General features: G+C 39.1%; 2 protein-coding genes across 6 annotated transcripts; one reads left to right on the top strand and one right to left on the bottom strand.

Moving 5' to 3' along the window:
* Positions 1 to 6183: 6183 nt before the first annotated feature.
* LOC134498548 (trifunctional purine biosynthetic protein adenosine-3-like) lies at positions 6184 to 45994 on the top strand. Its single transcript, XM_063304704.1, has 22 exons — positions 6184 to 6276; positions 11865 to 12042; positions 13170 to 13265; positions 17520 to 17694; positions 19562 to 19673; positions 20801 to 20878; positions 21963 to 22088; positions 22708 to 22795; positions 23513 to 23598; positions 23978 to 24146; positions 24468 to 24723; positions 26333 to 26427; positions 28328 to 28437; positions 29539 to 29746; positions 31272 to 31523; positions 31774 to 31926; positions 33533 to 33736; positions 35172 to 35321; positions 39488 to 39618; positions 41745 to 41886; positions 44539 to 44654; positions 45363 to 45994. The coding sequence occupies exons 2-22, from the start codon at positions 11898 to 11900 to the stop codon at positions 45588 to 45590; spliced, it is 3120 nt and encodes a 1039-aa protein (XP_063160774.1). The 5' UTR covers positions 6184 to 6276; positions 11865 to 11897; the 3' UTR covers positions 45591 to 45994.
* A 2209-nt stretch (positions 45995 to 48203) lies between these two features.
* Positions 48204 to 111569, bottom strand: GART (phosphoribosylglycinamide formyltransferase, phosphoribosylglycinamide synthetase, phosphoribosylaminoimidazole synthetase). 5 transcript variants are annotated; one of them, XM_063305410.1, is made up of 22 exons: positions 111492 to 111569; positions 101899 to 102047; positions 91312 to 91407; positions 90314 to 90488; positions 90091 to 90202; positions 87586 to 87654; positions 86167 to 86292; positions 84230 to 84317; positions 83215 to 83300; positions 81100 to 81268; positions 78363 to 78594; positions 74090 to 74184; positions 73197 to 73306; positions 72207 to 72405; positions 71009 to 71260; positions 68657 to 68809; positions 65882 to 66085; positions 65229 to 65357; positions 57199 to 57329; positions 52996 to 53137; positions 51321 to 51436; positions 48204 to 50625 (listed from the first exon to the last, which is right to left on the bottom strand). In XM_063305410.1, exons 2-22 carry the CDS (start codon positions 102041 to 102043, stop codon positions 50428 to 50430), a joined length of 3027 nt encoding a protein of 1008 aa, XP_063161480.1. In that variant the 5' UTR covers positions 102044 to 102047; positions 111492 to 111569; the 3' UTR covers positions 48204 to 50427. The 5 variants fall into 5 exon arrangements, 3 of the variants coding, with proteins under 3 accessions (XP_063161480.1, XP_063161479.1, XP_063161481.1); XM_063305409.1 differs by lacking the exon at positions 111492 to 111569 and adding an exon at positions 105379 to 105486; XR_010068085.1 differs by lacking the exons at positions 52996 to 53137; positions 111492 to 111569 and adding an exon at positions 105379 to 105486 and having other exon boundaries at positions 50493 to 50625.
* Positions 111570 to 111879: the final 310 nt, after the last annotated feature.

The raw sequence follows: 111879 nt of genomic DNA, 5'->3' as shown, positions 1-111879 counted from the left end.
CATTATTCGCAATTCCCAGGCCTGTATCAAACTGACCCTTCCATTTCTTAAGAAAAGAGATTGGGGTGCGAAGAGCTTGGTACACTGCCACGACCGCAGACACTGTTCAGTATTTGGTATCTGTTACATTTAAATTCCTTCTGAGGTACGAAAAGAAAAACTAAGGGAAAGCCTTCCTCTCGCCCTCTCGCTACACCTAACAAGCTCACCACTTCTTTCACTCCTCCAGCTAGTCATCTTTATCGCGTCGACTCCGTTTTCGCATTCAGCGCGTTATCCAACAACGAGTCACCTTTGCTAACGGCTCTGGCCGAAGCCACAACGGCGACGCACCCCCAGTGGCGCTGAGGCCGACGTCCACACAGAACATCTATTATGCCGCAGGGGGCTATGGGAGGCGTAGTTTTCCTAAAGACGTCGTGTGAGTCCCGAGGAGCCAATCATCATAGGATAGGAAGATAAAGCCTCTTCCTGGGTTGGCGCTAAAGGGAAGGTTGGGAAAGAAAATGCTTGCTTGTGTATATTTAATTACTGTATAATGAATCCATAATAATTACACAATTAATACAAAATTAATCATGTACTTCAGTGGTGTGTAATAAATTATTAAAATTCATGAAATAATTGCAACCGTTTTTTTTCCAACGGAGTCTGTTTGCAAACAAGCTTAATTAATTGCCATATTAGTCGTCAGGCAGCTTACTGTTGCTTGCAATCTGTATTTAAATAGCAGTAATATGCAAGTAAATTGTTTACACCTACACAAAGTTTTTACTATGATGTGGACTACCAACCCATCTACACTAAACTGGAATGTATTATCTGAAATACAAGTTACTGTGTGCGCGCAGAATGTATTACAAGTAGGTTTTTTCTGTAGATCTCCTGCCTGGCAGCTGTTACTGTTTGGGATAGCATTATCCCCAAAGTCACTCAAATTGGCCATAGTATTGACTCTTCATGAGCAGGATCCATGGTAGAGACTGGAGTGACGACTTGCTATGTCATTGGGGACTTATTTTGGCCAGTGTAGTGAATAAGGTATTTGCTGCTATTTGTCACTTGTTGGTTAGATTCCTGCTTCTTCTGAGGAGGTAAGAAGACAGCATGGCTCACTCTCAATGCCTTGCAGGGGGAGAGGGTGTTTCCTGAGCCTTAAAGAAGACCAGATTTTTTTGCTCCTGACCCTAAAAAGCTTTTCCTGGATCCAATAGTGTTAAATAACTAAGTAACTCTTGTTCTGTCTCCAACTTTTCTTTAATACCTTTGATCATGGTATTCTCATGGAATGCCTATGAGGATTGGGAATCTTCTATTATAAAGATGCTGACGATACTGAATATTATATCACTAACCTGGGCTGCTCCAGCAATGCAGCTAAAGTCTTGTCAGTGTCTGGAGACTGTTGGGGTCTTGGAAGACGATGTCCAGCTAATTGATCCTCTTCTCACTAGGCAGATCTATCCAGATAATTACTAATAACTGCAAGCTTTTCTGGCGTAGTTGGGTTGCCAGTACTGCATGCCAGGTGGGTGGAGCAGGTTTTTAAAGCAGAGGAGAAGACCGTTCTGCACTTTGCTTTGGCTGCTGTCACAGAAGAGTGTGTATGCTTTGTGATTATTGCTGAGAACTGCCATTAAAGCTAAGGACTACTGCAACAGTTGCTGCTTAAGGAAGATACCCTAGGACAACACTGGAGCATGCTTAGGCCCTGGAGAAGAGGCTGAAAGCCTCCAGAGTATCCCAAAAGCAGAAGACGCCAGAGAGAGGAACAGTGGCTGAAGGAATATCATTGTTGACAACATGCCCCTGGAAAAAAGGTTGAAAACTTCCCAAGTAAGACTACCCAAAGAGAGAAGACCAATACGAGGAAGAAGGATCTGTTCGAAGAAGGAATAAAATGAACAAGTGGAAACCGAAGTCTTCAGTCAGCATGCAGTGCCAAAGGGAATAAAAAGTGGAGGAAGCAAGCAGAGAAGGCTTAAAAAAGTCAAACCACAGTTTAAAGTCTTTCTCATCCTAGGTGAGAGATAAAGGAAGGAAGCGAAAAGTAAACACAGCTTCTGGTTGCAGGAGAAAGAGCCAATTAAATTTAAACATTTAATTTAACCACATCAGCACTTAGAAATCACATCATGATGTTTGTATCTGTTACTGCCCTTTAGGGACACATAGAAGAAAAGCACTATACATAACTGACAACTATTTCTGTGCTAAGGAATGATGGTTTTACTGTAAATTGTTTTGTAATAAAAGTAGTTGATTAAAAGTTCAGGTTGTTTGTGTCTATTGCCTGGGAACATAATAGCATCCTGAAGAATCATTTCCATGCAACCCATCTCCACTTCAGCAACTCTAATGGGAAGAAGTAGACTGAAGTTAAATCCATGCAAGGCGGAGTTCCTGTTTGTCCATTGTGGTTCTCTACTGGCTACACTATTGTCTCTTAAGGGGGCAGCGCTTCACTTGAAAGAGCTGGTCTATGACTTGGGGATTCTGTTTGGCTCATGACTATTGCCAGATGGGCGGGTGGGGGCCATGGCCAAGAACACCTTTGCCCAGCTTCAGTGGGTGTACCAGTTATGGTCCTAGCTGGAGCAAAAAGACCTCACTACAGAAACTCATGTTCTCATCCACACCCATTTGGACAACTTCAGTGCAGATACTCTTTGTCAGCCCTTTGAGGTAGGCCAGGTAAATAATAATAATTATTATTTATTAAATTGTATATGCTGCCCAACTCCCAGTAACTCTGGGAACAGACAATGCAAGGACTACAGAAACTCTTACAGGATATAATAATGGAATTGTGAAAGCCTGCCAGAGTATTCCTCTGCCTCTTCTTACACCAAACAGAATCAAGGCTGGGTTATTTTGAGTTTTTCTCCTTTCCCAAGACTGAGTTGTTTACGTAACAATTCTTGCATTCCTTCCTCAAGGTTATCTCTGTACTCCTCTATACTGTTTGTAGGATTGCCTTTTAAGCCTGCTCAGAAACTGCAATTGGTACAAAGTACAGCAGCTCACGTGCTAACTGGCAGAGACATCAAGGACATACTGTATTACACTATTGGCCCTGCATAGGAAACCAGGACACTTCTAGGTGCAATTTAAAGTGCTGGTTTGAAGATATAAAATCCTGTATGGCATGGTGCTGGTGAGGTGGAATTGGAATTAGGGTCAAGGAAACAACAAAGAACTAAAGCCCTTTCATCAGGCAATTGTCTATTGCAAGTAAGCTATCTGTTGCAAGTGTGGTATGTGGGGAAGAGCCGAATGGGCAGATAAGAAACAACAATGTATGTGTATTCTGTAGCAACTAGGTGAGAAAAGATAAGGAACGGGGAGGAAGCTCACCAGCTCCTCCAGGCTTGTTTCACACGGCTTGCTTTTGAAGTTATATCATATATCTCTAAGTTGACACTTAGTCTATGCTGTATAATCACCCAATGGGGGGGTATAAAAGAAGTAGGACCCCGTACCTTCGGGGTTCAGAATTTGAAGCATGAGCTTGTCTGAACCTATGCGCATATTAAACTCTTTTCCTGAATGAAGACCCGAGCGTCCTAGTCTTCATTTCTACAACACTGGTACCAATGGGCTGTCTACTTCAGCTACAGTTAACCGGTCTAATAGGAAACAATACTTTCACTATTGTAAAATCAGAGAAACACAGACCAGGAGGAGGTGTTTTTCTGCCATGGCCCCCATATTCTTTCCTGGAAGTAAGACTTACTCCAAATCTCTTGACCTTCTGGAAGCATGTTAAAGTAGAACTTTTTCAGAGGTTTTTTTTTTAAAATGGGGGGGGGTCCATCTCCCCAGCAGCCATAGAATTATTGTATTGGAATCTCTAAGAAGATCTGCCCAGAGCATGTTATTTTCTTTTTAATGTTCTTTTATGTTGCTGACTGTAGTATGGGCAGCTCTATAATTGTTCTTCTCCAGTACTGAATGTTTGTATTTTCACATTTAAAGCTAAAAGCATTTATTCATTTATTTATATTTAAAAAATACAATTTAATTTTGTTTACTTCTTGTGGTCTACCAAGGGAAAAGGAGTGGGGGGGGGGGAGAGAAGACTGAAATCTTCTAGCCAAATGCCTCTATGCTATATAGTTAGGAAGTGTCATGAGTAAGGATGGCGAGCAGGGGGCTCCCTTCCAGAATGTTAAGCGCATGCGTAGCACTGAGGAATTGGTGAGCCATTCCAAGAGGCACAGATTGGGACCGCCTTAACCTGCGGGGTTTATATGGCTGGGTTTTCCCACGTTTGTTCAGTTTGTTAGGATTACTGTTATGTATTATCAATAAAACATTAGAGACCGGTTCCCTGTCTCAGAGTGTTTCCTGGGAGTCAGGACACCAAGTACTGTAGTGCCATAGAATTATTTCATTTTAAAAAATATTTTAATCACCAGTAAGGCAGTATAGCCCTATCTCTACAGGGCTGTATAGGGCAGTATAGCCCTATACAACAGGTGAGGCAACCCCTTGAATTTAGGAAGTTCGGTGGGAACTACCAAGCTGCTCACCCAAAGCTGAAAAAGGAGTCGGGTGTGAAGACCCAGATGGTTTTGTGAAGAGGAGACTTGAGTTCCCATCCTTCTGCTCTACAGACTCAGCAATCTGCTGCAGTTAAATTTGATAACTAACTATATCTGAACTTCACAGTACAAGTCTCCTCCCCATGGGTGAGAAGGCTCCATGCTAATGTGTACTTCTGTGGGAGTACAAATACTGGTCTTACCTACTCTCAGCTCAGATTTCACCAACTACTGTTAATGCAAAGCTTGATGCATTACCCACCACCTGTAGATTGTGCAATTCTAGATTAGTGGTTTTTGAGTTCATGCAGAATCTAATTTAGAGTCACTAGTTAAAGACAAAGTGGTAGAAACATGTTATTTGGCAATTCTAATGATTTGATAGAAAACTTCAGGATAATGAGCAATTCCTTCTTATAATGAGTGTTCACAACTATGCCAAGATTTAAAAAAATATGTTTAGCACCACCAAAAAATGTTAAAGTTTTTCTTTAGCCAAAAAAAAAACCTACCTAAGAATAGACCAATAATCAGAGAGAATCCAATAATCATTTTATTAAAGTCAGCAAGTTACAGTGAATCAATGATCTCTTGCAGTTCAAAGAGCAAAAAGGAGCTAAGAGTCATCAACAAGAGTTCTTATATAGGTTACAGAGATTGAAGATGAGCATGCATACACATTTGATCTTAGGCAAATGATAATTTTACAAATGATAAACACTACTGTTAAGGGTACACAGGAATCTGGGTGTCCCAGTACCTGGAAAAAGTACAATTTATAATGTAGTGTACTTAGCCTTTGAAAAGTGTGAAAACCAACTGAGCTGGTTGTTATTCTGACAGTTTGACCCTGCATCTCATTTTGAATGGGGAGAGTTATAAACACATGTCTTATCAGTATCCTTGAGAATGTTACATTTTATGGCGACGTGCAGTTCATGAATTAAAAGCCGTATGTTGATGTAATAAAGGGTGCAGATCTAGGGGGATATCTGTCATGAGGGAGTAGCCATGGATAATAAGATTGTTTAGTAGTTACGGCTACTGTGGCTAGATACACTGAGTTTTACATTAAACAGGCAAACAAAGGCAGAGTTATTCAGGGACCATCTGTGACCTAGATATGAGCATCTAGGAGACATACAGCAAGTAAAAATTCTCTCCGCATTATGATGGCATTTTCATCCAATAAGTCAAATGCCAAGAATATTTGTGTTTGGCTAACACTATCTTCGTATTTGGAAAATCAGATCTTGAAATTTAGTATTATTAAGTTCTGGATTACATTTTGACAGATTGGGGTTTTATTTCATATTAATATTTCACATTAATTTATTTCCTTAATGGAAATCACAATCCTTATATATACACTTTTGTTCTTTTTTCTTTTCAGATATGTTTTTGTTTCTTATCTCTTTTTTACCATTACTTCTCTAGCTTTATATAAGAAAACTGTTTCTCTTATATCTAAGAATACAATTAATGCAAATGTATTTTCCTCTTACTTGATTGGACACAGGGATGGAATTTCAGGCAGTAGCCTGTCAACCATGTGCATTAATTCATCCTTTCAGCTCACCACAAAGCATTCCCCACTCTAAATGCTTTTGTAACTTAATCTGGCATGAGTTGAAGATTTTCTTTTCAGTGCTGCTCCTTACGATTTAGAAGAAAGAACACTGAAACTGACTTCTGTATACAATATTGCAGAATAATTTGGAAATTTTTGGTAAGTTCTGTTTACATTTCTAATCAAAGAGACTTTTTACAATGTGCTAAATTAAAATGGATATTTTACCAAAGTATAGTAGACAGTGAAACTTTCTACATCACAATCCCTAAAATGTATTTAAAGTGTAAAATGTAAAAATGTGAAAGAATGAAACATCCAGATAAACAAAAATACTGAAAGCAATTAATACTTTTATATGTCAACAAAAAACAATTTTTATTTTAATGTGATGAAATATTTAGACTGATTTCCATAAAAATTAATAGTCTCCAAATCTCAGAGATAGTTTGAAAAAAATATTGCCATGTTACTGGATGAATCTGTGTGAAGACTAGCTTAACCATTTTATATTTTGAAGATGCAGAAGGAGCATCAACCTGAGCCCAGCTAGGTTGGGAAAGCAATAGTTATTACTATTATCAATAGTTATTATCATGTATTATACTGACAGTTTTAAAATTATTTTGGATCAATATGATGTTTTCTTCTTGGGATGGTAGAATTAAGCATGTTCTTAAGCGGGTAGCTGACAGCTAGGGTTTTGAGGCTGTCCTTTTAATCTGCAATGTGCCTTTATGATATATTCATAATACCTCCAGATAGCAATCATGCTATTGTATAGTCAATATCTCACCTATATAAAGTATAACATTTCTTTTTCTCTTTTTCTCTTATTCTATTTTGGTAGAATATTCTATAATGTACATTTCCACAGTACTTTGCTTTAAATTTGGGGAGGGGAAATCAGCAGACTATATTATCAGAGCAAAGTCGTCTCTCCTCCATCCAGCTGGTCCGCTGCCATTCTCATCCACAACTCCAGTCTTCTCAGCTTGCAAGCAGCCCATGTGCTAGAATTCTCCAGAAGTACAAGTTATCATGCAAAAATTAGCTCTATGCTCCCCACTTTTTATATTTTTCATAATTCACATTCAGATGTTCAAATGTATATCATAGAGATTATCTTGATCCCCACATTCTTTCTGTTAAAAAACGTGTTTCTGCATACTTATATGCCACTATAGCAGCCCTAATTTCTGATCAAATTAGTGATTTTCAATCTGAGTGTGAAGGGGTTCTTTTGGGAAATGGTAAAGACCAGCAACAGACAGACTGTTTTTATCTTCCCTGTGTTTCCCCAGGGAGGTTTTTATTACAAAAAATTCACACACTTATTTTTTATTTTATGTTCTTAACAAACTTACTTAATAAGCCTCTGCTATCTTAAACCATACCTATACTAACATCTATGTCTATGTCTTATTCCTACACAATCTATTCTTTGTTGCTTGAGCGTACACCATAGTCACTGGCCACCTTCAAACTGGCTTCTGTCGCTGCCAGCTGCTGTTCCAAACTGCTGCTGAAGCATTGGCTCAGCAGCTTCCCAGTCTGTGCTCCTTGAGAAAAGTGCTTTGCCAGCTGCTGGCTGGCTACAGCTCCTCAGTATAGCTGCTGGAGTGGTGAAGCTGCTGGGCTCTGCTTCTCCTTTCAGCTTGTTGGTGGCTGGATTGGTGAAGTCCAAGCCTGCTCCTCCTTTCCCATCAATCTCCTGTTGAGCTGACGGCTATTTCACTCCCTCAGCTGCAAAGTCCTCCTTTCTGCTCTCCAACACAACACAACATGCCAGCACGTGCACACTGTGGTGCTCTCCATGTTTTCCTTTTACAATTGTACAATTGAAACCAGGTGTGGTGCAATGTCCTTTAGGCTGCCTTAATGTCCCAGGGGAAAAAACAAAGGGAAGGAAGAGTTCATGCTGGCCACTGCAAGGTTTTCCTTCCACCCTTAGTAAGCCATTGCTCTCTATGAATAATTTCTTAATGCATTTGTCTGTGTTTGCTGACCTTACAAATGCTGTTGTTAAAAGCTTTATTTTAATTTTGAAGTCATTAGTGGACAGATAGGACCACTGAATGGAGCAGAGCTTAATATAGCAAAAGACGTGCACAGAAAAAGAATATTATTTAAAATAGCATTAATGAGCATGTTAAAGAAATATAGGTTATTGATCTTATACACTTAGCCCACCCAAGCATAAAGAATTACACACTTAGACAAAGTAGGTTCAAATGTAAGGAAAAAAGAAGTCTTACTCATTTATTTGGTCCAGTTACATCCATCCAGAAAAATAACTGTTGTTGTTCTTTCTTTCCTAAACTGAATTAGCCCTCATTGCTGCTAAGAGCTGCATGCAGAAAAGGGGAAACTCCTGACTCTAGGCCCATGCATGGTGCCCAGATGGAAGGAGCAGCCACATGGTGCTTCTTCCCAGATGGTGGAAGAAGGAGGAAGAGGACAAAGGAATGTGGGAGGGGCAACAAACAGCTTCCTCCAGAAGCACATAAAGAATTTGAATCCTAGAACAAACTCATCCATATGCTAATGAGACATGCTGATTTGCTGAGACCTCCAACAAATTTAAGGTTTCATTCAGAGATGACAAGCATGTGGAGCATTTTTGGAATCCTGAAATTTTGTTTTGGTTTCAAGAAGAAAGGTTTCTTTGTGATAAACTGCTTAAGAAATAGTATAGATGTTAGATTATAGCTCTGCAAGAAGAAAAGCAAAGCAAGAACATTATGCCAAAGCTGGCTCACATCTGAACACGACTGTCCAGATAAACTGCCTGCTCAGAAGCTGGGTGGGGTGGGAAAAGGGCTGCAATCTGTGCCACAAAAGCTCATTCTGTCCACAGCCCTACTCCCCACCCTGTCCTTCTTTGGGTAAGTAGATAAATCAGAGAGAAATAGAGCTATTATACAGTAGCAACCAGCAAGCTTTTCCTGCAGGAATTTCTAGACAGGCATCATCTGAGCAATGAACAATAACATTCAAAATTAATAAACATTGCTTGTTCTTGAAAACTGCAGCTTTAGGACATGGCACTTTTTCTGTAAATGTGGCAATTACAGCTTCCACATCTGTTCTACAAAAATCCAGATGACCACTAAGTTACAACTGAGAGTTAGAGGTTTCTGAATCTCTTTGTTGTCATCTAGTAGCTACTTGGAGATTTTGCAGATCTGATAGCCCTACTGGTAATAAGATCATATCTAGAAATGTTACTTCCAGAATTCCCAGCAAACTGTTGAAGGTAATACAGAGAATTTCAGGAGTTGTTATCTCAAAATACTCAGACTACAATACTGTACCATGGTCACAAAGAACTGGATGACCACTAGATGGCAGAAAGAGTTCAGGTTTTCTCTATGGTATCTTTTTGCTGCCATCTAGTGTCCTTCCTTCCTTCCTTCCTTCCTTCCTTCCTTCCTTCCTTCCTTCCTTCCTTCCTTCCTTCCTTCCTTCCTTCCTTCCTTCCTTCCTTCTTTTTCACACAAGATAAGATCTCCCTAATTGCTGAAAGTGATTTTTCAAGCTCTGTATAGAATTCTGAGATTTACCACATAAGAAAATAATACACAAACCCCAAATTGACCTCCATAGAAGTAAAAAACAATTCTCAAAATCTTTCTAGTCAAAAACTTCCTCTAAGTGGGAATATAAATTCTCTTTCATCTATGCTGTTTTTATTATTTCTGCATGTCTGCCTGTTAGGGATGGGGCTTTTTTGAATGGCAGTGCGGTATAGTGGTTACAGTCTTCAAATGACAGAGAAGAAAACATTGGGCCCGTCACTGTCCCTTGGCCTAGGATTCCTTATGCTGGCAGAAAGAGAAATGGGCATTAAGGTTCAGGTTTATTAGAGAAGAGCATAAAGCAATAACAAAAATGAAAATAAATAATAAATAATAAATAATGTGGACTAGTCTGGGTGAAACTCAACTGCCGATGTAGTAGCATTTGCTCAGATCCCGCAACAGTCTTAGCTCTAAGCTATCTCTCCCTTCATTTTCTGCTGGTAATTTATTATTATAGACACGTATGCGACTTATGTGAATTCTGCTCAGAGCCTTATCAGCATCATTTGTGAGCACAGGCATATGCAAATAATCTCCAGGATCCTTTCAATTGTGTGAAAGGATGCAGCTTCTCCTCCTATCTTGGCTTAAACTACTTGTGGAGGAGAATTGTGTTTGGAGTATCCTTTAAGGCTGATTCATCATCATCATCATCTCACTCCTGCCCCGACTGCTTTAAGCTGCTTGCTTTTCCACCTGAAGGTAATGCTTTTGTAGAGATAGAAAGGCAGGCGCATTTCATTATGCTGTAATTAACATATCCGATGGGCAAGGAATGAGCACAGTAGTGTCAGCAGTAGACTTCTTAAAGGTCACATGCAAAGACAGCTCCCATTCTCTCTGCCCTAGCATTCATGATGCTTACTTCTGGTTCATATTTTTTTAAATCAACAAATGAAGGCACAGTGTTACTGACATGCATAAAAATACCTAATCAAGAATGTTGTTGGGATAGGCTAACTGCATAGTTCTTTCCAGAACACACTTTTGAACTGCTTCTCCTTTTCATTCCTGCAATTTCTGTCTGTGCAGTTGCCAGCTTCCATGCCCTGAATGACTTTGTATGAAGTGTCACAACTTAAGGATTTTAGAAAGTTAGTCACTGTATAAGCCTAGGGAGTAGGGGGCAATCTGGCTGCCACCTCTATCATCCTCTGGATCACCAGGGTTGCTCTGGCTGATCTGGCTGGCTAGGTGGTTGACCCCCTTTTTTCTTTCACCACTCCATGTGCCTCCCTCCCGAAGCTGCATTCTCAATGGATGAGGATGACCATAATTTATTTATTATTTATTTATTAATTACATTTATATCACTGCCCATCTCCCCCAATGGGGGACTCTGGGCGGTTTACAATAAATAGCATTAAAACGTAGCCAGATAAAAATTACATTAAAATATACATAAAAGCAAACATGAAATCCAAGTGGAGAGGGATCACTAAGGGCACCAGCCATCCCCAGGTGGAGCTATCTCTCTCCCCCTCCCAAGCAAGGCGGCAGAACCAGGTCTTAAGTTTCTTCTGGAAGTCCGAGAGTGAGGAAATCTGTCTCAACTCCGGGGGCAAGATGTTCCAAAGGGTGGGCGCCACTGCAGAGAAGGTCCGCCTCCTGGACCCCGCTAGATGAAATTCCTTTGCTGATGGGGTCCATAGCATGCCCTCCCTGCCTGACCAGGTGGGACGGGTCGATGTTATGGGGACGAGACTGTCCCTCAGGTACTCTGGTCCCATGCCATAATGCTGACATATCTGGGCTACCAAAATCTGTATGACCAATGGATGGCAGCAAAGCGTTACTTTTATGTATCTTTTTCCTGCCATCTAATGGATATATGCAGCCAATATGATAGCCCCAGTTTACTGAAATAAAATAAACAGAAGTAATATTAAGAGCAATGTATATTGCAGGATATATACATACATACATACATACATACGTACGTACGTACGTATTTTGCCCAATTATGCCTTGATTAGTTTCTGATTGCCCTTTTATTATAATTTAATTGCTTTGCTTCTGAAGTGACTTCATTTGTTATGCTTTAAATTATGGATAAATCAGTACCATGTTTCCACTATCTTTCTGTTGCCTGTCACTAGTATGCCTATTATCCCAATAAATATTAAACTGATTCTCCTTTTTGATGCAATCTTAATTCAGTAGCCACCATCCATCAGCTTGCTGGGGCAAGCCAGAATGGCTGATCGAGTGCTTTTGATTGGCAGCGGAGGTAGAGAACATGCACTGGCTTGGAAGCTGGCACAGTCTCTACATCTGAAACAGGTACTGGTTGCACCAGGAAATGCCGGAACAGCCAATGATGGGAAAATGTCTAATTCAGGTAAAAAGATTATTATCTGACAGCGTATTAATATATTTGAATGCCCTGGGAAAAAAATCCATAATACCTCCCCAAATTATTGTACCACATATTGAACAAAAATAAATGTTCAAGACAATATCATTTAATTCATGATTACACAAAGGAAATTTAATGTGAATTAAACAGAAAGTGCAGGTAGCTGGGTTTATACAACCAGTTTAGTTAGGTTAGTGAATTAACCCAATTTTTGAGTCTGTACAATACATTGAATCATAAACTTACCAAACAAGTTGGGTTTGCATAACCCAAGAAGCTGCAGAGAAACTAATCAGTGCTAAAACTGGCCAAGCTTAGCATGCTGTACAAATACAGCATTAGATATTGAAGTGACCTGGTAAGCATATCTGTGAACTAGCCACAAAGATTATTGCTAAAGGTATGTACATGTATTGAATCTTTAAGGCACTTCAAGTTTTGCAGATCAGAGATAATTGATGAGTAGCCCAAGAACTAAATGGGATCCAGTCAATAATATTATCTTATCTTCCCTAAATTGTACCATATTGTAAACAAATGTTTGAAAGGTAATTCTTTTATGTGGAAAAAATGCTGTCCAAAATCTATCATTCTAGTAAATTATTTTTTTACAGTATTGTTTTGTAAATAATCCTACAAGTACATACTAATTCCATAATTTTGAAGCCATTATACTTTAGATATGATAATTTTATTATAGGGAGCTCTTTTGAATAATGAGGGAAGGCACATCAAGGGGGTTGCCTGAAATCAAACAATTATTTCCAGTTTGGGGTGGTTCCTTCTTAGTGGCTCCACGAGTCCCAACCCATTGGTCAGAAGGACCCCCATCCTTTGGGAGGCTTATAGAGCTGTAGAAAAAAAGGAATTCTGCCCCCCCATCTTCCTTAATTAACCAACCATAGGATTTCTTCAACCAAACCTTTATGTACATTTTTGAAATTATTATTTCCATTAATTATTTCCATTGTTATTTCCATTATGTACATTTTTGAAATTATTATTTCCATTAACCATGATTCTTTCTGCTTTCTTTAGGCACACACAGTTTTTGTATATGCTATTTAGTAGCTGAATATTAAATTATGTATTTTTATTGTCCATTTCAGCTGTTTTAATTAGCAACCATACTATCCTTGCCCAGTTCTGCAAAGATCATAACGTTGGATTTGTGATTGCTGGACCAGAAGCTTTGCTTGCTGCTGGTAAGGTCTGAACACCTTTCAAAGCTGAGGCCTTGAACTTAGATTAAAATTAAAGCTCCAATCTTGGGCTGTAGAATGATGTACAATCCTGGGCAAGGAGCTCAATGTTGATACATCATGATTGAATGAAATTCCAAGGATTGGACATGGTTTGCAGTAGTTCTGGAGTTCAAGGATGCTTCCAGATGAAGCTTTTGTCATGTAATTGCCATCCATGAAATTTTACGGGGAGTCCACATAATATCATCTTACTTTTTCAGCCTTCCCGTGTTTTCCCACATCTTTTTTTCTAGAAAAAAATAAGGAAAAAATATGGGTTAGGCCCACCATACTTTTTGATTGGTAATTTATAATTTTTTGTTGTTTATTCATTTAGTCGCTTCTGATTCCTCGTGACTTCATGGACCAGCCCATGCCAGAGCTTCCTGTCGGTCGTCAACACCCCCAGCTCCCCCAGGGACGAGTCTGTCACCTCTAGAATATCATCCATCCATCTTGCCCTTGGTCGGCCCCTCTTCCTTTTGCCCTCCACTCTCCCTAGCATCAGCATCTTCTCCAGGCTGTTCTGTCTTCTCATTATGTGGCCAAAGTATTTCAGTTTTGCCTTTAATATCATTCCTTCAAGTGAGCAGTCTGGCTTTATTTCCTGGAGAATGGACTGGTTTGATCTTCTTGCAGTCTAAGGCACTCTCAGAATTTTCCTCCAACACCACAGTTCAAAAGCATCGATCTTCCTTCTCTCAGCCTTCCTTATGGTCCAGCTCTCGCAGCCATATGTTACTACGGGGAACACCATTGCTTTAACTATGCGGACCTTTGTTGTCAGTGTGATGTCTCTGCTCTTAACTATCTTATTGAGATTGTCATTGCTCTTCTCCCAAGGATTAAGCGTCTTCTGATTTCCTGACTGCAGTCAGCATCTGCAGTAATCTTTGCACCTAGAAATACAAAGTCTTTCACTGCTTCTACATTTTCTCCCTCTATTTTCCAGTTATCAATCAAGCTGGTTGCCATAATCTTGGTTTTTTTCAGGTTTAGCTGCAAGCCAGCTTTTGCACTTTCTTCTTTCACCTTCATCATAAGGCTCCTCAGTTCCTTTTCGCTTTCAGCCATCAAAGTGGTATCATCTGCATATCTGAGATTGTTAATGTTTCCTCCAGCGATTTTAACTCCAGCCTTGGATTCCTCAAGCCCAGCATGTCACATGATGTGTTCTGCGTACAAGTTGAATAGGTAGGGTGAGAGTATACAGCCCTGCTGTACTCCTTTCCCAATCTTAAACCAGTCCGTTGTTCCGTGGTCTGTTCTTACTGTTGCTACTTGGTCGTTATACAGATTCTTCAGGAGGCACACAAGATGACTTGGTATCCCCATACCACTAAGAACTGGTCCACACAGTCAAAGGCTTTAGAATAGTCAATAAAACAGAAATAGATCTTTTTCTGAAACTCCCTGGCTTTTTCTATTATCCAGCGGATATTGACAATTTGGTCCCTAGTTCCTCTGTCTTTTCTAAACCCAGCTTGTACATCTGGCAATTCTCGCTCCATGAATTGCTGAAGTCTACCTTGCAGGATCTTGAGCATTACCTTACTGGCATGTGAAATGAGTGCCACTGTTCGATAGTTTGAACATTCTTTAGTGTTTCCCTTTTTTGGTATGGGGATAGAAGTTGATTTTTTCCAGTCTGATGGCCATTCTTGTGTTTTCCAAATTTGCTGGCATATAGCATGCATTACCTTGACAACATCATCTTGCAAGATTTTGAACAGTTCAGCTGGGATGCCGTCGTCTCCTGCTGCCTTGTTATTAGCAATGCTTCTTAAGGCCCGTTCAACCTCACTCTTCAGGATGTCTGGCTCTAGCTCACTGACCACACCATCAAAGCTATCCCCAATATTGTTATCCTTCCTATACAGGTCTTCTGTATATTCTTGCCACCTTTTCTTGATCTCTTCTTCTTCTGTTAGGTCCTTGCCATCTTTGTTTTTGATCATACCCATTTTTGCCTGGAATTTACCTTCGATGTTTCTAATTTTCTGGAAGAGGTCTCTTGTCCTTCCTATTCTATTGTCTTCTTCCACTTCCACGCATTGCTTGTTTAAAAATAATTCCTTATCTCTTCTGGCTAACCTCTGGAATTTTGCATTTAATTCCTTTCTGCAGTGCCAGTACCAGTCGGTGTTAATTGGGAGTGAAAGATCCTGCCCTCAAACCTTATTATGTGGGGTTCTGCAGGGTTCGGTACTTTCTCCACTCCTATTTAACATCTACATGAAGCCACTGGGTGAGATCATCTGTCGCCATGGGTTGAGGTATCATCAGTATGTTGATGATACTTAGTTATACTGTATATCTCCACCCTGGCAAACTAAGTAATGCAGTTGATATCTTGTCCCGGTGCCTTTTGGCTGTTGTGGTTTGGATGGGGAACAACAGGCTTCAGCTGAACCCTGGCAAGACTGAATGGCTCTGGGTTTTTGGGCCTTCTGGTTCTGAGACTTTACCATGTTTGCTACTGGATGGGTGGCACTGCCCCAGACAGCCCCAATGTGCAATCTGGGGGTCCTTCTAGACTCACAACTCCTGCTCAGGGAGCAGGTGGCAATTCTAGCTAGGAGGGCTTTTACACAGCTTCATGTTGTGCACCAGTTGCATCCCTTCCTGGACCATGAGGCTCTACTCACAGTCACTCATGCCCTGAGTGAATGGATTACTGTAACTTGCTCTACATGGAGCTGCCTTTAAAGAGCATCTGGAAGCTTCAGCTGCTCCAGAATGTGGGTGTGCGGAAGTTATGTGTGCCCTTAGGAAGGCACATGTTACACCTCTGTTCCAGGAGCTGCATTGGTTGCCAGTTCGCTTCTGGGTGCAATTCAGTCTGACCTCTAAAGCCCTACATGGCCTGGGGCCTGGTTATTTGAGGGACTGCCTCTTCCTGATTACATCTACCCATCCCACCAGGTCAGACAGGAGGGGTATGCTGCGGGTTCTCTCTCCAAAGGAGCTCCATCTGATAGGACCCAGGCTGTGTGCTTTATGCTGTGGCCCCTGCCCTCTTGAACATTATTCCCCCCGAGGTATGGTTAGCCCCATCTCTGTTAGCCTTCCAGAAGACCCGTAAAACATGGTTTTTTCATCAAGCTTGGGGATCCCAGGGACAGCCTACAAAGTGGCTGTATGACATTAAGTGATGTTTGTTCTCCTGCTTTCTTGGGTTTTATTGTTTATTTAATCTGTTTACTTTATCTGTTTATTTTATTTATTTTTGATAGTTTTTTAGATTGTTACGGAGTTTTTAACTGTTGTTGTATTGTACACCACCCAGAATCATGTGTTTGTAACATGGGTGGCTATATAAATATGCTAAATAAATAAAAATCTGGAAGCACTGTTAAAGAGAACAGTTCCTCCTAAAGCCATGCAGAAGTTAGAAATTGTTGGTATGAATATATACTCGAATATCCAGGAATACAAAAGAAATTGGAGTATACACAGATATTATCTAGGTTCTCCCACAATGTTAAATCATATTTGTTTAACCATAGTTTGTTCAGCTAGCCACAATGGCTGGATTTGCACAGCCATAAACAATGGTTTGCAAAACCATACTCTCAGGTTCTCTAAACAAGCTTATTTGAAAGATGCTCATTCAGAGAGCCAGGGTGGGACAGCAGTTCAAATATTGTACTAGAACCAAAGAGACCCAGGTTCAGCCATGGAAGTTCACTGAGTGGACTTTAGGCTAATAATTCTCTCTTAGCCAAATCTATCTATAAGGATTGTTGTTCAGATAAAATGAAAAGAGATCCCCATGTAAGCTGTCTTGAGTTCCTGGAGGAAACGTAAAATGTAAGTTTAAGAAACATTATGGTTTAGCAGAAATATTTTGCTGGAGCAGAATTAAACTTAGTCTGATTCAGAGGTAGTCAGCCAGCTCTTCCAAAGAGACTGATAAGCAAAATTGCCTAAAGTCCATTCAGTGTGCGTTCCATTTTTGCAGTCATTAACATGTATATTAATGAATATTCATATAGCTACTGATAGCTAATAATGTTGTTCTCTTTAAAAATGGGCTATTAACATATTATCTTTCCAACAACTTCATTATAATGTTAAGTCTCCCAACTCTTCTGCCTTCATAGCAATGATGCACTTTTTAAATGCTCTTTTTTCTGGATTGGGACAGTTCAATAATATGACATTCAGTTACATAAGAAGTTTTGTCTGAGCCTTTCAGTATTTCATTACTAGGAATTGTGGATGACTTGGTAGCAGCTGGAATTCAGTGTTTTGGCCCTACAGCCAAGGCAGCACAGTTGGGAACAAATAGATATTTCACTAACATCTTTCTTGATCAGCATGGAATTCCCACAGCAAGATGGAAAGCATTTTCAAATCCTAAAGAAGCATGTGCTTTTATTAACAGGTAAATACTTCTTTTCCTTGGTTGAAGTATTAAGACTGCCTGCTCTATAGATAGGATCATCCTAGGACAATGATTATGTTTCTAATTAAATAATTTGACATAGGGGGACCCTACAAGCACTTTTAAGACTCTAGGCGTGAAGAATGTTGCCTCTTTTTTTTATGCCTAATAGTATAAATCAATCTTATATAACATTACCAAAATAAGTTTGTCAAAATTTATTCTCATTGGTTAAAAAGAGAAATTTAAGCACAAAGACCACTCTCTCTGATAACACATCAGACGGCAATATTAGAGGAAGGAGGCTACTGTCATGCTCCGCAGTAGTGGGAGAGCACACCTCACACCAGTCTTTCTCCCTTCTTGATCAGTTTCTTGAAGCAGATTGCCACATCTCTGAGCAAGTTCTACCCCAGTTCTGGAGGTTCACCATGGATGGTCAGTCCATGCAAGTTGGAACCTAAAAGTTAATGCTGGTCTTTTAAATAGCTTAAAGAGTCATATTGGACAAGTGTAGATTCATGTGTCAACATGGCCATGTATAAAGTAGAAAGAAAATAGTATTAATATTCCTTGATAAAATAGTGTGGGAAAAGTGTTAAAGCATTATAAACAATGGAAAACATGTTGACACAAGACAATGCATTACTATAATCACTTTGTAAAAAGCATGCTATTGAGAATTCTAGGCTGCCTTCACAACAGTGCAGATTATCACCTTACGCCAAATGTCAGTCAACATTTCCTAAGAGTGGGACATGGTTTTGAGTCACATATGAGGCAGTTTAACTGAGCCCCTCCAAAAGTTAATAACATTAAGACTTCCACCTTTCCAAACAGAGGCAGAAGATGTAGATGAGGCTAGAAAAAAAGAATAATGTTCTATCTGTCTATTCAGGAATATTGGCAAAAGGTGAAAGGTCCCCTGTGGAAGCACCGAGTCACGTCTGGCCGTTTGGGGGGACGCCGCTTTTGCGACGTTTTCTTGGCAGACTATAGCGGGGTGGCTTGCCGTGGCCTTCCCCAGTTAGTTAATTTATTGGGATTCCCAGGAAAGAGGAAGTCTAGGAATAATTGAGTGATCCTTTATTTTCTGTACTGTATGAGGAATTGTGTGTATACTTCCATTTGTGTACATGACTTTATTGCTGGAATCTTTAGACTGTATTTTTTTCCCTTGGAATTCCTTGAGCTCTGTAAGATACTGAGTTTTCGGCTGTAGCAGAGCATCAGCATCTTTTGGTCTAGCCAGAGTGTTATACACTCTTTGGAGAATTTTTCTCTTTTTAACCAAGTTATCAGCTGTTGTTTTCCTATGAAATTGGGTATCTCTTAAGTTATCTTTTTTTTAACATTAAACATTTGTATTTTGGTATTTAACAAAACCAGGAGCTCATATTTTTTTCCTTTTCTTGATATATTTTGATTTATGTGAGATTTATCTCCCAAGGGGGAGGGGGAAGAAAGGCTGAACCCTCTAGCTGTACACCTCTGCTACATGGCTGGAGGTTATATTGTAGAAATTATTCTTTTTTCTTACGCTTAACTTTTATTTGCCAAAAAGGCAGCACAGGCTATGAAAACACTTACTTCCCAAGCCACTAACTCAAAGCAGATGGCAGGGCCAAAATGTAAAAACTCAAAGAGTTTCTGGAAGGGAGAGTTTGAGACCTCCACGCCTCTGCCTTAAAGACTCCACTGTGCATATCCACTCTTATTGAAGCATTCACATGAAATTGATCAGAACTGTAAGAGTCCTGAGAATCATGTCTTTGTCATATATAGTATTCCAATCTATATTTTTGCAAAGGGAGAACCTTTCATATCATATCAATTTTCTTCTAACATGCTATATCTTATTTTAAAGTGTAGATTTTCCTCCATTGGTGATAAAGCCTAGTGGTTCTGGTCCTAGAAAAGAAATAGTTCTTGCATCCACCAGAGCAGATGCCTCTAAGGCAGCACAAGACATTCTTCAGGTGACTTATATTTCAATGTTAAAGTATTCCCTGTGTCATACATAATGCTAAGAAAATACCAAACAAATCACAATATGGTTTCAAACAATGTGTGAACCCAGAAAGTGATTCATTTTACTTTATCACAGTTTTATAAAAGCAAGCCTACAGAACTCAAAGAAGTTGTGTCACAATAAATCAAAGTGAATTAGTGAATCAGTGGCCCAAAAACTGATTACACAATACAATTTATGGTCTGTGCTTTGTTTTCTATATGTTCACTACACTGAACTGAAATTCAGAGTTCGATTTCTGCTAAATGTTTCTTTGTTTTCAGTGTATTGTCTTCTGATTTCACTGACTTGTGGAATCCAAAAGAAGGATACAAATATTCTAATAAAATATAATCAAATAATATTGGTTGGAGCTTGGAAAAGGGAGACAGGAATGACAAAGGGCAAAAGCTTATCTGCAATGTAGGTAAAATCAAACATCTTCCCAACAATGACACTCAATTCAATTAGCTGTGCATTCAAAAACACCAAGTGGTGCAGCCTCTTCTTGCCGGATCATAAAAGAATGTGGTAGAGGACATCTCCTTTAAAACTCTCCCACAGGAAATATTTGCTGCCTACAGAAAGCTACCATCCCAGGAACAAAGCTTGTAGCTTTTCTGTTACTGCAAGGAAGATGTGCAAGGTTTTTAAAAGAACAAAACAAAATTGGAAGCGAAGGCAAAAAAAGTCATTCCTGGCTGGTATTCGGCAGCATTTCTTTTGGCTATGTAGACTATTATGCAAATCACTGATTCCACTCCCCACTTTGTGGCCAAACTTTCCATTGTGATATACTAGCAATGTGATATAGTACCCCATGTGATACCGTGGTTATTTTAATGCAGACTTCTGCAGTGAGCAGGGGTTGGACTCAGTTTCTAATTCTATAATTCAGATAGTGGTTATATCGGATAAGAGATTAAGGATTTGACTTGTATGGCACGAGAGTACAATATGCCTACATAAAGTTTTATTTGTGAAGAATGAACAGCAGTACCTATACTGGAAATGCTCTAAAGATAGTTTCTCATTAAAAAAGGAAAGATGAAAAGAAAGAAGATTTGACCAGTGGATATCCTATTTATAATGCAGGACAACATGTGTTATCCTTCTGGAGACTCCTGTGAGACAGTTATCATTGAAGAACTTCTTAAAGGGGAAGAATTTTCAGTATGTTTTTTCATTAAATATTTGGGTCAAAACTACTGTTATTTGCATGGGTTGCTTTTTACCCTGACTACATACTCTGAGATGATAATAATCAAAAATACAGCTTGCATAGTACTTAGTAGAGTGTTGGGCATGGCATTAGTGCTAAGCATTACTAATTGTAGAAGTTTAGTGTAAAGTATGCAGAGAATTTGTTGGTTTGGCATATTTGGATTCAAGTTCTCATTCTGTTCTCTGGGTAATCCTGTGCTAGTCAGTCACTTTTAGGTGGTCACAGGACTGCTTTGGATAAAATAAATGAATACATTTCAGGAGAATACAAAAACATTTTGACTAAACCAACAGATGCTTAAAGAAAGAGTCCTTTGCTTGACAAGTTTTAATGTGGAAGCTCCTGTGCAAAGAGAATGATCAGCATTTAAAAAGAGAAGAAAGTGCAAAGGCTACATAAGGTGTTCACTCTCTATTCTAAGCCTTAGCATATGGTCTAAAACCAAGCTGATTGCATGCAACAAGCATGCATGTATATGTGTATTATATGTATATGTATATGTATTGTATAAGTATGGGGCGTGTGAGTGTGAATACACGTATCCAATATTTTTAGGACAATTGAAGTTTTAAAAATATGGTAGTTCCAAGCTTTAAAATTTTCAAGAATTTCATTAGAAAAGATGATTAAAAACTAGAAAAGAATCATGATTTTAGAAGCTTTATGCTTACAAGGAGAAGTCAAGGAAATATGTCTGGATATCTTTCCTTTCCTTTCCTGCATGGCACTCCTCTTCCCCATTTCCACACTCCTGGAGTTCAAAGGAAGGAAAAGTGGAGGCTTGTAGATTTGGGAAAGAGGAGGCTAAGAAGGGAAGAAGACAGAGTGGAGCAGACAGCTGAGGGGATGGGTAACGAGGGATAACGTTAACCTCCCTGTTGTGAAATGAACCATCAGTTAAGTCAGAGCATAGCTGGAACTGTTGGTTAAACAGTTTGTAGTTCTCTGTGTGTTAATTGAAAAATAAATAAAATAAAAATGCAAATTTCATTGACCATACATGTAACCTAGTCTCTTTTGCTCTTCTCCCAGTGTTTATGCTTTGTTGACGGAGCCACTTTTATTCTCATGCCGCCAGTCCGGGTCCAGAAGCAGCTGCCGAATGACAATCCGAGCCCAAGCATTGTTGGAGTAGGAGCCTTTGCCCCTTTTCCCCAGGTGCATCAAGCTAGGTCCATAGTCCTTCAGGAAATATCTCAGATGCCAAGAGGCCCCGTATACAGGAATCTGCTTTTTGGAAGATGTGTTTGGAAGTATTTGGTGACTTTAGTAACCTTCCTGGGTAGACCATCATTCAACTTTATGCTATCTTTTTAAAACTTGGGTGATATCAGTGATTTTCTTTCCCTAAAGAAACAAAGATGCAGCTCACAGAAGGCTATGCACCTCATTCAAGTTTGGAACCACTGGCACCAAAGTACCCGCCTCAGAACACTAGGGCAGGGATGTTTCTGCCTGGCAGGGGAGGATCAGAGAGTTCTGGGTTTGGTTAGAATGGTATGGTAAAAACCACATTGCTAAATACACACACACACACATGCTGTACACGCACATATACACTGATACTATTGAATGATTCATAGATACTGATTTAACCAACAGCACCTTGATTTCTAAATTATGCCCTTACTTCAGTTGAGGTTGCAGTGAATATTTTGGAAGATTGTTGTAGCAAATACAGCACTTAAAGTCTGCTTGATTTGTGTGCATGTATCTCACTATTGAAGAGAGTGATAATACAGAATTCTTAGTGTGTTCATTTCCTATGACTTATTAGGTTTCTGAAGTTCTTCTAGAAAAAATTAAAAGCACACTCCTTCAGCACATTCTTGAAGGTATGAAGCAAGAAGGCATGTCATACGCAGGTAAGGGGCTATACATACTTTTGATATTTCTTAGGAATTGTTGATTGTACAGTAGATCAGGGATGCACGACGTATGGCCTCTCCACCCCACTCTACTAAAATCTTGAATGTGACTTTTTGGTCCTTCCAAAACTTACTAATGAAATCTCACTTCCTCAGTAACAGGAAAATGAAAGGGAAAAAAGCTGAATCTTATTTGGGGAGGTAGAATTCTACTCTTTAAAATGTTAAAATAAATAGTAACATAAAATAATGAAGGGGAAATGGCTCCTGTTTGAAGAGTGGCCTTTGGCCTGCTCTACAAAGTCTGAGAGCTGACAGACGTTGTGAGTCCTGTTTTAGTCCAGCTGCTTGCTGTGCTTAACTGAATGCATCTGAAGCAGCTTGTGATGGAGAGTCCAGTTTTCCACAGAGTTGTCTGGTCTAGTTCTGACACCCTGGATGTGACTCTGGCTTACTCTCTTGTGTATGTGGGAGCCCCTGGAAATCTACATCAGCTGATTTTCTTTGTTAGCAAAAGGTTGCTTCAGGATGTTGTTCTAAGATGTGTCACCTTACATGCATCAGGTAAGGGTTGATCTGAGAGCAAGACTGATTGGGCGTGGGTTCCTGATTAAGAATACAAACCTGAATACCTGCAGGCAGAAAAGATAGATAATATATTCTGTTTTAAGACGTGAAAACAAATTCATTATTTTGCCTTTTTTTCCCATGCAGGTGTGCTTCAAGTAGAATTAATGCTTACTAAAGATGGTGTGAAAGTTTTAAGTGTTGGCTGTCATTTCGGTGACCCACAATGCCAGGTAAGGGAGAGGTATATATTTCCAATGAAACACCAAATCAATTAATGAGTATTTGGGGCTAGATTACTTTTTGCTGCTGTAGTGCAGTGTTGAAGCTGGTAATGCTGCATTAGCATTGTGAGCTAACAAAGGAAAGACTGCTCTACTTTCTAGGCTATATGAGCACCATTTTCTTCCACAGAGCTCACCCCAGGGAATTCCCATTGCTCTTCCACTTCACCCTGTTCCCTGAAAATCTTCTTCTTCTTCATGTTGGTGCTTACACGGGTGCAGAGGATAGACACAAATACAGCATTTGGGAAAAGGAACTATAGCAAAACAGAATTCTGAAGTTAGAGCTCCTATAGTACTTGCATTTGACATTTAAATACTTTTGTAGGTAGTTCTTCAACTTCTTAAAAATGATCTTTATGAAGTTATCCAAGCCACGGTTGCTGGCCAACTCTGCAATTCCACATTGGCTTGGTCAGATAATTGTACCGCTGTGTCAGTTGCCATGGAAAGTGGCGGCTATCTGCAACGTCATAAAAAGAGCAAGGAAATCACTGGTAATTCTATTATTTTTATGCATTTTAAGACTCAGTCTTTTCTTCTGATGTTTGATGATAGGCATGCCTTCTTGAAGAATAGTATCTTAGAAACCTCTCTGAGATATAATATTCTAAATTATTTGCTAGCTATACCCTTTGTCAAGAGTTTCAAAACAGAAACAAACAATTAAATGTGAAGGTTTTTTATTAGTAGAAAAGTTGGCGCCCAGTCATCACAAAGTATGGGGCCTATACATATAGCTGCAGTACAATAGTAAATACTTATAGGAAATATTGTGAGAAAAATAATGAAGCCAATTTTCCTTTTAATTTATATAGGGCTTCTTCAGGCTAAAGCATTAGGCCTTGAAATCTTTCATGGAGCTACTGTGATAAAAGAAGGCAAAGTGCTGATTGATGGAAGCAGAATCCTTACAGTAACTGCTATCAAGCAGGACCTCATGTCAGCCCTCGAAGATGTCTACAAAGGACTAGCAGTCATTTCTGTCCAGGGTGAAACCTACAGAAAAGAAATTAGCCAACAAACTATGGCATTCTTCAGACAGTCTGTGTATGTGAACAAAAGCTCTGGAAAGCTCTGAAAAATAACACATGCTAAGCCATCATTTATGACTTTTCCTACAATTTTCTGCAATCACTATCTTAAATAAAAAATGGGAGTTGTTCTGGGAATTTACATCTCAGAACAGCTCAGAACAAAAACTATATCCATGAACACAGTTTATGTAGGGTCTAATCAAGTTATATTATTTCATTAGTGCAAACTAAAGATGTAGAAAAATTGTCCATTTTTCTACATCTGGCACCATTGTCCATTTTTACTTGTAAAAATGGCAGAACTTGGGATATACTTCTTGGAGATGATTAAATTCTCCTTGAGGGCTGATGTGACTTCTCCTTTCTTGAAGGAAGCAATGGTGAGGACTTAGTAAAAAAAAAAGTGTAGACCCAATAGTGTAATAGTGACCCACTTAGTATCCAATTTGTCTTTCTTCAGCAACTATTGGAACATGTGGTGGCATCTTAACTCCAGACAATATTGGAACTCAGACAGTTTTAGTTTCTTGGTGGATGACATACATAAAAATCAATGATGGAATAGAACTATTCTATTCTGTAACAGAACAGAATCCCCTCACCTGCCCAGCAGCTTTCAGTATTACTGACAATGTTATCTATAATAACAAGTCTCAGTGCCAAGCTGACCTGGATTGATCTCAAAGAAAGTGAAGTAGGGTCAATTCTGGTTCGTATTTGTTTGGGGACCACCAGGAAATTTTAGGACTGTCCCAGAAGAAAGTAATGGCAAATAACTTCCATGTTGCGTCTGATAAAACTATATGAAGTTACTGGAGCTGAATTTCATTTAAGGGAGTCTTAATACTGGCTTGTGAGAGAGAGGGCATCTCACAGCACGGGCATCACCTTCACCATCCTCAGTTTGAGTTATATTGCAAGAGAAAAACTGTCCCTCTACCTTTTAAGGAGTTAAAAAGAAAAGGACAAAAATATAATTTAGGAAATAAATGTTATTAACAATCTTTTTGAGGCTTTAATTCTAGAAGTAGCTGGACTTTTTTCCTCTGTCCACAAGGGAAGGGCTTTGGGTCACCCCCAAGTCTACATACTTAGGTGCCCTAATTGGGAAGAAAAGGTGTTGGTTCCTTGTCTGAGTAGGAACGTGTATGGGGTGTGTCTCCGTGAGCCTGCAGGAAGGCTTGCCTCCCGGCCTCCATTCAGTGGCATATATGAATGGGGGATTATCTACTCACCACAGGCTTAAGACCAATTCATTTCAAATCACAGCAGGCAAAGTAAACAATTCATTCTAATAAAGAATCCATTATAACATTTAATAAATGTTATTCATTAAATAAGCAAATACAAATCAGCAATCCCAATCAGTAAAACACAATATAATTGGTATTATTTATCACTTGTTAAAATACACCATTGAGCAGAAATCAGCTTCCCAATAGTTCCAAGTACAGGAAGTATTCATTCAGGTTTCTTGTGTTCTTATGCAGAACTTTCTCACATGACCTGCTGTCTCTCTGGTTGCGGCTCATCTAAGAGCAACAGCAGTCAAAGTGGTGGTTGACATTTACTGTGCTGTAGTCTCTTTTTATGAGTCCTGTAAGTGCCTGCTTTGTTAATTACAATTGCATTTTTTTCTGTTTGAGGTCCCCATCATATGAAGATAGAATTTCAGATTCAATAGCTTGCAGTATCTTGGATCATTCATCTGTGCTACCAGCTGGAATGGGTGCCAAGCTGGGTAAGGAGAGGATGCATGGATGAATTCTCAAAGATCTTGGAAGAAAAATATGTTCCTTGTTTAGTGCGAACCAAACAACTTGTGGCAAAAGTTTCCTAGATTGTTCTTTCCTACCTCAGGAGATTCTTCTCTAGTTCTTTGCATAAGGTCAATTTTCATGAATCAACAGCAGCAGAAGTGGAATTTTTTCCACCATGAATTCTGTTCTCTCATAAGGCTGCTTTGTTATTGAACTGACATTTCTGGTTAATTGGATAATAAACCTGTATATATTTAAAGCAAGCAGCAAGTTGGATGGACTTAGTTACAGTGGCAATGAGTACACAGTTGGAAGACCTGAAAGACCAGGTTAGGGACAGGTCATCACGGAGAAAAGCTATCTATGTGGTCGCTAAGAGTCGAAAACTACTTGATAGCACATAATCAATCTTATAAACTGCATATGCCAAGGACCAATTTATGAGAATCATTCCTCATTTTCTTTCTCCCAGTAGAGAGAATGTCTTTTCTAAGATGACCTCTGGCCTCACCCATGAGTGTATCATTTAAAAGCAAATATGTTTTTTCTTTGGAACGGATAGTTATACATAGATATACTTTTAATTGATAGAGTGATCAAGGAATCAACTTCAAGTGATATGAATCCATTAACATTTTCTGTAAATTGGTTGTATCTCTACTGACTAATTTATTGGCTTCATACACACAAACCTTGATAAAGGGTAGTGTAATAAAATATTCATAATGGAGGCTGGTAGAAATTGCTTCTCTTTTTTTTCTTCCTTTTTTTTTGCTTACAATTGTTTTTGCCACTAGCTGATGTAGTCAGTGCTGGCTGGCATGGCTTCTTCTGTAGAACTGTCAACATATCTTGATTGTTCCACCTTCCTTTATTGTAGTTGTTGAATAGAATATAGGAACAGCTGTTGGATTACAATACCTGCTGCTCAGCTTTCATCTTCTATTAGCAACAGAGTTAGCGGATTGGGTATAACTAGAATATCAAACAGAAAAAGAGGCTAAAGTGGCTGAGTTGTAAATGCATTTTTACAGTCATATTTGCCATATAGAAAATCTGTTTTTATACTGTATTTATGGTAATGTGTCACTAGTTGGAGTTGTTTCAGTGAATCGTGTGAAATTTCACACTCTTATCCCAGGGAAATATGCATTTCTCTGGTTTGTGATGAGAGAGAGAGAGAGATCTTATAGTTAAAGATCTTCTCTCTTTGATGCCACCTACAGTTCATAGTTTAAGTATAACCTTATTTGATTATCTGTGATAACAGTGACCATTTTGTTATCGAGACCAGCAGGGTTCTTGGTTACCATGAATACAGAAATTTGTTCTGGGTAGCTGTACTGATTCCTGTACAGCACATATTGCAGCTTATGTCCCTCACAAGATTATATTCCCAACTGAAATGCATCATGTAGAAAATAAGTGAATTCAGGGGCTTGATTTGAAATCTAAGGGGAAGTTCAGCTGTTCTATATTAGTAGCATCATCGAGCTACAACTTGTCATGTACTGAACAGCCAATATGCTATAACCTAATATCACAGAGCAATCTTACAATTGTCTTATATTACTTTAAACAAAATAGCTTCAAATGAAGCAATAAACATACCATACATAGTTCTAAGTTATTATGTGATGAGAGAGGCCACCAAATTATGAGCTACAAAATGATCCCTGTGCATACATGAATCCAATATGAGAACTTAGAGAGTGCTCTATCTCACCCACTTGTGTATTTTAACTTTCTCTAGCACCCTGTCCTCCCCTGTGTCCTCATCCTGCTACAAGCACGTTGAATTGAAAGGGAGAACAGTGATGTTTTTAGTTTTCAGAAGCAATGTTATGGTCCATAATATCTTGCACTTCTGTGGGTTTGCAGGTTGCCATGGGCATGATGGGATCATTCCTGCCTTCTTTGATTTGAGAGCATCTGGTTATCGTGATCCCATTCTAGTATCCCATGCTAAAGGCATTGGGGCAAAACTTAAGGTAAACAGAGGCACATCCATCTTTAAACCTGGATTGCTTGTACATAAGTATGCAATTAAAAAAGTATAACCTTGCTCTAATCCATTCAGAGGGAATGGCTTGTTCATAAAGACAAAATCACTCATTTATTTTTAACCCATTTGTATTTTTCATTACAGATTTTTGTAGACTGATCAAGCAGATAATGTGCAGTCCACTCTATATAGCTATCCCCCATAATTTCAGTAAACTCTGTCTTTGCCTCTGTCATTTTCCCTTCCTGTTCCCTTTTTCATTTTGCTCACCTGCTGGGACTGATGAGATAATCTTGCTGGACAAAATATCTTCAAACATTAAGGTGGCACTAAATACAATTTATGTAAGGATGTGCTTTTTGTTTGCCCTTTCTCAAAGTTGATTTGTTGGTGCATTTATATCTATTGCTTTTTCTGGCTTTTATTAGATTGCTAGACAAGATAACTGGTCTGATTCAGCAAGACTCATACAATTGATTGTACTTTATTGTATTTATTGACTTATAATAGTTTATCACCTTTATTTATTGTGAATCTCAAAGTGGCACTATGTTCTTAATCGATGTGCTCTTCAATTGGTTTTCTATTTCCTATGCCATGTTATACATGAGGAGTTCTCCTGGTAGCCGTGGGTCTTGTCTTGAACGATTAACCACAGTAAGGCCTTATTCCTGAACTTGTACTTTTCCTTACCTGTTTGTGCCTTGCCTGACTGTTGTTCACCTATAGGCCTTTTTTGCTAGCATCAACCTTATTTTTCCTGGCATCAGTTGCTTATGTGGAAAAAAGCTAGGGTTTGCAATAAGACACTGGCTCAAAATTCTATTTGAGGATCCCAACCTCTTTTCTGAATGAGCAGACTTTACTTTCACCAAGTATTATCCCTTCCACTGCAACCTAATCATCAGAGTAGAGGGGAAGTTTACCACTATACTCTTCCACTGCACTGATGGAAGCTTTCTGTTAGCCAAACAATACTGGCTGGTTTTAAACTGAATTTTTGGATCCAGCAAATATATTGAAGTAATATTTTATATGAACAACCATTTACATTGAAATTTGTGACTAATTTGTCTGTTTTTTACAGATTGCCCAGTTGTGCAATAAGCATGACATGATTGGTCAGGATTTGGTCGCTATATGTGTCAATGACCTGCTGGTTCAAGGAGCTGAGCCTCTCTTCTTCCTCAGCCATTTTGCCTTTGGAAAACTGGATGCTGGTGTGGCTCAGCTCACTCAGGCAATCTCAGATGGGATATCTGAAGCTTGTGAACTGGCAGGATGTACCTTCCTTGGTATGAGCACTTTTCAATCAGTCTTTAAGCTTCTTCCCTGAATACTAATGGCACTCATTTCCAGTTGCAGAGTTTGAACCTGAGAGCACTTCCACCCCACAGCACTTCCATTCCCTAATCCCTGAGAAAGAATTTTGAAGCTGTTTTACAATCATCTTCATTTCTGCTGAGCTTGAAACACTGAGACTATGCAGAGAACACTACGAGCCAAAAGGAAAGTCACCCAAGCAGTGTCTTGCCCTCCTGGAGTAAGAAAAATCCCCTCACCCTCATTCCAAACAAACAGCTTCTTCCCCTCTCCTGCACATTTTCAGTGTACACTATGCACATTTCTCTGTTTACAAACCAACCAGACAAAATGTTCTGAGCGTTCGTATGAGAGGGACCTTCCTGGCTGCAAGGACATAATTCTTCTTTTGTATGTAAAGGCACAACACATTATGATAAAGTGTTGGCATTATTGCAACCAGGCCCTTGCCCCTGAAGCCAATTTAGTGAGGCATGCTGGATTTGCTAACACTTCCAACAGCCCCAATACTTTTAACCATGGTTGCCTACTGCTATGGCAGCTGAAGAAAGAGAAAGAGAGGGACATTGTGTAGAATGTTTGTGGGCAGGCCACAGGAACAGGATGCTGAAGCTTTGTGGGAAGAACAGAGAGTAATTCTAGAGTGTACAGAGTAGGACTCAAGAAGAGGGGTGATGTAGGAGTTCTGGCCAGTAGAAAAATGGCTGTCCATAGGCTCTGCAAAGCTCTGGCACCACAGATACAGCCCAGCCCAGCCGGGTATAATAAATTTAAGCTGCCCAGAGTCACTTGCTGAGATGGGCGGCTATAGAAATCAAATGAATGAATGAATGAATAAATAAATAAAATTCATCTTCAGATGTGAGTGTACTTCAGGTTGGATAAAATCCTGTGGGTAAGTTCCCTAATTAGGGGCTGTTCCAGTTAAGAACACACACACAGACACACACACACGGGAAAATCTCATCAATGTTGTTTCCTCATTCCATGTTTGGAGGTTAACAAGAATTTAGTGTGTTTTCTTCTTTTATAAAAATGATGTGATGAAACTATGTAGCACTGATGGGGAAGCTTTTTCTTCAAGTTACTAATCCTAGTAACCTGCTAGCATTGTACTTAGACTACATATGTATCTTTCCTAGAGTTGTATACATTTAGACTATCAGTTTAAGACTGATGGAGTGGCTAAACTAGAAAAAAGGGCAGACCAGTTGTGGATCTTACTGATCTTAATATGTAATTTGGCATACAACAACTGTACTTGCTTATGCACATGTGTGCAGGTTTTGGGAGCATCCCGCCGATTTATTTAATTGTACATGCCTTTGTTGGCCTTTATCGGTATAGTACATTTTATTGTTGTTGTTGTTGTTTACTTATAAAATCAGAAGTCAGGGAATTTTACTAATCTGTGCCATTTTAAGCTGAATTTCAATGGAAAGATTGCTTCTAGAATTTCTTAGGATGCCCTGTGGCTGATTTCTCCCTCTTTCTTAGGAAGAGAAACCAATGAAATGCCTGGCATGTGTGCAGCTGGAGAATACAACCTGGTTGGCTTTGTAGTTGGTGCTGTGGAACGAGGCATGAAGCTTCCTCAGCAAGAGAACATTGTCAGTGAAGATACTGTAATTGGAATAGCTTCTTCAGGGCTTCATCACCAAGGATTTGATCTTGTGAGAAAGATTTTTTTAACATCATCCCTACACTATTTCTCTCCAGTTCCTGGTGGATATGGCAACTGCACTTTAGGCATGTAAACATCTGCCACTTTTTTATTCTGTGCTTTTCTTGGGAAGAAATAATGTTCTGTCATTAGGCATTGCGCAAATTATATAAATATAATTAACTATATTAACTGCATCCCTTTGTACTTCTGTTAAATGCTTAGGATTGTCCTAAGAACATTTTGAGATTAGGAATTTAGTTTATTTTGTTTGCTTAAAAAATGGAAAAGAGTTATCTTCTGCTTTTTAAAATTAACTTCCTCGTATCTTAACAGGAGAGCAGTTGCTAATTCCAACCAAAATCTATAGCAGAACCCTGCTGCCTGTTCTCCGTTCAGGAAATGTGAAAGCCTATATCCATATTGCTGATGGAGGATTGTTGGGAGGCCTTTCCCAGATCCTTCCTGAACGCTTTACTGTAGTTTTGGGTAAGTGGAAAAAGCTTGGAAAGTTGTACCAAGTATAATCTGGGGCCAAATGTTTTAAAATATTTTCATGTCAGATAAGACCTTGAACAGAATCTGCTAAAGAATGAATGTAGACATATTCTCTGGCAAGGCCAAAAGACCTGCTGTGTCCCCTTGAACTTGGTGGAATGGAAAAGAAAGAATTCCTGGTATGTGGTTGTTTCTGTGGAAAACACATCAAAGAAAGGATGGAAATTCCACTTCCTTAGGAACAGAGGTTGAAAGATTCAGTGTCTCTTGTACTATCAGATCCAAGCTTTTCTACACAGATCTGAGAGGAGAACTGGAATCTAAGGATATAAGAATAGATCCTTTGGGATTCTGGTCATTTCAAGGACCAATTGCTTGATTTTAACCTCCTGGGCTAGGTTTTACAGGAAAGACCTGAATAGGAATCCCCAACTTTGGGGGGGCTGGTAAGCACATTTGGAATTTTGAGAGCATCTCATTGGTAATCTTCCAAAATGGTTGTGGAAAGTTTTATTTTTTAATCTGTTCAGTTGTGTCCAATTCTCGGAGACTGCCTGGACAAGTCCCTGCATTTTTCTTGGCAAGGTTTTTCAGAAGTGGTTTGCCATTGCCTCCTTCCTAGGGCTGAGAGAAAGTGACTGGCCTAAGGTGACCCAGCTGGCTTTGTGCCTAAGGTAGGACTAGAACTCACAGTCTCCCATGTTCGAGCCTGATGCCTTAACCCCAACACCAAACTGGCTCTGGTGGAAAGGTTACCCATTCACAAAATGGCTGCCATGGAGAACATGATTTGATAAATTGATGGCTTTATCACTGGCTATGTCCTAACGGTCAGGAACCACGCTGAGACAAGGAATAGGTCTCTAGTGTTTTATTACTGCTACATTAGACAGAAAATCCTAACAAACTGAAGAAGCGTGGGAAAAACCCAGACAGATAAACCCCAAAAGTCAAGGCTGGTCTGATCTGTGTCTCTTTGAATAGCTGCTTAACTCCTCACTACTACGCATGCGTTTCCCCCCCTGGATAGGGACCCCCTCCTGCTCACATCAGTACTCATGACAGGCTATTTACCACTTTCTGTAATCTGGATTTCCTCTGCTTCTCTTTGTCTTTTCTTCCAGTAATTGGTATACTTCCAAACAAAGCCACTCATCGTTTTTATTTTCTATAAAAGCTTATAAGGCCCATTTGATGTCCACAGGTGCTTTTGGAAGAAAATATGGTACTGGAAACTAGCATTTTGTATTGCGACATGCTCACTTCCCATTTTTTAAAATTGCTTTAAATATGTAAACTGAAAAGAAAAGGTCATTGGGAGATAGATTCTGGAGGGCCCCAAGGAAAATATCTGTGGCACATTGGATCTTATTGGAGATCAAAGGCCCAGACCATTCATTTTGATCCTGGGGTATCCAATCACATTCCACTCAAACCACATTCTCAGCTGCCTATGTTTTTTCCCCCTTGGAAATCATAATTTTGCAAGGGCTGAAAAGATGAATCTATGCTGTGATGTTAAAGGGAACAGAATATAATTTATATTTACACTGCTGTGTAAGAACTGTGCTGGCTTTACAAATCATCTGTTTTTTAGATACCCATAATTGGAAGATTCCATCAATCTTCTCTTGGCTCCAAGAAGAAGGAAACCTCTCAGAAGGGGAGATGGTGCAAATATTCAACTGTGGGATTGGTGCTGTTTTGGTAGTCCAGAGGGAAGCCGCCAAGCAGGTGCTGAAGAATGTCCAGAAATATGAGGATGCATGGGTGATTGGAAAAGTTGTCCACCGAACTGCAGGTTACTAGTCTAAACATATATAAGAACAGCTTTATCTTCTTACTGAAACCAACTAAAGTGTGGAAAGAATTCTACTTGGTTTTAAATAATTTGTGTTACCTTACTGCAACTATATCAGAATTTATGAAATACTGCTGAAAACCCATCAGATTTCAGAAAATAGTTATGATCAATCTGAAATTATTTTGGTTAAAATTCACCTTATGGTCTTTCAAGGCAGGTATACATCCACCGCTGAGTTTGTTTTCATAGAGATTATAGGTCAACATTTAGCTCCAATTCAAGGGGAGAGTAAGAAAAATACAAGTTCATATTCATCTCAGTGCTAATTTCATGCCCTGTTACAATTTTACTTCTGCCCATATGGACACTAGCTCTAGAATTTCAAGTCTCAGTTTCAGTATGCAATATTCATTAGGAGAGGCACGTTCTCATTGTGCATTGTCTTGAATGGATTTTCAAAATGCACATAAAACCTTTCTCCAGTGCAGCATGACAGTATATGAGCTTATTAAGAAGTATATTCCTTTGAGTTCAGTGGGATTTGAACTCAGCACATCTTATTTCTAAGTACAAGTGTCTACAGATGCACTACATATTGCTTTTATGGGTGAAACAAATAGAAACAAGCCCTTCTTTTTAATCTGTTTTTTTCTATTTATTTGGTTGCGAGAGAGAATCTACACTGGCCATTCACAATGAATTAGAATAGACAATTTGATCTTGGTATCTTCCCGAAGGTTGTATAAATTGTGGTCTAACCTTTATGGATATTTGGTACTTTTGTCGGGTAACCTGCTGATCTCCAGATATTTTGGATTACAACTCCCACACTCCCTAGAGCAGCATTTCTCAACCTTGGCCACCTGAAGATATGTGGATGCTGGCTGGGGAATTCTGGGAGTTGAAGTCCACACATCTTCAAGTAGTCAAGGTTGAGAAACACTGCTCTAAACATTAGCCATTCTGCCTGGGGTTACCTTAGAACCAAACTTCAGAAGATGTGAAGGTTCCTATCTCTGCCTAGATAATGAAAACACTGGCCTTAAATGAGAAGGAAGCTGTGCAAGACACTTTAAAAGTGACAGTTTTCTTCCCATTCTTTCGTGGTGTGACATAAAAATTCAGAGCATCAGCTCTGGAATAACTATCAGGAGAAGAACAAGAGATTTCTATTCAATAACGTAATTACAGGCAAGGTTATCCCTTCAGTAATTTAGTTCAAAACATCTGGCAAAGACCAAATGTAACTGAATTCTGAATTTTATTTATTTATTTATTTATTTATTTAATTTGTCCTCACCATATCCTCCCATCGGGGGACTCTGGGCGGTTTACAATAAAATAATCAATTAAAACAACGAACATAGAATATTAATATGATACAAGAATGTAATGCTTGTAGTTACTATATTTTAAGCATATCCTTCTTCAGGGTATCCCCATGTAGAAATCAAGAATCTCTCAGAAGTGCTGCTACAAAATAAATGGCCATTTTTGAAGGATGTTTCTAATGCAGACAGTCAGCTTCAGACCACACACAGAAAGCACAAAGTTAAAGTAGCTGTTCTTATTTCTGGAACAGGTAACTATGCTATTATTTCCTGTGGTCTAAAATAATTTCTACAATGAGAGGTTGCTAATATCACATTGTATATTTAATGTATACATCCATGTCTAATAGTTGAAGTTGCCTGTCTGTATGTTTCATATCTGCTTGAAGCTATTTAAGGTTTGTGAAAATTCATCACATTTCTAGTGGTTAAGCTTTTGATCAGATTGAAAATTCTGTAGAACTTCCATTATCCAAATTTTTCATTAAACCAGTTGTTCAAATCCACTGAAATAGCTATTCAATATTTGCTTTAAGAGCAATTTCAGCATTTTTTAAATTGAATAGCTTGGAAGCATCTTCAAAGGTTAGGAACAGAATTTCTAAAGGAAGCAAGATGGTACTGTGATGTGAGGGGAAAGCTCTTTCTAGCTTGGATTCATATAACTGAGCAGAATCTGAAACCTTCGGATTCCTAGGCTGTCTATGGATGCAATACTACCATCAGTATGTCCCATTGAACTCAACTGAGCTCAGCAAAGGATCGTTACCTTGTCGTGCTGCTGGAGCTTGAGCACCTAAATGATGCCATGAGTTAAACTGTGAAGGGCCACCCAAGACGGGAAGGTCATGACAGAAAGGTCAGACTAAATGCGATCCCTGGGGAAGGTAATGGCAACCCACCCCAGGATTCTTGCCGTGAAAACTAAATAGATCAGTACAACAGAGTTATGTCGGTATACCATCGAAAGATGAGACCCCCAGGTCGGAAGATGGTCAAAATGCTACTGGGGAGGAACAGAGGATGAGTTCAACTAGCCCCAGACGCGATGACGCAGCTAGCTCAAAGCTGAAAGGACGGCTAGCGGCCGACGGTGCTGGTGGTGAATGGCGAATCCGATGTTCTAAGGATCAACACATCATTGGAACCTGGAATGTAAGATCTATGAGCCAGGGCAAATTGGATGTGGTTATTGGTGAGATGTCAAGATTAAAGATAGACATTTTGGCTGTCAGTGAACTGAAATGGACTGGAATGGGCCACTTCACATCAAATGACCACCAGATCTACTACTGTGGACAAGAGGACCACAGAAGAAATGGAGTAGCCTTCATAATTAATTGTAAAGTGGCTAAGGCAGTGCTTGTATACAATCCAAAAAAACGATAGAATGATCTAACATCACAGTGATCCAAATATACGCCCCAACCACAGATGCTGAAGAAGCTGAAGTAGAGCAGTTCTATGAGGATCTGCAGCACCTACTGGACAACATGCCTAAAAGAGATGTTATTTTCATCACAGGAGACTGGAATGCTAAGGTGGGCAGTCAAATGACACCTGGAATTACAGGTAAGCATGGCCTGGGAGAACAAAATGAAGCAGGACATAGGCTGATAGAATTTTGCCAAGACAACTCACTCTGCATAACAAACACTCTCTTCCAACAACCTAAGAGACGGCTTTATACATGGACTTCACCAGATGGACAACACGGAAATCAGATTGACTACATCCTTTGCAGCCAAAGGTGGCGGACATCTATACAGTCGGTAAAAACAAGACCCGGAGCTGACTGTAGTTCAGATCACGAACTTCTTCTTGCACAATTTAGGATCAAACTAAAGAGATTAGGGAAGACCCACAGATCAGCTAGATATGAGCTCACTAATATTCCTAAGGAATATGCAGTGGAGGTGAAGAATAGATTTAAGGGACTGGACTTAGTAGATAGGGTCCCGGAAGAACTCTGGACAGAAGTTCGCAACATTATTCAGGAGGCAGCCACAAAATACATCCCAAAGAAAGAAGGCAAAATGGCTGTCTGCTGAGACACTAGAAGTAGCCCAAGAAAGAAGGAAAGCAAAAGGCAACAGCAATAGGGGGAGATATGCCCAATTAAATGCAAAATTCCAGAGGTTAGCCAGAAGAGATAAGGAATTATTTTTAAACAAGCAATGCGCGGAAGTGGAAGAAGACAATAGATTAGGAAGGACAAGAGGCCTCCTCCAGAAAATTAGAAACATCAGAGGTAAATTCCAGGCAAAAATGGGTATGATCAAAAACAAAGATGGCACGGACCTGACAGAAGAAGAAGAGATCAAGAAAAGGTGGCAAGAATATACAGAAGACCTGTATAGGAAGGATAACAATATTGGGGATAGCTTTGATGGTGTGGTCAGGGAGCTAGAGCCAGACATCCTGAAGAGTGAGGTTGAATGGGCCTTAAGAAGCATTGCTAATAACAAGGCAGCAGGAGATGACGGCATCCCAGCTGAACTGTTCAAAATCTTGCAAGATGATGCTGTCAAGGTAATGCATGCTATATGCCAGCAAATTTGGAAAACACAAGAATGGCCATCAGACTGGAAAAAATCAACTTATATCCCCATACCAAAAAAGGGAAACACTAAAGAATGTTCAAACTATCGAACAGTGGCACTCATTTCACATGCCAGTAAGGTAATGCTCAAGATCCTGCAAGGTAGACCTCAGCAATTCATGGAGCGAGAATTGCCAGATGTACAAGCTGGGTTTAGAAAAGGCAGAGGAACTAGGGACCAAATTGCCAATATCCGATGGATAATGGAAAAAGCCAGGGAGTTTCAGAAAAAGATCTATTTCTGTTTTATTGACTATTCTAAAGCCTTTGACTGTGTGGACCATAACAAATTGTGGCAAGTTCTTAGCGGTATGGGGATACCAAGGCATCTTGTCTGCCTCCTGAAGAATCTGTATAACGACCAAGTAGCAACAGTAAGAACAGACCACGGAACAACGGACTGGTTTAAGATTGGGAAAGGAGTACGGCAGGGCTGTATACTCTCACCCTACCTATTCAACTTGTACGCAGAACACATCATGCGACATGCTGGGCTTGAGGAATCCAAGGCTGGAGTTAAAATCGCTGGAAGAAACATTAACAATCTCAGATATGCAGATGATACCACTTTGATGGCTGAAAGCGAAGAGGAACTGAGGAGCCTTATGATGAAGGTGAAAGAAGAAAGTGCGAAAGCTGGCTTGCAGCTAAACCTGAAAAAAACCAAGATTATGGCAACCAGCTTGATTGATAACTGGAAAATAGAGGGAGAAAATGTAGAAGCAGTGAAAGACTTTGTATTTCTAGGTGCAAAGATTACTGCAGATGCTGACTGCAGTCAGGAAATCAGAAGATGCTTAATCCTTGGGAGAAGAGCAATGACAAATCTCAATAAAATAGTTAAGAGCAGAGACATCACACTGACAACAAAGGTCTGCATAGTTAAAGCAATGGTGTTCCCTATAGTAACTTATGGCTGTGAGAGCTGGACCATAAGGAAGGCTGAGAGAAGGAAGGTAGATGCTTTGGAACTGTGGTGTTGGAGGAAAATTCTGAGAGTGCCTTGGACTGCAAGAAGATCAAACCAGTCCATCCTCCAGGAAATAAAGCCAGACTGTTCACTTGAGGGAATGATATTAAAGGCAAAACTGAAATACTTTGGCCACATAATGAGAAGACAGGACACCCTGGAGAAGATGGTGATGCTAGGGAGAGTGGAGGGCAAAAGGACGAGGGGCCGACCAAGGGCAAGGTGGATGGATGATATTCTAGAGGTGATGGACTCGTACCTGGGGGAGCTGGAGGTGTTGACGACTGACAAGAAGCTCTGGCGTGGGCTGGTCCATGAAGTCATGAAGAGTCGGAAGTGACTAAACGAATAAACAACAACAAGAGCTCAGTTACTAGAGGACGCAAATTTAATCCATGGATGGTAAACTTAATCCATGAGATATCAATTCACCTTCCTTATAGCTGGTAGGTGTGGGATGAGAAACATGTTTCAGTAGATTTCTAAACTTAATAGGCAAATAAGAAAGGACCCTGTGTTAAAATACACAATGGAATTTAATTATGCTACTAATTAGAAATATATTGTTTTTCAACATTTTCAAATGAGAAATTTTTAATAATAGACTTCAATTTATTAGGTGATTAAGAGAGCTTTCATAATAATAGGAAGGGAAAATACAGGCCTATATTTTCTGCCTGAGTATCAGAGCAAGACTTTCTTGTTCTGAGCCCCAGAATATACAATGTGGTAATAGTTATTGCATTGTTAATGTAGCATTTCTGTTGCTTGTCCCAAGAAAATGTCATTTTGAGATTTTCAGTTATGCTTTTGATGCATTCTGTATGTTTTTCTTTTATTTTGAGGTACAAGCCTTTCAGCACTCCTGGCATATGCAAAAGAGCCTGCAAGTTGCTCCCGGGTAGTCCTAGTAATTGCCAATCGATCTGGGGTGGAAGAACTAAGGAATGCAACCCTGGCTGGGATCCCTACCAGAGTAAGGACAATCTATTGTTTTCACTCACCTAAGAAAACAACCCAGCATTCAGGTTGATGGAGTTTTTAAAAGTTAAAAAAAGAACTCCAAGCAGCTAACAGCAATCTTGCAAAGTAGAAACGTGAATCAAAAGAGAACTTGCACATTAAGCTTAATTACGTTCAGAAATAAATTCAGTCTTCACACTGTAGTTAGATGAAGAGAATAGAGATAGCTTACTTTTATTCAGTAGATCTGGATACAGGTAGGTTCATAGTAGAAAGCACTTAATCATCACTGGTTCTTTGTAGACACATTTCTTTGTGGAATAGAAAGTCTGTGTGCAAGCAAGATGGTAAGTGGTGGGGGGGCTGCAAGCCTGCAGCCCTCCCTGCTTGCATGTCTGCTCACGAGGTAATGGAGACTGTGAATCTCCCAGACCAAGAAGGAGGAGGAAGAGGAAATCAGGTGACCCACGTGACATCCCACAAGCACAATAGAGACACGCCTACCAGATAAACCCTCTTACTATGCTTGTAAGACAATGCTGAGTTGACCCCTGATAATTCCAACACAGGTTGTGATATGCAAGGAAGCTTTGCAGCTATCTGATTTACACAGTCTCGTGTTTTGGTATTTCTTTTTCATTCCTTTTTCGAAGTATTTCTTTCAGCCTGCTTTTTACACAAGTTGGTGCATTACTGATCATAAAGTGCACTCTAAAAAATACATTCACTACTTTGGATGCTCCACAAATATAAAGGCCCAACAGAACCCAATTCATTAATGTAAGTTTAGTTCCTGGTTAACATATAATCTAATATTCATTTGAATACCTCCCCAAGCCTCCTAGCAACATGTGCAAGCTGCCTTCACACACATACAAGAAAGGTTACATCTCTACAGCCCATTATTTGCAGGGAGTGTGTCTTGGGAGCAGTGGCCAGCCAAGTAAAGAGGCAATTTAGGATTCAGAGGCAATAACCATAAGTAGGGAGTGTGGGCAATGCAACAACAGCTTACTTGCCACAAGTTTTAAAGTACAGAGAGAAACATGAGGGAAATATTACCCAAAAACATGCCCATACTGCTGCCAGAGGCTCCTTCTAGGCAGCAGACAACACCCCCAGCTGAAGCACGGCATCTTCTGGATGGTCTATGGCAAAGCCCCCCAAACTGCAAATGTCTTCAACTTATATCTTAAATCTCACATTGTTCTGACCATAAATTTATCCTTGGGCCAAGTGCCAAGGAATCCGTATCAGGGTATGTCTGGGTCTTTGCAGGTGTGCTATTAGGGAGTATCCTGGTGCTGGCAGAAGATCCATCTACTTAGCTTTGTGTCAGTTTTTCCACATTGGGAGAAGTCCAAGTGCAAATTGATAAGTAGGAAAAAAAGTAAACATGTGAGGTGAAAAATATGCACCGCACTATATTTCTTCTCCCAAGAGTGGAAATACATTGCAGCCTTGTTGATGGAGATGACTTTTCCAGTAGTGACTTCAGTGATTTTTTATTTTATTTTATTTTATATCAAATTTGTCACCGCCCATCTCCTCCGACCGGAGGGACTCTGGTGATTAGTATAATTAAGCATCTGCAAAGATCAGTAAACTGGTAGTGGATACACTATGGTGTCCTTTTCACCCTGGCACTATCAGTCTCTGTGGTTATATCTTCTGTTCTCTTTAAGTATGACATAGGTAATGAGAAAGGGCCCTCTTGCCCTCTCCTTTTTGATGGCATTAGAGGCTGAACTCCTTAAAGGCCACTTGGTAGTCAGTCAGCTGTAGTATCCATCTTTTGAGTGATGAATTAGTTTAAAAAGATCTGCATGATTGTCCATCTTTGTTATCTGAATTGTCACACACATTCTTTTTCAATAAGGATTGCAGTATGGAGAAGCAATAAGTGTGGAAGAAGGACCTATACATTGCAAAAAGTGGGAATGGAGGGCAATGTACAGCATATATACATTAAACTTTGCCACCTTGAAGCCTCATGGATCGTACTTGGTAGATGCTGTATATCCCCTTAGATGGCTTTCAGATGTACATTGGTGAATGTTGAGAGAACTGCTTTCAGTGTTCACCCAAAGATGAAATGTTTAGTTTTTTTCCTCTTGAAGTTCCTCTTAACTTTTGCAGGTAATTGACCATAAACTGTATGGAAGCAGATCAGAATATGAAGGCACAATTGATAGTGTCCTTGAAGAATTCTCTATTGAATTGATTTGTCTATCAGGATTTATGAGAATTTTGTCTAGTAACTTCCTTAGGAAATGGTATGGTAAGCACCTTAGATGAACTATTATTGTAACAGTAATGGATTTATTCATTTTTATTGATTCATTTATTTAATGTATATAGCTATTCAATCAGCACATGACTCAGTGTGGCATACCTCATCAATAAACAGCAATAAATTCATATAAAACAATGTAATAAACAAGTAGAAAAAATAAAATACAAAGACATGAAGATATAAAGTGTCAGGAAAATTCATCCAGCAGGATCAGTGCCTGCGGAAAGAGCCAGGTCTTCAGTGCCTTTCAAAGGGCAGGCAGGGTTGGGGCCAACCAAATCTTGGGAGATGCTGTTCCAAAGGGGAGGGGTAGCCACAGAGAAGGCACTTCTACTGGATCCTGCCAGATGGCATTGCCTAAACAACAGAACCCAGAGCATGCCAACCCTTTCAGATCTTGCCAGACAAGAAGAAATAATTGGAGATAGATGGTTCCACAAGTAACCTGGCCCTGAGCCTTGAAGGTATTTATAGGTGAGAACCAGCATCTTGAATTGCACTCAGAAGCTCACTGGTAATCAGTGCAGCTCATGAAGTAGAGGTGTTACATGGGCATACTGAGGTACTCCCGTAACTACCCATGTTGCTGTATTCTGGGCCAGTCTCAGCTTCCAAGAGGATATCAAGGGCAGCCCTATGTAGAGTGCATTGCAGTAATCCAATTGCAAGGTGACCAAGGCATGAGTGATCATGGCCCCAATTGGCACACAAGGTGGAGCTTTGCAAATGCCTTCTGAACCACCGCTGCCACCTACTCTCCAAGCAGGAGCCAAGAATCTAGGAGGAGCCCCAAACTGTGCACTGGGTCTGTTTGAGGCAATGTGACCCCATCCAGAAACAAAGATGGAAAGCCTTGAGAGCCAGGTGGTCCAAAAATCCACAGCCATGGTCTTACAAGAGTTGAATCTAAGCCTGTTCTTCATTCAGGTCTCTAAGGGCTCCAGACAATGGGACAGAAACTCAGTGGCATCACTTGGGTGGTTGAGATGTACAACTGAGTATCATCAGCATACTGATGATATCTCACCCTGTACTGACAGAGGACTTCTCTCACTGGTCTCATGTAAATATTAAATAGGAGTGGAGGGGGAATTATGCCCTACGACATCTGAAAAAGCAAAGACCTTGGGCTAGATCTCTCACCCCCCATCAAACTTACAGGAACAAGCCCCAGAAAAAAAAGGAGAACCACCATAGCACTTTGCCTCCCACTCCCAATCTCTGAACCAGTTCAGAAGGATACCATGACAGATGGTATTGAAGGTTGCTGAGAGATTAAGGGGGACCAGTTTGGATGTACCACTTCCATCCTGGTTCTAGTCCCCACACAGGTCATCAAGTGGGATCAATGCTATCTCTGTACTGTTCCCAGGTCTGAAGCCTGACTGGAAGGGATCCAGATAATCTGCCTCATCCAGAGCACTTTCAAGCAGCAGCCCAACCACCTTCTCAACAACTTTCCCTATAAAGGAAAGGTTGGAGACAGGCAGAAATTATTCAGCATGGTTGTGTCTGGTGATGGCTCCTTGAGGAGACGATGGACCACCATTTCCTTAAGCACATAAAGGATCAACCCTTCTCTCAAAGATACTTTCATCACTGCTTGCACCCAATCCCATCCCATCCCATCCCATTTATGCCTGTATCCCAAAGTTTGTTCTGCCATATTTCTGCATTCCATGTAGAGATTTTAAAAATGACTAAAACTAAAGATATAAAAATGTTCTAATAAGGTGGTTTGAGCAGTAGTTCCACTCTCTCACTGAAGAAACATTTAGGAAGCATGTGCTTGCTGTTGTGTGCTGAAAAAATGAGCCAAAAATATGTCATGTGTTGATTTTTCTTGTTTATGTGACTATTGTATGGTAGAGTTAATATTCTTTTCAGGATGTTGGGCTCCATAGGAAATTTTGAGGACATGTCAAGGACACTCCCTCTCTTGGGAGTGGGAGACTCGTCTATTCACTGGTTGCCCTAGCAGAAATGGCCAGACGTAAAATAATCATTTATCAGAAGGCAGACTAATAAGAATGCTTCCTACCATTTTTCCTATTAATTCTCTTTGTTTCCTACCAATACCCATCTAACTTTTGTCTTGTTTTTTTCCCCTAGCATATGGCTAGCACCATTTTTATTTTTAAGAATGCCTAAATGAGCCCATTTGGAACTCACAGGTGTTCTTGGAAATAAAGGTAATGGTGGGGTTACAAGTTTTGCATTTATTTCTGTAAGCCACCCAGAGTCACCATGAGTGAGTTGGGCAGCCGTATAAATATCTTTTATAAATAAATGAATAAATAATAAATGCCAACTTGCCACTACATTTTATTTGACTTTTAAAATAAAGTTTAAAACATTTAAAAAGTCAACAGAGAGGCGGCCTTGCAAATGCCAAGGGAGATGTCTGCTTTGGAATTTGGATCTGGTATGTTTATCCCTCATTACTACTGAGAAGAGATACTGTATTAGTTGATGAAAATTTGGCGTATGTAAGACAACCCTTTCTATTAGCCAGTAAGAATTTCTGAATTTCCAGACTGGGCAAGTATAATCTAAAACAATTAATTTTAATTAATTATGTTTGCTTCTGGTATGTCCATGCATTTTGATAATTCCCAATATGATTATCAATTGTAGGGAAGATGTTGGGAACTTATTCATCACTTTCACCATTAACTAAAAGAAGAAACGCCTATAACCAAGTGCATCCATCTGCAGACAAAATTGTTGGTTGTACTGTGCATTTTGTACTTGTAAGTATGTTTTTCTGGATTTACAATAAACACATTTTCTGTGTTCTATATATTGGTGAGTATTAATTATTCTGTTCACAAATAGCATGGCTTGTCTGTTTGCTGTTTAATGTAACTGCATTAATAAATTAGTCATACCTAATTTATTGACTGATTTGGCAATCAGGCTTTGGCAAATCCTTTTATAGAAATTGGGGCTATGGAATATTGTTATTTCTGTAACTCTGTGCAAAGGAATCAACGCAAACATTCCTAATTATGTTATATCCCTTCTGTCCATAGTCCATTTAAGTTTTCTGGTAACTAATTTTATGGAAACTACCCTCTGATGCCACCATCTATAATCAAATGCTCTCCAGATGTTTTGGATTTCAGCTCCACTTACTCTTGTTAGCATGTAGGGCAGCATTTTGCTCTGGCTACTCTAACATATTGGATGAGGAATATTGTCTTGATTTCATTCTTGAGCAAAATTTTTCATATAGTTAAATTAAATTAAATATCCTTCTACTGTATCTTTGCCCCATATCTAAATGTTCTCTTAATCCACTGTCTCATATCCTTATGAACATTTCTATTGTTCATATTGTAACTAGACTTTCTAATAAGTTTTAGAGATACTACCCTGTCTTTAGCTATTTCTCCTTCATGTTAATCTTATTAAGTAGTTTTCTTGATAAGGGATTTTTCCCCTTCTCTTTCTTTCAGGAGGAGACTAGTCTTGAAGCAGTAATTTTACAAGAGCCTGCATATGCAAAGGCAGAAGATACACAGGAGACCTTGTCTGAAAAGATCAAAGCAGCAGAGAACCGTGTTTTTCCCATGGCTCTGCAACTGGTTGCCAGTGGAATGGTGCAGTTAGGAGGACATGGAAAAACCTACTGGAAAAGAGAAAGACAGGAACTAATCTGCCAAAAGGAAAGGCAGGACTCTTAATGCTTCTGGCAGCAATTTAATCTATGTGACAAATGACAATAGTTGAGGTTCTTATTTCAATTTTGGTTTCAGTCTGTCACTTCCTTTTATACAATCACTAGTTTTCTTTTTTTGCACAGTTACAGCTTCCTTTCCTTAAATCGGAGCATTAGGACCAGCAGTAGTTCCTTGGGGGTGAGGAAAAGGTGGCCCATGGGCACATTGTGAGCTACAACTAGTTCCTCTTCCCAAAGGCAGATGACTGCAGCGTTAGATGCTGAGTTAAGGCTTCTTTTCTACCCTACTTATATTGCAATAACTAAGGCATTATTGTCAGGGACTTCCTCATCTCTAAGCCCCACCAAAAATGTCAGCCCAGGAGATGAAAGTTATTGGTAGCCCTGGTATTTGCTGCCACTATCTCCTCAGCCAAGGATATAGGAGTAAGACTGCAAGAAGGAAATGCCTTCCCCCTTCTAGTAATTGAAATGGCACAAGGGTAGCTTAATCTCTGTAATTTGTAGTTAATCTGCAGCAACTGAGGCACTAGATTACAAGCTCCTTAATCAAAACATTCACCAGTGTGACTGCTTAAAGTAGTATTTACTGTTTATTAAGACTCAAATAGCAAAGAGGGACACGTATAGGTGTTAGATCGATGTTTTTCAAACTTGGCAACTTTAAGATGTGAACTCCCAGAATTCTTTCATATCAGAGCAGGCAAGAACATACCCCACTGCTATAAGACTTTTCAGTTAAATCTCTCTCTCAAATGTTATACGGCTCTCAGATATGCACATACAACAACCAAAAGTCCTTTGACACAATACAGTCCCAGTTCTTAAGAGCGTTATTCAGTGTACCCTTCTGCATTTCCAATGCAGCACTTTGCTCAGAAAGTGGGCTGATTCCTTCAATTTAGAGGCATGTCTATGCTGCCTTTATTTTTGGCTCAAGCTTAGCTTTTCTAGTAATTTGATCATTCTTCCTCCTGGAAAGTTGGGATCCAGAGTGATTTACATCACTGTAGTTTTTCAAGTAACAGCCTCCTAGCATTGGGGCTCCTAAAAGCAAAAGCTGCAATCTGGCAGTAGTTGTGTGACACATTGAGAACAGGGTATATTAGGACCTCAGACCCTAATTGGCACTACATAAATAGGAGATCCTTCACGCCAGCAAATTACAGTATTTACTGCTCATCACTTGCCCATTACATAATAGATTTTTTTTTAGCCTGTTTTAATGGTTTGCCCTCTGCAACATTGGAGAGAAGTTATAATATTCCTTTTGCAGAATGAATTTGTCCCTGTGCTCTGAAGGAACCTGAGACCCTAACCCACATGTTCTTTTGATGCCGTTTTATAGCAACCTGTACTTTATATCCTCATCCTTCCACCTATCAATAGAAGTCCAATTTGTCTGAGGACAATCATATTTCTTCCTTATTCTCAGACCAGAACCCCAACACTTCCAGGAGAGTCACAAAATTTCTTTGAACTGCCATTGCTCTAAGTAGGAAACTATTAATATATTTTTTTGTTTTATAAATGTGTAATCTCATTTTGTTCTTGAAGTCTCTTTTATAGTGTCAAGGTTTTTTTTTCTCCCATTGTATTTCATTTGTCACTGACCAATATACAATTTCATTTATATACATTTACATTCACATAAACTCATGTAAACATATATTCACTTAATAGCTCAGTGTTCCATAGGTAGAACTTCAGCATTCTAAGCTTAAAGTATTTTACTAATTAATTTGTCACATTGTTTCTATTACCTAGATTATATTCTTGTATTCACTGTACTGTAGTAAATTGCTATAAGCAGTTTTATTGATGTTTTAGAAACATTCTAGATTTTAGGCATTTTACTGGTTTTTAATGTTTATATTTTTACTTCTAATACCATGGCTTCATGTGCTCTGTTCTTTTTCTTTTAAGGTGCCTACTGTTTGATTTGCTGGTCAGTGACCATAATAAAGATTATCTATATAATTCTGGTATAGAATGTGGATCTCAAATACCTCTCTGTAAAGCATTCAGCTTTAGGAAGCTGTAAGGCAGTGTTTCCCAATCATGGCAAGTTTCAGATGTGTGGACTTAAATACTTAGAATTCTCTGCAATAGCCATGGAGAATTCTGAGAGTGAAGATCTATGCATCTGGAATTTGCTGACATCAGAAAACACAGCTCTAAGATAGTACATATTAAAAGAAAAAAAAGTATTATATTTTTTGCTATTTGACATTACTTGACATCATTATCAAATGATTTTCTAGGCATAAGAGACCTGATGGATGCACCCATCTTGCCTATCAAGAAGGATGGGCTTACAGTTTAGTGAGAGTATATAGGGGTATATAGTTGAAACTACTTTCCACTATTTATAGGATAAACTCTGGATGACTGTCAAGTGACACAAGAGACAACAGATGACCATTTGTGTTAAATGGCCTGAAGCAGGATCTCAGTGATTTATTTCAGGTCCCAGAAAGTTTAAATGTTTTTCATCATCAGGCTCCTCTGAACATCATCTTTTTCCTAGAAACCAACAGATGTTCCAAGTTATTTTCAATGACTGTACCAACAGAACTTTTGTTTAATTACTAGAAAAAGATCAATTAATATACAATGAATTTTGAAACATTTTATTTTAATAGGATTTCAGATCACAGAAACTTTGGATATAAAAACAGAGTTAAAAGGAATGTCGCAGTAACTGAGCTATAGTCTGGCTTCCAATCATTTATGTTAGTAACAAAAATATAGTTCAGTGGAACTACATATTTATTCCCTTTAAAAGACAGTAATAAAATGCTTTTTGAAGAAGTACATAATATTTAGGCCCATAATTCCATTTTTACTTTCAAACAGGAATTAAATGAATTTCTGTTTATCTCCATAATGTTAACTGCTAAGATAAAAATATCCTGAAAAAAGGTTGTTGCATGATTCCATAATGAAAAAAATATACCACTTGAATGTTTCACAGTACAATTTATCTAGAAAAGTGGGTGAAAGGATTTGTCTCACATAGGAGATCAGTTACAGTTGTAATAGAAATTATTCAACCCCCATTGCAAATCAGGTTGTCAAAATGTACAGACTTTCAGCTGTTTGCAATGAACAAATCAAACAAAAGCAATTGAAATAGCTCAACAGAACAAATGTTTCAAGTGGTGTCCCCAAATTCAACTGAAAATGCAACTTATAATGACTTCTCCAGTCTCAAAATTATTCAACCCCTTTCATGGCAAGTATCTTCAGTACAGAGTGTCCTCAGTACAGAGGATGCAAAGCAGCCCCAGAGCATCACCAAGCCACCACCATGCTTAACTGTAGGCAGAGTGTTCTTTTCAGCGTATGCTTCATTCTTCTTCCTCCAGACATACCGCTGATCCATCAGGCCAAAAAGTTCCAGTTTTGTTTCATCACTCCACAGAACAGAATCCCAAAACTTCTGTGGCTTATTTATATGATTTTGAGCATATTGGAGCCTTTTCTTGTGCTTTTGGGTCAGTAGTGGTGTACGTCTTGAAGCTCTAGCATAGAAACCTTCTGTGTTTAGTATGCTGAAAAGAACACTCTGCCTACAGTTAAGCAAGGTGGTGGCTCGGTGATGCTCTTGGGCTGCTTTGCATCCTCTGGCACTGGAAACCTGCAGCATGTGGATGACAAGATGGATTCACTGAAGTATCAGGAAATCCTAGGAGAAAACGTCATGCCATCTGTAAGGAAGCTGAAGCTTGAGTGTCACTGGACCTTCCAGCAGGACAATGATCCCAAGCGTACCTCAAATTCCACTAAGGCTTGGATGCAGAAGAAGTCCTGGAAGATTCTACAGTGGCCATCACAGTTACCTGACTTGAACCCCATAGAAAGTCTCTGGTGGGATTTCACGAAGGCGGTTGCAACACACAAGCCCAAGAATATTACTGAACTGGAGGCCATTGCTCATGAGGAATGGGCTACAATTCCTCAGGAACACTGCCAGAAGCTGGTGTCTGGCTATCATTTGCAGCAGGTCATAACAGCAAAAGGGTGCTCTACTAAGTACTGAAGATGCTTGCCATGAAGGGTTTGAATAAGGGTTTGAGGCTGGAGAAGTCATGATAAGTTGCATTTTCAGTTGACTCTGGGGACACCACTTGAAACGTTTGTTCTGTTGAGCTATTTCAATTGCTTTTGTTTGATCTGTTCATTGCAAACAGCTGAAAGTCTGTACATTTTGACAATCAACCTGATTTGCAATGGGGGTTGAATAATTTTGATTACAACTGTATGTATAGCCCTGGTATTGAATGATACTGCTTTGTTCAACAATATTGCTATGTTCAGAGTATTTAATACAGGATTACAAAACACAAGAACTTTTGTTATCACTACAATGGAAAAGAGAATGAAGGAACTTGATTCTGGATTACCTTAATACTTAGCAGGAAAAACTATTATTGGTACTTTTAAAATGCTTAATTCATACATGTGGTTATGACCTATTCTTTTTGTGGTGCCTTTCTTAGGCCTGATTTAAACATAGGGTCTGACCCCTTGAAACAGAATTCTGTGATAGGTAACAGGTAAAATGGCAAACTATTTGGGCTAAGTGGCTCTCTACATAGTTTTCAGGTAACAACCTGTTCTACTATGGATAAACTGATCACACAAATGGCTTGTCACTTAGACTTATCTCCATACAGTTCTGTTTTGAGTATAAGAGACAGCAGGTTCATTCCTTTTATTTTTGTGACCTATTGGCTTGAGTCGCTTGGTTAAGATTGTAAATCCTGCCACCCTATGCTAAACTCAGAAACCAAAATATGTATCAGAATTGTTGCTGTTTTTATCCCCTCTATGTTTTAGTTATGCTTTTCCAAATTCCAGCACAGCTTCCCATCTCTTCCTAATTGTACTGCTCCACTTGCCACTAACTGCATAGCAGTAGGGAAGGCTTTGTGTTCTGCCTCCTTCACTCTTTCTGACAAAGTCTTCTCTGTGTCTCCAATCTTTACTGGAACAGCTTCTTGAAATATTATTGCTCCAGCATCAACTTCTTCCTGGAGAGAGAAGTATAAAAACTTTAGCAAGATGCAGAGATACACTTTCTCCTTTAAAGTCATCTGCAACAATACAGGATACATTGAGAATGGCTAACTTAATTCTTAAACAAACCCACATATAGAAAACATTCACTGGCTGAGATTATGCATTGTGCTAAGCCATTGTTTACTTAATCATGGTTTATTGAGTAAACCCCACAACTATTTTATTCCATGTTCTGTAGCATATATCATAGCTGACCAACAGCAACGGCTGGGATCACACAGAATTCTAAACCATTGTCTCTATAGAATTTAGTTAGCTATTGAAGGAATCATAAAAGCCACCATACTATGAAAGCCAGAAAAAGATGAGTAAATTACAAAATTATTATATTAGAGTAAATAATAGCTCTATCTACACTTGCTTAAAATTCTCAGATTCTTTAATCTAGCCTGTTAATGGCAATATTCAATTTGGATTCATATCAACATTCAGAATTTTGAAATGTGATTGACCTTTAGGCTATACTGAAAGTTGCCTGAGATGCAATAGCTGCCAACTGCAAGATTATAGCTCAGATCCCTGATTACCTCATGCGGAGCTTACTACACTTGGTTCTCAGGAGTTGTTATGAGCTGGTAAGCTACTAGCCAAAGGCTTTAAACTAAATTTATCACTTATCAACAGAGTAATAACAGCGAGCACATACAGCAACAAAGTGCACAGTGCAGCCAGTGACACGGACTCCAGCCTCCAGTACCAGTTTATGGGCATTAGCTCCTTTAAATGAAGGCAGCAAAGAAGGGTGAATATTCAAAATTTTTCCTAGAAAGAAAAGATAATACATTGCTTTTAAATTCACTTTGCTAATTTCACAAAACTAAGACATAAATTAATGTGCGTTCATAAAAACAAGATAAAAACTAGACACTCATTCCTCCATTTAATTAAGACACAGTAGAAGTTGTATAATATCTGTCCAATGCTGTCAGATAAATAATGGTTTGGAAGTGGTCAAATCAAGATCTGAAACCACAGGGCAAAGATGATTGATAACACCTGGAAGGTGCTAGAGATGAATTGGCTAAACAATGATTAAGAACACTTCTTTCACAGGACACAGTTTAGACAGCATTCTCAGTTAAAGGGAGGAAAAGAGCACAAATCATGATTTGAAATCTAAATTATGACTAATGCGAACTATGTTATAGTGCTATATGTCATATCTGAGACAGCAATAAGCATCAATGTATGCTTTTAATGTATGTTATTAATCTCTTATCAGCACTTAGTAATCACATTTGTAATGCAGTGCATATTTAGATTGGAATCAACTGAGCTCTGATCCATTGGAACGATACCTCAACAAACTGTTTGTCCATCTAGTCTAGTACTGTCTATTCTGACTGGCAATGTTTCTCCAAGATCTCAGGAAAAGTTGTGATCAACCTATTATTGTGATCCTTAGAATAACAATAACCTAGGAACTGAAATTTGGACTTTCTGCAGTGTCTGTAAAAATCAGTCATGTCAGCAAACCTGACCTTTAAGACCCTGCATTTGTATAGCAGGTGAAGCAAGCAGACATGATCTCTGAATTCCAATTTTAAAAGATCAAGTCATCTTCAGTAGAACAAATTCTATTTAAAGAAAAGCTCAACCCTTGCATGTGTCCTTGTTCTATTTCATTTTCTCTTTTAAAAGAAATATCACAAAAGGCAATATGTATTCCCAGAGATTCTCATCATGCTGCTCATAGAAGCTCTATTTTGGAGGGTAGCCTATGACTCCCCTGTGCTTTCTTATCCCAGTTTCTTTCAAAAGACTTCCATTGCAAGGGATCAGTTCAGATGTCTGAAAAGGACAATTTGTCTCCTGCAGCCTGCTAGGTAAGGAGAAAAAAGGAGAGAAAGGTGGTAGTCTTTTCCACTTTGGATGTCTAGTATTTTTTACTCTAAAATATGTTTACCTGTGACTGTATGGTGGTGGTAGTGATGGTATAGAGTAGAAGTCAATTGTCTTTCATTCTAAGACATTTACAGAAAATTCTTTTTTAAATCACCAATATATTTTAATTGAAGAGATAATAAATAGGAAGGTTTTTTCCCTCATCTTAACTAAGTATCATCTCAATTCAGAATAGATGATTATCAACATGGGAATTCTTACAATGTAGCTAGTTTGTTACTAACATGGGGAATGATGACATATGTCCTTTACATCAATGCAGTTCTTAACTTAAAAGATGCATCTGTGGGAAATACAGGGATTCACTTCAAACCTGTTAGACTCTCTGAATAGTTTTAATGATTAAAGAAGTAACTGCTTCAAGGAAAATGACTCTAGAACAAACCACTTGACATGTTAAACACAGAAGTGCTCACCAGCCCACTTTCTAACAAAAGGACCAGATAAGATGCGCATAAATCCTGCAAGACAAATCAGTTCTATTGAAAACTCATCCAGGACTTGATCAACGGCATTGTCAAATTCTATACGATTGCTGTAGTCCTTGTGGTTAATTACCTATTATACAAAAATAGTAGAAAACACAGATGTAACACAGTCTAGTTTTCCCCAAATGCCATCTTCCAGATGAGTTGGACTACAATTTCCACTATCCCCAACCATGATCACTATTAGACTGTGGAGCAAGATTAGAGATCTAACTGATTTAATAATCCTTCTACTAAGTACACAAAAACAAATACTGATACCTAAAGCTTTGTCTTATCAAAATGGAAGTAATTTAGGGAGACATACGATACAACAAGGCCAATATATCATTGTCTACATGATTAATTTTGGCTGCAAAAACCTAGTAGAAACTATTAAACAGACTCAGAGCAGGACGTCCTGCTTTAGTATGTCAAAATGTTTCACACATTCTTCTTACTCTTGTGACAACTCAGTAACATTAATTTATGTTGTAATTTGGAGGTTGTCCTGTTCAGACGAAGCACCAGACAAGTTCTCAATGAATATTCTTTATTAAATAACTATTTACAGTAATTAAGTCCTTGATATGCGAAGACTTGGTTAAGCAAGCCCAACTGGGCCACAACAAGGCAGTGGACAGGACTTCCCACTGGGAAGGGTGTAGACTGGATTCGACTGGAACACAAGGACTGGAGGCAAGAGTTCTTGAACTGGAACAGTACTGGAACGGCACTGACGCTGAATCACTGACTCAGTAGACCTGGAAACAGGACTACAGGTAACAGACAGGGATGAACTGAAGACCTGGAGCAGGATTCAAACTCGGAGCAAGGTTAGACTCAGCTGGGGGTTCTGGACTAGGCTGGGTACTCTGAACTGAAGGCTTGAAGACAAGGCTTGAAACTGGAGCAAGGCTGGACTCGGCTGCAAGCCCCAGACTAGACTGGTGTCATGTTCACCATTGCGATGTTTGATTTACATCGTAACGTTTCGCATGCCATGCTGCTGACGCGCGTTCCAGTTGGGAGGGAGCTGCTGGGAGACCTTGTACCAGGCTGTCTATCTGTTTTCTTGGGGATGGAATGTGTTTGGGTTATCGTTTGTGTTCAAGGTCTTTCTACCCGTTGATTAGCAGAACTTGTTAGGGGCACCTGGGATGGGGAACTTGAAATGGTTGTATGGGGGGAGGGCTCACTTTCGCACCGAGGGTTTTTAGTTTGTATTTGGCGCACTTCTGCTCATTCTCAGCTTTCTTTGTACTTGCACACTATTCTTAAATAAACCAGATTTGATTCAAGCTATTGCTTGTGAGCCTGAGTGTGTTTTAGAATAGGCAAACATTACATAAAGCTGAGAATCTTTGTAATTCCCCTTAACTCCTTCCAAGGTATTCCTTGCGAGGAAATTAGTCAGCGATGACCGAATCAAGACCAACATCCAAGGGGCTGGAACCGCAAGCTGGTCCAGCACCGAAGAGCCCCATCCCCCCCGACTTTTCGTTCTACCAGAGGGGCTCCAGCTCAAGCCTGAGCTGGGGGGATCCAGCAATGAGGGTGAACCCAAGGAGGAGGCGGCTGGGACTTCCTGGAAGTATTGGTTCCCCTTGACTCCCAAGGGAGAGTCAACCAAAGTGGCCCCAGAGCAGCGACCGGACACCCAACGAGGGGAAGAATCACTGACTTCCGAGAGGGTGAGAAGGTTGGAGGCAAAGATGGAGTCGGTGGAAGATCTGCTGAAGACCCTATCAGTTGTGCTAGTTGACCAGGGAAGCCGCGATGAGAGTCCTCGCTCTCCACAGCCCTCCTCCCCTCCTCCTAGCGGACCGCAGCTGGTGCGGGATCGGAGGAGACATCACGACGGGGCCTCACCATGGAGAGGGTCCGTTGGGGTGTCCTGGGCTCCTACAGCTCAACCTGCAACTGGGTCCCCTCCAACCGGGAAGGTGGCAAAGGACTTTGCAGTCAAATTTGATGGGGACCCCACCAAACTTTCCTTTTTCTTGACCAACGCGAAAAACTACATGAAGCAATACGGGTCGTGCTTCACCTCTGAAGAGGCTAAGATATCAGCCATCACCCCTAAGCTGAAGGGTAGAGCAGCGGACTGGTATGTCCAACTGACCGAAGCAGATGCTCCAGAGCTCGGGTCGTTCGACGACTTCATGTTCACCTTGAAGCTCTTTTTTGAAGATCCCCTAGCCAAAGCCAGGGCTAAGAAGGTGCTCAAGGCCCTCACCCAAGGACCCAGGTCGGTAGCTGATTATGCCCTTGAATTCAAAGCTTTGGCAGGCAAGGTTCCCGACTGGTCACAATCAACCCTCATCGAGAAATTCAAAGAAGGACTCAACAGAGATGTCCTCAGGTGGGCGCTGGGCAGAGATGATCCGGAGTCCCTGTATGAGTGGATCTGCCTGGCCGGAAAAGCTGAGCATGCTCAGCGCACCTACATGCAGACCCGTCGAACCAAGAGGACGACAACCTGGTCACAGGGACCCCGGAGCAGAGCAACCCCACCAAGCCACCAAGCCGGAGACGAGGAGAAGGAGCGTCACTATGTGTGAGGGCAGTGCCTCCGTTGTGGGAAGGGAGAACATCGAGCCGCTGAGTGCCCGAAGCTCAAGTCCAGAGAGCGGACAATGAGAGCCCCGGCTAAATCGCCCCAGCTGTCACGCCGGACAACCGCAGCCAAAGGAGCCACTGATCTGGAGGAAGCCCTGTATCTCTATGCAGAGGTTGAGGAAGAGGCAAAAGAGCCGGTGGGAAACGCCAGCCACCTGCCCTGAACGGCGCCCTGGGGCAGGTGGAGGAAGATGGGCGTGAGGATGCTATAGTGAGTGCTGATTGCCCCACCCTGGCAGTGAAAGTGAAGCTGGGCTCCCGCACCCGAACCACAGAAGTTTGGGCTCTAGTTGACTCTGGGTGTTTGAGATGCCTCATCCACCCGGATCTAGTGACTGCCCTAGACCTGCCCAGTTTCCCTCTCCAGCAGTCTTTAATAATAATAACTGTCATCTAGTAACTGCCCTTGTCCAAATCAAACTTAGATCTTCTGTATCAAGGTTGGGGAAAACCTGATCCATGGGCCTAATCTAGCTGAATTTTAGGCCTCTTTTCCACACAGTGGCAAAAGAACATTTTGTAGGCATTCTAGGGCACCTAGATAATTTCAACTGCAATGAAGCAAGGGTGGGGAATCTGGGTTGCTGAATGGTTCTACCAGCTCTGGTCAGCAAGCTCAGTGTGTGAAATGCAGGAAGTTGTAGTTCAGCAGTATCTCACAATGTGCTGTAAATGTTTTCCACAGACATGCTTAAATCCAATACAATCTTATAAGACCCATCCATATCTACCTTTCCTTGAACTGCTATTGGTAATGTTTAATATCAACTAATATTATTTGTAAATATTTCATCCCTTGTTGGGCAGGCTGTTACACCAAACCTGGTTGATTCTTCCTTCTCTTAAGGATAGGACTGTGTAAATTCTGATGAGATGGGAGGCATACATGCTTTTGAGAGGTATGTAGAAGGTTGCAATCTCAAAGTGGGTAGGGCCATATAAAACTGGGTGACTCATTCTAATTAAATATGAAGTATACACAATGCATACACACTTTCCTACACACTGATATACCTGAACACACACAAGCTTTCTCACACACTTATCTGCTTGCACATGCATATAACACAACTAACACGCAGTGATATACACAAAAAACAGGAAGCAAAGTGAGAGGATGGGGAGCAAGCAGGAAATGAAGGAATAGGACAGGGAACAAAAGTAGGAAGTTGGGAAAATGGCTTAGCACCATGGCTTGTGACTGTGTTTTCCATCTGCTCGCTGTTTCCATTCCTATGTGCAGAAGACTCCAGGACAGTTTAACAGTTTAACTATTAATTCACCACCAAGCTTATTTTAACTCATTTTCTAATGGTGCTTTGCCAACTGATCACAAATTGTTGTATGCCAAGCACAATCAAGTTTCCTACCTTATGGGCCATTGTGATGTCTTAACTGTGCTTAATCTGCCATCTGTGACAGAAGGGTAATTTTTGTCTTTCCCAGGTATTCTCTGTAAGGACTGCACCACCACTGTTTACTTATTTCAGACAGCAATCCATAATAAACTGCTAATGAAAAAGTACTTACTTTTGTGGGAATTCCATCTCTTTCCGCTTTTTTAAGCCCTTCTGCATCAGCTTTATTAGAAATGACAAGCACTATTTCTGCAGAGCTGTTTGGCTTCTTTGCACTGGCAATCAGAGCTTCCATATTAGTACCTACAAATAAGCAATAAAACAAACTTAAGCCAAACTTTAACTTACCTAGGAGTAAACTACATTGAATTCAATGGATCTTCCTCATTAGCCATCTTTCTCTATATGATTGCACTGTTGACGATGTAATTAAATATTCTAGCAAAGTGGCAACTTGAGTCTTCACAAAAGGTAAAACTTCCTTTGCAAAAACTTAATCCAATCCATCCAAAAGCAACAGTAATTTAAAAATATGAACATGGCTTCCAGTGGGAATGGCAGCTTGAACAGCGTCTCTTTGTGATTCAGCTTCGCAAGTAGACCTGGCAGCATGGTGTTTTAGGGCTCAGGCAGGATTCCCTGGAGCCCAGAAGTGTTCCCTGGACAAAGGAAAACCCTAGGAATTATCCTGTGTCTTCCGGATGGCTGGTCATAGCCAGAAGATCGTAAACGGAGTTTACAGATTGAGTGGTGAGTGATCAGCTGGGAGACGGATTGTCATCCTTTCCCAAGCCACGCTGCAGCAGTTTAAACAGACTTTAAAACTGACCACCCCATTTCTTAATGCACCAATTTATTTGCCTTTTCTTTGTATAAAAGAAACATTTTCCAACACAGAGATGAGATTTTTTTACATTATTTTTAAAACTTAACTGTTGAGCATTTGATTTTATACTTGGTTTTGGGCAAAAAGAACCGAAAGCTGAACTGTGGATTTATTTTATAGAAGATAGATAGATAGATAAATTAATTCCCTTCTCACCCCTATGGGTGGTATGTGTCTTCTTCAACCTCAGGTCCTCTACCAGAGGCCTGGGAGTTTGAGGGTTCTGCGCGGTATCTTAGCTGTTCCTAGCACTGCATTCTTCTGGACAGAGAGTTCTGGTGTTCCTGGGATCTGTTGGAGCCACTCTCCCAGCTTGGGGGTCACAGCCCCAGGTGCCCCTACCACCACTGGGACCACTTTGGCCTTCACTTTCCACATCCTCTCTAGTTCCTCCTTCAGGCCCTGGTACTTCTCCAGCTTCTCATACTCCTTCTTCCTAATGTTGCTGTCACTTGGCACCGCTACATCTATAACCACCGCTGTCTTCTGCTCCTTGTCTATTACCACGATGTCTGGTTGATTGGTCAGTACCTGCCTGTCTGTCTGGATCTGGACATCCCACAGGATCTTAGCCCTGTCATTCTCCACAACCTTCTGTGGAATCTCCCATCTGGACTTGGGAGGGTCTAGCCCATACACTGTGCAGACGTTCCTGTATACAATGCCAGCTACTTGGTTGTGCTGTTCAGTGTATGCTGTTCCTGCCTGCATCTTACACCCTGCCACTATGTGTTGGACTGTCTCTGAAGCCTCTCTGCACAGTCTGCACCTTGGGTCCTGTCTAGTGTGGTAGATCCCTGCTTCTATGGATCTGATGCTTAGTGGCTGTTCTTGTGCTGCTATGATCAGTGCCTCAGTGCTATCTTTTAGTCCAGTCCTTTCCAGCCACTGGTAGGATTTCCCAGTGTCAGCCACCTCAGCTATCCGTTGATGGTACCTCCTATCCAGGGTCTTGTCTTGCCATGGCACTTCCTCTGCTTGATCTTCCTTCCATGTCTGCTGCTGCCTCAGGCATTCTCTCAACAGCTCATCTTTAGGTGCCATCTTACTGATGTACTCCTGGCTGCTCTGGTCTCATCCAGGACAGTGGCTTTGACACTCACCAGATCCCGTCCTCCCTCTTTCCACCTAGTATATAGTCTCTGGGTGTTGGACTTCGGGTGGAAACCTCCGTACATTGTGAAGAGCTTCCGGGTCTTCACATCAGCAGCCTCCATGTCCTCATTTGGCCAGCTCACTATACCAGCAGCGTATCTGATGACTGGCAAGACACACATGTTGATAGCATGGATCTTGTTCTTCCCATTGAGCTGGCTCTTCAGGACCTGTCTTATTCTTTGGTGGTACTTGGATGTTGCCGTCTTCCTTACCTCCTCATCATGGTTCCCGTGTGTCTGTGGGATACCAAGGTACTTGTAGCTGGTCTGTATGTCTGCTATGTGGCCTGCTGGATTATCATAAGAACTGGATATGGAAATATGTGTGTGTCAGGTGTATGTGTGTGTATGTATATTATGGATTTAATTGGCAGTATTTTTATTGTTTCTTTTTGGGATTTAGCGAATCTGTTCTGTTGGAATTGGAACTTTCAAGGCTATCGTGAGAAAGTGAGTGTTGTTGCTTTTTTCTTAACGAGTTAATAGGATATTTCCCGTAAACACCTCTAGTGGTAAGACTTTAGCTTTTGAACGATCTCAGTCTCTAGTATTTTTCCACTGACTTTAAGATTTGGCTGTATTGGCTAATTTTAACCACTAGAGGGAATTAATCATGGCTTCTAGGAGACCACTAGAGCCTCGTGTGGCACAGAGTGGTAGGTGGCAGTATTGCAACTGAAACTCTCCCCACGACCCGAGTTTGATCCCAGCGGAAGCTGAATTCTCGAGTAGCCGGCTCAGGTCGACTCAGCCTTCCATCCTTCTGAGGTTGGAAAAATGAGTACCCAGCTTGCTGGGGAAGGTGATGACTGGGGAAGGCTACGGCAAACCATCCCGCTGTAGTCTGCCAAGAAAATGTCACGAAAGTGGTGTCTCCCCAAAGGGTCAAACATGACTCGGTGCTTGCACAGGGGACCTTTCACCTTTTCTAGGAGACCACCTCATCATGGTTTGGATGATGTGGAGATGATGAGAAATATGACTGATGAAATTGCTAATACCTTTAAACATTCTTTTGATGCCTTTGAGAAGAAAATGGAAAATAGATATTCTGACTTTGAGAAAACGATGAAAAGTAAATATTTTGACTTTGAGAAGAAGATTGAACATCAAATGGAAAAAACTTCTGGAGAAGTGAAACAAGTAATGGATCAAGTGGAGGTGTTAGAAACTAAGATGGATAATACTGAGCAAGAGAGAGAAAAAGAACTTGATAAATGGCTCTGCTAGAACTTAGGGACATGGATTTTTGTCTGAGGTGAAAGGGGAGAATATTGTCGAAAAAAATCCTACAGGCTTTGGCAAAATTATTGAATTGGGAGGAAGACAGAATGGAGGAGGAATTAGATAAAGTTTTTCGCATCAGCTCAAGATATGCAGTTATAAATAATAAACCAGGAGATGTTTTGGTTTGTTTTGCTAGAAGGAAAACAAGAGACCAGGTTTTGCAAACTCACTTTGAAACAAGATTAAATATCAACAATGTGGATATAATTGTTTTGAAAGAGATTCCTGTAAGGATTTTGAGGAAGAGAAAAGATTATGCTTTTTTAACAGAGATTCTGAAAAAGAATTAAACTATTTTTCGATGGGAAAGATTGGAAGGTGTAAGTTTTATGTTCCAACAGCAAAGATTCAGATTTACCTCCATCCATAAGGCCAAGGGCTTTCTTGCTAGTTTGGATCAGGGTGGATCGGGGTGTAGATGAGAAACCTGCACCTGGAACTAGACCCCAAGAATCTGCTCTACAAGGTGCAGACATGGGTGCTACATCTAAGGACTTTGATGAGATGTCTGCTTAATCATGGCTTGCACTTACCTTGCTTGGAATGTGAATGGGACAAATGCCCCACACAAAAGAATTTTTTTTTCATTATTTGAAGAAATTAAACCATGATGTGATATGCTTACAGGAGAACTTATATATGAAAAAAAGATATAAAATATTTGATGAATAAAAATTTGGGAGAGGAATTTATTTCAGTAGGCTTGAAGAAGATAAATGGGCTTGTAATATATATTAAACCACAACTGAAACCACGTTTATTGCTTTCTGATGAACATGGTAGATATGTAGCAGTGGAAGTCAAGCTTAATGGACTTAAATCTATTGTTATGAGGATATATGTACCAAATGAGGATAAAAGTAAATTTTTTTAGACATCTTCTGAATGAATTGTCATCTTTTTCATATTAAAGCTGGTGTCTACTAGGAGATTGGAATGGTGTAACTTCCCCACAATTGGACAGGACATCTGAAAAGGAAATTAAGCTTAACTTGACTCCCACAGTCCTTTTTTGACATGTTAGACAATTTGGCATTAGTAGATTTCTGGCAACACAAAAATGGAGTAGCAAGGGAATATACCTTTTACTCAGAAAGACATAATTTGATGAAAAAAAGAATTGACATGATATGGATTTCAAATAATTTAGCCAATAAAATTTGTAAGGTTGATATTTTACCAAAGACTTTTTCTGATCACAATCCAGTAGGCCTGAAAATAAAGAGATAATCTATGGCTTTTAGATGGAGATTGAATGAAGCTATTTTACAAAGAGAAAACATTTGGTTGATTGTAAAAGGAGTTTAAAAGATTTTTTTGACATCGACTCGGACAAAGGGACTGATCTAAAAACTGTTTGGGACACCAGTAAGACAGTTATGAGAGGTCACTTTATTTACCATAATTGTAATATAAAAAAGAAGTGTCAACAAAAAATGCGAACTATCTTGGATCAAATTAAAGTAAAAGAAATTGAGTTACAGAAAAACCCAGTGGATATTGGTATTCTACACCAACTTAAATTATTCAACAACAATTATCTATGTTGACTGTGAGGGAAATTGAAACAAAATTGAATTATGTTAAACAGAGACATTCTGAGTTTGCCAATAAACCTGGAAGATGGTTGGTCTGTAAATTAAGGAAGGAAAGAGAAAAGAAAATGATATTTGCTTCAATATTGTTTGAAAGAATGAAGAAAATTTTACAGGACTTTATTTACCAAGATCAATGTAGGTTTCTACCCAAAAGACAATTAAGAGACAATGTGAGAATAGTTTTGGATATTATAGAATATTTACAATACTACAATGAACAGCAAGCAGCTTTCATCTCTTTAGATGCAGAGAAGTCCTCTGACAATTTGAACGGGACTCTTATGTTCAAAGTTTTGGAAAATATGGACTTTGGAGATAATTTTATTCAAGGAATTAAATCAATTTACGTGCCTCAAAGAGTGTGTATTATTGTAAATGGCAATAACTGAGCCTTGTCAGAAAGGTACAAGGCAAGGATGTCCTTTGTCACCTTTACTTTTTATTCTAGTTCTGGAAGTCCTGAACAGAGACATTAGACTAGACGATCAAATAAAGGGTTTGAAGGGTTTGAAGATAAAGAAGGAGGTCTTCAAACTGAGAGCCTTTGCTGATTATTTAGTTTTAATACTACAGGACCCTTTGAATGTTGTTAAATATTTGATGAAGAAATTAAAGGAATCTGGGTCATTAGCTGGACTTAAAGTAAACAAATAAAAAACAAAGATAGTGATCAAGAATATGACTACACACAATCAAGAAATGTTGATGGGTAAGACTGGTTTTAAAATTGAAAAAAAAGGTCAGATTTTGGGGGTGACATTATCAAACATGAATTGTATGTTGTTTCAGAACAACTATGCTAAACTGTGGAGTGATGTTAAGAAAGACTTGTTAAGGTGGGAAAAATTACAACTGTCAATGATGGGTTGGATATCTGTGATTAAGATGAATGTTTTGCCTAGAATGTTGTTTTTGTTCCAGACAATACTGATTTTGACAACAGATTTACCATTTAAACAATGGCAGAGAGATATGTCTAAGTTCATTTGGCAAGGGAAGAAACCAAGAACAAAATATAAATTGTTACAAGATGCCAAAGAATGAGGAGGTCTAGGTTTGCCTGACTTGAAATTGTACTTTGTTGCCTGCTGTTTGCTACGGATGAAGGATTGGGTGACTTTGAAGGACAAGAAATTATTGGAATTAGAAGGACATGATCTCTGATTTGGGTGGCACATCTACTTGTGGTATGATAAAGCTAAAGTTAATAAAGATTTTAAAAATCATTTTGTTAGGCGTGCCATACTGAGAGTTTGGAATAAATATAAACCAATATTGTCTTCTAATGTACCTATGTGGGTTGTCTACTCAAGAAACTTTTTTTAGAAGACACATGGCAGGCAAACCAAGCTGGTTGAGATATGAAGATTTGCTGAATTTTGAAGAAGGTATACTGTACCTAAACTTAAAACAAGGGAACAACTAGAATTGGAAGGTCATATATGTCATTGGTTCAGTTTTGCACAACTGTCAGAATGGTTTAATTTGGATAAGAAGGTATATAATTTTGTTAATGAAAAAACACAATTTGAAATGGAACTTTGTACAAACGATGAGCATCTTATTAAAAAAATGCATAAAATGTTGTTGCAATTGAATTTAGAAGATGAATATGTTAAAGATTGTATGATTAAATGGGCTACGAATTTTGGGTATAATATTATGCTTGAACAATGGGAGAACATGTGGAACAAAGGTATGAAATTTACTTTGAATTATAATTTGAAAGATAATTTTTATAAAATGATGTACCGTTGGTATTTAACTCCTGATAAGCTGTCCAAAATGTATAACGGGGTATCAAATGTTTGTTGGAAATATTTACAGGGTGAAGGAACTTTCTATTATTTATGGTGGACTTGTGGAAAAGCTAAGAAATTCTGGAACCAAATATGTAGTACTCTTCAAAAGATTCTTAAAGTGGACTTACAATTGAAACTGGAGCTGTTTCTCTTGGGTTTGATGGATCAACAGTTTGAGAAGCAACATGGAACATCTGTTCTTGTATATGATAAAAGCAGCAAGACTCTTATACTCTCAAAGATGGAAGGATACACAAATTCCCTCAACAGGGGAGTGGATGATTAAGTTAATGGAACTGGCAGAAATGGCTAAACTGACAGCATTGTTAAGAGAAAGTACTGTAACTGGATTTGTTTCTATTTGGAAGCCGCTTTTGGACTATTTGCTTGTAATGGAAAAAAATGAAGTTCTGATTTTGGGTTTTGATGATTAAATGGTTTTATTTTAGAGAAATAATGTTACTAAATGTTTAATTAATAGCAAGAGATTAATTTTTATGTGCTTTTATATCTATGTTGGAGAAGGTCAGAAGTCACCTGTCTTTTATGTTTTTCTGTCTATTCTTGCACTGTTTTAGTTTTTCTTGTTTCTTTTTTAGACTTGTATTCTATCTGTTCTATATTCTGTATTTTGTGTTTTAATTATATTCTGAAAAATTAATAAGATTTAAAAAAATATGAACATCAACCACAAATAAAATACGTTCTCATTTTAATATATATTTTAATAAGATAGTGTATTTAATATATTGTATTTTAATTTTAATTACACTTATTAAATTTTATTTAATTAATTTAATAAAATATAATAAATTTTATTTTAATAAGATAAAAATTAAAATAAAATCTTATAATTTACAGTTATAAATGGTCAAAACTTTCTGCTATACTCTTGATATATTTTTCGGTGTCAGCACCAAACTTCAAGTATCAGAGGAAGCATCCTTCTAAATATATGTCTTGTTTCTAAACTTTGGACTTGGATTATATGTGTCAAAGTGTACAGATTTTTAAACATGCAGTTAAACAAGCAAGCAAGCAAGCAACCAAATGAACTCCACCCCCTAATTAAAGATCTCTATATTCTGTTGCATTCCCTTAGGGTAGGAACACTTTTAAAATTTATTTTTAAGTTTTCTCCCCAGTTCTCTAATAACCTCCCACACAAAACTGCATATAGAAATTATAGTTTAGTAAGCAAACCAGCACTTTATTAAAGGAGAGACACAGCTAATCACTGCTTAAGAAAACAGAGAAAGAAAATGAACTCAAAGACCTGATCTGCTTTCGTAAGAATGAAATAAGAAATAAGAATTATCATGATGATCAAATCAATACAGAATCAGAAGAGACTTTTCCTATCCATGTTGACCAATCCATTTCAAGCTTGTCTGTCAGAAAACCATAGTCAATGAAGGAAAGGTGCTTCAAGTTTGTTTGCATTTCTTGCAATGGGAAACACAGGAGCTTACCTGTTCCAGAGATGAGGATGCCAACTCTTGTTTTGCTTGGCTCCATTTTTATTTGCTTGCTGTGCAAGGACTGTAATCTATTTGCTTGTAAGGCTTGGAGCAAGTTATTGACTTTAACCTGAGCAGAACCTTTATATTAGAAAATAAACATTAACTGCAAATAGTAATTGGTTCAGTAAAATAACAAATTTCATATTAAATTATAAAAAGAAGATCTAAGACATTTGAAAAAAGGGTAGTTTTATTTTAGAGATCTGGAAAGGATCCTAAAAGTCCTAAAGTAGGTTCAAATAATTATGACACTGCCTTATTTAAGATATAGCTATATATTGTACTTAACAGTTATAGAATTCAGGACTGCTATCTAGGCAGTTTGGTGTAGTGGTTAAGGCATCAGGCTAGAAACCAGGAGACTGTGAGTTCTAGTCCTGCCTTAGTCACAAAGCCAGCTGGGTAACCTTGGGCCAGTCACTTTCTCTCAGCTCTAGGAAGGACACAATGGCAAACCACTTCTGAAAAACATTGCCAAGAAAACACAGGGACTTGTCCAGGCAGTCTCCGAGAATTGGACATGATTGAACGGATAAAAACAAAAACAACACAAAAATCTTAACACATGTAATCTCCAGAAAGCTGAGGGTGAACATAATAACCTGCTTGATGCCGCACAACTTTCCCAATCAACCATGCCTCCTCATGCCTCCGAATGTCACTTAGGACTTTCCCAGCCACCTCCTTCTGTACAACGAGGACTGCACCAATCCCACAATTAAATGTTCGTGTCATTTCCTCCTCTGATAGTTTTCCCTCCCTCTGAAGCCAGGAAAAGATGCTGGGTATCTTCCAATGCAAGGCATCTGAAAATAGTCAGAAGTTTTACTTTAATAAACATTTATAGTCAAATAAGAGATGTTATGGTCAAAACTGTACAGCACTCAAACGTTTCAGGAGTTTGTAGTATGGAATACATCTTATAAAATATAAGAACTATAAACATCTGCTCTGATGATTACTTAAACTAATTGAGGAAAATTCATTAGGCTATATCCAGTCTCATGCGAACACTCACACAATAGAATTTTCCCTTTCCTCCCAAATGTGTTCTTGTAGATGATCCCGCATCCTCAAGAACAGATCTGAGCCTGGGAGGAGGAGGAATTTATTTATTATTATTTATTAAATTTATGTCACTGCCCATCTCCCCCAGTGGGGGACTCTGGGAGGTTTACAATAAAATAACACTAAAAACATAGCCATCTAAATTACCATTAAGATATAAATAAAATAAATGAATGCAGAAGAAAGGAATCTATTCTATCGGCAAATGTCCATTTTGTTGGCACAGGAGCACCATATATTGGATACAACCCATTTAATTTCAGGCTGTAACCCTTAGTTCAACTACCAATTAATTCTAGAGCCAGTTAATACCAATTAATTTTAGAGCCAGTTTGGTCTAGCGGTTAAGGTGCTGGGCTAGAATCCAGGAGACTGAGAGTTCTAGTCCCGCCTTACACATGAAAGCCAGCTGTGTGACCTTGGGCCAGTCACTCTCTCTCAGCCCAACTCACCTCACAGGGTTGTTGTTGTGGGGAAAATAGGAGGAGGAAGGAGTATTAGGAATGTTCGCCACCCTGAGTTATTTATAAAAATAATAAAGGCAGGATAGAAAATAAATAAATAAATAAATAAATCTCAATATTGTCAATTGTCAAAAAAGTGGGTCATTCTCCAAAACTGTTGAGTTCTATGTAAAAACATGCATATCAAAACAATTAGAAATTAATTAACGAGGACATTTTTAACCAGACACCAGACTTATTTAATGCCTAGATTTTTTAAAAACTGCTATTTCATTCAACAATAACTTACATTACAGATTGGCTACCAGGGGACTATCTACACTTCAAAATCATTCTTTTTCAGCTCCCAGACTCTCCTTTGACTACATTGCTGAAATCTTACAAAAGCCACCAAAAATTGTATTGTTAAGTAGGAATGTAAGTGTATTTAGCCTATTTCTCTCAAACAAAACTAGCAAGCTAGAATAACTACTTAAATACTTCATATTATTCTGTTATTTTTATTAGCTGCAATATTTACAAAAAGATTGTGATGCAGGGATTTTTCTAGTAAATTTTTAAATTAATGTTTAATTAAGTAGCCCTTACCAAATATCCTTTTCATATGATCATTAAAGATACAGAGCCTCTGGCATGAAAAGGCTGTTATGGAAATTTTATATTTCTGTATATTTTTATTCTATTACCTTTTGTTATATTTTATTCTTGCCACTGTAGCTTTAAGAAGAAAAGCCTCTTCTCATTTTCCCTCATTTATATATGGCCATCTTGGGTTTTAGAAAAGGACACATTTATATGTATATTTTCTTCCTTCTTGTTTCCTTACTCTTGAATTTCCCTGTTTTTTTATTGTTATTCCAATGCATTCTCAACTTTACTAGATCTCCCACCCCCGCCCCCCACCACTAAAGAGATTAACTCTCTGATGGAGCTCAAGTAAGATTTGTCTTTTCACAAGCATGCGCTGATTGAAATACTTCCTGTTTAGACTTCTCAAGGCTTTTGTTAAGTGCCTATAACTCAATAAGTATTGTACCAGCACTGTTATTAATTGCTTTGTTAATAGCTCAACCTCCAGACCATTAGAGCTCAAGATGTCCTTGTTTCTATTATTTCTTCTCCTTGTTTCTATTGTCCTATTGATTTTAAAGTTTACCTATGTATGAAATACATATAAGTAAAGGTAAAGGTTTCCCTTGACATTAAGTCCAGTCGTGTCCGACTCTAGGGGGCGGTGCTCATCTCCGTTTCAAAGCTGAAGAGCTGGCGTTTGTCCATAGACACTTCCGTGGTCATGTGGCCGGCATGACTACATGGAACGCTGTTACCTGCCCGCCGAAGCGGTACCTATTAATCTACTCACATTTGCATGTTTTTGAACTGCTAGGTTGGCAGGAGCTGGGACTAGCAACGGGAGCTCACCCCATCACGCGGATTCGAACCGCTGACCTTCCGATCAGCAAGCTCAGCAGCTCAGCGGTTTAACCCGCAGCGCCACCGCATCCCTATGAAATGCATATAAATCTATCCAAATGCTGTGGGGGGTGGGGGTGGTAAGAACGTAGCAAGGTAAGGAGAGGAGTGTCTGTGCTACACCTCTCCCAATTCTAGAATTTAAAAATAAAGTAATATTGTTTTTTGCCTTGTCTGCAGGTGCTACACATTTTCTTAACCAGGAAAATACACAAGCCAAAGGGAGACAGATTTCTTGTAATGTACAATTACAATTCAACATTAAATCTCAACCAGACCTGTAAAAGGCATCCTGCAAGAATGGCTAAGAGTGTATCTGTAAAATCATATTTAACCAAAAAACCAAGAAATATGTTGCCGTAGCTTTCTTACCTAGTACTACACCAATTGATGCTGGCAGGACACGTGGAATGTTTTCAAGCAGCCCTCCTCCAGTAATATGGGCATATGCTTTCACATTACCTGAATGAAGGACTGGCAAAAGAATCTTGCTGTAGATTTTAGTAGGTGTGAGTAACTGTTCTCCTGTAAATCCCCAAAATGGAATTATTACAAACATCCACCAAGGCAGAAATAGAGGAAGGAAACCAAGATAAGTATTACTGAGATGCCTGTTTCACAGAAGAATCACATTAAGAGAGGTCCACACAATTAATTTAAAAAAGGGCTAATCTCAGTTCCAATACTGCATCAACTGTTCCACTCAGGGCACCAATATCTGAGAGAAAAGCCAACATACATGTTTCCATGTGAGCAGGAAGCCTGCACAAGTGTATTTCGTGCTGCACAGGAATCTAACTGCATTGCTTTTCCTCTTGCAGCATTTCATGTCTAACAGATAGGGCTGAAGGAAACTACAGATATCAGAGCAAGGCCAAGGATGTGTTCCATTTCCTTTAACATTCTTAAAGAATGGCAGTGAAGTAGTGATGCCACATTGTTTGGAAGAGGCAAAAGTTTCCACCCAAAATGTGATTCCAAAGAAAACTTGATTCCAAAGAAAATGTTCTAAAAACTCAGAATTAATTATGAGGATGCAGTGACAGGCCAATGAAATAAAGCTACATTCTGTGTTGTTGTTGGTTTGCCATTGTTGTTCTTTTGTCTTGTGCTATTTTTGTGTTCTTTTTTGTATTGGGAGTCAGGCAGTGTATACATTCAATAAATTATTATTATTATTCCTAGGTACAAATACTGGGGAGTTTCCATATTTTAAACAGGGCTGCATTCTCTCAGAAAGAACAGGTATGTAAGTTTGGGAGTACCACATTAAAACCAAGCAAACTCTGTGGCCAGGAATGCCTACTATCAGTCGATAAGGGACAGTCCACATAAAGGTGAATAAATGAGAGATATGCATAAATTCTGGATGTTACAATCCAGAGATTGGGCATAAGAACTGAGTTGGATTGGAAAAGGGGTACTTTATGACAGAGGATCTATTGTAGTGCTGCTTGGATATGGTAGCTTGCCTGTCCTGGCTCTGCAGTATAATGATCCAAGGGCACGAGTAGTCCCTTCAATGGCAAATTGTTGTTGTTTATTTATTCAGTTGCTTCTGACTCTTCGTGACTTCATGGATCAGCCCACGCCAGAGCTTCCTGTTGGTCGTCAACACCCCCAGGGTCACCTCTAGAATATCATCCATCCACCTTGCTGTTGGTCGGCCCCTCTTCCTTTTGCCTTCCACTTTCCCTAGCATCATCATCTTCTCCAGGGTGTCCTGTCTTCTCATTATGTGGCCAAAGTATTTCAGTATTTTCAATGACAAATTATGTTCACCCAATTTCCATTCAGGAGGAGGAATATTATGTGGAAGAGTGCATGAATGAAGGGGATTAGTGTGTGAGATTAAATCTGCTTCATTTGTCATTTTAAATCAGGATTACTCAATCAGGCTTCCGTGGAGCCCTATGGTTCCACAAGAGGTCACTAGGGGTTACCTGAGAGATCACAATTTTAAAAAAAACATTTCAAATTCAGGCAACTTCACATTAAAGAGGTAGGTTTCATTCTTTTAGTTTAAGAACACTGTTAATGCATATATACAGGCCTACACATGAAATGAATATAAGAATTTTGTAACTTCTGGCCTATATTGAGCCTGAACATGCAGAGGTTCCCCGAGGCCTGAAAAAATATTTCAAGGGTTCTTCCAGGGTCAAAAGGTTGAGAAAGGCTGTTCTATATTGACCTTCTCTGCTTATATTTCCTGTACTAACCTCCACTCACTTGAGTATGCAGCCTCCCATAACAGAGGGAACAACAGAACAGTTTCCTAGTAGCTCTGATTAGGATACAAGTGTCTCCCTACTTATCCCACTGAGAAAGCAATGTGATCAACTAATGGTATCTCTAGACAGTTTGCGCTGGAACAGAAAAGCATATTAAAGGGGCAATTGTTTTGGAAGTTAATATTACCTTAATAATATTACCTTAATATTACCTTAATAATACCTTTATTACCTTAATAAACCTATGCATCTGCTGTTGAAACACATTCTGTTGCCCTCAGTGGTTGGTTTGTTGGCTAGGAACAGAGGTCCTAAATCAGCTTAAGGTTAGCCAATCCAACAACGGTGGAAAATGAGAACAGAACTACTGTATTTTTTTGGAAATATTTACAGAGTAAGTGGTATAAACATAGGTATATTACATAAATACATTATACAATCAGAAATTAATATTTATGTTGCATGAAAATACTGTATTTACAGAGCTTACCCAGGGTTTGTTCAGGACAGTCACCCACTGAAGGAGAGGAAAAATCTAAAGAGGATTTTTCAACAATCTTTCTCACAAGGCTAAACCCATTGCTGTGAACACCAGAGGAAGCAATTCCAAGAATTACGTCTCCATCAGTGATCTTGTCAAGCTGGGGGAGCATCTGTCCCCGTTCTACAGCACCCACAGCAAATCCCCCGAGGTCATATTCTCCAGGTGGATACATGCCAGGCATTTCAGCAGTCTCTCCACCTTGTTTTTGGTGGGGGATGGGGGTGGGGGTGGAAAAAAAAGACTGTTGTGAAGTTTTCTGTAATCTTACTATCTGGATTCTTATATACATTAAAATATGACAAAGTTTAGTATGTCATAAAAGCTTTCAGTTCTAAGGAACAATGCTGCCCTGGGAATCCTATTATGAAATATTGCTCATTCTTTCCTGCCAGTTCTGCAGAAAAAAATCTACAATAGAAAAAAAAGAACAGTTAAGACTGCTTTTAGGGTATGGGATTTCAATATCTATCATTCCTAGCCAACAAGCAAACAGAATCCCATAAAGAAAAAGGTCATCCCAGGGAGCTTGCCGTAGTTCAATTAAAGATCTAGAAGATTCACATGGTGCAAATCTGCTGAAGTGTACAATTTCTGAAGTGTCCATAAAAAACTAGCATATTAGAGGGAAAGCACAAGGAATTAGTTTTACCTATTACAGTCTCTGCCTCTTTAGACAATCTCTATTTAAATCCCCATTGTGACAATCCATTACAATTCCAATGCCTGGGTTCACACCCTGAGCTAAGCCATAATGTTGCCATTGTGGTTGTATTAATTTACTCTTTTAATACTGAATTTTTTTCTATGCAAGTCATTGAGAGTTGTTTTGATTGTGGCGGCATAGAAATACGTTGATTAGATAAATAAATAAGGTGATGGTTAAGAATGATTATTTTCAAATCATTGTTTATGGCTTTGCAATATATGGGGACCACCATGATGACTTGTGCAAGAGATTGTGATTAAAACAAATAATGGACTAGCGCTATGGATGAACCAAGTCATTAAACAATCATTCCTACTAGCTCCAACAAAGCACATATATGATCCTGAACAATATGTAGTTCCTGCCTTCCTGCCCCAGCTTCCCTTTCCAAAGATGAGAAATTTCTTGTGATAATAGAAGAAAAGTAGAGAGCCATACCAAGGAGAGCACAGCCTGCTAGTTTACAAGCTTCTGCTATTCCAGCTATGATTGTCTGAGCCATCCTGACATCAAGTTTCCCACAGGCAAAATAGTCAAGGAAAAAGAGAGGCTCGGCTCCTTGAGCTAGGATGTCGTTGACACACATGGCGACCAAGTCTTGACCGATTGTGTTATGCTTATTATACAACTGGGCAATCTGTTGTGAAAATGAAGAGGCAGCATGTCATGGCTTCTTTACAAATCTCATTCATCTTGATAAGGCTTGAGAAAAGGTGCCTTTGCCAGTTTTTTTCCAAAGTAAGTTGGTTTGCCAGTTCTAATAAAGTTATATCCCTATACCCCCAAAAAACGTTTTGCTGCATACATCCTTTTTGTTGGTCCTCCAGGCTTTTTCCCCACCAAGGCTACTTCAAACTAGAGATTTCAAGGAGAGAACATGGAATCCCCTGCATACCCTACTTTGAATTTCCCATATGGTATCCATAGGTGCCACTGTACCTGGGAAGCTAAAGCATTGGGCAGAAGCAGTTTCCCACCTAATAGTTTTATGACTGGTCATGTCCACCACAGCAACCATTTTGGGAAGAATGCCCACAGATATACTCAACTTTCCAAATATGCCAGCTGACCAAAAATATTAGAAATCCCTGATCTAAATTTATTAGATTTATATCCTGCCTTTCTTCCAAGCGCTCCAAGCAGATTATAGGGGGTCTCCCTTAATTTTAAGCTCACAATAGCAACTCTGGGAGGTAGGATAAGCTGAGAGAGAAAGTGAGGGGCACAAGTTCATGAAGTGAATTTCCATGCTGTTAAGTGGATTTGAGCTTGGGTCTCCCCAGTTCTACTGTTAACACCTTAACCATTATGATGTGGTTCTTAAGAAGGCCGTTTTCAGCCTTAAGCCAGCCCTTCCAAAAATAAACAACAAAACATCAAAAAAGAAAGAAAAATTACTTGGAAAACCAATGCATTCTTTTTTATTACCTTGAGCTTTGTTCCAACACCATCAGTACCAGACACCAAAATTGGATCTTTATATCCAGCTTCCTTTAGGTCAAACAGGCCAGCAAAGCCTCCAAGTTCAGCATTACAGCCTATCAAGTGGGGGAAAAGGTTGTTAATATAAGTATTTATCAATTTGAACCTCTGGCGTGATTTCCCCATTCTTCAGATCTTAACGTAAACCCACAAAAAATACGTCACAGCAAGTGTGGGCTAACATTTGTTTCCATTATGGATTTTCTTGGTTTGTAGTTAGTAATTCTGGTCTTATTTGGAAATGAGTTAGTTGAAACTACTGTAAGGCAACCTCCCTCAACATAGCACCTTCAAGATCAGTTGAAATTACAATTCCCCAATAAGGTAATATGGCAGGGAAGGCTGAAATAAGAAGAACAGCTTGACCACCCACCTCCCAGAATTAATCTGGATTCCTTTGCCTCAATTGTAACTTGCTTTATTTATTTTGCATTTTTACTTGAATGCAAGTTTTAATGTTTCAAGTGAGCTTACTCACAATGTGAAATTGTAACTATCAGGTCCCAAGTCACAGTTACCAAATGCAGTTACTATTTAATGGGGCTATTTCCATACCAACTACAAGTTCCATCAACCTGAACTGGGGCTTCTGAGTAGGCATACAAAGAATTGCTTTAGATGCTCTTTGATTTATAGAACTCCTCATGCTGAAATAAGTTAAAGGATCAGAATTGCATACAGAACCCCAAATGGAATTTGTAGTAAACTCCAGTATTCAGTTATTTCTGCACCCTTGAATTCCAATTGCAAAACACAAATCTAGTACTTAGTAAAAATTAATGAACATGTGTTTGTTCATGAATTCTACAAAATGTAATAAAAAATATAAGTAATCTTACCTGATCTAGATGTGGCTGCTGCTAAAGGTTTAATTTTCTGAACCAAGGTGTTACCAGCTGCAATATCTACACCACTGTCTTTATATGTTAGGCCTCTAAAAAGGCAGAATAGCCAATTATCAATTTGCCCATATATACTATCCATTTGCAGTTGTATTTTCTAATGCATGTGTAGGCTTGCAAGGATCTTACTTTTTACTCAACTTGGTACTGTACCTTCAACAAACATACTGTAACAGGGAAATTTAGCTTTTAGTGTTCTAAAGCCTAGTTTTTGTTCTAGGTATCTAGTTTTAAGGGTATTCTAAAGCTAGGTGTTCCAAAAAAACCCTATTTTTTAGAACGGCATTCTAACAGATTTGATTTCAAAAATCAGTAGTTATGTTCCAGCATACGTAAGACTTGGCATTTCTGGTGTGCGTGATGCCTCAGCTGGAACAAGTCCTTCACCTACCAAAAAGACCAGCGCAAGCGACAGTGTAGTTCTCTAGCTCTCCAGCATAGCATATGGCTAAAGTGCATTACTAAACACATAGAAGCAAGGTTCTTAACATCCCTTTGTGTGAAGCGAAGTGCTGTCCTCAAGTGCATCATCAATAGAAGGTTTGAACTTCTAAGCTCAAAACTGTTCAATGGATTTACTGATTTTCATCAAGTCAGAATAGACAAACAAAAACAAATATGGATAGCTCTTACTATATTACAACCAAGATCTAAAATATAACAGATATAATTTTTTTAAAAGGCAATTGTGTGTTAGTTTACACCCCTCCCCCACACTTGTGGAAGTAAGGCTACATCTTAAGCCGTTACAGTTATCTAAGAATTATTTAAATAGAGCATTATTTGAGGTATGGGCTGTATTAGGTTACAGTCAAGGGTAAACCTATGGAAGAACCAGCATCTTGTTATCTCTTTTAGCCCCACTCTGAGATTTTAGAAATAGTGAATCATGCTCTTGATAACGCAGTTTAATGACTTAAATGAGTGAAGGCCTCAGTAGAAAAATACCATTATTAGGTACCAAGGTTAACTGTTTAGAGCTGCAAATCATATATGTACCCAAATAATTCAGTTTAAATAAACTGGTCTCTATCTCAATAAATGCAAAGTCCAGTGATAAATTCACATTTCATGATAGCTGTTTAACAAGATTCTGAAATAGTGCAGGCTATTCTACAGCTACAGAAAGGCCTCCAGATACTTTGGATTACAAGTCCTATAAGATTTTGCATTTGTAAACACTTAAAACTGTTTAAAAATGAACCCACTGAATATGACCAAAGGTTTTCTGACCAACAGTACACTTCATAATGCAGCATTTGATGTAGTCCATGAGAACATATAGTACATTCAATTTGCCTATCTTTAAGCTGGCAATAATGCTCTTAAACTTTGTTTCCTTTGTTTTTAGTTTTGCTGCAATGGAGTACTACAGCAATCTCTAGAAAATGGATTTTCAGTGGGTGTCCTCTTACAGCTGTTCAAATATATGTACTTCACAAAACTATGCAAAGCGGGTTCAAAATAAGATTTATTTCATTGAATAAAGCAAACAAAGTGGATTTATATCACTTTTCAAATAATTATTCAATATTAAGAATAATAAAACTAGATACCATACCACAGTTAGTAACTTTATCGCATTACAGATTAGTCTTACAGTGTACTGATATGTCATACACTTTCAAGCAAAGACAGCTTTATCAAGAGACTATTAATACATTACAAAAGATTGTGTTATCAAGAAATAATGCTACTTTTAATATCTGGTGAATATTTGGTGAATTTTTCTTAAAACAAACAAACAAATCCCTTGACAAAGCCCATATAAACTCAAGCAAATGGCTAGGTTAAATACTAATTTTGCTAATGTAGTTGTACTAAAACAATATGTAACAGAATTTTCTATGGAAAGACCTCCAAATACTTTGGATTACAAGTTCTATAAGATTTTGCATTTGGCCATGGTGGCGAAGATGGATGGAATCCTGCTCCTTATCTGTGGGCACAGATGTTTGCACTGGTAGTTTTTCAAGTACATTACCAGATGCAACTATGTATCTACATATCTATATTAAACTATACCAATTTATAGTTTAGAGAGCTGTAGTTTTGAAAGAAGGTTTACAAGACAATGAAAAGCTATTCACAATTAGCCCCTGCAGTATTATCTTAAAATTCATTGGAAAATGAAACAGTGCTCTTTTGTTAACTATTTCTTAAACAGGGAAAAGTTAATCAAATGAGATTCTGATATTTTGCCATCTTTGCCAGGACCCTCCAGATGTACTGGATTACTATCAGCCCTGGCCAAAATGTGCCCAACAGTATCCTATAACAGTATCCTACAAAATGAACAAGGTAATTAAGCCACTATATCGGGAAAAAAAACTCAAATGTGATCAATCTGTTTCTGAACATAGAAAAGATAAGGAAAAAAAATCCCAGTGAGATGGTATCCCAAACTTCTTAACTCAAGCAACTCTTGCCCAGTCTAATGATGTCAGAGACTATATCATTAATTATCAATCAACTCATATCAGGCTAGAACTAAGGGGAAAAAAATCAGCTTTGGAATCTAATGGGTCATTGTTTCAGAGATATTTCCTTATCATATTCCTCAATACCTTCAACAATGACAGAGCTTCTAATTTACTGGAAAAGTTCTTAAAAATTCAGGGAGAGATGTATCTGCCTTGAAAGTAGCCAATGTTGAACTGTATGGCACGATCAAACATCAGGAGTTGATCACAGGAAATGTTTTATGACGTTTTGAATAATGTTATAAAATGTTTTATAATTTATATGTCATAAAATATTTTATAAAATTTGCCAAATTTTTATTCCACAGGAGCCATGAGTCCCAGATTTTGAATAAATTTTGTAAGTTAGCTCATTTGAGGTACCTGGATTCAAAAACCGTTGGCCTATGATGCACCATTTTGCCCAGTTAAAGGTTACAAAGTATCAGACAGATGGAAGAGTTTTAATAGTATATAGATTAAAAAAACTTAATAAATTCTTCCATACCCAATATTTAGTTTTCTCAAAAGTGGATTTAATTCAAAAAATAAGGAATGGTCACTAATGTCACTTTTGTGAATAGAGTACCCTTAGCAGCTGGCAAACCTAAGACATTCCCAATATACAATATCCCAAGTACACTTCCCCAAGCTACTTTTGCATGAGGGACAACTCCATGCCCAAGTCAGGTACAAAGTCAGATTACCCAACCCCCTTCTTTTCTGCTAGAGACGAAACATTTTATCTTTGAAAAGACTGTGGGAGAACTCTGGGAGAAAAGGAATAACATAAGATGTCATGTGCCAAGGGTGGGAAGACAGGAGGAATCTCTTCAGCCTCTGATAAAATGGAAAAAATCTACAAGAAGCTGGAAGACAGTCCATAAAAGCAAGCAACAAGACTTTAGCTTCCAGAATAAGGTATCTTAAGAAGTAAAAGTTTGGCTAGAAATACTCCTTAAAATGATCTTTCATTTTGTGAAAAGAAATACTCCTTAAAATGATCTTTCATTTTGTGAACTGCTCAGAACTTTATACTGCCTAGAATTTTTTTTTGATTGGAGGTTCTTTTCTAATGCCCATTGTGTTTTGAACAGTTTTGTATTTTTATTGCATTTGCCACTGATGCTTCACATGTGACAACTTAAAGTGAAAAAGAAATTGTTACACTCTCTTTTCTTTTTAAAAAATTGAGTCTATTGGTTTATTTTACTACACAGGAGGACAAGTAAGAGGATCTGACTTCCCTAATCACACACCTCAGTTAGGGAGCTAGAGTTAGGGAGAAGACACCAGAGAAAGGCACCCCCCTAGAACAGTGCTTCTCAGCCTTAGCAGCTTGAAGACGTGTGGACTTCAACTCCCAGAATTCCCCAGCCAGCAAGTCCACACATCTCCAAGTTGCCAAGGTTGAGAAACACTGCCCTAGAAGATTGTCTGTGGCAGAAGTAACGATCAAGGTGCACACCAAGGCAAGAGGTGGAGCTAGGGGTTATAGCCCCAGAGGGCTTCTAGGAAACTGCATTAAATCTTGCACCTTAATCACAATACCACATTGGCTCTAGATTATTCAGGGGAAGGGGGTATAAATTACATTTAAATGGATCCAAAGTTGGTTAACTGAGGTCTATTAAACCAAGGGTTCACTTTATAAAAACTAAATCAAGCAGCTATTTTATCATGACTTTCATGTCTTCTGTTTGTTTAAATTTAACTATCAATTTTTAATTTTGCCTTCAAATAGATACCTGGATTGTTTAAGGAAAGCAACAGCCCGATAACCAATGTCCTTTCTATAAATGGCCCCTTTGAAACGAATGATTTCAACTCCTTTGTTGGCATGTTCCAGTGCCGATATAAGGTCTTTCTTGATAGCTGTCACAGTGAGGACTCTTCCACCACTGGTCACCACCTTGCCATCTTTTAGGGTTGTGCCAGCATGGAATACCTCCAAGCCTTGTTCTTTAGCTCGAGAAAGTCCTGTAAGGCAACAATATGATGTTATAACTAAACAGAAGTCGGATACTAAAAAACTTTTGCCATGTATCTATTGTGTGCACATTATCGTAATTACTAGTATTATTATTATTACCATTATCCCTATTACTAGTACTATGATGACTTCTGTTACTACTACTGTTGACTGGCAAAGACCGTAAGTAACAAGGCAATGACATAAATGACATTATGGAAAGGCCACTTCCAGGTTTTTTTCTCACCAGTTTTTCTCTCATTTACGTACGTACGTATCTTTACACTTCATAATATATATTAAGCTGACCAGAGGCTTAACATGCCTGCATTACATAATTTCCTGTCAAATATCAGCAGACTGTCATTCCATTGCTATTCATGGTTTGTTGACCAATGACAGTGGCACAATTTTTAAGGAGAGGTCCAGAAAGTACAAACAAATCATGGGTTGTATTCCCCCCCCCAATTTATTGTGTAACCAAGGATTCAGTAATATATCTGAATATTAAAAAGTGTACTAAGTTAATCCATCTAACAGTATATGAATATAAGAATCAGAGATGTTGGCATGTTGCATGAGTTATGCAGTCCCTCAAGGCATCTAGACAGACAGACAGACAGACAGACAGATAAAAATCTCTCTTTCTCTCTCTGGATAGATAGAATAGAACAGAACAGAATAGAATTCTACCAGAAAAATGGACTTGCATGCAACTGAGGCTCCTATGTATAATAGTGCTGAAGAATATATCTTCTTCATGCTAGATACTACACAATGACTGACTGCTCATAGTCGTGCAGAAATTAATTATATTCCTGCGAACTGCTCTCTTTTCCTGATGTGGAAAAATGCATGTATTGTAAGGGTATGGAGAAACATTATATTGTACCACCTGCTAGCAAGTTTCTTGGAAGAAGGGCAAGGCATTTAATAGATATAGATGATGTAAAGCAAGAGAACAGAGAATTCCTAGAAGCTTGGTACTCAGTTAAAGGGCCATCGACAGATCAGTGGAACTGGATATGATTGATTATCCAGTCAGGTGGCTGATCAAGGCCACACAGAGCAAACAGATGAGGTGGATCAATCAAAATAGAGACATCATTCCCAGCAACCAATTAATTGATTCATCCCAGGAAACCTCCAATCACCAACCAACCCCTCTAAGTTAAAAACTTACATAAACTACAAATATTGCAAGACAACATGACTTTTGAACTTTGCACTGGGGAAGCCTGGCTGGGATACAGGGCAAAATGTCTATAGAAAACCTGATCAATACCTTGGAGACTTTGACTACTAAATATGCATTGTGGGGCTTGTGGTGATCCAGAACATCTGGAAGCAATAGGTTGCCACTTCTGATATAACCAATTCAGTCTTGTAGTAGAGGAGTAGTAGTAGTACTTTAGTGAGTAGCCATTAGGCCATATCAAAATAATAATAAGACTATATATAACAAAATAGAATAAAAGGCAAAACCAGAAGAAAATACAATTCATAATTCTAATCACTTCTACAATTTACCTCAATCAGATCCATATATGCAGCTCTCAATTGTACTGTTTTATTCAGATAAAAGGCCGTATTATATGCCATATTTGGGTTCTGACCACCACATATACACTACGTTGTTCTAATGCAGGGGTCCCCAACTCCCGGGCCACGGACTAGTACCGGTCCGTGGCCTGTTAGGAACCGGGCCGCACAGCAGGAGGTGAGCGGTGGGCGAGTGAGCGAATTTACAGCCTGAATATTTACAGCTGCTCCCCATCGCTTGCATGACCGCCTGAGCTCCGCCTCCTGTCAGAGAAAGCAAGGCCATTGGCTACTATCTCTAAACGGCGTAAAAAAAAAAAAAGAACAAAAGGTCGGGAAAAAGAGGAAGTGCTTGAATCATCCCGAAACCATCCCCCTGCAGTCCATGGAAAAATTGTCTTCCACAAACCCGGTCCCTGGCACCAAAAAGGTTAGGAACTGCTGCTGTAATGTATGGGCTGTTTGTTCAAGATACTGTATTGAACTCTCACTTTATTATACAGCTGGCACTTAAATAATATATGTGCTATGTCCTCAATCTTTGAAGCACCAGAAACACATGTATGTTCATGGTAAGCAACTTGATTAAACCTTCCATATTTAACCATTGTATGTAACTGCCCATATCTTGCTCAAGTAAAAACCCTTGAGGTATTTGGACATTTTTGTATTTAGATATTTTTCAATTTGAAAGGGACATTTATAACTTGTTCATTTCAGTGCGCTGGCCTTACTGAGGGCAGCCATATTTCTTTGAACTTTTATATCAAAAGTCTTCTCTTGTAGAAAGGAACATTATTGTTTCTGCTTGTATTCTAAAATAGAAGCTAAAAGTGTTAAAAAAAATAAACTGGTTAAAGCCTAGTACTCTCGTTATTTGAGGCAGTTGAACAAGAAATTCACATGGCCTCCAGTGGAATGGGAACACTGAAAATGCTACATTTTGGGATTCTATGTGACTGTTTTCATACCTATTATTTCCAAACCCTTGGCATAAATTCCTGGATAGCCTTCACTAGCCATGACCACAGTAACAGCTGCACGATCTTCACACCAAACAGGCATGCAGTTGGATAACTTCTTATCAATGGTTGCTTGCATAACCTCATAAAGGTCACTTTTAAGAAGTGGGAGAATTACCTACAAAAATGCAGACAAAGGTTATGTTGTTATTTAAGCTATGAAATATGTGACATTCACAGGAGCATTAAAGAAACTGCCCAGAGTCCCTCTTGTAAACTGCCCAGAGTCTCTCTTTTGAGGGAGATGGGCGGTGACAAAATTTGAAATATAAATAAATAAAATAAAGAAGCATTTGAAGTTTCTAAACATATTTATTAAGAAGTATATTCCATTAAGCCCACCTCAGGTGGTGGCAACTATCAATCTTGGCTGATCTCAAAAACGCTAAGCAAAGTCAGATCTCCTTAGTGTTTGGGACACCACCAGGAAATCCTAGCGCCATAGGCTAGACTAGAGAGTTGAAAAAAAAATCCAAGAGGTACCCAATGACAAACTACATCTGTGTTTTTGCCATGAAAACTACTTGGATGTATCCTTGCAGTCATCAGGAGTCAAGCTCAATTTAAGTAAGTGCTTACCTTTCGATGTTCTATTAAAATGTAAGAAATTAGTCAAATTTGATATGCATTAAGTTACTAGATTTTTAACACACTGCTTAAAATGAGACAAGGCAAGATGGTGTTGCTTTCCAATAAAAAAAAGTATTGCCAGTTTCACTGAGATTCAAAAACATGGCTAAGATGGTGCTTATTAGAATCTGAAATCATCACATTTGAGCTGATACTTTTAATGGGTGCACCCCATCGACCCATCCGCAGGAAGGGACTACAGAGTGTGGGGGTGTGTGCAGATGCTGCGGGGGGGGGGGTTGTGGGGTGCCGTGGGCAGGTTGGCAGGGGCTGTGGATGGGTCGATGGGGACCGTCACTAAGCAATGCGGTTGTAAAGCACAATCTCATGTGACCACATCACTTAGTGACGGCAATCCTGGGAGTCCCACATGCTGTCCCAACCCCAGGTCCGCATGGGTCATTAAGTGGGAAGAAGCGGGAGTCCTGGGGAAGGAGTGCGGGGGGGCGGTGAGTGGGTGCTGCTGCAGTGGATGGGTGCTATGGAGCACAGTGGGTCAGCAGTGGCAGCAGGTGGGTTGGAAGGGGCCATGGGCAGGCACTATGGAGCACAGGTGGGTTGGTGGAGGCTGCAGGTGGGCAGACATGTGCTATGGAGTGCAGGTGGGGGGTGATACAGAGTACGAAATCCCTGGGATCTCATACTCCATAGTGGGGGTCCTTGGGGAAAAAAGTGACAGGAGTGGGAATGACTTATGGGAGCGACTTGCAACCTTCCCTGCCAGCTTCCCCATTGACTTTGCTTGTGGGAAGCTGGCAGGGAAGACTGCAATAGTGATCATGTGACTGTGACGGTGCTGTGATGGCCGGAACTTTGAGAACTGGTTGTAAGTACCACTCATTCAGTTTTGAACAGTCACTGAATGAGTGGATGTAACTTGAGGACTACCTCTATAACATCTGTTTTTGAATGAACCCTGCTGTTCTTCACAGAATGGCCAAGACCCAACCAATCTTTTTAAATGGATTGCCAGCACTCCCTCTGACATAGTCATCAATTTCTTCAATTGATGTTTCTGATTTGGTGACTCATTCTCCAAGAGTCAGACTTGCCCTTGGGCTCTGCAATTGCTGATTTATATCACAAGGGATGAGAGAAAAAAGACTTTGCTAATTTCATAATTGGGAAAATTAAGAAACACTGAGATTTGATATATACTAGTAAAAGATGCAGGAAAACTTCTTTGGTGATAGCGATGACTGTTTTAGCAATTGATGCACTAAAGTCCTACAAACTTTGAAATCAATAATGTATAGTCTGCATAAATATTCAGTTTAACATGCATACTATACCTATGCATTCATCCAAAATTGGTTCAGAAGGAGGTGAATCTTGTATTGACTGGCCACTATGCATATTTACCTGTGAATAAACCTCACTGAACTATGATATAAACATGCAGACATGTAAAAGATTGCAGGTAATTATTCTCACCTGGCATTCAGGGTCACCAAATCTACAGTTGAACTCCAAAACTTTAGGTCCATCTTTTGTTAGCATTAACCCCGCATAAAGCACACCTTATTGAAAATAGAAAATACTGAAGATAAACATATCTAGTATAGTTGTCTAGAAACAGCTACTGAACGATCATGAAGAACTTTGCTGACAGTTGTGTTCATAATATTGGAAATGCAGTTGTTCACCAATAACATGTTCAACCTACGTAAAAGATACATCTTTGGAAAGAGAAAAAAAATCAGCTTCTTCAGTATATCCGAGCAGAACATCTTATAATTAGCTTTTTGCTTTCTGTTCTTACTTTCCCACAGAGCAGGGGCTTTCAAACATTTTTGGGCTGTGGAACCTGTTGTTAAAAAAAAAAATCCTGGAACCTTGATCAAGAGGCAAAGCTTTAGTTTTAGAAAATAAGTTATGTTTGAGTTAACTTTTTTTTTTTTGCATTTAGACTCCCATAGAAGTCCATCAAGTTCTCATGGAATCCTAGGGTTCCACAAAATACAGTTTGAAAAGCCATGCCAGAGAGCAGCCTCCCCTGCTAGTTCCCTACAAATGATTCTGGATTCCAACTATCATAATCTCTGACAGCAAAGCAATAATTAAGGGACTAAGCATGGCAAATAGTCATGGTGGCAGGGAATTCCAGTAGTTGGGTAATTTCCTTTCATTGCAAGAATTAATGGTGTAAGAGTAGCAACAGCTACAGTTTTGGCATGACAATGGAAATGAAGACAGTTTTCATCATGTGCTACTGCAGAAGGCATTATGGAATAACATGACCCATTTCATTGAAGTCTGGCTCCTCTCTAAAGCTTAGATAATTTTGATAAGTACTAATGCCTAAATTCCTGCTCCTTCTGCATTATTTTATCCTTTTGTACGATAATTATTAGAAGTTTGCAGGTAAGCGTTTTTCATTCTGAGACTTGTATGGCAACTAGTAAAGTTTATTTATAAGCAATTAACAAGGAACAAGTCTCCCACGTACCTGTGTATGGGATACCTTCTTTTCTCATACCATCAATTGTTTTCTGGAGAACAGAATTTCTGATTTTCAGAAGCAGATCTTCAGACAGCTAAAATTGTTACAGAAAGTGAAATTTGTAAGAAAAATATAACCTAATTGCTTTTTAAATTTTGTATAAATTCTGAGAACTTCAGATCAACATTATTGTGGGAAGTGAACCATCACAGACTGTTATCAAGGGAGTATAACTCTCTAGTAGAGCACATACTTGACCAGTATGAGGGCCAAATGCAATTCCAGCCACCTTCAGCTATAAAAGATCTCAGGATAGGAAACAGGCCTCTGTCCAGTGCTTTGGAGCACTGCTGCTGGTGACTGCAATGTACAAAGCTCGCTATATGGAACAATGCTTTGACTCAACCTATAACAACTTAATACATTCAATTTGCTGGTGTATAAATGCAATATCACTGTTGTGATATTTTCTTCTGCTCTAAACCATAAACTTTAATCTTCTTTCATAAAAGAAAATGAGTATGTAGCCACCGAGCAGCATGCAAGATTTGGACACAATTTGGTCCCTGGCTGTATTCTTCTTTTGTCCTTTTCCATGAGCTACTTAGTACCTGGAATCTCCTACTCCTATTCTCAAATGCTGGTGCATAAAAAGGTTTATGTTCTTGAGCCTTGTTTAAAAAAAATCATAAGAGTGCAGACAGAGAAACAACTTAAAAAATTATCAGCAACAAATCATGGGAATGGAAAACTCATAGATAAAATATAAATTTGTCAGAGCATATTTATATCCTGAAAAGACTGAATCTGCTATTGTGAGCACTAAATTTCCATCCTATAATAAATTTACAATGCTTCATTATTTAGGAAGACATTATAGTGCATTTTCCTTACCCATTAACTATGAATGCTATTTCTGCTGGATAAAACTCAGTGTTTTCACGATAAACGGCAGACTTAAGGGCTCTTTGCACTTATTTATTTATTTTTCAAATTTAATTACCGCCCATCTCTCTGAGTGGTTAACAAGAAAACCAGAATAAATAATCATTAAAATATAATACAATAAAACCACATTCTTAAACAAAAATATAATCCAAGATATAGGTATTAAAAGTTCTTAGTTTACAGTAGCATTTTCAGGGTGCTAACCACCCCCAGGGTTGGTTACTCCTCCTCCTGCCCCACGCGAGATGGCACAGCCAGGTCTTCACCTGTTTCCAGAAGGCTGGGAGAGTAGGGGCTTGCCTCACCTCTGGGGGAAGAATGTTCCATAGGGTGGGGGCAGTGGCAGAGAAGGCTCTCTTCCTGGGCCCCGCCAATTGACAATCTCTCATGAACAGATCCATAACATGCCTTCTCTGCTTGACCGGGTGGGACGGGTCGATGTAATGGGGATAAAACGGTCCCTCAGGCAACCTGGACCCATGCCATGTAGGGCTTGAAAGGTAATAACCAACACCTTGAGTTGGGCTCAGAAGCAAACTGGCATCCAATGCAGCTCTGGCAGCAAAGGTGTTACACATGCCATCCTTGGGGCACCCAAGTTTGCTCGAGGGGCCGCATCACTTCCTCTTAGAGTGACCTTATTTTTTACTGTGCCTCTCCTCATCCCTCTGTCTATATTTTAAAAGTGTATAATCCCAATTAGAATGTGTCTCATTCTAATTTTTGTACAGTATCTTTTTAGTGTTTATATCATATACTATCATATGAACACTAAATACGATATGACCATTGCCTCGTCATAGCGTACCATTATCCCATTAAGAAGTGATATGAAAAAAAGTGGTAACAATTATTTTACACCATCCATTTTTCTTAAAATCTAAAGGAAGAACAAGAAGGGTATCTACAATTCTGACAACCCCTATTGGTTTCCCATAGCTGGTGCTTCTTAGAAATGAGCCTCCTAAGGAAATTCAGCATGGCGGGCACCTTACCTGAGGGGCCGGGGAGTATGCACCCATTCCACCAGTGTTTGGTCCTTGATCACCATCCATTAACCGTTTGTGATCCTGGGCAGGAGGCATGGGAGCAACAGTGACGCCATCTGTGAAGCACAAGCACTGTAAGGAAACAAATAATAGATAGAACATAAGAACAGTGCAGTGGGAATGGCCTTAATATTAGACTTACAGTATTAATAAGCTCTTAATTATAAGTAACATCCTGCTTATAACAAGAGATAGGTTAGTATATAAATATACTTTATTTCCATTGGCATTCTTGAATAAAAGTTAATTATCTGAAAAGAGTAAATACATGTAATATAAATTTCATTAGAATCTAAGATAATTTCAAGTACTTTATGTAAGGGATTATTACTGAGAAATAGTAATGTCCAATACCCACACCCTTCTACAAAATTTAAATATTGTTTGTTTAAAACACAGATGAGCCTTGTAGAAAAAGGCTAATTAAGCACTAATTGTGCGTAAATCTTGAAAATCATAATCCATTTTTTCCCCTTCATTTGATAAAATATCCAAACTGTACTGATTTATTTTATATGCAACTCCTCTTATCTGATTAGAATCTGTCTCTCTGGATGTTGTTACATTTCTTTATGCTGCTAATAAAATCAGAGGAGAGGTGATTGCTCCTCCGGCTTCATAATTAAGGAAATGTTAGATTTAAGTCTTTCTTTTTGGCTTGTGTACAGTATCTCTAACCACCAGTTTATACCCAGTAATAGAGATTTAATGAGAATTCAGAATTATAGTATTAGTACTAGCGATAATAGTCATTTTAGTCTTAAGATTTATAGTATTAGCAAAAATAAACATTTTGTTTTATTTTTTAAATTTTACGAACTCTTATTCAAGCCCAATATTCTGGTTTTGACTGTTCATTCTATTCAAATTGTTGGATTGACTGGGTAATACTATGCTTGTGAATGACCAAAATAGAGATTGAATTGGATTTCCTGAAAATCTCAGCTTTGATTTCAATTAGGAGTTTTCTTTATCAGCAGCAAGGGAAATATTCAAGAGAAAGCCAATTTCAAGTATCATTGATAAAACAACACAATATTGGATCATCTGCTTTGTTTTAGAGATTCATACAGGAAGAGCTTGATTTTCTAATTTTTTTAATTAAAACTTCTGGATAATGTTCAAAGTGGGAATAATATAGCCAAAGTTAAACACATTTAATTCCTATTATTTTTAGTAAGGAAGAGTTAAGCAGATATTTTTGTTGAACTCTTCCACTGAAATCAAAGAAGCATAAAAATAGTTACCTTGACTGGATTTCTGCAATGTTTTATACAAATTTTAGAAGGAATAGTTACTCTGTGCATGAATAAAAGAATTATAGGATGGACTTCAACAGATTCCCCTGAAATCTTATTTACTTACAGAAACTTCTTCTCCTTCAAGAAGTTCCTCAACCACGATAGTTTCTCCAGCTGCTCCAAAAGTTTTATCCTGCATTAAAGATACATGCATATTTTATGCAGTCTGTAAACTTAGTGTAAAGAAAAACAAGAATTCTTTTTCAAATTCCAAGCAGTGATAGAGATTTTTTTCTTTTAATTCTCTGCATTTTTCTTTTTTTAAAAAAAATACTAACTTAGTCTACTCATATGCAAAATCCATAATTTTTCATTCATTTCCAGTTCCAAGTTTATTAACTCCCTCAGACAAAAACAACTGTTTGTGGGTTTTGAGAAACAAACTACAGACATTCTTTAAGTAGCTTTTCCAATTTGGTACTCTCCAGATTTGTTGGATTACAGTTCTCATGATCTCCACCTAGCCTGTTTACCTATGCTATCTTGGCTGATGGATGTTGTAGTCCAATTCATTTGGAGTCACTAGGCCAGGAAAACTGCCTTAAATCAGAGCTCTATAGCTCATTTTCAGCATGTACAGTATATTGGGAAAAAATACCCAGTGTTTTCACTGAGGGCTTAATTTCAAGTAATACACATAGCAAGTTAATTGTAAGGCAGTCTTCTCCAAAGGTAGTGTTCTCCAGATACAGGGACTTCAATTCCTAGAACTCTTAGCAATGAATGGCTGGGTTGGCTGGGGAATTCTGGAATTTGAAGTCTGAATATCTAATGGGGGATCAAGTTGGGGAAGGCTGTTAAAAGGTTATCCTAGCCATATTTACTCAGCGGAACGGCACAGTGTGTTCAGTGAATTCAGTCTCCTGATGAGCACAGGACTGTTGTCTTTACACTGATTTCATTGCAGTATTAGGCTTTCCAGAAAATAATTTAGATGGAAAATTAATTATGCATATAAATGAAAAAACAAAATTTATCTACAAGTCCAGTGAACCTTTTGGGCTTGGTGTGTCAAAAATTCAGAAAGTGCCTAACTTGACTCTGCTGGCATGTCAACCCCCCCACCCCCAAAAGAGAAACAATTCTTTACATATTCATTTATTAAGAAAAATACAATCCAATCATGTGAGGTGTGGTTTCAGTTACCAAAGAAACTGAATGAACAAAAGGCACTGCAACTCCCCCACCCACCTATCTCCCCCTCCATCTCTGCCCTTTTGGCCACCCTGCACCCTGCCTTGAGGGCGGCAAGCAGCCCCAGAACCGCACAGCTCTAGGGCTGCTTGCCACACCACGGGAAGCTGCAGCCACCCCAGCCCAGCCCCAGCCGCAGTCACCCTCGCCACCTCCGAGAGCCCTGCCGCCCTGCCCTCCACCGCCCCAGCTCACCTGGCCATTTTCTTGTTCCCTCCTGTGTGAAGCCAGTTCCCGCAGAAGGAGCCGGTTTTGTGTGAGGGGGCAATAATAATAATAATAGTTTGTTATTGCCCCTTTGTGCAAAGCTGGTTCCTGGAGAAGCTGCTTGCAATTTGTGCGAAGGGGTGTGGAGGGATGTTCCCTGGCACGAAGGAGTGCCTTTGAGTGAAGGGGCATGCTTTAGCTGGCTTCGCTCAAAGCTGTTCCTGGAGGAGCCGCTTGCAATTTGGGTGACAAGCCAGCGTTCACCAACACCTGGCAACAAGGGGCATATCTTGATGCAAAAGGGTGTGCAGGGGTGCCTTTGAGTGAAGGGCACGCCCCTTGCTGTCAGGTGTTGGTGAATGCTGTCATGTCACCCAAATTGCAAGTGGCTCCTCCAGGAACTGGCTTTGCATGAAGCCAGCAAAAGCACCCCCCTTCACTCAAAGGCGCCCCTTTGTGCCAAGGCACAGCCCTTGTTGTCAGGTATTGGTGAACACTGGCGTGTCACCCAAAATGTTGTGGCATGTCATCTTTGACATGCTTGTCATAGGTTCGCCATCACTGTACTAGTCCATACTTAAAAGCAGTGCTGAAATGATAATGTTTTGGAAGAAATATAGCAAGAAACACACAGATGTTATGCCAGGAGAAAGAGCTGCAGTTTGACAGAGCAGCATTAGCACACTACAACATTTTTTTTCAAGCTAAAGCATTTCTTCCTTTTTTTTTTAGGATAGTAGTTATATGTTCTTGGCAGTCCAAACTAGATCTACAGATCCAAGCAGTTCTAAAAACTTATGCTTTTATCCTACAAATAATTTCCTGATTGTCATTACCAAAGATCTTAAAAATATTTTATAAATGTTGGCATCAAACAGAGACTGTATATTCACAGTGCTGTTGTTGTTAGACATAAGTTACTACTTGACACAAACCGAATGGTGCATTTTGAGCCAATTAGCAATATCTAAACACTATAAAATGTAAACCATTTGAACTCTGTTTCTCAGACTAAAAATCTTGCCCTGGGTGATTTGGAGAACAAAATATACCAAATTAAACAGAAGCCAATTTCTTTTAATTATAGTAAAATATTTCTGGTCATGGTTACATTAAATATAGTGAAACACATTTGTACACTGTTCAAGCTTGGTCCTTTCCTACTCACTCGCATTATTTCATGCACAGCTTGGCAGGCCTCTTCTTTGTTAGCAGCCACAATCACTCCTTTTCCAGCAGCCAGACCACTCGCTTTTACAACTAGGGCAGGGAATGATGCACTTTGGGGTAAAAAAAAAAAAGTAAGCAAGCATGTGAGATATGATATGAACTGTAAGCTCTAACACTTTATCAAATACCAGAACAATGGAATACAAGATGCTCTACTATACCTAGTAATAAAAGTGCAAGCTTCTTCCTCATTAGTGAAAGCTTTCCATTGTGCAGTAGGGATGCCATGACGATCTAGAAAGGCTTTGGAAAAACTCTTACTTGACTCGAGCTGAGCTGCCTTTGCTGTAGGACCAAAGCATCTCACACCAGCAGCTGCCAAGTCATCAACAATTCCTAGCAAAAAACATGCGTCAAAGTCAGATAGACTTTCATATGAGTACATTGAAACACAACTGCCTACATGAACTCAGTTCCCCAAGTGCATATTTTTATGTAGCCCAAATGGCACTATCCACACCCAAAATAGAGGTATCAGCAACATGTGGGGAACTCAACATTTTGCAAAATACTAATAAACACCCAGTGAAAATTTGAGCATGCTCAACAGCCATAGAATGCCAGTAGCTGCTGGAGTGGGAGATCAGAAAATTAGAAAAGAGGAGGAATGGAATATACTTAAAAAAAAATAGGTGGATGACTGGCACCTTAAAAGGAGCACTGCAACTCTTCGAAAATTCTACTTCTTATATCTTTTATGGCTTAAACATACCCTCCAAACTGGGATGAGATTTACCAATATGATGGGCATCTATTGCTTTACCTATTTCTTTGTCAGCATCATGTGAGAACCCTGAGTTGCTCAAAAGAAAATACTACATCTTAAACAAAACTGACCCACCAAATATTTCTTAATTGTGATCCAATTATGGCAGCAGGCTAAGGAACTCCGTTAACTAATAAATAATAGTGTTGTTATATCCGTTGTTATATTCTGACTAAATGTATTCTGTAGTGCGTGCACATTACATACATATGCATGTTTAGATCTAACTATTAGTATATCATTTGATATATTTATGTAATAATTATATAATGGCTAAATATTAAATATTGCCTAGAATATTTTGTAAAACTATTTAACATCAATCAGTTAATAAGTTAGATAGGAGAATGGAATTGCGAAAGAAAATATTTTCATAATCTCATTTGGACATACCAGCAGCAAGGGGGACTTCTGGACCAACCACCACAAGGTCAATCTTCTGGTCTTTGCAGTATGTGGAAAGGGCAGCATGATCACTGATTGAGATTACTATCAGGAGATTAAAAAAAAACCTGGCAATTATTTATTACTTACAACATGATTCCACCCCCTTCCATTTTTTTGTGAGAGAACCAAAGAATTTAGAAATAGAATTGTTTCTTAAAAATAATTACAGGCATGGTGTGAGAAACTGGGGAGGCTGTGAAAGAAAGGGAAGAGATAGCAGTCAAGTCAGTTCCCAGTTTATTTTATCCTCAGTCCAGGTGGAAAGAAACCTGGGAAAAAACATCTCAAAGTATTCAAAGAGATGCCATCTTAGTTTACTCACTATAAATGAGGTTGGGGAATTCTTATCAGAGTATCCAAGATTCTGAATTTACTCCAAATAAGCACTACAGATACTTTATTGAAATCTGTGTGGTTCTTGATTTCTTGGTCTTGTTCAGCCATACGGGGCTTGACACATTGGGAGAACCAGATCAATCACTGATGTGGAGATAGACCACTTAAGCCCTTTGACCAGCTGTTGTTTCCCAGTTCAAATCACTCTTCCCTGTACTTGCATTTTTCATTGAGAAAAACTTCTGTTACATCAAACGGATGCATTTTCCCTCAATGCATCCATTTGACGTAACAGATACCTTTTCCCTTTCTACAGATAGAAAGTATTGGGATGGGAGAACATCAACTGCAACAGGGGACACCAAGATGCTCACTTATGCTGCTGCATCTGAAATTGTTTACATTTTAATAATTGCTGTGTGCTAATTAGTTGGCTATATAATCCAAGGTTACACAATTAGTTTCATAACTGACACAACAATTTAGCCTCTCCCTTCCTGATAAATTGCAGAGTATGTTTATTATCTCATATCCCAAGAACAAGGAATTCCGCAACAATGGAATTCAGACACTTCAGATCCTTGATTAATTCAGGTAATGATGTTCAGTTTGTAAAAGGGAATTTTTGAAGTCATGCCACATATTGTAATTCAGACCAAATGGTTCTAGGGCATGATATAGAAGTCTAATGTTAAATCTTGACATACATTCTGGCAAAACACTCACTGAGAAAAATTCATTCTTATAAATAAAGTTACGTACCTTACTTTTTATTTTTGGAATATACTCTCTTCCCTCATTGAGACATAGTTACTTACAAGTAATGTTTGCTTGGAAGAGATAGAAAGCCAAGCATGAGATAAAAAGGACATCATTACCATCACACTTTTATCAAGAATAAATAAATCCAAAGTCTAAAGTGAACTGGCAAAGGTGAACCAATTAGGCAAGACCATCTCTTACTGCCCCTCCTTTATTTCTGGAGAGCTGTGAGCGGTGTTACTGCAGCATTAATTTTGGCAAACATGTGGCAAAGCTGTTTCGCTGACCTGGGACATTTAACATCACGCTGTGATATTATTCCTGAAAGGGTTTCATTTAATTTTCACATAAGAAAGGCAAGGGCATTGAAAAGAATACTGTCGTTTTTTAGGGCAGCTTTAGGATTTACATTGTGACAAAACTTTTGCTTCACTTTAGTACTGCTGACTGAACATCTGGAATACACTTGCATGCTATTTTAAATAATCAAACCAACAGTCCAAGAAGTTGGTTTGTCTCTTACAATTTATTTTTGAAAACATGATATTTAGGAAACAGACCCTTATTAATGGGTTTATGGAAAAATATGGAGGGCAACAAAAAATCTCTATAGTCCTAGTGTATTACATTCTTTCTTCTTAACTAATTTTCTGTCTCTCCTGCTTCTGAGCAAAAGGATGGGCAATAGCAAAAAATATGCACTTTGAAAATGGCATATTGTTGTTGTTTATTCGTTTAGTCGCTTCCGACTCTTCGTGACTTCATGGACCAGCCCACGCCAGAGCTTCCTGTCGGTCGTCAACACCCCCAGCTCCCCCAGGGACGAGTCCGTCACCTCTAGAATATCATCCATCCATCTTGCCCTTGGTCGGCCCCTCTTCCTTTTGCCTTCCACTCTCCCTAGCATCAGCATCTTCTCCAGGGTGTCCTGTCTTCTCATTATGTGGCCAAAGTATTTCAGTTTTGCCTTTAATATCATTCCCTCAAGTGAGCAGTCTGGCTTTATTTCCTGGAGGATGGACTGGTTTGATCTTCTTGCAGTCCAAGGCACTCTCAGAATTTTCCTCCAACACCACAGTTCAAAAGCATCGATCTTCCTTCGCTCAGCCTTCCTTATGGTCCAGCTCTCGCAGCCATATGTTACTACGGGGAACACCATTGCTTTAACTATGCGGACCTTTGTTGTCAGTGTGATGTCTCTGCTCTTAACTATTTTATCGAGATTTGTCATTGCTCTTCTCCCAAGGATTAAGCGTCTTCTGATTTCCTGACTGCAGTCAGCATCTGCAGTAATCTTTGCACCTAGAAATACAAAGTCTTTCACTGCTTCTACATTTTCTCCCTCTATTTGCCAGTTATCAATCGAGCTGGTTGCCATAATCTTGGTTTTTTTGAGGTTTAGCTGCAAACCAGCTTTTGCACTTTCTTCTTTCACCTTCATCATAAGGCTCCTCAGTTCCTCTTCGCTTTCAGCCATCAAAGTGGTATCATCTGCATATCTGAGATTGTTAATGTTTCTTCCAGAGATTTTAACTCCAACCTTGGATTCCTCAAGCCCAGCTTGTCGCATGATGTGTTCTGCATACAAGTTGAATAGGTAGGGTGAGAGTATACAGCCCTGCCGTACTCCTTTCCCAATCCTAAACCAGTCTGTTGTTCCGTGGTCTGTTCTTACTGTTGCTACTTGGTCGTTATACAGATTCTTCAGGAGGCAGACAAGATGACTTGGTATCCCCATACCGCTAAGAACTTGCCACAATTTGTTATGGTCCACACAGTCAAAGGCTTTAGAATAGTCAATAAAACAGAAATAGATGTTTTTCTGAAACTCCCTGGCTTTTTCCATTATCCAGCGGATATTGGCAATTTGGTCTCTAGTTCCTCTGCCTTTTCTAAACCCAGCTTGTACATCTGGCAATTCTCGCTCCATGAACTGCTGAAGTCTACCTTGCAGGATCTTGAGCATTACCTTACTGGCATGCGAAATGAGTGCCACTGTTCGATAGTTTGAACATTCTTTAGTGTTTCCCTTTTTTGGTATGGGGATATAAGTTGATTTTTTCCAATCTGATGGCCATTCTTGTGTTTTCCAAATTTGCTGGCATATAGCATGCATTACCTTGACAGCATCATCTTGCAAGATTTTGAACAGTTCCGCTGGGATGCCGTCGTCTCCTGCTGCCTTGTTATTAGCAATGCTTCTTAAGGCCCACTCAACCTCACTCTTCAGGATGTCTGGCTCTAGCTCACTGACCACACCGTCAAAGCTATCCCCGATATTGTTATCCTTCCTATACAGGTCTTCTGTATATTCTTGCCACCTTTTCTTGATCTCTTCTTCTTCTGTTAGGTCCTTGCCATCTTTGTTTTTGATCATACCCAGTTTTGCCTGGAATTTACCTCCAATGTTTCTAATTTTCTGGAAGAGGTCTCTTGTCCTTCCTATTCTGTTGTCTTCTTCCACTTCCGCACATTGCTTGTTTAAAAATAATTCCTTATCTCTTCTGGCTAACCTCTGGAATTTTGCATTTAATTGGGCATATCTCCCCTTATCACTGTTGCCTTTTGCTTTCCTTCTTTCTTGGGCTACTTCTAGTGTCTCAGCAGACAGCCATTTTGCCTTCTTGGTTTTCTCTTTCTTTGGGATGTATAAAATCTCTATAGTCCTAGTGTATTACATTCTTTCTTCTTAACTAATTTTCTGTCTCTCCTGCTTCTGAGTAAAAGGATGGGCAATAGCAAAAAATATGCACTTTGAAAATGGCATATTAATGAACCATTATTTGTGGATGCAGTATGTATCTTCTTCAAATCTGGAAGATACTGTCTTATATGTGCTATGTGTGGAGAAGATAAGAAACAGCGTCAAAGACTCCTACTCTTTATTCTCAAACACAAATGAGAAAATTCTAGAGAGGGGACCCTTGAACTATTGGTTATATTCACCAGAGCTCTTGAAGCTGGCAAGTACCTATATCCCTGGGAAACCTTGTTAAATGTTACATTCCAGTGACAGAATGTATGACTGATCTATGGATCTTACTCTTTGTGCTTCTGAAATAACATCTGAAAAAAGCAGTTGTATATATTTTGACACTGACATTGGAAACTGAAACAGAAAACCATCACTTTCTGCAAGTGGAATATTATTTTCTTCTCTGGATATTACATGAAAAGCATAAAATATAAACACATGCATTCACAAAGAATATCAAGACTGCCTCCTCTAAGAGGCTCAACCTTTAAAAAAGCAAAAACCAAAACATGTAAACTGCTTATGCAGTTAAGATTGTTCAGCTGTAACAAAAAACAAACAAACCCCAGTTTGGTATTGCAACACCAAGCCTTGAGTTTCAAATATATTTTGTCACAAACCAGGATTAGAAGTTACTCATCACCAGAACTCAGCCCAAAATTTACCAGGTTTGGTGTTGAACCTGAACGCTCCCAGGATGCCACATGGGAGACAGCCCTTTTAACCAACAGCAGATCTTTAAACTATGGCTTTTGATGTATAATTATCTGGTAAATCTGTTTTTCTCTGCTCCTGCTTAGTGTATTTCTTTCTTACAATTAAGTGTACCTGCCTTTCAGAACAAAAATCACTGCAAGAAAAAAAAATATTTTTTTTAAAGAACAAACCCTATTTCTAGGATCCTTCCAACAGAGCATTTGATAGCAATGGTTTTGAGAGTCACCTGGCTTCTGGACTGCTTTCCCCACTCTGGTCAAACCCATCTTAAAGAACACCACTATGCAATGGGTACACAGAAACAGCCAGAGTTTTCCTTGAAGTGAGGGCATCTCTTATACTAAAAAAAAAAAAAAAATTCTGGCTCAGAAATTAGGGAATTGCTATCTGACATTTCCACAGGACACACGGAAATTTCTGACTAAAATTCTTCCAAGCCGCTTATTCAAATCAGGGTGTTATATAGACAGAACATGCGCCTGAAAGCTGAGCTAAATGTTCCCTTCTTCACTATTATTTTAAGTAGCTACTTATATGCAGATGACATTTATGTTTCTTCTTTCTTCTCTGAGTGTGCCAATAGCAATGTCTCAAAAAATAAATGAAATTGCAATGATGACCATAATGTTGGTCTTATCATGAAAGCATTATTATTGAAAATAAATCAAATTTAATTCAGTGAACATAAAGAAAAAAGATTTTTGTTCAAAACTGTATATTTCAACATATCATATGACCATCACATGAATGCCATGGGACATCTCATTCTCCTCATGAAAAGGATAACTAAATGGAGGAAATACATTTTTTAAAAATCTGGCAGTAGTCTGAAAAGAAACAGGACTGCTTTATTACATATACCAAATTGCAGATGAAACAGTGGGCAAAGGGAATCCTATGCCTGGATTTTTCATGCACAGAACACAAGCAGAAATTCCATTTGCCGGCTCGCTGTGATGAGAGTTTTGGTGCATATCAGTAAGTGTGATGGACCCAGAAATTCTTCCTAACCTTGGAAATAGGCACAGGAGGATAAGGAGCAAGCTAACAATTATACTGGGTTGCCAAAGGCTCCAAAGTACAGTGCTACTGTTGAAGGTTTGAATTCAGCCGAACCTTTGTTAGAGGAAGAGCTCCTTAACATACACGCTGAAAAAATACGGAGTAATTAAATAGCAGAGCATTCCATAAAAAAAGAGAGCAAATATTCATAACATAACATATTTCTCATGGATGCAGAATATGGGCTTAGCCCAGTTACCAATGAATGCTAAGAAACATTCATTATATTTGCAATAAAAGTTAGATTTCTTAAGAAACACATAAAATAGGAAAGCCTCATTTCTACCTCACTTTTAGTTTAGCATTTTGTTTCTCACAATGGCCAACTGGATGACTGTGGTGCATACAATCAGGACTCAAACACATCCCTCTCCCACTATTATTCCCTTAGAACTAGTATTTTACATCTCATTCATTGGCTTCTCAGCCTAATATTTTGAGAGAGGAGGAAAAACTTATCTTTATCCTCTTTATTTAAGCCATGCATGATTTTATACATCTCAAGGGAAAGGACTGACTCCTATCAACCACTAAGTTTTGGAATGCAGTTCCAGGTACAATGTACTGTATATAGTAATGAACTGGATTGGAGCTGAAGGTGCAACACAGAGTAATGTTTCCTCCGTATATATTAACAAAATTAAATACTCATGAAATTCAATGTTTTAAACAGAGAAAAAATAGAAGTTCAGTCATACACAGCATGTCCCAAGAAGCAAACTTTAAACTGCTCACTGTAAGCTGTGCAGATTCTCTCTGTAAGTCCAGAAAGGTCAAAACACTGATTAACCAAGCTGCTGTTCCTGTAATTCAATATGAAGCAAAAATAGCAAGACACTATTTTTTCATTTCAGAGGAAACCTCAAGGAAAATTGACACATCCCTCCAATTTCAAGGTATGAGAAAGGCTTGGTATACACATATAGAAGAATTAATGGACTACTTTTTAAACTTGCTTAAAAAAACCCTTCTAATTTCTTCCAATTTTCCCCCAGGATCCATTCCTGACTACCACAACATAGTCTGTCCCATATTCAGCATGTCTCATCACTGTCTCCTTCACAATTTATCTCTTCCTTTCATCATAAACCATCCAATCAATCATGCATAACTATTTGGATTTTAAAACTTTTCCCAGTTTAGATCCAAAAAGCAGCATATCCCTAATCACTTATTTTGATTCATATCTTTGTCATATGTACATGTGAATAGATTTATGCTTAGAAACATAACCCTCTGTAACAATATTCCCCCCAAGGTCCTCACAGCCTCAAACCCACCTATTGTTAAGAGAGGTCATCTGCCGCAGGTCATCAACAAGTGCAATCAGTGCTGCCTCCATACTGTGACCCAGCCTGATAATCCATCTACTCCAGAATCTTCTGGAGCTGAAGCCCAACTGTAGATGGAATTCATCTAAGACTAGATGGAATTTGTCCCAACTTGTTTCCTCCCTATCTTCTTTTTCTCATTCACTTTCCCCCTCGTCTCCTCTCCACCGCAGAGATATCTTGCATGCTTACTCATTGCTTTCCCGCTCTTGGACTGGTAGAGAGACCTTTGCAGTAAGACAGCCAGACCTGACCCACTTCCTTGGATAATGCCTCCTTCACTCCCTTAGGCAACTCCAACTTCCTGGACCATCTTCTGTGGCCAAGCTCAGTGCAAGTTCAGAAGTCACCCCTACCATGAGTACAAGAGCGGACAGGGGTTCTCAGAGGACTGTATCTTCAGGTGCGCCAACCATGCAGCCCAAGCAACAAGGTCTTGCTGTTGCTGTGAGACACACTGGATCAGCTGGAAGCAAGCTGTTAAGTCACTACCACAATGCTGCTCTTTTTCCTGAAGCACTTCCCATGGTTTAGCCTGAGCATCTAAGAAGAACTCAGCATCCTGGTCTTGGCAGGTAGTGTTCTCAATTGTTGCAGACTACAGAAGATGACTTGGAGAGTTGCATAATTCATATTTTATGACATACATATTAGCCCTTTTATTCTTAATTAAATCTACACTTTTGCTTCCATGCATGCATTCATTAATTCTATTCCCTAAGATCAGACCACCTTCAATGAGGTCTATTACATCCTTCTCTTTCTCTTAGTTTCACTAACAAACAACATATCTATTTTTCCTTTCCTTTCCTTTCTTAATTCATGCTCTTCCATCATGGTTTTGGTCAACTGAGAAGGTATAAACTAGACAGCCATTTTGCCTTCTTGCTTTTCTCTTTCTTTGGGATGTATTTTGTTGCCGCCTCCTGAATAATGTTGCGAACTTCTGTCCAGAGTTCTTCCGGGACCCTGTCTACTAAGTCCAGTCCCTTAAATCGATTCTTCACCTCCACTGCATATTCCTTAGGAATATTAGTGAGCTCATATCTAGCTGATCTGTGGGTCTTCCCTAATCTCTTTCGTCTGATCCTAAATTGTGCAAGAAGAAGTTCGTGATCTGAACTACAGTCAGCTCCAGGTCTTGTTTTTACCAACTGTATAGTTGTCTGCCACCTTTGGCTGCAAAGGATGTAGTCAATCTGATTTCCGTGTTGTCCATCTGGTGCAGTCCATGTATAAAGCCGTCTCTTAGGTTGTTGGAAGAGAGTGTTTCTTATGCAGAGTGACTTGTCTTGGCAAAATTCTATCAGCCTATGTCCTGCTTCATTTTGTTCTCCCAGGCCATGCTTACCTGTAATTCCAGGTGTCATTTGACTGCCCACCTTAGCATTCCAGTCTCCTGTGATGAAAATGACATCTCTTTTAGGCATGTTGTCCAGTAGGTGCTGCAGATCCTCATAGAACTGCTCTACTTCAGCTTCTTCAGCATCTGTGGTTGGGGCGTATATTTGGATCACTGTGATGTTAGATGGCTTGCCCTGAATTCGAATTGAGATCATTCTGTCGTTTTTTGGACTGTATCCAAGCACTGCTTTAGCCACTTTACGATTAATTATGAAGGCTACTCCATTTCTTCTGTGGTCCTCTTGTCCACAGTAGTAGATCTGGTGGTCATTTGTTGTGAAATGGCCCATTCCAGTCCATTTCAATTCACTGACACCCAAAATGTCTATCTTTAATCTTGACATCTCACCAATAACCACATCCAATTTGCCCTGGCTCATAGATCTTACATTTCAGGTTCCAATGGTGTGTTGATCCTTAGAACATCGGATTCGCCGTTCACCGCCAGCCACTAGCCGTCCTTTCGGCTTTGAGCTAGCTGTGTCATCACGTCTGGGGCTAGTTAAGCTCATCCTCTGTTCCTCCCCAGTAGCATTTTTACCATCTTCCGACCTGGGGGTCTCATCTTCCGATGGTATACCGACATATCTCTGGTTGTACTGATCCATTTAGTTTTCACGGCAAGAATACTGGGGTGGGTTGCCATTACCTTCCCCAGGGATCGCATTTAGTCTGACCTCTCTGTCATGACCTTCCCGTCTTGGGTGGCCCTTCACGGTTTAGCTCATGGCATCATTGAGGTGCTCAAGCTCCAGCACCACGACAAGGTAATGATCCTTTGCTGAAGATACTCAGTATATTGCTTATTTTCCAAGAATCATAGGGATGGAAGGGATCTTGGACATGAACCCTCAGACCATCCCAGACAAATGAATGTCCAAGCTTTGTCTGAGAGGATTGTTTCAAAGCTTTGTTTGAAAATCTCCAGTGATAGAACACCCATGACTCCAGGAGACAGACTGTTCCACTGCTTAAAGCATTCACGGACAAAAAATTACTCTTTATTTCAGACTTGGATCTCTGAAATGCTTCCATCTGTTGGTTCTTATTCTATCCTCAGGTACTATTCAGAGTAAATCCACACCCTCTTCCTTGCAAGTATTGGAAGACTTATCATGTCTCCCCTTAGCCTTCTCTTCTTTAGGCTAAACATACCCAGTTCTTTTAACTGGTCTTCATGGGCTTTAGTCTCGAGGTCCCTGACTTTGTTGCTCTTCTCTGCACTCTTTCTAGTTTGACATCCTTCTTGTATTGTGGCAACCAAAACTGAACACAGTATTCCAGGTATAGTCTGACCAGTGCAGTGTAGAGTAGAGCCACAATTTCCTGTGATCTCAGTGCTATATCTCTGCTGATGCAGCCCAAGACGTCACTGGCTCTTTTGGCGGCTGCAACACACTGCTGACTCATGCCTAATCAGTGGTTTCCCAGGACACCTAGATCCTTCTCACAAGTACTACTGTTGAGCCAGCTATCATCTATCTTGTTCCTGTCCATCTGTTTTTTACTTTCTAAATGTAGAACTCTACGTTTCTTGCCACTGAATTGCATTTTGTTGGAAAAGCCCCAGTGTTCAAGTCTGTCAAGATCCTTTTGAACTTTAAGCCTATCTTCTCAGGTGCTAGCAATCCCGTCCCCACAGCATTGTATCATCTGCAATTCTGTGAAATACCCTTTTTATCTCCTTGTCCAAATCATTTATAAAAATGGTGAAAGCACTGGGCCCAGGACAGAACCCTGAGGTAGCCTACTGCATACTTCTTTCATTAGAGATGTGAGTATACATTTGGAAAAGGGATGCACATACAAGTATTCCCCTTTCTAACAACTCGGAGTGTTTCCACAGATATTCTGCAGTTGTCCACAGAAGTGCAGAGTCAAGGAGAATTTTGAATTCATGTTTTAATGCCATTATTAATGCCAGTGAAATCACAGAAAAAAATAATGCATAGTGAGGATTTTAGAAGACTGGTGGGTACTATGAAAGAAACAAATTCAGGTTTTTGGATGAAAAAAAATCTGTATACCCTATTTTTATTTTTTTATTCTTCCAGCAAATCTACAAAAGACGAATGCATGCAGGAAAGCCACAAATTTATCAGCACAAAAGATTGAAACACAAATCCTTAAGTGCTATAGATCTTATTTCACATTTCTATAAGTTACCTGAATTAGAAATTTTCCCATCATTGGCTGTTCCAGCATTTCCTGGAGCAACCAGGACTTGTTTCAGGTGTGGAGACTGTGCCAATTTCCAAGCCAGAACATGTTCTCTGCCTCCACTGCCAACCACAAGCACTCGATCAGCCATCAATCTGTGCAGAAGGAAAACATGCAAATATTAGATGTTGCACTGAACCACCGCTTCAAAAACTTGGTTTGTACATTTATCGCAACAAATTTCTTTTCTCCTCCAAAAAAGAAGCCATATGTTTATATAAAAAGCCAAAACATTTTAACACCATTTTTGTCATGAGTACTGATGGCGAGCAGGAGGGGGCCCCAATCCAGGGGGGAAAACACATGCGTAGTACTGAGGAATTAAGCAGCCATTCAAAGAGACACAGATCAGACCCGCCTTAACTTTTGGGGTTTATCTGTCTGGGTTTTTCCCACGCTTCTTCAGTTTGTTAGGATTCTGTTTTATGTAGCAGTATAGGGACGCGGTGGCGCTGCGGGTTAAACCGCTGAGCTGTTGATCGGAAGGTCGGCGGTTCGAAACCGCGCAGCGGGGTGAGCTCCCGTTGTTAATCCCAGCTCCTGCCCACCTAGCAGTTCGAAAACATGCAAATGTGAGTAGATCAATAGGTACCGCTTCGGCGGGAAGGTAACGGCGTTCCGAGTCGTCATGCTGGCCACATGACCCGGAAGTGTCTATGACAACGCCGGCTCCAAGGCTTAGAAACGGAGATGAGCACCGCCCCCTAGAGTCGGACTCGACTGGACTTTACGTCAAGGGAAACCTTTACCTTTACTAATAAACACTAGAGACCTACTCCTCGTCTCAGCGTGATTTCTGACTGTTAGGACAATTTTTCCAATCTATCCATTCATATAGCAAATTGTAACAATAGTATTAAAGAATTCATTTTTGTGTAAGAGGAATGCTATAAGCAGTGCCTCTTCTCAAAGTATTCTATTTTAATGCACTTTTAAGGATACATTTCATACTCCTCTGAAAGTGCACACAGGGCAGAGACAGACAAATGTCAAGGCTTCTTTCCATTTAACACCGGGATTTAAAGTACATACATTCCCACCTAGAAATCCCATAGAGTTCAGTTGGGCTTACACTCCAAGAAATATATTTATATATTTTTGGATTGCAGCCTGAGCCATGCACAGGAAAAACAGGAGCCTCAACCTCACCTGGCCAGGACATGGAACCCTGTTTCATCCCATTTACTTCTAATCAGCTAAACTACTCTACTTCAGGTGCACTTTGTCTTTTCTCTTTGGCAAAAGTACAAAGAACTAAGACTGGAAGATCACCCTGTCAGTGAGCTCTCTATTTAGAGCAGTGTTTTTGCTGCCTGGGGAATTCTGGGAGTTGAAGTCCATACATCTTAATGTTGCCAAGTTTGAAAAACACTGATTTAAAGTAACTGCAAACCAAGGTTTGGCTGCATGTGGTATCAAAGGCGTAGTTTTTTCATGAACACATGGAAGGCTGGGCAAGCGACATTTCTTCTTCTGTGGAATGTAACTTCTTTTTTCACTGAAAGGGAAGGTAGAAACAAGTGCTTCCACCTGCTGTATCAGTAATTACTGAACACTGATCATGACTAACAGCATTTTCTCTGACAGCAAAAGACAGCTTTCGTGGGGTCTTCCCTAGAATTAACCAATCCCAAACAAACAAACAAACAAACATCACTTGTACATTTTGTAGAGACATAATACAGGAATCTTTTATATCCACAATACTTTTAAATATGATTACAAATGTATTTATTTATGCAGCTGAAACATTTGTTATGAATTTTTAAAAGACACTGTAAGACAGATAAGCTGCCTTTGCTATAGGGATGCTTTTATATCCTGTAATGCTGCCAAGAAAATAGCTTGCTATTTAGTTAAAAATTTCACTTAACAAAGCTGTCCCTCTGTTGCAATCTTTGCAAATATGGCATTTGCCCTTCCCCTCCACCTGTGATGTCATCCTTAGTCAGGTCATTTACCTCTCTTGTCAATGTGCACAATTCCTCCTTTGCACGGCACGGATAAAATCAAATCCTGCTTTTAGATACTCATTTGGGGGACGAGAAAGAGTGTGAATGTAATGTAAAATGGCCTTGGAACTGGCAAGGAAGACACCCACTTATATAACGGCCTTCTCTAAAGTTAAGCAGAGCCTTCCTTGGTAGTAAGCACACATTCTTCTTCCCAGGCAGAGGGCTGTTATGTACTAAACAGACTTTGTTAGTTCACTTAGATTTTGCCAATCAAGACATATAAGTTATTCATCAGGGGTTTTCACAATCAAAAGATACAGTGATGATTGTAAAGAAGGGAAGAAAAAAGAATCACAACCCTTCTGCAGCAGCTCTTACTTCTGTCCAGAGGAACTTTTTAAAAAAAAAATCTATAGAACTGTGGCGTTCATTAACTCAGAAAACAGCAGCCAAACATTTTGGGCTACACATGTGTGCGGCTATCTGAAAGTAAATTTCACTTAACAAAGGAACTTGTTTTCAAGTAGACATGAATAAGATTAGACTGTACATCTTCCAGAAAAGTCATTTTTCTTCCAAAACAGGGTCTAAATTATTATATAGAGAGCTACATATTTAAAAACACCGCCTCATTTTGATATTCTTAATTTGTACAACTGTCACTTGCTAGCCATTTTGTCATGTTTAAAGTAAAGATTAGAAAAAAACTTTATGATAGAATTGGAAATTTAGAAAAAATAAGCTGCTTTGTAAAGCTGAAAAAGAAAGTAAATGAAATCCTAATATATATATTTACCTAGAAATAGGTTACACTGTATGTAAGACAATACAATGCTCAGTAGACATATATAGGATTGTATTATAAATTTCCAAATCCTATGCACACTTGAGACTAAATCCTATGGAATTCTGTTGCGTTTACTTCTAAGTAATCCAGCTTCAGACTTCTCACTCTATGTACGTGAAGCCCAAATGAGCACTCTGGATTGTAGCAATGAGGTGGATTCACGCATCATAATAAAGTATGATTTTTGAATGGTGGTTTGCTGATTAAATCACAACAGTTGGCAGTCACATTGTGATAATTTAAAATTACTTGCAATTGCACATTCAGTCAAGAAAGTTCATCTTATTGGGAACTGTGTATAATTAAAATGCAGAAAAATTTACTGATATGGAAAGAAATTCTGTAATTTCTTTCTGTAAATTCTGTTATTAACAATTTCATTACAGAAATTACATGCACCAATCTCTTTAATTTGAGAATTTATAATTAGTAACAAATCCAATATAACTTTTTTGAAAAGATATATGGTGTTAAGCAACAATGGAAATTACTTCCAGGTAAAGGCATTTACAATTATAATACAATATCCAAAGAATCAGAAGATGGTAATAGTTTTAATGATCAAACAAGTCATTCCCTTAGAACTGGTACTTAAAGGCTAACATTGACACACAGTGTACTTACTGTGATAGTAGCAATCTGCAAAGAGGAATATTCCAAAAAAGGCAGGCAAAAAAGGAAAGAAATAGAGAGGACCCTTCAGCTATAAGCCGATCAAGTTCATACTAATGACATTATGCAAGTAACCAATCAAAGAAGAGTTCAGTTCAGTATCAAAAGAGAGGGTGGTTACATCTGGTTATTTATATGTATTTTCCAGACAAGTTTATCTATAGTAGAAAAAAAATCAAATTAACAATTAACTGTCTGCTGTGTCAATTGTTCCCCATGTCCAAAAGTCTGTTCAATTTTTTAAAGAACATTTTATGTTATTCTGTAAACCAAGAAAGTTTTCAAAAGTGGTACAGTATGTAAGATAAAATGGGGATTTAGAGTTCAAAGAAAAAGCACAAAATCCCCCTAGATGTGTCCAATTTTTGACTTTCTTGCAACAACCTTTTTTGGATTCTGGCCATATTTAGTTAAATATTTGTGGTTAGCATTTGATAGGTTTTGAGCCCAGACTTGATCATCCAGATGCTAAGCAGTCAGACCTAGTTAAAACTTGGATGGAAAACCATCAAGAAATCCTAGGTTATAGGTTAAACTAGAAAGTTGAAAAACAACCTAGAAAAAGGCAAACCAATTCTGTCCAGTTGCCTAGACAAGGGATACAATCCATGCTGGAATTCATCTATATTAGCTGTTTGACTTCACAACCAATAATGTGTGCCAAAGCCTATACTTATGTGGCTTGTTTCAAAGTTTAAAACTTGCTTTGAGCATTCTCCCTTCCCCATTTCTTCTCCTTTGACTTCAAGCTAGGGGGAAGATATTAGCAAGCTGGAGCCACTTAGCTGCTTTTTTCTTGTTGTCAATAATTTTCACTACATACATACAAATTGCACACCAGTAATAATCACCATGTATTTTTAAAACCTATATTCTTCTGCAGCTACAGGTGCTTGTGTGTTGTTACTGAGCTTTTCACAAAGCCAGCACAAATGTAAACTAATATTTTACATTGTTAGTTGGAGCTCACTGGACTCCACTGGAAAAACAAAGCAAAAACTAAACACACTGGATTCCTCTGTAGGATGAATTGCCAGCACAAGTAACCTGCATAAAAATGCAACGTAAGCATGTTTGTCAGCTTGTAGCTACATGAATTAAAGTAAGTGAAATAGCAGTCGCAGTAAGACCTTCACTTTTTCCCACAACTGCAGTGCTGTAAATGGCCCTGAACTATATTACCAGATATGATAAAACACATATGACCTTTTCAACTCTGCCTACTGTTCCTGTATGCTGTGCATTGGAATGTGACATTAAACAGCAATATAACACTGTGGATACTGCCCTGTATTATGGATGTCTTCCAAACAATTGCATTGGGGGGGAAAAAAACCCTCAGCAATGCTTAAAAAGGGCTCTATTGATAATCCTTGCTTAACAACCATTCATTTAGCGACTGTTTGAAATTACAACAGTGTTGACTGAGGGGAACTTACGACTGGTCCTCGAAGTTGCAGTCATCATAGCGTCCCTGTGGTCGTGTGATTGTGATTCGGGTACTTGGCAACTGTCTTGCAATTATGACAGTTGCGGTATCCTGCAGTCATGTGATTGCCATTTGTGACCTTCCCTGCTGATTTCCCAAAAGCAAAGTAAATGGGGAAGGGTGCAGGAGGTTGTAAGTGGCTCCTGCTCTGTAGTGCCCATCTGTGGCACCTGCCCACCTGTAGCTCTCGTTTGCTGGCCTGCTTGCATGGAATGTGGTTTCAGCACCTTTTCCCACATTGAGGTCATGTGAGGTCCTCACTTAATGTCCAGCATGGTCCTCACTTAATGACAGCAACAGGGACTGCTGTCACTAAGTGATGCGGTCACGTGAGACTGCATTTTATGACCGCATTGCTTAGTGCAGAAATTCTGGTTCCAACTGCCAGCGTAACCAAAGGACTACCTGTACTGTATTTACTGAAAAGAAAGATGAATAGGGGAAAGATCATGTATGAGGAAATTATCCATTCCCGGTTTGGTTGCAACTTCCAAACTTAAATCAGTGTGTAAGTCCTGTCCTGGTTATTAAACGGATAAATTATGTGTAATTTATAGATTACTGTAATGCGCTCTACATTGGGTTGCCTCTGAAGAGCATCCGGAAGCTGCAGCAAGTGCAAAATGCACCCATGTGGGAAGTTATGGGCACTCTGTGATTAGTGCATGTGACTCCTCTGCTCCACAAACTACATTGGTCATCAGAATGCTTCTGGGTTCAGATAAGGTGCTGGTAATGACCTATAAATCCCTACATGGCGTGAGGCTGAGGCATTCGAGGGACCTGCTCTCCCAGGTCACATCTACCTATCCTCTCAGATCCAGCAGAAGAGGCATGTTGTGGATCCTGTTTATTATGGAGTGCCATCTGATGGGACCCAGGAAGACTGCCTTTTCTATTGTGGTGCCTGCCCTTTGGACTATCATCCCCCTCCCCAGAGATCACATTGGGTCTGACCCTGCTGTCCTTTAGCTTTGTCACCAGGCTTGGGGATCCAGTTGTGATGTGGAGCCGTTCAATGGTTATACTGAAAGCTTTGAATGTTTTCAGTAACTTGGCTGCTGAATATGTTATGGTTTTTAAATTGTTTTATATGTTTTGTCTATTTGTATTGTGTTGTTTCTGTTGATTTTTTTAATGGCTGTGAGCTGCCCAGAATCGTGCATGTGAGATGGGTAGCTATACAAATTGAATAAGTAAATAAATAAAATAATTTGACAAAACATAAATCAACTGGAATAGTGGTGCAATAAACAGAAGCAAATCAAGCTTAAAGAATACAAAGGAGTCTGCAGTTCTTTCTTGTTATTACAAAGTGTTTTTCAGACTGACAAAACCCCCTTTGATATCAGCAACATAAATTGTCAAAAAGTTGCAATAATGTTTTCATTTTGAAATAACTAATACAAATAACCAGTTTGTTATTCTTCCTCTGATTATACTGAACACTTCACCACCAAACAGTAATTTTAGGTTACTGGAGATATTACATATTGCATGGTTGAAAAATACTGAAACCAGAGTAAGCAATGCAATCCATGGTCTTTGAAATAGTCTCAGGAACTCAAAACAAAACAAAACAAAACAACACCCAATGATATGCAAAATAATTAAAATCACATTGTGCCTGGTATTCACAAAAATTATCTATAATTATTATGAAATTGTTTTTTCATTTAACTGATCTTCCATTGTTTCAGTTCTCTTCCTAACAACATGACAAAACGACTATTCTAATAGGCATATATACCAGCCATTATATGAATTTTTCATCAAGTAATACAGTTGCAATTGAAATTATTCAACCCTCATTGCAAATCAGGTTGAATGTCAAAATGTACAGACTTTCAGTTGTTTGCAGTGAACAAATCAAAAGCAATTGAAATAGCTCAACACAACAAATGCCTCAAGTAGTGTTCCCAAATTCAACTGAAAATGCAACTTATACTGACTTCTCCAGTCTCAAAATTATTCAACCGCCTGAATAGAATCCGTCACAACAGCCCACATACAGTATGCAAAACAGGTGTTGTCTCAAGCACACCTGATGCAACTAATCAGGGGCTTCATTAGTTGCACCAGGTGTGCTTGAGTTGGAACACATGAAATACCTGAACTGGCTAGGGGTTTGTTGAGTGTCACATTTGACTGCATGTTATAAATACAGTATGGCTAAGTCAAAAGAATGGTCCAAAAAGGTAAGAGATCATCGCCCTTCACAAACAGGGAAAAGGATACAAAAACAGCGAAGGCACTGAATGTTCCTAGAGAAACCATTGGAATCATAGTTCGCAAGTTCAAAGTTAAAGGAACAGTGGTTACACTACCTGGATGGGGCAGAAAAAGGAAGCTGTCAATGGCTGCAACCAGATTTCTGAGAAGGCAGGTGGAGAGAAACCCTCAAGTGACTGCAAAAGACCTGCACCAAGACTTGGTGGCAACAGGCACTGAGGTTTCAGTGAGCACAGTAAGGCCCATACTAAACACAGAAGGTTTCTATGCCAGAACTCCAAGACGTACACCACTACTGACCCAAAAGCACAAGAAAAGTTTGCTCCAATATGCTCAAAATCATATCAATAAGCCACAGACGTTTGGGGATTCTGTTCTGTGGAGCAATGAAACAAACTTTTCGGCTCGATGGATCAGCGGTATGTCCGGAAGAAGAAGAATGAAGCATATGCTGAAAAGAACACTCTGCCAACAGTTAAGCATGGTGGTGGCTCAGTGATGCTCAGGGGCTGCTTTGCATCCTCTGGCACTTGAAACCTGCAGCATGTGGACGGCAAGATGGATTCATTGAAGTATCAGGAAATTCTAGGAGAAAATGTCATTCTGTCTGTAAGGAAGCTGAAGCTTGGGCATCATTGGACCTTCTAGCAGGACAATGATCCCAAGCATACCTCAAATTCCACTAAGGCTTGGATGCAGAAGTAGTCCTGGAAGATTCTACAGTGGCCATCACAGTCACCTGACTTGAACCCCATAGAAAATCTCTGGTGGGATTTGAAGAAGGCGGTTGCCGCACGCAAACCCAAGAATATTACTGAACTGAAGGCCATTGGGCTACGATTCCTTAGGAATGCTGCCAGAAGCTGGTGTCTGGCTATGCATCTCATTTGCAGCAGGTCATAACAGCAAAAGGGTGTTCTACTCAGTATTGAAGACGCTTGCTGTGAAGGGGTTGAGTAATTTTGAGACTGGAGAAGTCATTACAAGTTGCATTTTCAGTTGAATTTGGGGACACCACTTGAAGCATTTGTTGTGTTGAACTAATTTGATTGCTTTTGTTTGTTTTGTTCATTGCAAACAGCTGAAAGTCTGTACATTTTGACATTCAACCTGATTTGCAATGGGGGTTGAATAATTTTGATTGCAACTGTACTTCTGAAAACATCTGGTAACATTTGCTTTAATATCACATCCTTGAATACAATGCTGAAAGGCCAAAGTATGAGCTTTCTAATAGTAACTATTTGTACTGCAACAAACTGAATTAGCTCTGGATGATTATGACTTTTTAAGAAGATGCATGCTCCAACAGCCCAGTATGAAAATTAGAGAAATTCCTTTTCCGATAGAAAAATTCCTGAAACAAAATTGATTTCAAAATCACTCACCTCATGCTTTTTGCATAGCAGAATGCAGAAAAATAAGGCAACACTACTGGATTCCTGCATGCCAAGGTGTGTGTTTAACAGTACTTAACAGCTTACCTATTTACACTTTAGCAAACGAGCATTATATACAATGACTTCTGGATATAGTTAAATATATTTAGATATGATTAAATATGCACTGATAGTTTGCATCTGTCTTTCTAACCCAAATTAGGACTATGCTCCCATAATTTCCAGCTACTCATGGTTACTGGGAATTTTAAGAGTTACACATCCAATGTATCTGGATGGTGAGGGAGGAAAGTCCAATTTATCTGGAAAAACAAGTCTCCCACATGGGTCAAAATCTTGTATAAATCAGGCCTAAGATCCCATGTGATTTTAAACGTTGGCACTCCAACTTATACAGCATCAATAAACATCCAGAAAACTGTAATTATGGCATTTCGTTATTTTTTTATTTTTCCTATTCAGTCTATTATTGCTTATTATTGAGAACATTATCATGTCACAGCAACGCAGCATATCCGCCCTAAATTTCTAGATAATGTGTAAAAATTATACAATCGTAACTTTCCACGAACAAGACATGTATAATACAACAGAAATAGAATAATTTTAGTTTTGCAAAAATGTATACAGGTACTTCAAACTCCTATAAAATCTTATACGTTAATTAATTAATACGGAACATATTGTTTTAAAAAATACACAAGCAACACACGAAAAACACAACCATTTATATCAAGAAAATATAAAAAAGCCTACTCGGAACTGGAGGAAAAACAGGAAGAAAGAAATTTACAAACGCTGTCCACGTGGTCAAAAATTAGACTCCTCTCTCATTAAGCAGCCAAAGCAATTACACTGCTACATATTCTAAAAAAGCACACCATAATAATGTGCTAGTTTTCATTTATTTTTTTCCTTCTCGCAAAGAGAAACCGAAAACTTACTTTTTTGGCAGATAACTCTTAAACAGCAAGCATACCGTTCCCCGCCAGCGTATGCTAAAAACTACTACTCCCAGAATGCTGCCGGTTCAGCGATCTTTAACCCTTCACAGGAAAGAAGAAATAGGACCGATTTCGTAATAACGGAGGGATTTATTAATGACCCTGAAAACTGAAGTTGCGGATATAGGAATCTAATCGAATAATAAAAAATGCAGAGCTAGCTCTTACAAGCGGATTTGCATCGGTGGATGCTTGCTATTATAGCAAAACCTTGAGCATTGCAAAGGAACATACTATATTATCAGAAATCACCTTTCAAAACTGCACTGTACAGTTAGTCTGTATAATTTAATATTTCAGTTAATAAAACATTGTAAACATAGGATGA

The sequence above is a fragment of the Candoia aspera genome, chromosome 5 (assembly GCF_035149785.1).
Source record: "Candoia aspera isolate rCanAsp1 chromosome 5, rCanAsp1.hap2, whole genome shotgun sequence".
Lineage (NCBI taxonomy): Eukaryota > Metazoa > Chordata > Lepidosauria > Squamata > Boidae > Candoia > Candoia aspera.
This window is presented reverse-complemented; position numbering and strand designations above follow the sequence as displayed.

Coding starts and splice junctions, on each gene's coding strand:
- GART (XM_063305410.1), bottom strand. CDS start 102,043: ATGGCTGATCGAGTGCTTGTGGTTGGCAGTGGAGGCAGAGAACATGTT. Junction 81,269..83,214: donor TTGGTGACCCTGAATGCCAG/GTGAGAATAATT, acceptor GCATTTTTGTAG/GTAATTCTCCCACTTCTTAA. Junction 50,626..51,320: donor GCACTGTGCACTTTGTTGCT/GTATGTGCTCGC, acceptor TTCTCTCTCCAG/GAAGAAGTTGATGCTGGAGC.
- LOC134498548 (XM_063304704.1), top strand. CDS start 11,898: ATGGCTGATCGAGTGCTTTTGATTGGCAGCGGAGGTAGAGAACATGCA. Junction 17,695..19,561: donor GCATGTGCTTTTATTAACAG/GTAAATACTTCT, acceptor CTTATTTTAAAG/TGTAGATTTTCCTCCATTGG. Junction 22,089..22,707: donor CCTTTGCCCCTTTTCCCCAG/GTGCATCAAGCT, acceptor ATGACTTATTAG/GTTTCTGAAGTTCTTCTAGA.